This window comes from Salvelinus namaycush, chromosome 3 (genome assembly GCF_016432855.1).
Source record: "Salvelinus namaycush isolate Seneca chromosome 3, SaNama_1.0, whole genome shotgun sequence".
NCBI classification, from domain to species: domain Eukaryota; kingdom Metazoa; phylum Chordata; class Actinopteri; order Salmoniformes; family Salmonidae; genus Salvelinus; species Salvelinus namaycush.
Genome location: NC_052309.1, coordinates 57572127 through 57716305, shown reverse-complemented (window position 1 = coordinate 57716305; position 144179 = coordinate 57572127). Strand labels below are relative to the sequence as shown.

The following is a 144179-nucleotide window of genomic DNA, read 5'->3' as shown; positions in this document are numbered from 1 at the left end:
GCCGGATTACCAGGACGTGTACTCCGAGCATGCACTGACCAACTGGCAAGTGTCTTCACTGACATTTTCAACCTCTCCCTGTCTGTGTCTGTAATACCAACATGTTTCAAGCAGACCACCATAGTCCCTGTGCCCAGGAACACTAAGGTAATCTGCCTAAATGACTACAGACCAATAGCACTCACGTCTGTAGCCATGAAATGCTTTGAAAGGCTGGTCATGGCTCACATCAGCACCAAGTTTAGGTTCAAGAGGCTCCTAAACAGCTTCTACAACCAAGCCATAAGACTCCTGAACAGCTAATCAAATGGCTACCCAGCTCATGTACACAGTGTACATCCAGTTTAGCATAAAATTTAACATCTGTAGCTTGTTAGGTAACAGCGACTAACAGTTACCCAATGTCTTTCCCTCACAGAGTTGGATCCCCAAGATCATCAAGAAGAGAGTGTGCACCACATTCATAGAGGACTGTTTTAGGTACAGCCTCTCTCTGGGTTGCCGTGTGTGTCTGTGGTCTGTGTTTTTGATTTTGTGAATTGTCTGTTCACTGTAATGACTGGCTGTGTGTGTGTGTATGTGTGTGTGTATATGTGTGCGTATTCATGTGTGTCTTTGTCTCTCTCTGCCCCTGTCAGTAATGGGGCGCTGTGCCAGTGCGGGGGTGTGCGTGAAACACACGGCTCCATTGCTACGGGAGACTATTTCGGGGCAGCCATCGTCAGCCAGTGGGATAGCTCTCAGCACTCCTCAGAGTACCCCACTGACGCCTTCGGAGAGTTGGAGTTCGCAGAGGCTGGCAGGAGACACAGCCATGTGGGTAACACACACTCAACTGTGTGCATACACTCATGCACGGGCATGCTAAGAAATACACATGCTAAGACATACAGTACTAGTCAAGGCAAAGAGTGGCTACTTTGAAGAATCTAAAATCTAAAATGTATTTAGATTTGTTTAACACTCTTTTGGTTACTACATGATTTACTACATGAAAATTGTCAAAATAAAGAAAACACTTGAATGAGTAGGTGTGTCCAAACTTTTGACTGGTACTGTACATGGGATTGGTCTCTGTCCCAGGTTGATGACCTGATAGAGGATAGTGTATGTTTGGTCAGTTGGTCCAGCGCTCAATCAATCAGCCCAGGGTATTACTAAAGTATAAATAACACTAGGACACACACACTGCTCTGTCAGTGGCGGGAGGGTGGGTGATTAATGAATTAGATAGTTGGCTTACTGCCCGTCATCTCATAACCATTAAGTGACTCAGCTATAATATATGACCAAAGTATGTGGACACATTCTCGTCAAACATCTAATTCCAATATCATGGGGTTAGTCCCCTCTTTGTTGCTATAACAGCCTCCACTCTTCTGGGAAGGCTTTCCACTAGATGTTGGAACATTGCTGCGGGGACTTGCTTCTATTCAGCCACAAGAGCACTAGTGAGGTCAGGCACTGATGTTGGGCGATTAGGCCAGGCTCTCAGTCGGCGTTCCAATTCATCCCAAAGGTGTTCGATGGGGTTGAGGTCAGAGCTCCGTGAAGGCCAGTCAAGTTCTTCCACACCGATCTCTACAAACCATTTCTATATGGACCCCGCTTTGTGCATGGGTGCATTGTCATGCTGAAACAGGAAAGGGCCTTCCCCAAACTGTTGCCACAAAGTTGGAAGCACAGAATCGTCTAGAATGCTATTGTATGATGTTGCGTTAAAATGTCCCTTCACTGGAAATAAGGGGCCTAGCCCGAACCATGAAAAAGCCCCAGACCATTATTCCCTCCCCCCCCAAACTTTACAGTTGGCATAATGCATTGGGGCAGGTAGCGTTCTCTTGGCATCCGCCAAAACCAGATTCGTCCGTCGGATTTCCAGATGGGGAAGCGTGATTCATCACTCCAGAGAACGCGTTTCCACCCCTCCAGAGTCCAATGGCGGCGAGCTTTACACCACTCCAGCTGACGCTTGGCATTGTGCATAGAGATCATAGGCTTGTGTGCGGCTGCTCAGCCATGGAAACCCATTTCATTAATCTCCCAACGAACAGTTCTTGTGCTGACGTTGCTTCCAGAGGCAATTTGGAACTCGGTATTGAGTGATGCAACCGAGGACAGACTATTTTTATGTGCTTCAGCACTCGGTGGTCCCGTTCTGTGAGCTTGTGTGGCCTACCACTTCACGGCTGTTCCGGTGTTGCTCCTAGACGTTTCCACCTCCCAATATCAGCGCTTACAGCTGACTAGGGCAGCTCCAGCAGGGCATACATTTGACAAACTGACTTGTTGGAAAGGTGGCATCCTATGACGGTCCCTCGTTGAAAGTAACTGAGCTCTTCAGTAAGGCCATTCTATTGACAATTTTTGGAGATTGCATGGCTGTGTGCTCGATATTATACAGTCGTGGCCAAAAGTCTTGAGAATTTTATTGACAATAACATGAAGTTGATGCAAAGAGTCCATATTTGCAGTGTTGACCCTTCTTTTTCAAGACCTCTGCAATCCGCCCTGGCATCAATTAACTTCTGGGCCACATCCTGACTGATGGCAGCCCATTCTTGCATAATCAATGCTTGGAGTTTGTCAGAATTTGTGGGGTTTTGTTTGTCCACCCGCCTCTTGAGGATTGACCACAAGTTCTCAATGGGATTAAGGTCTGGGGAGTTTCCTGGCCATGAACCCAAAATATCGATGTTTTGTTCCCCGAGCCACTTAGTTATTACTTTTGCCTTATGGCAAGGTGCTCCATCATGCTGGAAAAGGCATTGTTCGTCACCAAACTGTTCCTGTCCACCCGCCTCTTGAGGATTGACCACAGGTTCTCAATGGGATTAAGGTCTGGGGAGTTTCCTGGCCATGAACCCAAAATATCGATGTTTTGTTCCCCGAGCCACTTAGTTATTACTTTTGCCTTATGGCAAGGTGCTCCATCATGCTGGAAAAGGCATTGTTCGTCACCAAACTGTTCCTGCATGGTTGGGAGAAGTTTCTCTCGGAGGATGTGTTGGTACCATTCTTTATTCATGGCTGTGTTCTTAGGCAAAATTGTGAGTGAGCCCACTCCCTTGGCTGAGAAGCAACCCCACACATGAATGGTCTCAGGATGCTTTACTGTTGGCATGACACAGGACTGAAGGTAGCGCTCACCTTGTCTTCTCCAGACAAGCTTTTTTCCGGATGCCCCAAACAATCGGAAAGGGGATTCATCAGAGAAAATGACTTTACCCCAGTCCTCAGCAGTCCAATCCCTGTACCTTTTGCAGAATATCAGTCTGTCCCTGATGTTTTTCCTGGAGAGAAGTGGCTTCTTTGCTGCCCTTCTTGACACCAGGCCATCCTCCAAAAGTCTTCGCCTCACTGTGCGTGCAGATGCACTCACACCTGCCTGCTGCCATTCCTGAGCAAGCTCAGGAAACAGGAGGCTCCTGTCCTATGGGCCATTCTGGCTCAGACAAAGCATAATTGTCCGAGGCTTACTTACTTACCTAATTTCATGATGTTATAAGATGCTATAAGTTATGAAACTAATATGTCACTCAAGCATTCATTGACACTAAATGACAACAATGTGAACGTATTTCATTTCAACCTCTTGCTCGTTTACGTCGGGCCTTGTTGCTCCGCCAGTTGCTAGTGAAGTGTCTTTCATATAGACAATGAGAGAGCTTTGACATTGCAGAGGTGAGGTATGAGGCTGTCATATTTATTCATTTCACAGCAGAACGTCTGTCTGGCATTCTATGGAACAATGGTAGAGGAGTCCGTGTTCTAGCAGTGCTGCCAGCCCTCACATCAGTCAGACGGAATGTTCTCACCTGTACCGATATCTCTCTGCCACTGATGAACTACGTCATAGGCAGATGAACCAATTAGCAATTACTTTATGTAGCTGCACCAATTCACCACAGCTTCTTGATAATCATCAGTTTATTGCGATACTCATTGTCCCTTCCTCCACCTCATCCATTCTTCTCTCTTCCTATTGGTCAGTTCCTGCGCCTGTCGTGCGACACCACCCCTCAGATGGTATACACCCTGATGACAGCCCACTGGGGGGTACCCTCCCCCAACCTGGTGGTTTCTGTGGTGGGGGGTGAGGGGTGCGAGAAAGTCAAGACCTGGGTCAGGGAGGTGCTGAGACAGGGGCTGGTCAGGGCAGCACAGAGCACAGGTGAGACACACATAGACACGGTACTCTGCACCTTAGAGACCGCAGCCCTGTGAACATAGTCATTGAACACCAGTCACTTTAATGTTTACATATTATTTTACCCACTTTCTATGTATATACTGTATTCTAGTTTTTACTCATCCTTTATACAGTAACCAGTGCTATACACACTTTTTATATTGAAATACTGTCCATACTGTCTATACACACCATTATATACAGTATATACACTGAACAAAAATATAAACGCAACATACAACATTTTCAAAGATTTTACTGAGTTACAGTTCATATAAGTCAGTCAATTCAAATAAATAAATTAGGCCCTAATCTACAGATTTCTCATGACTGGGAATACAGATATGCAAATGTTGGTCACAGATACCTTAAAAGAAAGGTAGGGGCGTGGATAAAAAAAACTGTCAGTATTTGGTGTGACCACCATTTTCCTCACGCAGCGTGACACATCACCTTCGCATAGAGTTGATCAGGCTGTTGTTGATTGTGCCCTGAGGAATGTTGTCCCACTCCTCTCCAATGGATGTGTGAAGTTGCTAGATATTGGCGGGAACTGGAACACACGTCGATCCAGAGCATCCCAAACAAACTCAATGGGGGACATGTCTGGTGAGTATGCAGGCCATGGAATTGTGTACAGATTCTTGCAACATGGGCACGTGCATTATCATGCTGAAACATGAGGTGATGGCAGCGGATGAATGGCACAATAATGGACATCGGGATCTCGTCACGGTATCTCTGTGCATTCAAATTGCCATCGATAAAATGCAAATGTGTTCGTTGTCCATAGCTTATGCCTGCCCATACCATAACCCCACCTCCACCATGTTCACAACGTTGACATCAGCATAGTGCTCGCCTACACGACGCCATCTGCCCGGTACAGTTGAACCTGGGATTCATCCGTGAAGAGCACACTTATCCTCTGCAGCAGAGGTATCTCTGGGTCTTCCTTTCCTGTGGCGGTCCTGATGAGAGCCAGTTGCATCATAGCGTGCATCAAAGTTCTTGACATTTTACGATTGACTGACCTTATGTCTTAAAGTCATAATGGACTGTAGTTTCTCTTTGCTTATTTGAGCTGTTCTTGCCATAATATGGACTTTGTCTTTTACCAAATAGGACTATCTTCTGTATACCACCCCTACCTTGTCACAACACAACTGATTGGCTCACACGCATTAAGGAAAGAAATTCCACAAATTAACTTTTAACAAGGCACACCTGTTAATTAAAATACATTCCAGGGGTTTACCTCATGAAGTTGGTTGAGAGAATGCCAAGAGTGTGCAAAGCTGTCATCAAGCCAAAGGGTGGCTATTTGAAGAATCTCAAATATAAAATATATTTTGATTTGTTTAACACTTTGTTAGTTACTGCATGATTCCTTATGTGTTATTTCATAGCTTTGATGTCTTCACTATTATTCTACAAGGTGGATAATAGTAAAAATAAAGAAAAACCCTGGAATGAGTAGGTGTGTCCAAACATTTGACTGGTGCTGTATATAAAAAATGACAAAATTGTCATGCCCTGACCTTAGTTCCTTTTTTATGTCTCTATTTTGGTTTGGTCAGGGCGTGAGTTGGGGTGGGCATTCTATGTTTTGTTCTATGTTTTGTATTTCTAGGTGTTTGGCCTGGTGTGGTTCTCAATCAGAGGCAGCTGTCTATCGTTGTCTCTGATTGAGAACCATACTTAGGTATCCTCATTCCCACCTGTACTTGGTGGGTAGTAGTTTTCTGTTTTGTGTATTGCACCTTGCAGAACTGTTTGTTTGTCGCTTTGTTGTTTTTGTTCAAGTGTTCGTATTTATTAAAAGTATTATGAATACTTACCACGCTGCACCTTGGTCCTCTTCTCCTTCTCCCGACGACATTCGTTACAAAAATAACTGAGGAGGATGGTCCTCCCCTTCCTCCTCTGATATATGTGTATATATATATATTCCTGGACTCTGACATTGCTCGCTTTGATACTCTATTACCTTTTGGATTATGAGTGTATTGTTTTGTATTGCTAGGATTACTGCACTGAAACACAAGCATTTCGCTGCCCTTGCGATAACATCTGCAAATCTGTATACATGACAAATAAACTTTGATTGATTTGATTTGACACACACACACACCCAGGTGTCCTGGGTTTGAGGTTGGTCAGGGCGGAACAGGGCACAGGTGAGAATAACGCCCACTCCGTTTCATCTATTTGTTTAATATATCATGAATTCATATATGTGATCCCATTAAGATGAACCACGGAACTGATGATTTTCTAGCAGAAATACTGTACCTAGCCCCATGATCCACTGAGGACAAACAGCATGGTTGTTTTATTGATATTTATATACGATCCTATGACATCAATACATGAGGTATTTACTTTCATGACGTACTGTAGGGACAGAGCGGATCAGGTGTAATTAAAAGTATGTCCGTTCTACCAATCAGTGTTGCATTGCTGTTGTAATTTACCCTCCTTCTCTTCCTCCTCCTCCTCTTCCTTCTCCTTCTCTTCCTCCTCTGGCTGTATGGGTTAAAAGTTTACAGGACACATGACCATCTAGGCCAGACAGTTGTTGATTAAAGCAAGGCAGGGCAATAAGCAGGTTGTCCATAGAGCATAAAGTTAGCAGACACAGCAATGGTAAGAGGCCAACCAGTAGAACAGGATATACTTTGAGTAAGTGTAAATAAGTGCATGTAGTTCAGCATTCAAATTAAGTATTTTAAACAAATCCTTCCTGGGCCTGATTCCAAAACATGATCATTTATTTGATGTCATCTTTCACTGCCAGTTACATATTTTCACAGTGCCCTTGACTCATAACCAACAAGCTTATGTTCCTTATCTGTCTATTGTCCGTTGTATATGATCCTGGTTGCTCAGTTGGTAAGAATGTGGTGTTTGCTATTCCAAGGTTGTGGGTTCAATTCCTGCAGGGGTCACATTTATGCACTCACTGTACTACAAGTCGCTTTGAATAATGACGTCTGCTAAGTGGCATATTATAGTTGTGTCGTAAACATTTCTCTCATGCTCTCTCTCACGCCCTCACTTCCCCCTCCCCCCTTTCTCCCCATATCTCTCGCTCTCTCTTTTTTATTTTTCTCACTCACTCACTCTCTTCCTTCTCCCTCTACCTCCCCCCTCTCTCCCAGGGGCGTGGATAGTGACTGGGGGGCTGAGGGAGGGAGTGAGTCATTGTGTTGGGGAAGCAGTGAGGGATCATGCAGCGGCGGCCTCCTCCCTGTCCCAGAAGAAAGTAATCGCTGTGGGCATGGCCCCCTGGGGGTTGGTGCACAACAGACAGCAGCTCATCAACGCACAGGTACATTTACGCACATGCACACACACACACACAATGTTCAATGTATACAGAATTAAACATGCACGTGACACAGACATAGAAAGACACACACACATAGGAATGCATTGGAACACGCTACTGTACACTGGCACCATATACAATTATAGAATTTTGTTCACTTTCATCTCTCCCCTCTTTGCTTCTTACTCACTTTCCTAATTTATTTCTGTCCCCTTCCTTCTCCTTTTTATCCCTTCTCTCTTTCACTCTATTTCTTTCTCTCTTTCAATAAGATGTCCTTTTACATCGGGAAATTGAAAACCACAGGAAATCAAATTAATAACAACGAGGACTTTTTATTACACAAGGGATGGGAATCACAATGTCTTCTTCTCTCTCTCTCTCACTATGTCTCTCTCTCTGTTTCTCTCCCTCTCTCTCTACCCTCCTTTCTCTACCCTGATCTCTCTCCCCTCTTCCTTTACCCCTTCTCTCCTCCTCTGATCCCATTCCCTACACATAATCTCTCTCGCACACCCCCCTCTCTCACACATTCTCTAACCCTCCCCCCCACACAATCTCTCTTTCTCTACGCCTCTCCTCCACAGGGTAGTTTTCCAGCGCGGTATTATGCCCAGAACACATCCCGTGACTCGTGCTGCCTGGATAATAACTACCAGGCCTTCCTGCTGGTGGATGATGGGAGTGTAGGCCGGCGGGGAGGGGAAACGGCCTTCCGGGCCAAGATGGAGGACTACATCTCCCACCAACGCACAGGCATCTGGGGTGAGACACAGCCCAGCTAGCACATAACGTTCTGAGAACCATCTGTTTCTAAGAGCTTGGTGAGAGTGTAGTTGTTCTATGGTTATTTTGCATTCAACCTTCCTACAACTTTCTGGGAATGGTGCAGGATAGTTACTTGGCTTTGGAACATTCTCAGCACATTTAAGGAACTTGACAAAAAATCTTTATTTTCTTGGTATTTCATTGCTTCAACAGAACGTTTCCTAAAAGCTCAAACATGATTACATTTAATTTCAATTCTAGGAACGTTCTCCAACTGGTTTGACATTGTGAAAGTTCTCGAATAGTTCAAAGAATGTTAAGAAACAATGTTCTTCTGTGGGAATTTCAGTACTTCAGCATAAAGTTTCCTACAGGTTTTCTCATGGTTTGGATTAAAGACATTAAAGACATGTTCTCAAATTGTTCCGATAACGTTAAGAAAAAGTTTTTCTGTGGGAATTGCAGTACTTCCACAGAACATTCCACACAAGTGCCTATGTGGTTCTATTTAATGTAATATTTTTACTATATTCTGGAAAAAATGTTTTCAGAACGTTCAGAGAATGTAAGGTTCTTGGCAATATTCTGGGAATACTCTCTATATCCTCTATCTTGTTAAATGTGTTCAGGTGTGTTGGTGTGTTGGCCCATTAATTAGCAACACCCGATCTTAATGAGTGTTTGTTTCCTTTGAAATGGGGTCTGTTTGAACAGACTAAAATTAACAGCTTTGTATGCGTAAAAAAACATAGCATGCTAGCTCCATCCTAGTGCCGCAGTCGTCTAATTCCATGGCTAGAGAACAAAAGATCATAGGTTTGAATTTCACTGATGCTCTGTCTCAATAAAAAAAATGGTTGCATGATTAATGCCTACGGAAATTAATTTCCATGTTTCTTATCTGTGCTTGGAGTTAAAAAAAGTTAATCCCCAAAAATCTATCTCTTATTGAAACATTCAGTCATAATTTTAAGGAAGTTGTTCAAAAACCTCCAAATAACCTCCTAAAACCTCCAAAAAACCTCCTAATTTCCATTCTCAGAGCGTTAATAAAACCTCCCAAGAAAATGTTCTCAGAACCTCCCTACAACCTAAAAATAAACGTTCCCAGAACAGGCTAAATTGTCACTTCTGTTCTCGGAATGTTTAAAACACGTTTTGGCGGTCAGAAACCTATGGCTTCGTTCCCACAACCAATGTGAAACCAAAAACATACGTTCCCAAGGAACCAAATGTGATAGCTGTGTGTGCAATAATATTGTTTAACATGATTTTTCAATGACTACCTGATCTCTGTACCCCACACATACAATTATGTGTAAGGTCCCTGTCGAGCAGTGAATTTCAAACACAGATTCAACCACATAGACCAGGGAGGTTTGGAATGCCTCTCAAAGAAGGGCACCTATTGGTAGATGGGTAAAAAAAATAAAAAGCACACATTAAATATCCAGTCACTAGATACAGGTGTCCTTCCTAACTTAAATTGATGGAGAGGAAGGAAACTGCTCAGGGATTTTACCATGAGGCCAATGGTGACTTTAAAAGAGTTACAGAGTTTATTAATGACCGTGATAGGAGAAAACAGGATAGATCATCAACATTCTAGTTACTCCACAATACCAACCTAATTGACAGAGTGAAAAGGAAGCCTGTACAGATACAAATATTCCAAAAGACCCATCCTGTTTGCAACAAGGCACTAAAGTAATACTGCAAAAAATGTGGCTGTTTGGGGCAAATCCAATACAACACATCATGTTCAAGCATAGTGGTGGCTACATCATGGTATGGGTATTCTTGTAATCATTAAGGACTGGGGAATTTTTCAGGATAAAAACATTTATGAAATACAGCTAATTACAGGCAAAATCCTAGAGGAAAACCTGGCTCAGTCGGCTTTCTACCAGACACTTGAAGATGAATTCACCTTTCAGCAGGACAATAACCTAAAACACAAGGACTTACCAAGGCTTACCAAGAAGACAATGAATGTTCCTGAGGGGCCGAGTTACAGTTTTGACTTAAATCTACCTGAAAATTGTTATCTAGCAATGATCAACAACCAATTTTACAGAGCTTGAAGAACTTTGAAAAGAATAATGGACAAATGTTGCACAATCCTGGTGTGGAAAGCTCTTAGAGACTTACCCAGAAAGAATCACAGCTGTAATCCCTACTCACAGCTGTAAGGTGCTTCTACAAAGTATTGACTCAGGGGAGTGAATACTTATGTAAATGAGATATGCTAAGTGTGTTTGATAAATAGGGAAAATCAGCACACAAGCAATAATGGCATTATAATGAATATACATGTCAATATGACAGCAGTCAAAAATAGTCAATTCTCAGTTGGAGCAAGCCCATGTCACATAAACAACGAAAGCTGGTGATTGCGTTGCTGATTTAGTTTTTTACTTGAGATGTAGGGCCTGCTCTCTCACTGATGACATTTTCTGCTGATAATCGGTCTGTAGCATTGTCACCAGCATGTTTTATCCAAACAGTGTTTTCCTTTCATTTGGTGGTGGTGCAAGCACCTGCTCAGTGCGCACCATTCTGTCATTTTTTGCGGTTAGGCCTCGGAGCTGTAGGTTCAAGCTGAGGCTCAGAATCAGAAGAATAATCATCAGAGATGTCGTCATGATTCATTTCTTCCCCGCCATCTGAGTCATTTTCATTCAGATTTTGTAGCAACGCTAACGCAGCATGTGCATCCATTCGTCTTGGTCTTCTTACCATTTCAAATGATGCACGTTCTCACTGTGTACTCCAAGTAGGCCAGAGTAGACTATAAAACTGTTTGGATTCGGTGGATTTGTAAAGGGTAGGCTACATATAATTTTGAGATTATAATAGAATAAATCAATACAATAGAATGGCCCTACCCTACATAATAATGCGTATTTCGCTTCCCCTCGCTCATCAACTCAATTCAATTCAATTCAATTTGCTTTATTGGCATGACGTAACAATGTACATATTGCCAAAGCTTACTTTGGATATTTACAATATGAAAATAATAAGAATCAAAGTTGACAACAGTAACAACAATAACCAAGGGTCAAAATAACCATACATTGAACAAAAGCAATAAGCATACAGTAGAGGACATGTGCAGGTTGATTGGTCTGTCAGACAGTGTCCCTCATTTTATGGCAGGCAGCAACTCACCCATTCTCTCCCTTTCTCCCCATCATGCTTTACATTTATATAATCTGTTGTTAAAAGTGTGAAATTAGTTTCGGTATAGTTTAGGTTCTGTTTCGAAGCAATTACCAAGGTGGTTATCAACTAGGCACGGCACCTTCAACTATCAATATTTTAATATTTTATTTTGATGGGCAAGGAGGCCCGCCTTTGCTAGCGTTTGGTAAATACGACTAGATTAATGTAATTCAGTGACGTTTGTGTAATTTTTTTGTATCGCTAATATTTGGTGGGTTATTTATATATTTCAGTAAGAAAGACTAACATTAACAATGTATAACAATTAATCCAAAGGATGACTTATCGTGAAGTGTTCAATTGTGTTTGTATTTTTTTGTAAGGAAATAACTTGTAAAAATACATAGTCTTATATTGGTTCGAATCCATTCTGCATCACATCCGGCCGTGATTGGGAGTCCCATAGGGCGGTGCACAATTGGCTCAGCGTCGTCCGGTTTTGGCCGGGGTATGCCGTCATTTTAAATAAGAATTTGTTCTTAAACTGACTTGTCTAGTTAAATAAAGGTTAAATAAAATAAAAAATATTCTTATATGAGTAGTAAATCATGAAATATTCACACATTGACATTAATATGATGGACATTCACAATGAGATCAATGACATTCACAATCTGATCACGTTTACATGCACACTAATAATTAGATATTAAACTGATAATGGCATTAGGTCGAGTATGGTATTAGTCCTGTAAACTCCTTACTCTGCTTATCTTATTCGACGTACGGTCATAATCAAAGTAAGCATAAACCGATACGTCTGGTTCTCTGAGCAATCTTTAGAATTATTGGGGATATGGAAATGCCTCACTCAGAGTTATAGCGATTTATTTGATCTGTGCATGTGCTAGCACGAGCAGCTCAAATTGAATTATTTTGCGCGAGTTGGGAAATATTGAAAGTATGCATCTTAGAAATAGTTTTTACATACAAACTTCATATGTCCGAACTCAGAATCAAATATGCTTCACAAAAATAACATGGTTGTTGCTGCGGTAGAACATTTATTTTGATTGCCGATGTTTTGCATTTTTTCTAAGTCCCGTCAGGTAGCCTGATTTCAGATGTGTCGGTGTAAACAGGATTATAAGGGGAATCGTTCTTCTTCCAAGGCATGTAAATGTCCACTCAAACTATTATTAATCTGACTATTCACAATAATCATATTATTGTGTGTATGTAACCTTACTGAATGACTCATTACAAAAAACTTGACAATAATTTGATACATTCGCATTCTTCCATGATGCTTGTGGAAATACATATTCTTATAAATATTCTTATAAGTAGTAAATCATGAAACATTGATGGACATTGACTATGACATCTGATCAATGATTCATGACTTAAAAACTTGATTTTATGGACTCCCATTTGTCCTACACCCCTTCCCTGTACCTGTTGTTTTCCAGGTAGTGGCAGTATAGATGTCCCTGTATTGTGTATGCTCATCTCAGGGGACGCTGCCATGCTGGAGGTAAGCTATGGCAACATCACTATCATCACTATGACGTACTTTACTTTTCATGACATCACTAGGCCTATAGTACATTACTGTTTATTACCAGAACATTCCCGTTATCCCCTCTTTCTCTCTCTCCGTCCCTTTTGAATTTCCCTTTCCCTCTTATCTCTCCTTCTTTCACTTTCTCTCACTCTCTTTTCTGCTTTTCGCCCTCTCTCCCTCAGAGGGTGGATCTCTCTCTGAAGAAGGCTACTCCCTGGCTGGTGTTGAATGGTTCTGGTCCAGCGGCGGACCTTATCTGTGAGCTGCTGGATGCACTGTCAGCCATGCCCATGAGCCCCCCCTCTCCCCCGCCAGAGGCTGAGGGGAGCAAGAGCCCCAGTGCGGAGCTGCGCGACAGAGCCCGTGAGAGGGTCCGGAGGCACTTCACTGCCGAGGCAGACCTGGAGAAGCTGGTGGACAGGGTGAGTGGGGGCAGGGTGAGCTGGGATGTGTGTGTGTGTGTGTGTGGACGGGTGTGTGTGTGTGTGTGGGTGGGGAGGTGTGTGTGTGTGTGTGTGTGTGTGTGTGTGTGTGTGTGTGTGTGTGTGTGTGTGTGTGTGTGTGTGTGTGTGTGTGTGTGTGTGTGTGTGTGTGTGTCAGGGAGATCCTTCAAGATTGACTTCGAAATTGGAGGTATATCTATGCACTGAGGACGTCAGGAAATGCCTTCAAAACCGGCAAGTAGGGGCAATAGTGAGCACTATTACCATCAAGTAGTCTTGAGTTTTTTTAGGGCATTGTGGCCGGGGATAGCAGATGTGCATAATCCTGGGATAGCCCCATGACTGTGGATCAGAAGGTTGTGTGTTGATCCCAGTGGTAGGCACTGTTTCTGTTTTAACCCAATCCCAAACCTTAACCCTTACCATAACCATTCGGAATGAGTGTCTAAACTTAACCATTAACTTAGAAATTTGACTTCTGGAGAAATGGAATGATACAGAGCAGTAGGAGCAAACCAGGGTGTCAAAAACACTTGAATAAACGTTTAATTCTGCAGTGCGACTGTGAGAGCTTGCTGGTGTGTGGATGGGTGTGTATACATGTGTTTGTGTGTGTGTCTGGCCGATGTGAAATGGCCAGCTAGTTAGCGATGCGCTAGTAGCGTTCAATTGGTGATATCACCCACTCAGAGACATAGAAGTAGTTGTTTCCGTTGACTTTTGTGGAGCGATAGGTAACGATGCTTCTGGGGTGGCAGTTGGTGATGAGGTCAGAGGGTCCATGGTTCAAGCCTGGTTTGGATAAGGAGAGGGACGGAAGTACTGCTACGTGTGTGTGTGAGAGAGAAAGCAAGTTTATGTAAGTGAGCACATAACCTTACTCCTTTTCTTTCTTCTTTACCCTTCTCTCTCTATACCTCCCTCCTCTAACTCACCAGGCACTGAGTATCTACCAGAACAGAGATCTGATCACAGTGTTCCACGGGGAGCAGGAGAGTCCTGATGATTTTGACACAGTGCTACTGAAGGCTCTCGTCAGAGGTAGAGGTGCGTGTGTGTGTATGCGCGTGCGTGCATGCATTCTTCCGTCTGCATGTCTATTTGTGTCTGTGCGCGTGTGTGTATGGTGTGTGTGTGTGTGTGCGTTTGCTATCTGTTGACAGATATGTTCAACATGACCTGGTCAAACTACTCATTCGTTCTATGTATTTGTCTGTCAGCCAGTAAACGTGTGTCCAGCGATGCCAGGGAGTACACAGAGGAGCTGAAGCTAGCAGTAGCCTGGAACAGGGTGGACATCGCTAAGAGTGAACTCTTCAATGGAGACATCCAATGGCAGGTGAGCTGCTCCTCACGATCACCACTATCACCATTGTTAAACAGCATTTTTTTTTTTAAATGTTATGTTATTTATTTGACAGGGCATTTATCAGACTGTATGTTTCCAATATCTCTGTATCGGATAATATTAGGAAAATAATGAACAATACAGAGAAGATAGGCTGCTGGTGAAAGGGAGTTGGAAATCAGAACAATTTAGAAAATGTTCAATTTGTGGAGCGTTTCTTATTTTTATCACTCGGTACGATAGTGATTTCAATTTTGACAGACAGACGGATAGAGAGACAGAGACACACATTTATTTTAGATAGATTGACAAATGGATATGTTTTGAAAAACATCCTCCTGCAGTACGAGGACCTAGAGGATTCCATGACGGACGCGCTGATCAACGACAAGCCCCAGTTCGTGCGTCTCTTCACCGAGAATGGTCTCAACATCCTGGACTACCTGACATACCGGCGTCTGGAGGTCCTGTACCGCTCGCTTTCCGACAGCTCTCTGGCCTACACGCTGCTCCAGCGCCGCCTCACAGAGAGGCAGGGCTTGGCCGGGTCCCTGCCCACCGTCCCCTGCTCTCTGGACGGGGCCTCGCTCCTCAAGAGCCCCGTGAGCCCCATATCAGAACCCTCGTCGGCCAAAGAGCTCAGCTTGTATGAGGTGAGGAGGGGTTGCACTTTATTGTATCGTAGTGGGTGCGGATGTGACTTTTACCAGACCTTTTCATCTCCAGACTAAAGAAGCTTCTGCGCCTGTGTGGATCACGTTCTGTGCACGTGTTTATTCTCTACTTTACGCACAGTCTCTGCTCTACTCATAGAGAACAGGCTACTCTGGCAAATGGTGCTTGTTTAATAAAGTTAGATCATAGCTGAATCAAAGTCTGCAAGATCACATAATGATAGTATTCTACGCAACAGAACCGAATATAATGGCATGGTATTACGTTACTGTAAGACAAAAACACCACAGCATTTTCTCTCATGTGGCCAAGACTAAACAGCGTGCACCACTAGGCAAAATACACAGGTAGGCTATGCTACTGTACATATCCCAATTAAACTGTTTGAGATCAAATTATTGGTATGCAGATACAGCATGGATGTTTCACCGGTAAAACTTAAAAAATGATCATTCATGATTGACAGTGAGAAATGTGAAGGGAAGGAGACCACAAAATGTGTGGGTAAAGTAGAGGTCAAGAAACACGTGCAGAACGTGATCCACACATGCACAGAAACTTCCTAATCTTTAGTAGGGAGAAAAAGAGGTCAGTCGGATATACAGCCACATACTTTTTTTAAAGTACGGATGTGATTAGGTATTTGTGGTGAAATTAAATGGTAAATTGATAAAATAGGGAGGGGGAAAGGGGATGTATGGGGTCACTCACTGTGTGGAGTTGAGGAGCATTTGATCAAATGTTTTTCAACACATGAAAAAATACTATAGTATACTATGGTATAAATACTATAGTATTCACTGTAGTGTCTGGTTTTGCTTTGTCATTATGGGGTATTGTGTGTAGATTGATGAGAAAAAAACATGTAATACATTTTAGAATAAGGCTGTAACGTAACAAAATGTGGAAAAAGGGAAGGGATCTGAATAGTTTCCGAATGCACTGTACTATAGTAATTCATGTAGTGTTTTTTACTGATTGTAGTATACTGTAGTATATACTATAGTGTTTTAGTTTTATTAACTTTGACATAGAAGTGGAGGCTTTCTCCTTGAGGAAACCTAGTGGAGAAATACTAAAATAGCATGTTTTCCATAACCTAAAAGAGCAAATTTTCCATAATCTGAACAGATAGTTCAGCGCTTCTGCTATTTTCTATAACCGGTAGGGAACACAATATATTGTCTATACTTGGCATTTGGTTTCTCACTTATGGTTGGCACAAATTGGGATATGGTGGAGGGGAATGGGCAGGGTATATGCTAATTAAATACGGTAATATTTAATATAGTTAAAAAAGTGTAGTGTTTTTGCGGACCATAGGGTTTTAGCAGACATTTCTGTTGTAAATATTCTACAGTATACTACCGTGTGCTACACATGATTGAGGATTTCTACAGTGTGTAGTATAGTATACTACAGTATACTACATCATTCTATTTTACATTTTACATTTAAGTCATTTAGCAGACGCTCTTATCCAGAGCGACTTACAAATTGGAAAGTTCATACATATTCATCCTGGTCCCCCCGTGGGGAATGAACCCACAACCCTGGCGTTGCAAGCGCCATGCTCTACCAACTGAGCCACACGGGACCACATAGTAAGTATTGTAGTATTCTATAGTATTTTCTCATGTGGGTAGTCATCTCAGTTCTATGTGACTTCCTCTTGCCTCTCCCTTCAGATGTCAAGGCTTCTATGGGACATCCTGGGAGATGTGTGTCTGCCCTTCTACTACAGCCCTCTGAAGTTGGACCAGAGCACCAGCACCAGGAGAGCACTGAAGGTAGTGGTTGCATTCCAAATGACACTCTCTCTCCCTATATACAAGGAGTGCACTACTTTTGACCAGGGCCCTGGTCAGAAGTAGGGAAAGGGGAAGGGGATACCTAGTCAGTTGCACAACTGAATGCATTCAACTAAAATGTGTCTTGCGCATTTAACCCAACCCCTCTAAATCAGAGAGCTGTGTGGGGCTGCAGTTGTTGTTGGGGGTTAACTGCCTTGCTCATCAGTAGATTTTTCCACTTTGTTGGCTCAGGGATTCAAACCAGCAACCTTTCGGTTATTGGCCCAACGCTCTTAACTACTAGGGTACCTGCCCAGTAGTGCACTATATAGGGGATATGTGCCATTTAGGAGGCAGCTAGTGTTTGTAGTAGTGTCGCCTCACACCTCTGTTCTACATAGACATGAATTACAAATGCCTTTGTTCTCAATGATACGGTACAGTGATGCAGTGATAGTGTAGACTCCACCAATATAGTTTAATTATCAATGCTACTATGGTGATACCACTGCATTACTGGCCATAGAATGTAACTGTGACTACATCACTCTCTCCCTCTCGTTCACCCCGTCCCCCTCTTTATATCCCTATTCTCCCTCTCTCCTCCCTCTCAGCACATGAATAAGTTGTTGCTGGAGGAGTGTCCGTACAAGGAGCAGCGCTGTCTCTCTCCCTGGGCCTCTCTGTTCATCTGGGCCGTGCTGCAGAACCGCAGCGAGATGGCCGTCTACTTCTGGGAGATGGTAATTTATTAAATCATTATTTAATTTAACCTCGGTTAACTTCTTATGGCTGCAGCCCGACACCGGTACACTTATGACAACATCCAGCTCAAGTGCAGGGCGCGAAATTCAAAAGATATTTTTTTTAAATATTTAACTTTCACACATTAACAAGTCCAAGACACCAGATGAAAGGTACACATCTTGTGAATCAAGCCAACATGTCCGATTTTTAAAATGTTTTACAGGGAAGACACAATATGTAAATCTATTAGCTAACCACGTTAGCAAAAGACACCACTATTCTTACTCCATCAGTTTTTACTCCATCAGAAGCTATCACAAATTCGACCAAATAAAGGAATAAATAGCCACTAACCAAGAAACAACTTCATCAGATGACAGTCTGATAACATATTTATTGTATAGCATATGTTTTGTTCGAAAAATTTGCATATTTCAGGTATAAATCATAGTTTACATTTCAGCTACAATCAGAAATTGCACCGAAAGCAGCCATAATATTTACAGACACCAACGTCAAATACCTAATTACTCATCATAAAACATTTCTGAAAAATACATAGTGTACAGCAATTGAAAGACAGGCATCTTGTGATTCCAGACAATATTTCCGATTTATTAAATGTTTTACAGCGAAAACAAAATGTAGCGTTATATTAGCATAGCCACAATAGCCAGAAACACTTGGGCGCCGACGACCAGTTCACATGCACGACAGATATTAGAAATAGCATCATAAAATGTTTCTTACTTTTGGTGATCTTCCGTCAGAATGTTGGACAAGGTGTCCTTTGTCCAGAACAGTCGTTGTTTGGATCTGGAACGGCAAATTTCCCTCTTCATTTAGCATGGGCACTTGCCAAGTGCTACAGATCTCTCCAACGTCAACAAAGTCAGAGAACGGAACACGGCAAAACTCCCGAAAAAATTTCAATAATCTGATTAAACTATATTGAAAAAACATACGTTACGATGATATGGTCACATGTATCAAATAAAATCTAAGACGGAGATGTTAGTCGTCCATAACGAGAGCAAAACTGAAGGCAAATCCATGTCCTCTTTCGCGCGCTCCAGAAACAGGAAATGGACGGTCACGTCATACAAAGACCTTTAATTCCACCTCAGACCAAGATAAACACTAAATTTTTTCTCTCACCGCCTCTTGACAACCAGGGGAAGGTGTATGAAGTGTACGTAGACTCTTACGTATCAAGCCCATGTATAGGCAGGCAGTTGAACAGAGCATCGATTTCTGACATTCCACTTCCTGGTCAGGAAATGTGCTGCAGAATGAGTTCTGTTTCACTCAGAGAAATAATTCAAACGGTTTTAGAAACTAGAGAGTGTTTTCTATCCAATAGTAATAATAATATGCATATTGTACGAGCAAGAATTGAGTACGAGGCCGTTTGAAATGGGCACGATTTAACTGGCTACTCAATACTGCCCCTTGCAGCCATAACAGGTTTAAGAACAAATTCTTAGTTACAATGACGGCCTACCCCGGCCAAACCCTAACCCAGACGACGCTGCCCTATGGGACTCCCAATCACGGCCGGTTGTGACACAGCCTGGAATCGAACCAGGGTCTGTGTGACGCCTCTAGCACTGAGATGCAGTGCCTTAGGCCACTCGGGAGTGGTCTGACCAGGTGAGCCAGTTAAGAATATATGGGACCAGGCAGCTGTAATGCAGTGATAAACAATGTGTGCACTCAACAATCTAATCTGTAGAAAATAACATGGACTCCAAAGGCCATTCATTAAAGGTAGACTCGGTGAAATGACGTTGCCATGAGCAGCACCGCAGATATTCCGATAAGCATGATGCAAAACTTCTCACACAGTCACACAGAGTATCTGTGCGTGTGCAGGGGTTTGCTTCATGCTGCTACAACGTGCTAGCTACCGGACCGAAACAGTGGAGTGGTTTAGCCTCGCGCTTCATCGCTCTTAGTTGTTGTGGAAATTGACCCACTACTGCTATTTACCTTGTGCATCTGCGTCATCTCGCAGAGTCTACCTTTAATTTACCAATGTACAATGCTTCTCTCTCTTTCTCTCTCTCTCTTCCCTCCTCCCCTCCAGGCAGGGGAGTCTGTCCTCAGTGCTCTGGCAGGCTGTAAGATGCTGAGGGAGCTGTCTAAGCTGGAGAGTGAGACGGAGACCAAGCTCTCTATGAAGGTGCTGGCCCAGAAGTTTGAGAACTTGGCCCTTGGTGGGTGAGCCTTATCCTGGCTGTGTGTTTGTACTGTGAGGATGTCAATGTAGTGGTTATCAACTCTGTTATGCATACCGTTAGCAGCTTGTATTTTCTGAGTGAAGGTTACCCCATAATGCCTTGTAGCAGTTCCGCATCAGACCACAAGGGACCACCTGTTCTGAAAGTCTGCTGGATGGCATCCCAGTCTGGGACCATTTGCAATACTTTCACACCTTTAAGATGAGGACTGAAGCAAACATATCCAGACTTCAAATGGGAAACTTAATTTGAAAACCTGTGACCTGTTTCTTCTCTCTTTAGAAGTCTTCAGTGAGTGAGTGTTAACCCTTTAATCATCTCTGTAGACGTGTTCAGTGAGTGCTACCAGAGCAGTGAAAGACGCTCCTTCACCCTCCTTATAAGGAAGTCTCCGGTGTGGGGCGGAGCTACCTGTCTGCAGATGGCTACTGCAGCTGACGCTCGCCTCTTCTTCAGCCATGACGGCGTGCAGGTCCGTACTAAACCCAGGGGTCAGGGGTCAAGGTGTGTGTGTGTGTAGCTGAATCCCTTCCCCTCGCCCCTCTGTCTTCCATTTGCGCATTCACACACGCCTCCTCCATATGCACACAGCAAATTCTTCAGTAAAAAAAAAGAGGCTTAGTTGTTGCATTCATTCATTTTCAGTTCTATGGACTTCACCAAGTGAGATCCTAATCGAATATGTTATCATAAAGTAGGCCTTATTTTGAGGGCCTAGTTTTACACTAATTTAGGGGCCTGAAACTCATACACATCACTTTGAACCAAAACCACACCTGTCATTATCACATTTCCCAGCATCCTCTGTGCAGGTTGATTTTTAGAATTGTTTGTTTCAATATGTAAACTACCGTTCAAAAGTTTGGGGTCACTTAGAAATGTCCTTGTTTTTGAAAGGAAATACAATTTTGGGTCCATTAAAATAACATCAAATTGATCAGAAATACAGTCTAGACATTGTTAATGTTGTAAATTACTATTGTAGCTGGAAACGGCTGATTTTTTATGTAATATCTACATAGGTGTACAGAGGCCCATTATCAGCAACCATCACTCCTGTGTTCCAATGACACGTTGTGTTACCTAATCCAAGTTTATAATTTTAAAAGGCTAATTGATCATTAGAAAACCCTTTTGCAATTATGTTAGCACAGCTGAAAACTGTTGTGCTAATTAAAGAAGCAATAAAACTGGCCTTTTTTAGACTAGTTGAGTATCTGGAGCATCATCATTTGTGGGTTTGATTACAGGCTCATAATGGCTAGAAACAAAGAACTTCTGAAACTCGTCAGTCTATTCTTGTTCTGAGAAATGAAGGCTATTTCTTGCGAGAAATTGCCAAGAAACTGAAGATATGGTACAACGCTGTGTACTACTCCCTTCACAGAACAGAGCAAGCTGGCTCTAACCAGATTAGAAAGAGGAGTGGGAGGCCCAGGTGCACAACTCAGCAAGAGGACAAGTGCATTAGAGTGTATAGTTTTAGAAATAAACGCTTCACAAGTCCTCAACTGGCAGCTTCATTAAATAGTACCCGCAAAACACCAGTCTCAACATCAACAGTGAAGAGGTGACTCCGGGATGCTGGCCTTCAAGGCAGAGTTGCAAAGAAAAAGCCATATCTCAGACTGGCCAATAAAAATAAAATATTAAGATGGGCAAAAGAACACAGACACTGGACAGAGGAACTCTGCCTAGAAGGCCAGCATCCTGGAGTCGCCTCTTCAAGGACATTTCTAAGTGACCCCAGACTTTTGAACGGTAGTGTATGTTTGTGCTTGTACATTGATTTATTGAGTAATTAATTAATCTTATGCTACTGAAATATAAATTACATTTTCTAAATTAATACCATATGTTTCTTGGACTTATTGCACCCATTACTGAAATTGGTTGTTCCAATTTAGATGCTTTAGGTTGTCTCATAGCTTAGTCTTCCTTACCTTTGCAGTCATTCTGAATACAGGTTGCGGGTGATTAAAAATGCCAGATATTGGCTATCCCCACATTGGCTGGATTCCAATAGGAATGTTACATCACCTTGCAAGAGAATCTCGTTTCTCATGGTCTGAGAGTCCTTTAGGTGCCTTTTGGCAAACTCCAAGTGGGCTGTCATGTGCCTTTTACTGAGGAGTGGTTTCCGTCTGGCCACTCTACCATAAAGGCCTAATTGGTGGAGTGCTGCAGAGATGGTTGCCCTTCTTGAAGGTTCTCCCATCTCTACAGAGGAACTCTAGAGCTCTGTCAGAGTAACTATCGGGTTCTTAATGACAGATTTCTTGATTTATCTGAGAGGAACTGTATTTTAGGAAGTGGCAATGCTGTTGCTATGGCGTCTCAAGAGGGACAAACAGTAATATTGCCTATTTTTTCAAATTTTTCAAGCGAAGGTCTTTTAAGGCAGTATGTGAAGCACAGACATTCGCCTTGCCTAGCCAAGTTCTGCTAAGAGGAAACTGAACCTAGTTCGCAGAGCCTTAACTTCTTATGGCTGCAAGCCCGACGTCGGTACACTTATGACAACAGCCAGCTCAAGTGCAGGGCGCAAAATTCAAAAGATATCTTTTAGAAATATTTAACTTTCACACATTAACAAGTCCAATACAGCATATGAAAGGTACACATCTTGTGAATCCAGCCAACATGTCCGATTTTTAAAATGTTTTACAGCGAAAACACCACGTATATTTATGTTAGCTCACCACCAAATACAAAAAAGGACAGACATTTTTCACAGCACAGGTAGCATGCACAAAACCAACCTAACTAACCAAGAACCAACCAAACTAACCAAGAAACAACTTCATCAGATGACAGTCTTATAACATGTTATTCAATAAATCTATGTTTTGTTCGAAAAATGTGCATATTTGAGCTATAAATCAGTTTTACATTGCAGCTACCATCACATCTACCGTCAGAAATGGCACCGAAGCAGCCAGAGTAATTACAGACACCAACGTCAAATACCTAAATACTCATCATAAAACATTTCTGAAAAATACATGGTGTACAGCAAATGAAAGACAGGCATCTTGTGATTCCAGACAATATTTCCGATTTCTTAAGTGTTTTACAGCGAAAACACAATATAGCATTATATTAGCTTACCACAATAGCCAGAAACACAAGCCATTCCCCAGCAGCAAAAGTTAGCGATCGTAACAAACCAGCAAAAGATATATAATTTTTGACTAACCTTGATAAGCTTCATCAGATGACAGTCCTATAACATCAGGTTATACATACACTTATGTTTTGTTCGAAAATGTGCATATTTAGAGCTGAAATCAGTGGTTATACATTGTGCTAACGTAGCATCTTTTTCCCACAACGTCCAGATATTTTTCTGACACCCACATATTCTGACCAAATAACTATTCATAAACATTACTAAAAAATACATGTTGTATAGGAAATGATAGATACACTAGTTCTTAATGCAATCGCCTTGTTAGAATTCTAAAAATAACTTCATTACGACATCCAGCTTAGTTATAGCGAGAGAGTGCCCAAAATCTGGGCGCAAACGACTATTTCACGTTCGACAGATATATGAAATAGCATCATAAAATGGGTCCTACTTTTGACGATCTTCCATCAGAATGTTGTACAAGGGGTCCTTTGTCCAGAACAATCGTTGTTTGGATTTAGAATGTCCTCTTCTCCAGTCAATTAGCACGGAAAGCTAGCAAAGTGGCGCGAAGCTCTCCTTCCTGAACAAAGGCACACAACGCAACACGCCTAACGTCCCGAAAAAATGTCAATAATCTAACAAAACTATTTTGAAAAAACATACTTTACGATGATATTGTCACATGTATCAAATAAAATCAAAGCCGGAGATATTAGTCGTCCATAACGACAGCTTATCAGAAGGCAAATCCAGGTCCCTTCACGCGCTCTCCAGAAAACAGGAAACTGGTGACACGTCATACAAAGAGCATTCATTCGACCCCAGATCAAGTTATTCACCCCATTTCTTCTCTCACTGCCTGTCGACATCTAGTGGAAGACGTATGAAGTGCATGTATACTGATATATATGAAGGGCATTTATAGGCAGGCCCTAGAACACAGCATCGATTTCAGATTTTCCACTTCCTGTCAGGAAGTTTGCTGCCAAATGAGTTCTGTTTTACTCACAGATATAATTCAAACGGTTTTAGAAACTAGAGAGTGTTTTCTATCCAATAGTAATAATAATATGCATATTGTACGAGCAAGAATTGAGTACGAGGCCATTTGAAATGGGCACCTTTTATCCGGCTACTCAATACTGCCCCTGCAGCCCAAACAGGTTAACTCTGCTTCTACCTCTTCCTCTGGCAGTCTCTGCTGTCTCAGATATGGTGGGGAGACATGGAGAGGAGCACGAAGGTCTGGAAACTGGTCCTCGCTTTCTTCTTACCCCCCCTCATCTACACCAACCTCATCACTTTCAGGTTAGTGGCTACCTGTGTCTGTCTGACAATTTCCAATCCATTAAGCTTTCCTTATGTTCCTTATGCAGTGCGTACATAGAAATAATTGGAATAATACGGAAAAGATTGACCGGTGCTGAAGGGAAAAAAGTTGATTCGGGAAAATGTCCAATACGTGATGCGCTGCTTATTTTCTTCACTCGGTACGATAGTATCATTCTAAATTTCTGCTTTTTCACTATCAGCCAATCTTCTCTTGTATCAATCCAATTTTCAATATGTGGAATGTTAGAGAAATTGGAAGGATACAGAGAAGATGGTGATGAAGGAAAGTTTCCTCACTCTGCGCCTCTGTCTGTCAGTCGGTCAGGTCTCTCTCTCTCTCTCTCTTTCAGGGAACAGGAGGAGGAGGGGAAGTCGGAGGAGGTGACTCATGGTCGGAACACAGACAGTCTGGATGGAGGAGATGCCACTGTGTTTTCTCTCGCCGACATCATGCAAACGTAAACATGCACGCACGCACGCACACACACACACACACACACACACACACACACACACACACACACACACACACACACACACACACACACACACACACACACACACACACACACACACACACACAGTAATTATTCTCATTATTTTCCTCACAGGGAAGAGGATGCTGAGGAATATGCTGCTTTAAGGGCCAAACGGAAAGGTGCCTCCAATCCCAAGAGGCCCTTCATACTGCTGCGCTGGAGGGAGTTCTGGTTTGCGCCCGTCACCTCGTTCCTGGGCAACGTGCTGATGTACTTCCTGTTCCTCTCCCTGTTTGCTTACATCCTATTGGTGGACTTCAAGCCCCCGCCCCCTCACGGCCCGTCCACCTTAGAGTTTGTTCTCTACTTCTGGGTCTTCACCATGGTCTGTGAGGAGATTCGACAGGTAGGACGCATCATACGAACACACACACACACACACACACACACACACAATTGACAGGTAAGAACATATAAATTCATATTAATGACCATCCTCTCTCGCAGACGTTCTTTGTGGGCAGCAACACTGTATATCAGAGGATGAGTCTCTACATCCAGGACATGTGGAATAAGTGTGACATCTTGGCTATCTCACTCTTTGCCCTGGGCATGTGCTGCAGGTGTGTATATTTCATATTTATATGTGTATATGTGTCTGTGTGTTGATGTATATGGACTGTACACTCAGTGGCCAGTTTATTAGGTTACACCCATCTAGTATCGGGTCGCACCCCCTTTTGCCTTAGACAACCTGAATTATTCGGGGCATGGCGTTCAATCATTGCTCAGTTGGCATCAAGGGATGTAACGTGTGCCAGAAAAACATTCGCCACACCAGTACACCGCCGCCACCAGCCTGTACCGTTGACACCAGGAAAGATGGGGCCATGAACTAATGCTGCTTACTCCAAATCCTGACTCTGCCATCAGCAAGACGCAACAGGAACCAGGATTTGTCAGTTCAGGCAATGTTTTTCCACTCCTCAATTGTCCAGTGTTGGTGATTGTGTGCCCACTAGAGCCGTTTCTTCTTGTTTTTAGCTGATAGGAGTGAAACGCGGTGTGGTCGTCTGCTGTAATAGTCCCTTTGTGACAAGTATCGACGAGTTGTGCATTCCGAGATGCCATTCTGCACACCACTGTTGTTCTGCCCCGTTATTTGTCTGTTCTGTTTGTGGCCTATCTGCTAGCTTGCACGATTCTCCTTCGATCTCTCTCATCAATGAGCTGTTGTCGCCCATAGGACTGCGGCTGACTGGATTTTTTTTGTTTGTCGCACCATTCTCAGTAAACAGTGAAAAGCCCAGGAGGCCGGCCGTTTCTAGAGATACTCGATCCGGCGCGCCTGGCACCGGCAGTCATGCCCAGCTCATAGTCGCTTAGGTCACTCGTTTTCCCCATTCTAATGTTCAATCGAACAGTAACTGAATGCCTCAATGCCTGTCTGCCTGCTTTATATAGCAAGCCACGGCCACGTGACTTGCTGTCTGTAGGAGTGATCCATTTTTGTGTACCTAATAAACGGGCCACTGACTGTATATGAGTGTGTGTATGTCTATCTTTGTGAGTGTGTGACCCTGTGACTATAACCAGGTGTTTGTTGTGTGTTCTAGAATGTTCCCTTGGTCCTATGAGTTTGGCCGTGCTGTGTTTGCTGTGGACTACATGGTGTTTACCCTTCGTCTCATCCACATCTTCGCCATCCACAAACAGCTGGGACCAAAGATCATCATTGTCGGCAACATGGTGAGTGATTCTTTTAAGTATTTGTGATGATGATGAAGGTCTTTGTCGACTGAAACATGATCTTGTGATGAAGACTGTGTATACATTTCAAATGCTGGCTATACTGAGTGTACAAAACATTAAGAATACCTGCCTAATATCGAGTTGCACCCTCAAGGCTCAAAAATCCTTCTTTAACCTGCCTCCTCCCCTTCATCTACACTGATTGAAGTGGATTTAACAGGTGACATCAATAAGGGATCATAGCTTTCACCTGGTCAGTGTATGTCATGGAAAGAGCAGGTGTTCATAATGTTTTGTACACTGTGTGTATAAACACACTCGTGTTGTGTGGTAAGGTAAGCTAACGACTGACGATATCTACTCCTTTTGAAGTATTTTAAAAGGAGAGTCTGTATTAAAGTCTATGAGTCGACATCATTTAGGTCTGTGAAAACGTCCTTTAGTGTTATTTCAATGTTACCAATAATTTTCCTAATCCTCTGTTCCTCTTCCTGATTGGTAGATGAAGGACATATTCTTCTTCCTCTTCTTCCTGGCGGTGTGGCTCATGGCCTACGGCGTAGCCAATCAGGCGCTGCTCTACTCCTATGACCCCCGTCCCAATTGGATCTTTCGCAGAGTATTCTACAGGCCATACCTACACATATTTGGACAGATCCCCATACACGAAATGGATGGTGCGTCAATGTTTGTGTACGAATGTGTTTATTCATGTGAAGGTGTCTGTGTGTGTACTTGAAACCTACAGCAATAGTATATAACTGTCTCTCTCTGTTCTTTCACCCCTCTTCCTTTTGTATCCCCTCCTAATCTCTTACCCCAACCACTGGCCAATCTACCCTCTTTGCCTATCCATTTCAAATGTTGACTTTTCTCTTCACATCCGTCCCTCTGGTTTATGCCATCTATACTGAACAAAAATATAAACACAACATGTAAAATATTGGTCCCATGTTTCATGAGCTGAATTAAATGATCCCAGAAATGTTCAATTTTTTTCCACAATTTGTTTACATCCCTGTTAGTGAGCATTTCTCCTTTGCCAAGATAATCCATCCACCTAACAGATGTAGCATATCAAGAAGCTGATTAACCTGTTACGGCTGGGGGTGCCGCTAGCGGAAAGTTTCGACAACATCCGGTGAAATTGCAGAGCGCGAAATTCAAAATAAATTATTAGAAATATTTAACTTTCATACAATCACAAGTGCAATACACCAAATTAAAGCTTTACTTCTTGTTAATCCAGCCACCGTGTCAGATTTCAAAAAGGCTTTACGGCGAAAGCAAACCATGCTATTATCTGAGGACAGCCCCCCATCAAACAAACACATGACAATCATATTTCAACCCGCCAGGCGCGACACAAAATTCAGAAATAACGATATAATCCATGCCTTACCTTTTGAAGAGCTTCTTCTGTTGGCACTCCAATATGTCCCATAAACATCACAAATGGTCCTTTTGTTCGATTAATTCCGTCGTTATATCTCCAAAATGTCAATTTATTTGGCGCGTTTGATTCAGAAAAACACCTGTTCCAACTTGCCCAAAATGACCACAAAATATCTAAGTTACCTGTAAACTTTGTCCAAACATTTCAATCAACTTTCCTAATCCTACTTTAGGTATTTTAAAACGTAAATAATCGAAGAGGTTTTAAACAGCATGATCATTACACAGGTGCACCTTGTGATGGGGACAATTAAAGGCCACTCTGAAATGTGCAGTTTTGTCACACCACACAATGCCACCGATGTCTCAAGTTTTGAGGGAGTGTGCAATTGGCATGCTGACTGCAGGAATGTCTACCAGAGCTGCCAAAGAATGAAATGTTAATTTATCTACCATAAGCCGCCTCCGTCTTTTTAGAGAATTTGTCAGTACGTCCAACCGGCCTCACAACCGCAGACCACATGTAACTACACCACCCCAGGACCTCCACATCTGGCTTCTTCACCTGCGGAATCGTCTGAGACCAGCCACCCAGACAGCTGATGAAACGGAGGCGTATTTCTGTCTGTAATAAAGCCATTTTGTGGCTCACTTTGATTGGCTGGGCCTTGCTCCCTAGTGGGTGGGCCAGTCTCCAAAATTGGTGGGCCTATGCTGCCCGAGGCCCACTCATGACTGCGCCCCTGCCCAGTCATCTGAAATCCATAGATTAGGGCCTAATGAATTCATTTCAATTGACTGATTTCCTTATATGAACTGTAACTCAGTAAAATCATTGAAATTGTTGCATGTTACGTTTATATTTTTGTTCAGTATATTTCGAATCCTCACTCTCTCCCCCCTTCTCTCTCTACATCCCCCCTTTTCTCCCTGTCTCTCTGTCCGTAGCTGATAAACTGGAGGAGGGGATACAGTGCACCAATAACGCAACCCTGATCGGGGCGGGGGCAGAGCCCTGCATGAGTACCTACGCCAACTGGCTGGTGGTCATCCTACTGGTCATCTACCTGTTGGTCACCAACATCCTCCTGGTCAATCTGCTCATCGCCATGTTCAGGTAACGTACCTTCTCGCTCTGTTCCTCTTTCACCCTCTGTTCTTCTTTTTCTCTCTCTCTCTTTTACTCACTCTCTGTCCCGGTTTCACTTTCTGTCCCTCTTTCCCATCTAGCACCCCCCTCCATATCCCTGTTTCACTCGCTTTGTGTTCCCCTCAACAGATCATCACTTATTCAATAGGCCCCTCTAATCCGTGGGCTGATTTCCTCTTATCTAGTTCCTCACTGTGTCTTGACTAGTGTTGTTTATTGTCTCAGAACCTCTGATGTGATAAATTATAGCTAATTCGATTTAATTTAATTCAATCAATTTGATTGAAGGTGTGTATATAGTGTCTTATTTGACACTATCATTGCGTGTTATCAAAATGCCAAATGTTTTTCTGACTCTGCTTTTATTTGTGCCCAAAACGTCAATAACCAAAAAATATAATAAAACCAATACACAGTGCCTTTGGAAAGTATTCCGATCCCTTGACTTTTTCAAAATGTTCTTACATTACAGCCTTTTTCTAAAATGGATTAAATATTTTAAAAAGAGTCCGCAATCTACACACAAAACCTAATAATGACAAAGCGAAAAGAGGTTTTTAGAAATGTTTGCAAATGTATCAAAAATAAAACACGTACCTTATTTACATAAGTATTCAGACCCTTTGCTATTAGACTTGAAATTAAACTCAGCTGCATCCAGTTTCCATTGATTATCCTTGATGTTTCTACAACTTGATTGCAGTCCACCTGTAGTAAATTCAACTGATTGGACATGATTTTGAAAGGCACACACCTGTCCGTATAAGGTCCCACAGTGGACAGTGCATGCCAAAGCAAAAACCAAGCCATGAGGTTGAAGGAATTGTCTGTAGAGCTCCAAGATAGGATTGTGTGGAGGCACAGATCAAGGGAAGGTTACCAACAATGTTCTACAGCATTGAACACAGTGGCCTCCCTCATTCTTAAATGGAAGAAGTTTGAAACCACCAAGAATCTTCCGAGAACTGATCACCAGGCCAATCTGAGCAATCAGGGGAGAAGGGCCTTGGTCAGGGAGTTGACCAAGAATCAGATGGTCACTCTGACAGCACTCTAGAGTTCCTCTGTGGAGATGGGAGAACCTTCCAGAAGGACAACCATCTCTGCAGCACTCTACCAATCAGGCCTTTATGGTAGAGTGGTCAGACGGAAACCACTCCTCAGTAAAAGGTACGACAGCCCGCTTGGAGTTTGTCAAAAGGGACCTAAAGACTCTCAGACCATGAGAAACAAGATTCTCTGGTCTGATGAAACCAAGATTGAACTCTTTGGCCTGAATGCCAAGCGTTACATCTGGAGGAAACCTGGCACCATCCCTACGGTGAAGCATGGTGGTGGCAGCATCATGTTTTGGGGATATTTTCAGCGGCAGGGACTGGGAGACCAGTCAGGATCGTGGGAAAGATGAACGGAGCAAAGTAGAGAGATCCTTGATTAAAACCTGCTCCAGGCGATCAGGACCTGAAACTGGGGCAAAGGTTCACCTTCCAACAGGACAACGACCCTAAGCACACAGCCAAGACTACGCAGGAGTGGCTTCGGGACAATTCTCTGAATGTCCTTGAGTGGCCCGGACTTGAACCCGATCAAATATCTCTGGAGAGACCTGAAAATAGTTGTGCAGTAACGCTCCCCGTCCAACCTGACAGAGCTTGAGAGGATCTGCAGAGAAGAATGGGAGAAACTCCCCAAATACAGGTCTGCCAAGCTTGTAGCGTCATATGCAAGAAGACTCAAGGCTTTAATCGCTACCAAGGTGCTTCAACAAAGTACTGAGTTAAGGGTCTGAATACCTATGTAAATGTGAGATTTCAGTTTTTTTTAAATCTTTTTTTTTTTCTTCTAAAAAAACAGTTTTTGCTTTGTCATTATGGGTTATTGTGTGTAGATTGATGAGGACATTTAAAAAAAAATCTATTTTGCATTAAAGCTGTAATGTAAGAAAATGTGGAAGAAGTCAAGGGGTGCGAATGCTTTCCGAATGCAATGTATTCGCTGATATTCTGGCTGGTAACATTTCACTGTGGCTGGCTCTCTCTCTCGTCACTGCAGTCATACGTTCTCAAAAGTGCAGGAGCACAGCGACACCTACTGGAAGTTTCAGCGCTACAAGCTTATCTTGGAGTACCATTCCAGACCCTGCCTTGCGCCACCCTTCATCATCATCTCCCACCTCCACCTCTTCATCAAGAGGCGCATCCGCAGGATCCCCTCCGTCAAGATCAAACACTTTGGTGAGAAGAGATGGAGACGGAGGGGAGGAGAGCCACTAGAGATGTGATGTATTGTGAAATGAAAATGCTCACAGTTGTATATTGCTAAATTACTAACATTTTAGAAGTCCACTCCCGTTGTCGTCCAAAATTTTATCTGAATAGCTGAATATTTAAAAAAACATTTTTTATCTTCTTCCAAATCCCCCTCTTTTCCTCTCCTCTATCTCTCCTTCAGTTCTGGAGATCTATGGTAGGCAGGCCAGTAAACTGAACATGTGGGAGGCCATCCAGAAGGAGAATATACTGTCTGCCCAGAACAAACGAGAGAGAGAGAAAGACTCAGAGAGACTTAAACGCACCTCCGTCAAGTGAGACATCTCTCCACCTCTCCCCCTCAGTCACTTATTTATGTCATATACTAAACGTCAGATTTAACAGCTTTAGTTCGTTTTGCTTTGGTGCTATTTTCAAAAGTATTTGGTGAATTTTCAAAACTCTTAGTACAACTCTCCAAACTGGTAACACTTTTAATGCCGCAAGTATTATATTTAAAACCTTTATTTGTGCATTAATTTTGTTTGGAAAGATCTTTCACCACACAACCATTGATCCAAAATATAAGTTAACTGTGATATTGTGATAACTGTGATAAGAATATTGATTTAACTTCTTGACACTAGGGGGGCGCCATTTCGACTTTGTATAAATTCGTTCCCAAATTAAACTGCCTCATACTCAATTCTTGCTCATACAATATGCATATTATTATTACTATTGGATAGAAAACACTCTCTAGTTTCTAAAACCGTTTGAATGATTTCTCTGAGTGAAACAGAACTCATTCTGCAGCACATTTCCTGTCAGGGAGTGAGATTTCAGAAATCGAGGTCCCTGTTCTGAGGTCAGTTTATAAGTCCCCATGTAAGCCATCGGGCTACATGCACTGCATACGCCTTCCTCTAGATGTCAGTAAGCGGGGAGAATTTGAATGGAGTGGATTGCGCAATCTGGGGCCCTATATAAGACCGTGGAACGGAAGTACCGTTCTTTTCAACGGGGCGCTTGGCGCATCAGGGACATCACAATGGCCTCCTGCAAAGCGTTCGTTTTAGCAGTTCTGTATCTCCGGTCATGTTTTTATTCGTTATAGTTGTTAAAGACATCATAAGGTAGTTAATTTAAACCGACTTATAGCAGTTTATATCAGTTTATTGCGATTTTCCTGGATTTCTTTGTGATGCGCTTTCACGAGTTGGACACCTCTCCAGTGGGTGGCTAACGTTAGCGGCTATTTCGACAGGACAAGAGGACATCTTTCAACCAAAAGACGATTGTTCTGGAGAAAGGACACCTTGCCCAAGATTCTGATGGAAGCTCAGCAAATAGTAAGCAGTCTTTATGCTGTTAATTCGTACTTATGTTGACAAATGTCAAATAATAATTCCGCCATGAATTATGGTGCGGTCTCGCTTTAGCGCACGCTGTATTGCGCAGTAACGTTCATTTTAAAAATCTAACACAGCGATTGCATTAAGAACTAATTTATCTTTCATTTGCTGTCCAATCTGTATTTTTTAGTCAAGTTTATGAATAGTTTTCGATTAGATTAAGTGCCTCTCCAAGATGGCGCCGGACAGATTGCTTGAAGTTTTGGCCACTAATCACATTGTATAACCACGATTTGTGCCGCTAAATATGCACATTTTCGAACAAACTCTATATGCATTGTGTAATATGATGTTATAGGACTGTCATCTGAAGAATTCTGAGAAGGTTAGTGAAAAAATTTATATATTTTGGTGGTTTATACGTTATTGCTATTTTTGCCTTGAATCAATGCTGTTGTGATGTTTGCTATTGTGGTAAGCTAATATAACGCTATATAGTGTTTTCGCTGTAAAACACTTAGAAAATCTGAAATATTGGCTGGATTCACAAGATCTGTGTCTTTCATCTGCTGTACGCTGTGTATTTTTAAGAAATGTTTTATGATGAGTAATTAGGTAATACACGATGGTCTCTGTAGTTATTCTAGTCGCTTTGGTGAGAGTTGTGATGGTGGCTGCAATGGTAAACTATGATTTATACCTGAAATATGCACATTTTTCTAACAAAACATATGCTATACAATAAATATGTTATCAGACTGTCATCTGATGAAGTTGTTTCTTGGTTAGTGGCTATTTATATCTTTATTTGGTCGAATTTGTGATAGCTACTGATGGAGTAAAAAAATGGTGGAGTAAAAAAGTGGTGTCTTTTGCTAACGTGGTTAGCTAATAGATTTACATATTGTGTCTTCCCTGTAAAACATTTTAAAAATCAGAAATGATGGCTGGATTCACAAGATGTGTATCTTTCATTTGGTGTCTTGGACTTGTGATTTCATGAACATTTTATTATATGATATCCCTGTGGCTTTAGGCTAGGCTATGCTAGTCAGCTTTTTTGATGGGGGGGATCCCGGATCCGGGTTTGTGAGGCGTTAGAGGTTTTAAAACAAAGACCCACATTAATGTGTTAGATTTGTTTCTAAACCTTGCCTAATCAGTTGGTGTTTGGTGTTTATATGCATAACTGTCTGGGGCGCAGCCACCGAATATTTTCCATCGGACAACACAACCCATCTGGGTAACCCGAAGGATAACCCCAGCTGTGTCGATTCGATGCATTGATGCCTTTACCCTTGCCCACTCTACATGGTGGCCCTGGGTGAGCAAGGCTCCCTTCACAGCTCTGTAGCCTGCATGGGGCATGCTGGATTTCATAGCCGACCCTACAGTACATTGTCTAGCTCCTCATCGGACATTGTAGAGTATTATCCCCGGACAGATAGGTCATTCTCTTTCATACGTCTGACAACACTGCATTCTGACACACCAAGGACTTGTGCAATGCTTTCTACTGGCAAAGACAGGGCAAGCAGTTCCTGGAGCTGGCTCTAAGGATCAATGTATCTGGGCTGACCGGTTAGTCCTTGCTCCAGGTCTAATGGATCATCTTGAGGTACATCAACTTCTCAACCGCTGACCAGTGGTGGAATAAGTACCAAATTGTCATACTTGAGTAAAAGTAAAAATTCCTTAATATAAAATTACTAAAGTAAAAGTCACCCAGTAAAATACTACTTAATTAAAAGCCTGAAAGTATTTGTTTTTAAATATACTTAAGTATCATAAGTAAAAATAATTTCAAATTGCTTATATTAAGCAAACCAGACATTTCGGTTTTGTTATTTACAGATAGCCAGGGGCACACTCCAACAAGCAGACTTAATTTACAAATGAAGCATTTGTTTTGTGAGTCCACCAGATCAAAGGCAGTAGGGATGACCAGGGATGTTCTTTTGATAAGTGCGTGAATTTGAACATTTTCCTGTCCTGCTAAGCATTCAAAATGTAATGAGTACTTTTGGGTGTCAGGAAAAATGTATGGAGCAAAAATTGTCATTATTGTCAATAGGAATGTAGTGAAGTAAAAATAGTCAAAATTATTAAAATCACCAGAACTGTTGCCAGAGAACTGAATGTCAATTTCTCTACCATAAGCCGTCTCCAACGTCATTTTGAGAACTTGGCATTACGTCCAACTGGCCTCACAACCGTAGACCATCTGTAACCACGCCAGCCCAAGACCTCCACACCCTCTGCACACATCAACAACGGTCGCCCACGAAGCATCGTTACCCATCGCTCCACAAAGGCCGCGGCCCTTGCAGAGCAAGGGGCAACACTACTAATAGGTTTCAGAGCAAGTGACGTAACTGATTGAAACGCTACTAGCGCGTACCCGCTAACTAGCTAGCCATTTCACATCCGTTACACTCACCCCCCTTTCAACCTCCTCCTTTTCCGCAGCAACCAGTGATCCGGGTCAACAGCATCAATATAACAGTATAACTTTAGACCGTCCCCTCGACACGAGCGCGAACCAGGGACCCTCTGCACACATCAACAACGGTCGCCCGCGAAGCATTGTTACCCATCGCTCCACAAAGGCCACGGCCCTTGCAGAGCAAGGGGCAACACTACTAATAGGTTTCAGAGCAAGTGACGTAACTGATTGAAACGCTACTAGCACGTACCCGCTAACTAGCTAGCCATTTCACATCCGTTACACATACAGGCAAATAATTCATAATATATCAATCATTTATTTCCATACATACACTACCGTTTCAAAGTTTGGGGTCACTTAGAAATGTCCTTGTTTTTTAAAATAACATCAAATTGATCAGAAATACAGTGGAGACATTGTTAATGTTGTAAATGACTATTGTAGCTGGAAATGGCAGATTTTTTATGGAATGTAGGAATACAGAGGCCCATTATCAGCAACCGTCACTCCTGTGTTCCAATGGCACGTTGTGTTAGCTAATCCAAGTTTATAATTTTAAAAGGCTAATTGATCATTAGAAAACCCTTTTGCAATTATGTTAGCACAGCTGAAAACTGTTGTCCCAGATTAAAGAAGCAATAAAACTGGCCTTGTATCTGGAGCATCGGCATTTGTGGGTTCGATTACAGGCTCAAAATTGCCAGAAACAAAGAACTTTCTTCTGAAACTCGTCAGCCTATTCTTGTTCTGAGAAATGAAGGCTATTCCATGCGAGATATTGCCAAGGAATTGAAGATCTCGTACAACGCTGTGTACTACTCCCTTCACAGAACAGCGCAAACTGGCTCTAACCACAATAGAAAGAGGAATGGGAGGCCCCGGTGCACAACTGAGCAAGAGGACAAGCACATTAGAGTGTCTAGTTTGAGAAATAGACACCTCAAGTTCTCAACTGGCAGCTTCATTAAATAGTACCCGCAAAACACCAGTCTCAACATAAACAGTGAAGAGGCAACTCCGGGATGCTGGCCTTCTAGTCAGAGTTCCTCTGTCCAGTGTCTGTGTTCTTTTGCCCATTAATCTTTTCTTTTTATTGGCCAGTCTGAGATATAGCTTTTTCTTTGCAGCTCTGCCTAGAAGGCCAGCAATTACTTTATATGAACATGTATTGCAATGTGTATTTTTAGATGAAACGCTGACTAAGTTTGGTGAAAAAGTGACTATGATTTTGAGAGTACTTAGCCATTGAAAATGTGCTTAGTTTTGAAACGAATGCCTTTTTGATGATCTGTTTTGAGTTTTGTACTAAGTGTTGTGAAAATGGACCACATTCTTCTGAAAATTGCACCAAAGAGATTGGTCCTCCTGTGTTAGGGATTGGTTCAATTCAGTTATCTTTTCATGAATAGGACTTCAGTTCAATTCCTGAATTGACCTCTAACCTGTCTTGTGGTCCTGTGTTGAAGGGTGAATAGTGTCCTAAAGCAGATGGTAAAGATCCAGGACCACGACCGCAGGCTGAGAATGCTAGAGACCAAGGTCAGTGTCAGCCTGGGCCGCTGCCACTGGTCACAGCATACACACACACACGCACACGCATACACACGCACAGACTTATATGCCCAGTGGCAACGAGTTTCAGTGGTCTGAAGTTTCAGTGGTCCTTAATGGGGGGGGGGTGGCTTTGTGCGTGTTGAGGAGCGGAGCTATTGAGTCCTTACCCCATGACGCCTGTGCATCTAGGTCCGCCACCTCGGTCGAATCCCCGGTCACCATCCGTTTTGGTTTAACTTTCCTTGTGGGTACCAGAAGTCCTCACAAGGATAGTAAAACAAGGAAAATTCGGACAAGTGTGGACATTTTGCCGGTCCCCACGAGGAGAAATACTATTTTAGGCTTAGGGGTAAGGTTTAGGGTTAGAATTAAGGTTAGGGTTAGGTATAGTTTTAGATTTAGGGGTTAGGGAAAATAACTTCTCTCTCCTTCTCACCCCCATCCCCTCTCTCTTGTTCCAAGTTGGAATATTGTTCTAGTGCCCTCTCCTGGATGGTGGACGCTCTCTCTCAGAGTAACTTGATAAAACCCACACGTCCTCCGCCCATTCTCAGAGGTAAGGTTGCATACAGACATACACTGAGTGTATAAAACATTAGGAACAAATTCCTAATATTGAGTTGCACCCCCTTTTGCCCTCAAAACAGCCTCAATTTGTCGGGGCATGGACTCTACAAGGTGTCAAAAGATTACCACAGGCATGCTGGCCCATGTTGACTCAAATGCTTCCCACAGTTGTGTCAATTTGGCTGGATGTCCTTTGGGTGGTGGACCATTCTTAATAAACACGGGAAACTGTTGAGCATGAAAAACCCAGCAGCGTTGCAGTTCTTGACACACTCAAACCGGTGCAACTGGCACCTACTACCATACCCCGTTCAAAGGCATTTACATATTTTGTCTTTCCTCTGAATGGCACAATACATGTCTCAATTGTCTCAAGGCTTAAACATCCTTCTTTAACCTGTCTCTTCCCCTTCATCTACACTGACTGAAGTGTAGGTGACATCAATAAGGGATTAACCTGGTCAGCTTTCACCTGTTCAGTCTTTGTTCCTTATGTTTTGTACCCTCGGTGGTTCTTCAATCAAAAGTTGCTTCACGGTACGGTTTGTTATGGTGCGTTACAGTGCTTGCCGTTAATGCTTGTCCAAACCACCAGAGGGCATGTTTGAGCAAATATACTCCAGTTACTAATCAGGGCATTTGAAGCTGAGCAGAGGTCATCATGCCATTCAATTGTGAATACACTTCATAATTTAAATTGAATTGTATTTTATATTATTATTAGGCTATCAAATATTATAATCTTCCAATTGTGAATTAAGAATTGGGCAGGAGTAGGCTACATACAGTACAATGGCAATGACTATACCCGGGCAAGAAAAGCAACGAATACTTCCTACTGTACAAATGTAACTTGTTCAGTTACATGCAGACCAGATGTTATGATTTTGTTGATGTCAAGGTTTGTAATAATATGCAATTTGCCAATCAAATATATTCCATTCTCCAGCTTGTTGGTGCTTGCTTCTCTGCACAAATCATTTGACCGCTGCAGTTTGAGATGATGTATTCCCTTTTCTTTATGAAAAGAAGTTGATACTGGCCTTTATTATTTACCATTTATTTCTAACAGTAGCTTGATTAAATTGATTCATATTATGGTGTTTCTATTCCAAGAAAAGCAAAAATGCATTTAACAGTAGCCTATGTATAGCCTACCTAAAACATTCCATAGAAATATGGGCAGAATATTGTATAAAATATTCGGATGGTTAAAGGCCGACATTTGGTCGCTTCAATTAAAAAACGCTCTTTGTAACATGACTATAGAAATGGAAACATTGTGATTTTAGTGTGCTGGCCGGGGAACTTGTTTAAACCCCCACTCATTACAGTGGCCTAGAAACAGTAGATAAATTAGCTTGCTCAAACTAAACGATCACATGTGACTTTTCCACACAAATTCTACATACACAAACACATTCCTTGAATCTAGAAAAACTCACTGCTTTCTTGGGAACCAACGGGACCTGTTGTCCAGCTCCTTGTCCACTGATCTTCAGTTGGCTGTTGGCATGGTTGTATGCACTGCAAACACATATTTATGTTTTTAATACACAATTATCAATTTTATTCCACAGTAGGCCTACACATTGATAGGCTATGTACTGTTTTATGCACCGAAACCAAAATACCTTTAGTTTAAATAAAAACATGTTTTTAGAAATTCTTGCAAATTTATTGCAATTGAAACACAGAAATATCTACATTTACATAAGTATTCACAACCCTTTTCTAGAACACTCCAAATTGACGCTCAGGTGCATCCAATTTCCTTTGATCATCCTTGAGATGTCACTACAACTTGATTGGAGTCCACCTGTGGCCAATTAAATTGTTTGGACATGATTTATAAACAAACTTACCTCTCTACAGTATATAAGGTCCCACAGTTGACAGTGCATGTCAGAGCAGAAACTATACCATGAAGTCCAAGGAACTGTCCATAGATCTCCGAGATTTGTGATGAGAAATACAGCGTATTCGGAAAGTGTTCAGACCCCTTGACTTTTTCCACATTGTTACGTTACAGCCTTATTCTAAAATTGATTAAAAAAATAAATAAAAAATCCTCATCAAGTCTACACACAATACCCCATAATGACAAAGCGAAAACATATATTTTTTTGCAAATGTATTAAATATGACAAACATATACCTTATTTACATAAGTATTCAGACCCTTTGCTATGAGACTCGAAATTGAGCTCAGCTGCATCTTGTTTCCATTGATCATCTTTGAGATGTTTCTACAACTTGATTGGAGTCCACCTGTGGTAAATTCAATTGTTTGGACATGATTTTGAAAGGGACACAACTGTCTATATAAGGTCCCACAGTTGACAGTGCATGTCAGAGCAGAAACCAAGCCATGAGGTCGAAGGAATTGTCCGTAGAGCTCCGAGACAGGATTGCGTCGGCACAGATCTGGGGAAGGGTACCAAAAAAATGTCTGCAGCATTGAAGGTCCCCAAGAACACAGTGGCCTCCCTCATTCTTAAATGGTAGTTTGAACCACCAAGACTCTTCCTAGAGCTGGCCGCCCGGCCAAACTGAACAATCGGGGAGAGAAGGGCCTTGGTCAGGGGGGTGACCTCTGTGGAGATGGGAGAACCTTCAAGAAGGACAACATTTCTGCAGCACTCCATCAATCAAGCGTTTATGGTAGTGTGGCCAGATGGAAACCACTCCTCAGTAAAAGGCACATGACAGCCGGTTTGGAGTTTGCCAAAAGGCACCTAAAGGACTCTCAGACCATGAAACAAGATTGTCTGGTCATATGAACCAAGATTGAACCCTTTGGCCTGAATGCCAAGCGTCACATCTGGAGGAAACCTGACACCATCCCTACGGTGAAGCATGGTGGTGGCAGCAGCATCATGCTGTGGGGATGTTTTTCAGCGGCAGGGACTGGGAGTCTAGTCAGGATCGAGGGGAAGATGAACAGAGCAAAGCCCAGAGAGATCCTTGATGAAAACCTGCTCAGGACCTCAGACTGGGGCAAAGGTTCACCTTCCAACAGGACAACGAGCACAGCCAAGACAACGCAGGGGTGGCTTCGGGACAAGTCTCTGAATGTCCTTAAGTGAACCCTATCGATGTGAGATTTCAGTTTTTTATTTATTTTAGAAATGTTCAAAAATTCACAAATTTTCGCTTTGTCATTATGGGGTATTTTGTGTAGATTGATGAGGAAAATGTTTTATTTAATCAATTTTAGAATGAGGCTGTAACGTAACAAAACAGACCCCTTGGACAAAGTAAAGGGGTCTGAATACTTTCCGAATGTCCTGTATGTATCCTTTGTCACACTAATGTAAAGTGTGAAAAACAATAACAGGCTGACTACACCGCTCGCGTCGCAAAATAAATTTAGAAATCTATGTTATTCAATTATTGCGCTCACACTGCTCGCGCGCGCCAACGAGCGTCTGCGTTGCCAAGGGCTAAAATAGAAGTCAGTTCTATTTCTGATGCAGATCGCGCTGCAAGTCCTGCCTCTCCTATCTCCTCATTGGTTTATAGAAGCAGGTACCCATTTGCCATCTCCTCATTGGTTATACCCACATTGGTGACTGAAAGACGAACAAAGTCAGTGGTGGTAATGCACCTAATTTATGAAAGTTACCAATGGCAATATAAAGTCAAGAGAAGAAAAGCCTGGAAGGAGGAGAGATGACTAGAAACGATTCGGTTGACCTTTTATGTGTGGATTAATTGGCGGAGTAGAGGATCTTTCAGGTAAAATAAAAACTCAATGTTATATCCCAGGACAAATTAGCTAGCAACAGCAAGCTAGCTAAAAAAGACAAATTAGCTAGCCTAAATTGCCATAAATGTTTCATGTTTTTCAACCTGTCCCAACATTAATATAATTCATTCAGAGTTTGTTTTGATATTTTAACCTGCGTGTCGTGATCGCGTTTGGTGTAGGGGGACAAAATACATTTATGCACGATGGCGCACGCGCGCTGCCGGTTTGGGTTCCGTGTAACACTGTTTGTTTTTAACTGGCTGAGTGGATGCGCTGAGTTGTCATAACTCTCCCCCATTAGGCTACTTGCAATTTGGGTGGGTTGCGGGCGGGTTGAATAAAGAGAAAACAATGCATAAAAATCCATAAATGTACAATTCTTGTGCAATTTATATCTATAGGCTACACTGAGGTTTTCTTTCATTATGTGTATCTGCCATTTTTGCACAAGCCTGAGCTTTAGGACCTAATTGTCCGCGCTCCAAGTAGGCCTACATGTCAATCGCCAAATGCTTTTGGGAAAAAGTTAGTCGATCCACCACATATAATATTAATTCCTGCAGAATTAAGCATTTCTTGCTGTACACCCTCACAGAAAAAGCACGATTTCACATGTGCAATCATGTGGTTTTGGAACACTTCACATGTGAGATTTCACGTGAAAACAAAAATTCGGCGTTATGATTCGCACAGTGACTTTAGTGCTTTTAGCTTACATTGTGTATGTTTTTTTTATACAGAAATTATTGAATTTGTCCTCACCTGGGATTTGAACTCTCCAACTCTTGGTTTCGATCTTTCTGCTACACCACCACACCTGTGTTAATAACTGAATTCACCTGTATTCCTACACCTGTATTCCTATTCTTAAAATAAACTATTATATTTATCCTAGTTATTCAGGAGTAACATTAAAACAGAATAATATGCCTCACCAACATTAGACAACTATACTGAAAACCCTCAAATTACTGAAATAAGTCAATTAAATCAATGATGAGAGAATAGTCAGATAAACTGATAACTAAAATAGCAGCACAGATGGAACTATTTTGCTAAGTGCAGAGATGTATTATAGGTCATGAATATGTAAAGGAATGATAGACTTTGTGGCGCTGCAGATAGATCAGTGCATCTCAAATCCAAAGGTTATGTGTTCAAATGCCAGGTGGGGTCATACTTTAGCTGAACAGTGTACCACTAACTTTAAAACCACCACACCATTTCATTACTTTACTTAAAATGGTGTGGGATGGTGTAAGAACACCTGGGACCATTGTGACATCCTGACAACTGGTAAAACAAACTCTTACAACATCCAAAACCATGTTTTTACATTTGAAGTGTTCCAAAACCACGTTTTGGGGGGAAATTATACACCAATTTGACCTGGGAACAGGAGTGGAGAAATTATTTCTTTCTTTCAGCATCTTGAGAGAATGTGAATGCGCGATTAGCGACCGAGTGTGAAGGTGCTGATTGTAAAGCTGATTGTACGTGAAAGAAGCAGAAATGACAAGAAACTATACGGATGTCAACTAGATTGAAGCATTCATTCTGTTGAGCAAGTGTTTATTTGGTCTTCTAAAGCAACACATAATGACAGAAGAGTAGCTGCATGTATCTAATTATAGACAAGTAGACAAACAAATAGCCTACCAAAATGTGAGCTGTTGTGTGTGGGGAAGAGGAATTCAATCACCCTCTTTATCCTCTTCCAGTCGTTCTCCTCATCATTCAGTTAACTCAAATTAAATGTTGAAGTCACATGCATTATCTATATCTATCTATCTATCTGTCTATCTGTCTATCTATCTATCTATCTATCTATCTATCTATCTATCTATCTATCTATCTATCTATCTATCGGCCATTCATCCATTGACGTCATTCATTCAGTAATGAGACACATTAGCGCGAACATAACAGCCTGGTACCAACGCCCAGCGATTAGAAATGTAACAACTGAGCAATGTAAATACACCTATTTAGAAAAAGTCAGGGAAGACGGAGGATGACATTTATTTCAATCCTATGTTACACTTTTACACAACTATTTGTTTATATGGAAATGTTGTATATTATAATCCACATCTACATTGAAACCAAAAAATAGCCCTTTCTATATAATTCTTATTCGAGCTTATGAATTTACCATGTTAAATTTGACTGCACTATTTAATTCGTTCCAAGTTAGCTTGCTGATTTGAGGGTTTGTTTAGAAGAGAGAGAACAGGGAAAGAAATTGATTAAATTGAGATGTTTGGACACTGACCTACACACAATACCACATAATGTCAAAGTGGTATTATGTTTTTACAAATTTTTACAAAATCATTAAAAATGAAAAGCTGAAATGTCTTGAGTCAATAAGAATTCAACCCCTTTGTTATGGCAAAGTCTAAATAAGTTCAGGAGTAAAAATGTGCATAACAAATCACATAAGTTCCATAGACTCACTCTTTATGCAATAATAGTGTTTAACATGATTTTTAAATGACTACCTCATCTCTGTACCCCACACATCTGTAAGGTCCCTCAGTCGAGCAGTGAATTTCAAATACAGATTCAACCACAAAGACAAGGGAGGTTTTCCAAATCCTTGCAAAGAAGGGCACTAGTAAAGTGTACGCTGGGAGTCGGGAAACAAGTACAGGGAGTGCAAATGTAATAATAAATAGAACATAGTACAAAACATGTACTGTGATGAGTCCAGCTAAGTCTCATGAGGCACAGGTGTGCGTAATGATGGTGACAGGTGTGCGTAATAATGAGTAAACTGGCGACAATAGCGCCAGAGAGGAGGACCCCTCCTGAGGGACCAGGAGCAGGCCAGTCGCTTCTGCTGAGGCGCGGGAACCTGTAGAGCCAGCTGAGGCTCGGGAACCTGTAGAGCCAGCTGAGGCTCGGGAACCTGTAGAGCCAGCTGAGGCTCGGGAACCTGTAGAGCCAGCTGAGGCGCGGGAACCAGTCGAACCAGCTGAGGCACGGGAAGCTGTCGAGGCATGGAAGCCCGACGAGCCGGCTGAGGCATGGGAGCCCGACGAGCAAACCGAGGCTTGAGAACCTGTCGAGCCAGCCGAGGCATGGAAGCCTGACGAGCTAGCTGAGGCATACCCGGTAGCTTCGGCAATGGAAGTCAATAAGTGACTTTAAAACAGCTACAAAGTTTAATGGCTGTGATGGGAGAAAACTGAGGATGGATCAACAACATTGTAGTTACTCCACAATACTAACCTAATTGACAGAGTAAAAAGAAGGAAGCCTACAGTATACAGAATAAAACAATTAAAAAAACATATTCTATTCCTGTTTGCAACAAGGCACTAAAGTAATACTGCAAAAAATATATGGCAATACCTGAAAATGGTTGTCTAGCAATGATCAACAACCAATTTGACAGAGCTTGAAGAGCTTCGAAAAGAATAATAGGCAAATGTAGAAAAATTCAAGGGGTGTGATACTTTCTGAAGATACTGTTACATGCAGTTGAAGTCAGAAGTTTGCATACACTTAGGCTGGAGTCATTAAAACTTGTTTTTCAACCACTTCACAAATTTCTTGTTAACAAACTATAGTTTTGGCAAGTCGGTTAGGACATCTACTTTGTGCATGACACAAGTAATTTTTACGACAATTGTTTACAGACAGATTATTTCACTTATAATTCACTGTATCACAATTCCAGTCGTTAAGAAGTTTACATACACTAAGTTGACTGTGCCTTTCAACAGCTTGGAAAATTCCAGAAAATGATGTCATGGCTTGAGAAGCTTCTGATAGGCTAATTTACATAATTTGAGTCAATTGGAGGTGTACCTGTGGATGTATTTCAAGGCCTACCTTCAAACTCAGTGACTCTTTGCTTGACATCATGGGAAAATCAAAAGAAATCAGCCAAGACCTCAGAAAAATAATTGTAGACCTCCACAAGTTTGGTTCATCCTTGGGAGCAATTTCCAAATGCCTGAAGGTACCACATTCATCTGTACAAACAATAGTACGCAAGTATAAACACCATGGGACCACGCAGCCGCCATACCGCTCAGGAAGGAGACGCGTTCTGTCTCCTGGAGATTAACGAACTTTGGTGCAAAAAGTGCAAATCAATCTCAGAACAACAGCAAAGGAAACAGGTACAAAAGTATCTATATCCACACTAAATCGAGTCCTATATCGACATAACCTGAAAGGCCGCTCAGCAAGGAAGAAGTCACTGCTCCAAAACCGCCATAAAAAAGCCAGACAACGGTTTGCAACTGCACATGGGGATAAAGATCGTAATTTTTGAAGAAATGTCCTCTCGTCTGATGAAATATAACTGTTTGGCCATAATGACCATCGTTGTGTTTGGAGGAAAAAGGGGGAGGCTTGCAAGCCAAAGAACACCATCCCAACCATGAAGCACGGGGGTGGCAGCATCATGTTGTGGGAGTGCTTTGCTGCAGGAGGGACTGGTGCACTTCACAAAATAGATGGCATAATGAGGTAGGAAAATGATGTGGATATATTGAAGCAACATCTCAAGACATCAGTCAGGAAGTTAAAGCTTGGTCGCAAATGGGTCTTCCAAATGGACAATGACACCAAGCATACTTCCAGAGTTGTGGCAAAATGGCTTAAGGACAACAAAGTCAAGGTATTGGAGTAGCCATCACAAAGCCCTGACCTCAATCCTATAGACAATTTGTGGGCAGAACTGAAAAAGTGTGTGCGAGCAAGGAGGCCTAGAAAACTGACTGTTACATCAGCTCTGTCAGGAGGAATGGGCCAAAATTCACCCAACTTATTGTGGGAAGCTTGTAGAATGTTACCAAAACGTTTAGACCCAATTTAAACAATTTAAAGGCAATGCTACCAAATACTAATTGAGCGTATGTAAACTTCTGACCCACTGGGAATGTGATGAAAGAAATAAAAGCTGAAATACACTGCTCAAAAAAATAAAGGGAACACTAAAATAACACATCCTAGATCTGAATGAATGAAATATTCTTATTAAATACTTTTTTCTTTACATAGTTGAATGTGCTGACAACAAAATCACACAAAAATTATCAATGGAAATCAAATTTATCAACCCATGGAGGTCTGGATTTGGAGTCACACTCAAAATTAAAGTGGAAAACCACACTACAGGCTGATCCAACTTTGATGTAATGTCCTTAAAACAAGTCAAAATGAGGCTCAGTAGTGTGTGTGGCCTCCACGTGCCTGTATGACCTCCCTACAACGCCTGGGCATGCTCCTGATGAGGTGGCGGATGGTCTAGAGGTGAGGTGGCGGATGCCTCCCGGGTGGCGCAGTGGTCTAGGGCACTGCATCGCAGTGCTAGCTGCGCCACCAGAGTCTCTGGGTTCGCGCCCAGGCTGGGCTGGGTTCGCGCCCAGGCTCTGTCGCAGCCGGCCGCAACCGGGAGGTCCGTGGGGCGACGCACAATTGGCATAGCGTCGTCCGGGTTAGGGAGGGTTTGGCCGGTAGGGATATCCTTGTCTCAGTATGTAAAATATAATAAAATGTATGCACTCTACTGTAAGTCGCTCTGGATAAGAGCGTCTGCTAAATGACTAAAATGTAAATGTAAAATGTCTCCTGAGGGATCTCCTCCCAGACCTGGACTAAAGCATCCGCCAACTCCTGGACAGTCTGTGGTGCAACGTGGCGTTGGTGGATGGAGCGAGACATGATGTCCCAGATGTGCTCAATTGGATTCAGGTCTGGGGAACGGGCGGGCCAGTCCATAGCATCAATGCCTTCCTCTTGCAGGAACTGCTGACACACTCCAGCCACATGAGGTCTAGCATTGTCTTGCATTAGGAGGAACCCAGGGCCAACCACACCAGCATATGGTCTCACAAGGGGTCTGAGGATCTCATCTCGGTACCTAATGGCAGTCAGGCTACCTCTGTGCGGCCCCCCAAAGAAATGCCACCCCACACCATGACTGACCCACCGCCAAACCGGTCATGCTGGAGGATGTTGCAGGCAGCAGAACGTTCTCCACGGCGTCTCCAGACTGTCACGTCTGTCACATGTGCTCAGTGTGAACCTGCTTTCATCTGTGAAGATCACAGGGCGCCAGTGGCGAATTTGCCAATCTTGGTGTTCTCTGGCAAATGCCAAACGTCCTGCACGGTGTTGGGCTGTAAGCACAACCCCCACCTGTGGACGTCGGGCCCTCATACCACCCTCATGGAGTCTGTTTCTGACCGTTTGAGCAGACACATGCACATTTGTGGCCTGCTGGAGGTCATTTTGCAGGGCTCTGGCAGTGCTCCTCCTGCTCCTCCTTGCACAAAGGCGGAGGTAGCGGTCCTGCTGCTGGGTTGTTGCCCTCCTACGGCCTCCTCCACGTCTCCTGATGTACTGGCCTGTCTCCTGGTAGCGCCTCCATGCTCTGGACACTACGCTGAAAGACACAGCAAACCTTCTTGCCACAGCTCGCATTGATGTGCCATCCTGGATGAGCTGCACTACCTGAGCCACTTGTGTGGGTTGTAGACTCCGTCTCATGCTACCACTAAAGTGAAAGCACCGCCAGCATTCAAAAGTGACCAAAACATCAGCCAGGAAGCATAGGAACTGAGAAGTGGTCTGTGGTCACCACCTGCAGAACCACTCCTTTATTGGGGGTGTCTTGCTAATTGCCTATAATTTCCACCTGTTGTCTATTCCATTTGCACAACAGCATGTGAAATTTATTGTCAATCAGTGTTGCTTCCTAAGTGGACAGTTTGATTTCACAGAAGTGTGATTGACTTGGAGTTACATTGTGTTGTTTAAGTGTTCCCTTTATTTTTTTGAGCAGTGTATATCATTCTCTCTACTATTATTCTGACATTTCACGTTCTTAAAATAAAGTGGTTATCCTAAATGTCAGGAATTGGGAAAAACTGAGTTTAAATGTATTTGGCTAAGGTGTATGTACATTTCCGACTTCAACTGTATGTTCTATTTCTATTTCAGGCTGCTTCCTTCTACATCAGAGACCTTTCCAGTCTATAACAATTTTCAAATTAACTTTATGGATCCCCAGTAAATGTTAATACTTGGTTTTATGTACTCCAGTTTCCATTGTGTTTTCTCTTTCAGATCTGACCCCTCTTTCTCCAACTAACTGACCCATGTCTGATGGAGAATAGTGAAATCTAGACACACGTGCACACACACCTACAATCACTGTCACTCAGTGCCGAAGAATGTCAAGAAATGCCAAAGACGGACTCGATGCTCATTCATCAATCATTTCAATGTCGTTTTTAAACGTTGATAATTTCAACTGCTGCCATTTTGTATGTGTACCATTGTTGCTCTTCTATGTTACACTTTGTTGTTCCTATGTTCAACAAATCTTGTTCCTGTGGGTTATAGAATGGACGGACAATATGTTCCTAATGTAATATGTACAGACATTGTAAAGGTAAAATATTATTATTTGACATGACCAAGTACAAACACATTAAACTTTTTGTTGTATGTTGCTTTTTGGTTATTTTCATTGAATGCTTAATTTGGTTGTCAGTAAACACAGCACTGATCTGTATTGCCAAAGAGCTCTAATTTTGTTTAATTGCTCCACAGAGCATTTCCCCAAGGATTAAGGCTGGTTTGGGGGGGGGGGGTTTGAGGAGTTCAATCAGGCTTTCTTGTGTCTCCTTCAGCTATATTAACAAAGGGGCTAGTCTGTATTAAGGCAGGCAAGGCAGGCATTATCTGCAGTTATTGGGAATCTGTGGTCAACATTTGCGGACTCTTTGCCAAGGTCCCTGGCCAAACAGGTGAGAGCAGAGCAGACTGAGCATACGTTAGACTTCCCCCAAGTCGCTGGACGCAGTGGCCAGGGTGAGAACTGGGCATAATGCTCTGGTGAGGGGCTCAGTATAGCTTCCTCTGCTTGGATGAGGCCCCTGCTGCAAAAGTGGAGCCTCCACAGGTGGCCGGAGTGGCTGACAATTTAGTTAATAATGGGAGCCTGCTGTATCCTGGTTGGCCTGCTGCCCCCCTCATTGAGATACTCAATGAGGGGGGCAGCACTGGCATACTGTAGCCTGCAACATCCGCCTAGAGTAGCTCAAACTGTGCATGCAATGTTTGCAAAAACTCCTTCCAGTGACCCGCAGGCTGTTATGAAAAGCCAAATAAAAAATCTAATTATACAAACACATTAACCCCCAAAAAATGTTAATGTTTTTTTCTTAATGATTTAGGTGGTTTTATGATTCAAAATCAGTTTTACATTGCCGATCGCAGTGAAATGTTCCTGACTCGAGTCACCGTTGATGGACATGTCAGGCATAGGGCTTTGCTGCTTTCTCTATGACGCTAGTTTAATTAGTTTAACAAGATAACGTGCTAGGCTAGTTTGTTTGTTTGAACCTGAGTGTTACTGAGGGAGTTATCACACCAATTTGGATTGGTGCGGTTTTTCCAAACTCTGGTGCATTTTCCCCCTTAGTTTGGTTAGCTTGGACTGGTGTGAACACTATCTGCAAACAACGCACCATGGTTCGTTTAAAAAGGGTAGTCAGATTCAATTCGTACCGTGGTGCGTTTCTCTGCAGGTGAGAATGCAGTCCAGACCAAACACAGGAAAAGAACCAGAGTCTTGCACTATTATTGGTTGTTTGACTGCGAACATTTGATGAAATGCAAGTAGCATCATAACTTGAGATGTTCTGAGTAGCAGTGCACTTATGAGCGCATCCGATGCAGATTAGGGGAGATGGGGCTATACCGGGGATATAGGCTACTGGATACAGGCGATTCACGTCGCAGTTAATCGGCTATTGCGCTGTTTCCCCCGCATGTTGTTGGAAGACCAAAGTGAAAATAATATGAAGATTGGGACACAAGTGATGCTTGATGATAATCATAAATTGATTTAACTCAGGGGCTGCCAAAAAAATATATACAAATCGGCCCTAGCATTTCAGCCACACCAGCCCCTCTTTTAGAATGGGGAAAATGAGTGACCTACGTGATTTATTGCGTGGTATGATTGTTGGTTCTAGGAGTAGCAGTTCCAGTATCTCAGAAACGGCCATCCTCCTGGGATTTTCACGCACAACAGTGTCTAGGGTTTACCGAGAAGGGTGCGACAAACAAAAAACATTCAGTCAGCGGCAGTCCTGTGAGCCAAAAAAAGCTTGTTGATAAGAGAGGTCGAAGGAGAATGGAAAGAATTGTGCAACCTAACAGGCAGACCACAAACAGGCAAATAATGGTGCAGTACAATAGTGTTGTGCAGAACGGCATCTCGGAACACACAACTCGTCGGTACTTGTCACGGATAGGCTATTGCAGAAGACGACGACCACACCGGGTTCCACTCCTATCAGGAGATCACCAACACTGGACAACTGAGGAGTGGAAAAACATTGCCTGGTCCGACGAATACTTGTGCCTTTTGCATCATGCTGATGACAGAGTCAGGATTTGGTGTTGGCTGCATGAGTCAATGGCCCCATCCTTCCTGGTGTCAACGGTACAGGCTGATGGTGGTGTATAATATAGAGCCAAAATGGCAGTACATGTATCAGTGTGTGTCTCTCTCTCTGTTTTCTCCCTATGCCCACTACACATGGCATCACTGGGACCAGAAGACCAGGGGACTACACTGCCTGTGCTGGGCCAAGCAAATCCTTTCCCCTTAGGGTAACACTTTATTTTAAGGGTCCTTACTAGGGCTGTGGTGGTTATTACATTTTGTTAGCCGGTGATTGTCAAGCAAATAATTGCCGGTCTCACGGTAATTTACCGTTAATTAACATAAACACACTTAGCATCTCCTGGCTTCCACACCAAGCCTACAAGCCACTGATGCAGACCTTTAGAGCATCTACATTTTAATAAGTCTAATAAATCCATTTAATATAGCCTACACTATCACGATAAATCCATTCTTTATTTTAGACCGGTCTAAAAAAAACATGATATGAAGAAAATGTAGTCTATTAGTCTAGAAGAACAGAATAGCATACTCTGAGTTGTCCTTATGTTAGGCCATGATCTGGCTATGCCATTATGGCTGTGGGCTACACTAGTTCATTTAGCAGACAACGTACCCTAAAAAAAATCCATACCTTTTGTGGCCAGGTATCTCAATTCTTATTAGCCAATGTCCATCACGTGATCGGGTCCTTCTCACAGGCATCTCGGGTTCTTCTCACAGGCTACAAATGAAGACAGACACATCGGGGGACAACTGCGAGTGTCCTTATCGAATTCCGAGGCGCATATTGGAGATGTTTTAAAAACTGTCCACATTTACTTTTCATCAGCCAACAAGATGAGTAGGCCTAATGGACAACAAAAGCCCTAGCCTATGTCAATCTACTATCCCCATTGTACAAAAGTTGACATATTCTATTGGTCAACATGTCCTTCTTTGTGAGAAATAAATATTCCAAACATAGTCTGGGACAGTTGTGGGATGCGATAGATCCCTTTTTTTTTTTTTTTTATGTTTAAAAACAATGAGGCTGATGCAACAGATCAGAACGTTTAGCTTAAAATGTTGATAAACTATCAAGCAATTTTATTCACATTATAAGTGCAGCAAAGCCCACATGGCAGTAGGCTAAAAGCACGAATGTTCCAAAATACAATCAATTAGGGGGAAAACACCATTCCCAAAAGTGACCGCCAATGCGATTTATGCATGTATTGCTTTATTATAAAGGTGCATTTTTATGGTGAAAATGATCTTCCCTAAACTTCAAACTCACGCATGCCAGTTAGGCTCTACACCGGTTGTAAAGCAGATGTATGTGCTTCATTTTAAGAAGTTATTTGGCCACTTTAGTTGTGATACAAACCTTATCAAAACATGTGCACTATACCACACTAGGCTAGGCTACATGAGGTGTGCGACTATGATTTGAAAAAGTCGCAAATAAAAGGCATGCACTGTTTCTTGCCTTATTGCACACAAGCTGGGCATCAATCACAAATGATAATATAATATAAGTGATAGGCTAATATTGTCACCCATCAGACTATTCTTGATTTAATCTTGCCTTTACATATACTAATGTATGTGTGACATTTGTTTTGATTCAGAATAGACCATTATCATGCATCTGCGAAACAGGAGCAGGGGGGGGGGGAAATGGATGTAATCTATGCACTTAAATAGCAAATGGCTTTTCCCATGGTTCATTTTCATGCCAGCCAGGTAGGCTTTACTCCTGTTGTAAAGTGAAACATTGTTCTTAATATTCGGAAAGTTCATAAATAAATAAATATATAGTAGGCCTAGTCTATAGAAAGCTTATGGAACCTCCACTTTTTAATAGAGGCCATCACTATTTTCTCTCACAATTGCATAGCCTATAGAAATGTTGCGCAACTTAAGCTCATGGGCTCTCAAGTGTTTGATTAGATATTCGATTATTTTGCATTGACGTCAGAGTGATTAGAGGGACAATAGAGTGCTGAATAACAGGCAGTTAAAGTTTGGTAGGCTACTAATGACTATTAGCAGCATCACTATTAGCAGAGAAGCCTAGTTACCATGACTAAACGGTCATGTGGAATTTGACTGTGGTCATGACTCATTAACGCCGGTGTGAAGGTAATAAGGTCACTGTAACAGCCCTAGTCCTTACTAAACCATTTATAAAGCATTTATAAGGCATTTACAAACTGTTTGCTCACCATTTATTAATCATTACTCCCACATTTGTAAATGTTTGTAAACTAGTTATTCACACATGTATATACAGTGCATTCGGAAAGTATTCATACCCCTTTACTTTTTCCACATTTTGTTACGTTACAGCCTTGCTCTAAAATGAGACTGAAAAACAGCTTCTATCTCAAGGCCATCAGACTGTTAAACAGCCATCACTAACATTGAGTGGCTGCTGCCAACATACTGACTCATCTCTAGCCACTTTAATAATTAAAAATTGGATGTAAGAAATGTATCACTAGCCACTTTAAACAATGCCACTTTATATAATGTTTACATACCCTACATTACTCATCTCATATGCATATACTGTACTCTATACCATCTACTGCATCTTGCCTATGCCGTTCAGTCATCGCTCATCCATATATTTTTATGTACATATTCTTATTCATTCCTTTACACTTGTGTGTATAATGTAGTTGTTGTGAAATTGTCAGATTACTTGTTAGATATTACTGCATGGTCAGAACTAGAAGCACAAGCATTTCGCTACACTCGCATTAACATCTGCTAACCATGTGTATGTGACAAATAAAATTTGATTAGAATTTTGATTTGATTTGATTTGAAATGTATCCAAATAATTGTTTTCCTCATCAATCTACACGCAATACTCCATACTTTTTGCAAATGTATATAAAAAAAAAACGAATACCTTATTTACATAAGTATTCAGACCCTTTGCTATGAGACTCGAAATTGAGCTCAGGTGGATCCTGTTTCCATTGATCATCCTTGAGATGTTTCTACAACTTGATTGAAGTCCACCTGTGGTAAATTCAATTGTTAGAACATTATTTAGAAAGGCACACACCTGTCTATATAAGGTCCCACAGTTGACAGTGCATGTCAGAGCAAAAACCAAGCCATGAGGTCGAAGGAATTGTCCGTAGAGCTCCAAAACAGGATTGTGGTCAGGCACAGATTTGGGGAAGGGTACCAAAACAATTCTGCAGCATTAAAGGTCCCCAAGAACACAGTGGCATCCATCATTCTTAAATGGAAGAAGTTTGGAACCACCAAGACTCTTCCTAGAGCTGGCCAGCCTGCCAAACTGAGCAATTGGGGGAAAGGGCCTTGGTTAGGGAGGTGACCAAGAACCCGATGGTCACTCTGACAGAGCTCCAGAGTTATTTTGTAGACATAGGAAAACCTTCCAGAAGGACAACCATCTCTATAGCACTCCACCAATCATTCCTTTATGGTAGAGTGGCCAGACGGAAGCCAATCCTCAGTAAAAGGTACGACAGCCCGCTTGGAGTTTGCCAAAAGGCAGCTAAAGGACTGTCAGACCATGAGAAACAATATTCTCTGGTCTGATGAAACCAAGATTGAACTCTTTGGCCTGAATGCTAAGTGTCACGTCTGGAGGAAACCTGGCACCATCCCTACGGTGAAGCATGGTGGTGGCAGCATCATGCTGTGGGGATGCTTTTCAGTTGGAGGGGCTTGGAGACTAGTGAGAATCGAGGGAAAGATGAACGGAGAAAACTACAGAGAGATCCTTGATGAAAAACTGCTCCAGAGCGCTCAGGACCTCAGACTGGGGCGAAGGTTCACCTTCCAACAGGACAACAACCCTAAGCACACAGCTAAGACAACGCAGGAGTGGCTTTGGGACAAGTCTCTGAATGTCCTTGAGTGGCCAAGCCAGAGCCCAGACTTAAACCCGAACGAACATCTCTGGAGAGACCTGCAAATAGCTGTGCAGCGACGCTCCCCATCCAACCTGAGAGAGCATGAGAGGATCTGCAGAGAAGAATGGGAGAAACTCCCCAAATATCAAATCAAATCAAATGTATTTATATAGCCCTTCTTACATCAGCTGATATATCAAAGTGCTGTACAGAAACCCAGCCTAAAACCCCAACAGCAAGCAATGCAGGTGTAGAAGCACGGTGGCTAGGAAAAACTCCCTAGAAAGGCCAAAACCTAGGAAGAAACCCAGAGAGGAACCAGGCTATGAGGGGTGGCCAGTCCTCTTCTGGCTGTGCCGGGTGGAGATTATAACAGAACATGGCCAAGATGTTCAAATGTTCATAAATGACCAGCATGGTCAAATAATAATAATCACAGTGAACAGGTCAGGGTTCCATAGCCGCAGGCAGAACAATTGAAACTGGAGCAGCAGCACGGCCAGGTGGACTGGGGACAACAAGGAGTCATCATGCCAGGTAGTGTGAGGCATGGTCCTAGGGCTCAGGTCCTCCGAGAGCGAGAAAGAAAGAGAGAATTAGAGAGAATACTTAAGTTCACACAGGACACCGGATGATACAGGTGTGCAAAGCTTGTAGCGTCATACCCAAGAAGACTCGAGGCTGTAAGGTGCTTCAACAAAGTACAGAGTAAAGGGTCTGAATACTTACGTAAATGTGATATTTTCTTATTTAAAAAAAAAATACATTTGCAAACATTTCTAAAAACCTATTTTTGCTTTGTCATTATAGGGTTTTGTGTGTAGATGAATGAGGGGAAAAAATATTTAATCCATTTTAGAATAAGGCTGTAAGGTAACAACACTTGGAAAAAGTCAAAGGGTCTGAATACATCCCGAATGCACTGTATATTTCCTTAAACATCCTATGTTGTGCGCTTGTTCTTTTACCAGGTAGAGCAGGAAAGTCTACCAATGCCAGGCCCATATTTTTGTGAGAAATTACACTGGTCACTCAAAACATTTATTTAGTATTTATGAAGTATAAATAGCTGCAAAAAGACTTTACTAATGATTAGTAAATGGTTAATTGATGTGGGCTCAATGATTAATAAATGGTGACCACACAATTTATAAATGCCTTATAAATGGTTTATTTCAGACCTTTAAAATAAAGTGTTCTCCTGATTTCTTCTATTGAATTACATGTACCTAATATTTAAACACTTATCTAAAGTGGGCAGGGGGGAACACTTGAAATTCACCAATTTGAAATATCTAGTTAGGCTGTTATAAGGTATTATATGAGCCAATGGCATTTATTCAGTGATTTTTCTCATTTGTCTAATATGTGTTTATTCATTTCCAACTACTTTAACACTTTGAGTAACACTTTAAGGGTCCGTAATAAACCATTTACCGAAAAAACGAGAGTTCCTTAATATTTGGGCTTCCAGAATTCCAGCTCCTTAATGTTTGGGCTGCCAGACTTCCAGTTCCTTAATGTTTTGGCTGCCAGACTTTCAGTTCCTTAATGTTTTGGCTGCTAGACTTCCAGTTCCTTAATGTTTTGGCTGTATCTCTCTCCCCCTCTCTTTTCTTTTATTTCATCTAATATACAACCTTCAGTGTTTGTCAAAGAACGATGTCGGGACTAGTTCATGTGGATGCGGATAGATTTCCAGCGTTGTGTGCTTCATTTGACAGTGCCTTGCGTTTATGTGTATATTTCTGCCAAGTCGTGACAGGCCTTTCAACAAATGAAATAAGCGGAAGATAGGTGGGACATTCCAGCCTTCAGTGCTGTGACTATGTAATGTAATCCGACACCAGAGTCACTTGCTACTCCAGCTCATAAACTCACTCGCTGGGCTCAAGAGACAGATTCAGAAGCGAATAAACTGATCAAACAATTAAAACACACCGACAGTCCACGAATTGATCTTTATTGTAATACATCACGTTTTTTTGTTAAAAGCACAGTATAAATGTGTAGAAGATGGCCATTGCCTTACCTATGTGTTATAAAAGCCAATCGAACGAGTCGTTAGGCTATATTGCAAGTAGCCTAGTATCCAAATGTTCCTCCGAATGCACCTTCCATAATTAGCCTACTATAGTAGGTATGAAATATATGTCATACAATATACAGCAAAAATATTAGGCCTAACTGGCAGTACATGATGTGTTTGTGTGCGTGACTGTGTTTTTCTGTTTTTTTCCAGAGCAAATTATCTGTAATTTCTCACAGACACACTCGGACCAGCAGAACCAGAACCTTTAGCAAAAAAGTATTAATTTCCCACATTTAGCATTGACGGCCTCAAGAGCTCTTTTTTGGTTTCTCTAACTTTTTCGCCACCACCCTTCCGTTTTTCTGTTTTGACTATCAGAGTCAGAGCGGGTCCCACTCTCTTTGATGATGCGCGTTTGCGTTTGAATGAGAATTTGCGCCCTGATTGAACAGTAACACCACAAACAATGTTAAACATGCTAGTGCAAAGGTTTCATTCGTTCACGATTGTTGGTCCAAAGATGGGGAAACACTGATACTGCGATGTAATTGAATGCACTCGAGATGCACCGGACATTCTTTCCTGCCCTCCCTTCCCAAACATCCCGTTGGAATCCTCCCATTTCTACACCGTGCCTGCAACATACCTGTCGTGGGCTCGGCTATACTATACTACACAGAGCTACTGTACATCGAGCTCTGTAAACATCTTGAGGTTGCTCGGTGATACTGGTTGTGGGCGGAGCGCAGCTCGAGTTGACCATTCCGAATAGTTTTACATCGCTGTGTCCACCCCATACAGAACCAGTCCACTTCCAGCGGTCAACTTCAAACTATTTGTTTTTGGGTTTCGGACCTATTCGAACATTTGTTTTATTCCCTTGCCAGAGAAGAGGCGAGAGGGAGGGGTATAGAGTGCACAATGAAGGATACGGATAAACGGCATGAAGGAGGCGGAAGGAGAACGGGAACAGAAAAATCTGAGAAAGATCAGGTTTGGTTTACTATTATAAACTAAGCAATTTCGAACATTAAATAACCTTTGGGTATACGCATGGCAAAATCGTGCGTAAATTACGCTACAATATGTTATGCACCATGTGATTCTGTTTATTTGTTAAATGTTTCGCTGAATGCAACAAATATAGCGTTAACAGATTTATCATATAATAAATAAAACGTTTATTCCAAAATATACATTTTACTCGGATGTAATTTAGTGGTCAAATTGCAGTACTCCGGGAGTTTGACCCAAGTGGGATTACGCAGATATATGTAAAAAAATTGACGCCCGTCAATTGTCAAAACAGACACGCAAAACATCATAGACTAGCTGGGAGAGTGATAGCCTATCCTATACTGCCCTAGCAAGCAAAACAGCAGTAGATGCACATTTAGTCAAACGTTAGTTATTTAAATTTTTATACATCAAATACATGCTTTATAATGTGGACACATAACCTGCCTCCATTGTGTTGTGTTATGGAGAAAATGGGAGTCATGTTTGCAGTAACTGCAAAAAGTTACAGTGAACCCCCCAAAAAATGCCAGTAACTGCCTTTTACCTTGGTTTCACTGAGCGTTGGGCTGCAGTGTGTACTATTTACCTTGGTATTATTTATTGTTCTTTGCTGATACAAGTATCGAACTACATGACACTGACAGCCACATGCAAATAAATATATGAAAACAAGTTTGTGTAAACAAATAAAATCGTCATGGAAACGTATTCTAGTGGGTGTACCAAGCAAGAAGGCAGTAACTGCAGTCTAGGGTCAAAGGTCATGTCTAATCTCATAGTAAGACAACAGATAACCACATCTCCAATGATATGCCTACAATAAAAAAACGTTGAAGTCCTTTTTCTCAGTTTCACTCTATGAGCAGTTACTGCTCTTTTGCTTGGTAGGGTAGTGTGCCTTAACTCTCCAACCATAGGTAAATTGCAGTAAATAGTCTGTGACCACGTCACCTCAATGGGAGTTCAGACTTGTGGTTGTCATTTAATTATAATTCCATCAATCGCTTCAACCAATGACTGAAATTCAGTAGTCTAGAAGTGCTTACAAGCACCACTAAACTTTTTGTAACTTAATCTTGATTTTACAGTTCCACCAAACCTGTTGTAACCTCATCTTGATATAGCCTACATTCGTCTATGCCAGTAGCTTTACATTCATTGCCAAAAATCTACCGACTCAGGGCTATAGCGTAAGGCCATTGTGTTTGGCAAATAAATTTAAAAAATCTGCACAACTGTAAATTGATCATAAATGGCACAGAATTCCTGTGGTGACGTGGATACAAGAATAACTTAATTTTCAATCCTTGTGACAATTACTTATTGACAATGACTATTCAGCAGGAGTTTGGGGTGCTAAGAGGTATCTCCCAAAATGAACATGTCAATAACAGAGCCGTATGTTATCTTTTACACTGAACAAAAATATAAATGCAACATGTAAAGTGTTGGTCACATGTTTCATGAGCTTAAATAAAAGATCACCGTCATTTTCCATATGCACAAAAAGCTTATTTCTCTCACATGTTGTGCACAAATGTTTACATCCCTGTTAGTGAGCATTTCTATTTTGCCAAGATAATCCATCCACCTGACAGGTGTGACATATCAAGAAGTTGATTAAACAGCATGATCATTACACATTTGCACCTTGTGTTGGGGACAATAAAATGCCACTTTGGGGACAATAAAATGCCACTGTTTTGTCAAACAGCACAATGTCATCGATGTCTCAAGTTTTGAGCGTGCAATTGGAATGCTGACTGCAGAGCTGTTGCCAGATAATTGAATGTTAATTTCTCTACCATAAGCCAATTTGGCAGTACGTCCAACCGGCCTCACAACCGCAGACCATGTCTAACCACACGAGCCCAGAACCTCCACATCCGGCTTCTTCACCTGCAGGATCATCTGAGACCAGCCACTCAGACAGCTGATGAAACTGAAGAATTTCAGAAACGGACTCAGGGAAGCTCATCTGCTTGCTCGTTGTCCTCACCAGAGTCTTGACTTGACTGCAGTTTGGCGTGGTAACTGACAGGCAAATGCCCACCTTCGAGGGCCACTGGCATGCTGGAGAAGTGTGCTCTTCACGGATGAATACCGGTTTCAACTGTACTGGGCAGATGGCAGTGTAGGCGAGCGGTTTGCTTATGTCAACATTGTGAACAAAGTGCCCCATGGTGGGGTTATGGTATGGGCAGGAATAAGCTACGGACAACAAACACAATTGTATTTTATCAATGGCAATTTGAATGCATTGAGATCCTGAGGCCCATTGTCATGCCATTCATCCGCTGCCATCACCTCATGTTTCAGTATGATAATGCAGGCCCCATGTCACAAGGATTTGTACACAATTCCTGGAAGCTGAAAATGTCCCAGTTCTTCCGTGGCTTGCACACTCACCAGACATGTCACCCATTGAACATGTTTGGGATGCTCTGGATCGACGTGTACAACAGCCTGTTCCAGTTTCCACCAATATCCAACAACTTCGCACAGCCATTGAAGAGGAGTGGGACAACATTCCACAGGCCACAATCAGCAGCCTGACGTGAAGGAGAAGTGTTGCGTTGCATGAAGCAAATGGTGATCAAAACAGATACTGACTGGTTTTCTGATCCACGCCCCTACTGGGAATACAGATGCATATCTGCATTCCCAAGTCATGTGAAATCCATAGATTAGGGCCTAATGAATTCATTTCAATTGACTGATTTCCTTATATGAACTGTATCTCGGTCAAATCTTTGAAATTGTTGCACGTTGCACATTTTTGTTCAGTGTAAGTATACACAAGTTTGCACCTATACTTGCAATAACTGGGGACATGGGCTGGGAACCCTGTGAGGTGAGATGGAAGGTGTGTATGGTAAGACTTTGGAATAGACTGTTGGATATGCCAATTGCCAGAATAGCCAGCTGGGATCTACATAGGGGGAGCATGGGCACCTGAAATGTCTGACCTTTTTCAAACAGTTGGACTGTGAACAGTTGTATGAAAACCAAATTAAGAGAGACACAGATGCTGTTTAAAAAAACAACTAATGATGCAATACGGAAAGAAAAGGGTGGATTAATCATAAACCCAAATTGAGAACCTTTTGTTTCATTAATGTTGCATTTGTGTGTGAGCGATATTATGTACATCCACCTAAAAGCAAGAGATTGCTATGTGCATAGGTAAGATCAGGGATATTGCTCCTGCGTATTGAAACAGGTAAGATCAGGGATATTGCTCCTGCGTATTGAAACAGGTAAGATCAGGGATATTGCTCCTGCATATTGAAACAGGTCGGTGTAATTGTGAAATGGAAGAGGAAAGACTATGTAACTTTTGTGACCTCAAAGAAATAGAGAATGAAATCGATTTGATCATCTATTGCTCTTTCTACCACAATATACCCTTGTCCTTATTCCTGAAAGCCCACCAGATATACTCTGGCATTGTGTGGTGAGTGATGAGTAGAAACTGAAAAGTTTTTCTGTCTATTTCCATTTGCGGAAATTTTTTGATAAAGCCTGTAATAAAATAAATAAAAAGTGCAACCTATAATTATTGCTCGGATAACCTTATTTACTATTATGTTTTGATATCTTTTTCACTCTTTATGCGGTGCGCACTGCACAGAAAATCGGAAGAATTATCTCTGTGAATCATTGAAATGTCTGTGAATCAAAATAAAATGTCCATTCATTCATTCACTTACAGACCATAAATGTAGGTTATGAGTAACAGTTGACCCATACATTCTGTCTGTATGCAGCCTCTCACAAACTAAACTTGTGAAGATAAGACATGATAGCCCACATGCTGGTATATATGGTACTATGCATGAAAGTCATTGATCCCCAAAAAATAAACAAAGGAGAGACAAGCAATTGAAGGCTGGACATCTTCAAGAGAGCAAATAAAGAGACACTAACCAGGTTTCCATTCAACCATTTCATCCGGGTGAATTGCTGTACCTGACAAATTAAAAAAAGTCACGACCGGGTTGATGGAAACAGGAAATGTAGGGACAATTTCGTAAATGTCAACAGATAATTTGTTTGTTTGACATGGTGCGATCTTTTTCTATTGGTAAAATGTATTATGTGCGAAATGGCGGTAGAAAACGCCTTTTATGCGCCAATATTGATTTAATAACCATCATATTGAAGTTAACTTGGAGTCACGCGATGATATGTTGTGTGGTCCTCCCACTATGACTTGGGAAAGCATGTGCAGTGCGCACCGCATAGAGTGAAAAAGATATCAATACATAATAGTAAATAAGGTTATCCGAGCAATAATTATAACCCTAGGGCAGTAAAAAATTATCCAATTAAATCCGGATAAATAAATACAGAAAAAATGAAATGGAAGGCGTTTAAACCCAATCTAGCACAAAGGGAAGATTTAAGTGTGAGACAGGCCCACAATCTATATAAATACCTGCCATTTGCTTTATATGAGCTAATTATTTTTATAATTTAATTATAGGTTGCACTTTTTATTTATTTTATTAGGCTACAGACGAAATAAGTTATGAACTTGGCAAAAGTACACGGTGATGAGTTTGATGCTCCATTCCAACAAATATTGAGATCTTATTCTGGTGACATAATGATTAATGTGTGGCTGTTGTTTGTTATCAAATGTGTTTTATTCAGTCATCAGCAATCCCTCGAGGTGGAGGATCATTTTTTTTCACAGTTCTTTTTTAGGTGGTTTGCTTGTTGTGGGTCCTGCTGTGGCTGAGCAGGCCAATCCTGGAGCCACAGACCCGTCTACAGGCGCTGTAAGTGAGGTTGGAGGGGATGGAAGTGTCATTTTTCATTGGCCAGAGTTGTGCGAATGTCCTCATAGTCTAATGTAGCTTGGTGTGTAAATTGTTGCCATGTGGCTCTGTTTAGTGTAGAGTTCCCCGTTTGTTATGTTTATTTTTTGAGGTGGGTTTTAAGGATGTCTGTACCTTTTTTATTTTGCCCCCTTGCGTTCACCCCTGCCAGATGCCAGTACAGAAGTTGTTAGGGCAGTGTCCTGTCTATCGGAGTTGATTTGGGATTCTATGCTTGGGATGTTGGCCTGGGTCAGGACGCAGGTCCGTCGATCCTCCCTCCTGATGTTCAGTATTTTCCTCAAGAACAGTTGCTGCCGACGCTCCAGTTTTTGAATGTGCCTTTTGTATGTCACCCACGTCTCACAGCCATAGAGAGGGTTGGGATTATGACAGCCATGTACACTATGCGTTTCGTTTTGGTTCTGAGGTTGTGGTTTTTGGATGCGTGATTTGTCCGTTTTCCAAAGGCTGTGCTGGCGCAGCATTTCCTGATCTGTATTACTTCCTCAATGGTGACTCGTTGTGAGAGGTGACTGCCAAGGTAAGCAAAGTGTTCCACGTTGTCAAGTGGTTCACTTCCAACGTGAGTTACTATCAGATTTGGTGGTTGTCCTTGGGCAGGTTGGTGGAGCACCTTTTTGTTTTCTGTAAGTTCCGGCTCAGTCCCAGACTCTTGTATGCTTCGGAGATGCTTTTGAGGGCAGTTTAGGGGGTCTGCTTTGGAGTGAGCGATAATTGCACAGTTGTCTGCATATTGGAGGTCCTTGACTGTGGTAGTTCTCACTTTGATTTTGGTGGTCCTCACACATTTTGCTGTCTTAAAATGTCATCTAAAAGGGGATTACATTTGAAAAAAATCCTACATCTGTTGTGGAAGAGAAAATGCAAATTTCCTGCAATTCTACGCTTTTGCTGTTTTATAGGACTCCATTGGGCACAGACTTCAATTCAACGTCTATTCCAAGTTGGTTCAATGTTGAAACAATGGTGATTCAACCAGTGTGTGTCCAGTGGGCCATCTCATGCTTTTGTTCACATTTTGTCATGAGGCTGAGAAAAAATGGTGCCGTTTTACAGCTAATTTCCTGCAATTTTTCTATCATATGCTATCTGGGGGCCCCATTGATTCTTAAATGGAAGAAGTTTGTAACCACCAAGACTCTTCCTAGAGCTGGCCGCCCGGCCAAACTGAGCAATCAAAGGAGAAGGGCCTTGGTCAGGGTGGTGACCAAGAACCCGATGGTCACTCTAACAGAGCTCCAGAGTTCCTCTGTTGAGATGGGAGAACCTTCCAGAAGGACAACCATCTCTGCAGCACTCCACCAATCAAGCCTTTATGGTAGAATGGCCAGACGGAAGACATTCCTCAGTAAAAGGCCCGTTTGGAGTTTGCCAAAAGGACTCTCAGACCATGAGAAACAAGATTCTCTGGTCTGATGAAGCCAAGATTGAACTCTTTGGCCTGAAATTTTGGGGGAAATTCTAAAGAAGAGAGAGACTGTAGATTAGCAAAAATGGAGCAGTTAACCATGCACTGCAACAGTGCATAGTTAAGGCCCAACGAACATAGTTGGCTCTTAGCTTTTATAGAAAAAGTACAACCTCTTGTCTACAAGGCGGTTTAGCAGATGTGGGGAAACAGGGACGGAACATAGTGTAAAAGGCAATTGGTTTGTCTGTGCAGATTAAGATAGCTGAGGTTGATAGCACGAGGGCTCAACCGTATAACTGCGTTTTGTCACAGTTCACACTATAATGTGCTCCTTTCTGCAAGGTTTTTTACAGCTGACTTCCTGCAGATAGTAAACTCATGGGATGTCTTACATGCTACTGTTGCACCTAAACGGATCTTAGCTATACGCCCAGTCTTCTGACTAAGTCACACAAAGACAAGTTTGTATCAGATTAGAAAAAGCACTAGCATATAACAAGAGACTATTCTTTAAGCAGTTAAACACTGGATAGCATGACTAATTATATAATTTTCCACAACAATGCCAAGCGTCACGTCTGGAAGAAACCTGCAGCATCATGCGGTGGAGATGTTTTTCAGCGGCAGGGACTGGGAAACTAGTCAGGATCGAGGTAAAGATGAACGGTGCTAAGTACAGAGAGATCCTTGATATAACCCTGCTCCAGAGCACTCAGGACCTCAGACTGGGGTGAAGGTTCACCTTCCAACAGGACAACGACCCCTAAGCACACAGCCAAGGCAACGCATGAGTGGCTTCAGGACAAGTCTCTGAATGTCCTTGCGTGGTCCAGCCAGATCCCGGACTCGAACCCGATCGAACATCTCTGGAGAGACCTGAAAATACCTTTGCAGCAACGCTCCCCATCCAACCTGACAGAGCTTGAGAGGATCTGCAGAGAAGAATGGGAGAAGCTCCCCAAATACAGGTGTGCCAAGCTTGTAGCGTCATACCCAAGAATACTCAAGGCTTTAATTGCTGCCAAAGGTACTGAGTAAATGGTCTGAATACTTATGTAAATGTGATATCAGTTTTTTATTGTTAATACATTTGCGAAAATGTATTTTTTTTGTTGCTTTGTCATAATGGTGTATTATGTGTAGATTGATGAGGGGGGAAAATCAATTGTGGAAAAAGGCAAGGGGTCTGAATACTTTCCGAATGGACTGTAAATAGCGAATGGAGGACGCTTTCCCGTGGTTAATTTCGTGCCAGCCAGGTAGGCTATACTCCTGTTGTAAAGATAAGCAATGTGCTTAATAGTAAAGAGAAGCAATGTGCTTAATATTAAGAAAGTTGAGTAATATATGATGTAGGTATAGTGTATAAAGAGCTGATGAGATTCTCCTCTTTTTAAAAGAGGCCATCACACTTCTTTCTCACACAGTTGCATAGCCTATAGAAATGTTGTGCAACATGAGCTCATGGGCTCTCATGAAGTGTTTGATTTTCAAGTTTGGTAGGCTACTAATGACCATCAGCAGAATCAGAGCTTGGAGAAGCCTAATTAATTACGGTGACTAAACGGTCACATGGAATTTGACTGCCTTCATGACTCGTGACCGCCGGTGTGGTGGTAATATGGTCACCGTAACAGCCCTAGCTGTGATAGGAGAAAACCGAGGAAGGATCAACAATATTGTAGTTACTCCACCATACTAACCTAATTGACAGAGTGAAAATAAGGAAGCCTGTACATAATACAAATATTCTAAAACATCCTGTTTGCAACCAGGCACTAAAGAAATACAGCAAAAAATGTGGCAAAGTAATTAACTTTTTGTCCTCAATACAAAGTGTTATGTTTGGGGGAAATCCAATACAACGCATTACTGAGTACCACTCTCAATATTTTCGAGCATAGTGGTGGCTGCATCATGTTTTATGGGTATGCTTGTAATCGTTAAGGACAGGGGAGTTTTTCAGGATAAGAAATAAATGGAATGGAGCTAAGCACAGGCAAAATCCTAGAGGAAGACCTGGTTCAGTCTGCTTTCCACCTGACACTGGGAGATGAATTCACCTTGCAGCAGGACAATAACCTGAGAAAAAAAGGGGAAATGAGAAAAAAAGAAGGAACCCGCACACTGCTCTTGATAGTATCCCTGCTCTTTAATAAGCTTCACGTATCGGCCTCAGAGCTCTGACGAAGGCCGATACGTAAAGCTTATTAAAGAGCAGTGATACTATCAAGAGCAGTGTGCGGGTTCCTTCTTTTTTCAAATTTTATTCAACTGTTACCATGCACCTGCAAAAAAGATAGCTCAGATGTGCGAGTTCCTTTTGAATTTAGCAGGACAATAACCTAAAATACAAGGCCAAATCTACACTGGAGCTGCTTACCAAGAAGATGGTGAATGTTCCTGAGTGGCCGAGTTACAGTTTTGACTTAAATCTGCTTGAAAATCTATGGCAACAACCAATTTCACAGAGCTTGAAGAATTTTGAAAAGAAGAATGGGCAAATGTTGCACAATCCAGGTGTGGAACGCTCAGGGGGTTGAATACTTATCTAAGATATATTTGTTTTATTTTTCCTATTTGTTTTTACAAATGTTAGAATTTTTCTTACACTTTAACATTACAGAGTATTTTGTTAGAGATCATTGAAAAACAAGAATACCCTTTTTTTCTGAGAGTCACAACGTGTATGTTGACTTGGCTATTTACTAATTGCTACCAATCACCCTGTTTCACTTACAATTCAACATCTGTAGGCTGTAGCCTGTTAAATAACGTTAGAGAGTTCAGTAAGAGTATCTAATAGTGACAATCTCTTTCCCTTACAGAGCTGGATCCCCAAGATCATCAAAATGAGAGTTTGCACCACGTTCGTAGAGGACTTATCAAGGTACAGCCTCTCTCTGGGTCACTGAGTGGTCCATCTGTCTGACACAATACAGTTACAATATACTGTAGTTACAACACAGTTACCCGATGCAAAATGTATCTAGTCCATGCAAAACAAATGATGTCAGTGTGTGTGTGTCTATGTGTTATCTGTTGACTGTTATGGCTGGTTGTGTGTGTGTGTGTCTGTGTGTATTCATGTGTATGTCTTTCTCCCTGTCAGCAATGGGGTATTGTGTCAGTGTGGTGGTGTGCGGGAGACACACGGCTCCATCGCTACAGGAGACTTTTTCGGGGCGGCCATCGTCAGCCAATGGGACAGCTCTCAGCACTCCTCAGAGTACCCCACCGACGCCTTCGGAGAGTTGGAGTTCGCAGGGGCCGGCAGGAGACACAGCCATGTGGGTAACACACACTCACACCCATGTATGCGCATGCACATATCAACACATGTGCATACACACACGCACACACATCTCTGTCAGTATTTTGGCTGAGTGATTCATTAATTAGGTAGCTGGCTTAGTGCCCGGTGTCTTGTAAAATAACTCACAATCGATTATTATTGTGAGCATTTTTACGCTTATGATTGGTTGTGATTGTGACATCAAAGTTTGAAAAGCTCACAGCTTGAGAATTCTCAGTGGTTAATTGCTTGTGTTACTGCTTCATTTCTGTTTCCGGGTTATCAGTGTTTCTCAGGTGGATAACGTCAGTGCCTGATTGAAGTTGACACTGTAAACGCGAATAAATAAGCAATGATCACTTAAAAAATATATTATTGTCATGACGTGGCCCTTTTTGGGTATAGCTAGTGGCTTCCCCCTCTCTCTCTCTCCTACACCCAGGTTCTGTTATCTCAGGTCGTAAATTCCTGGAGGAGACTCTCTCGCCCTGGCCATGCAGAAAGAGACACATAGAGAGAACAAAGGATTTCACATGGCAAACTCCTAAATCCCCAAAATAGGGATTTGATACAAAATGTCCACTTGTGAGGAGCTAGGAATGGTCCGTGGACACTTAAGGGACGGGTATGACGAGTGTGTTTCATTTGGTGACCTCATAGAGGACAGGAAACACACATGACTATATCTCTGAATATGTACATTTCTCAATTATGGGGTTTGCATCTAATTCTTGTATAAAATGAATGAGTAAAAATGTTACTATTTATGAAATGATGTAATATGATGTTAAACCTTTAATGTGAAAGAATTGTAGAGTTTAACTAAGTCATTGGCCCGCCCCGTGAGCACAGACATGATCTGGCGTCATGGAACAGTCCTTTTCTACTGTTACGAATAAAATCCCCTCATGAAGAAATCCTCTTCAGACCACATGTACCTTGATGGACAGCGAGTGGGCACAGGTTGAGTTTAGACCACAAAACCTCAGTATAAGCTAAGGTTGTAATGGTTGTTGAATTCCTAACCATACCACGTGTAGCATTGGCTACACGGATGGAAATGGTTAAACTCTGAGACTATCGATCCCGACAGAATAAGAGCAAATCTTAGATACTAATTACTAGTTTGCAGCTAGAAATTATGTCAACCTGGGATGCGAAGACCGACAACCGCCGTTCTATTCTATGAGAACATTTCTGAATGGTACTCTGAAGTATCCATCCTAACCACGAAAGACCTCAGTGAAGCAGAGAGAGACGTTCGGATGAACTTTCCAACAGAAGGACTGACGATTCCAACAGAGATCACGACGACACACTGGGCGTAAATATATATTGACTGAAATTATTCCCGAATGAGTGAGCGTTCATGTGCAAAGGATTAGCATTTCAATTAATATAATTATCAACTGTGTAGTGTCTCTTTTTGTCTTTCCCGCCCTTCTCAGTCCACACCCACTTCCCTTTATCCACCAAGCCGTCATATCGACTTAGCCCACTAGGGAACCTCCCCTATCATTTTCTTGTAACCATATCTACTGTGTTGTTTGTTTATGCATTTTTGTGATTATTTAGTTAGTTAGTAAATAAATGATTAAGACAATTGATGTATGGATGATTCATAGTAAAGGCTGGGTTCGTGCAGATAACCAACAATTTGCGACGTTTGGAATGAGACTATCGTGAGGTAAAGAATAATTCATTAATTAGAAGACTGATTAAAATATCTGAAGAGTTATATTAGGAAAATTATAACTTTGTATTCTGAAGATTTTCCTTTGTGCCCCGACTTCCTAGTTAATTACATTTACATGATTAGTTTAATCACGTAATAATAATTACAGAGAATTGATTTGATAAAATAGCAGTCTTCACTTTAATGATGCCAAAGACACGACATATTACGACGCCCCGTGCGAGGAATCTAAGATAGAATTGGATTTTGCTGTTGAATTATATATATCAATTGTGCAAACAGACTGTTGCATGCAAATAGAGAAAGATATTGGTTGTGTGTGTTTCCATTTGAACAAGCTAAGGAGAGTGGCTCCGGTCGTGTGTCGATAGTTAGGGTAATGAGTTGTAAATTCCAGATTTAGTCCGTTAGGCCAAACGGTACGATTTCTGTCTAATTTCTAGAGCAAGGGCATAGAGCCAGTAAGGTTATAAATAAGATAGATATCTTCGGTGACTGAGCCGTCCGCCTACCGCGCTAAGCCAGTGTGGTTAGGCCACAGGCGTATCTGTATTTATGTACCGTGTCGCTCCGGTCAACATAATGCTAGCATAGTATGCCGAATGGGTTAATGTGAGACGTCATTTGTTAACCTCCCTTTCCATGGTGAAGGGGACCCTATTTTGTGCTTGGAAGTGAGATTTATTTTACAAAGTAGTATTAGCTTGCCCGAGATGCTAAGCTAACAAAGGGAAACAGTATTTTCTTTTTCCTGTGTCCCATTGAAATACCTCTGCCTTGCGCGACGGAAGTCCCGCCCTTTGTACTTCCGTTTGATTTCAGCTTTCTGCGATCACTGGTGGTGAAGAATCGCCAGTACATCTCTTGAAAAAGAATTAGGTGACACCCATTAGGATATCCAGCCAATCGCAAATAACTGGATATCGATGTCTCATTCAATTTAACTAACAAGTGATATTGCCAGATTTACCTTTCAAGTGGATCTTTTAAATAATATCCACATTTATTGGTTTTCCACAATGTGACAATTTAAACGTTTCACATTAACCTGTCTGGCACCGGGGTTCCGCTAGCGGAACTCCTCCCACATTCCACTGAAAAGGCAGAGCGCGAAATTCAAAAAATATTTTTGAGAAATATTTAACTTTCACACATTAACAACTCCAATACAGCAAATGAAAGATACACATCTTGTGAATCCAGTCAACATGTCCGATTTTTAAAATATTTTACAGCGAAAACACCACATATATTTATGTTAGCTCACCACCAAATACAAAAAAGGACAGACATTTTTCACAGCACAGGTAGCATGCACAAAGCCAACCTAACTAACCAAGAACCAACCAAACTAACCAAGAAACAACTTCATCACATGACAGTCTTATAACATGTTATACAATAAATCTATGTTTTGTTCGAAAAATGTGCATATTTGAGGTATAAATCAGTTTTACATTGCAGCTACCATCACAGCTACCGTCAGAAATAGCACCGAAGCAGCCAGAGTAATTACAGACACCAACGTCAAATACCTAAATACTCATCATAAAACATTTCTGAAAAATCGATGGTGTACAGCAAATTAAAGACAAACATCTTGTGAATCCAGCCAATATTTCCGATTTTTTAAGTGTTTTACAGCGAAAACACAATATAGCATTATATTAGCTTACTACAATAGCCTACCACACTACCGCATTCATTCATCAAGGCACGTTAGCGATAGCAATAGGCACGTTAGCGATAGCGAATAAACCAACAAAAGATATTAATTTTCACTAACCTTCATAAACCTTCATCAGATGACAGTCCTATAACATCAGGTTATACATACACTTATGTTTTGTTCGAAAATGTGCATATTTAGAGCTGAAATCAGTGGTTATACATTGTGCTAATGGAGCATCTTTTTCCCAGAATGTGCGGATATTTTTATGACACTCAACTATTCTGACCAAATAACTATTCATAAATGTTACTAGAAAATACATGTTGTATAGGAAATTATAGATACACTAGTTCTTAATGCAATCGCCGTGTTAGAATTCTAAAAATAACTTCATTACGACATCCAGCTTAGTTATAGCGAGAGCGTGCCCAAAATCTGGGCGCAAACTACTATTTCACATGTTCGACAGATATATGAAATAGCATCATAAAATGGGTCCTACTTTTGATGATCTTCCATCAGAATGTTGTACAAGGGGTCCTTTGTCCAGAACAATCGTTGTTTGGTTTTAGAATGTCCTCTTCTCCAGTCAATTAGCACGGAAAGCTAGCAAAGTAGCGCGAAGCTCTCCTTCCTGAACAAAGGCACACAACGCAACACGCCTAACGTCCCGAATTAATTTCAATAATCTAATAAAACTATATTGAAAAAACATACTTTACGATGATATTGTCACATTTATCAAATAAAATCAAAGCCGGAGATATTAGTCGTCTATAACGACAGCTTTTCAGAAGGCAATACCAGGTCCCTTCTCGCACGCTCCAGAAAACAGGAAACTGGTGACACGTCATACAAAGAGCTTTTATTCGACCCCAGATCAAGTTATACACTCCATTTCTTCTCTCACTGCCTGTCGACATCTAGTGGAAGACGTATGAAGTGCATGTATACTAATAAATATCAAGGACATTTATAGGCAGGCCCTAGAACAGAGCATCGATTTCAGATTTTCCACTTCCTGTCAGGAAGTTTGCTGCAAAATGAGTTCTGTTTTACTCACAGATATAATTCAAACGGTTTTAGAAACTAGAGAGTGTTTTCTATCCAATAGTAATAATAATATGCATATTGTACGAGCAAGAATTGAGTACGAGGCCATTTAAATTAGGCACGATTTTCCCCCAAAGTGAAAACAGCGCCCTCTGTCCTCAACAGGTTAACCTAGATCAACAAGGTTCAGGTTAATTTAAAGTTGAATTCCCAAATAGCCTATACAGGTTTGATTTATCATTAAAATAGATCAATCAGTAAAATCTGCTTTTGCAAAGCACATTTAGTAAACCCCAGTACTGACGGAAGTCCCGCCTCCGGCTTAGTGAACCTCAACCCATAAATGGATTGAACTCTGACCTCAGCAGCGATACCAACCCTAATGGAAAAACAGCAGAAATTACGAACAAGCTCTCCAAAATCAAACATCGGGTGCAAGCCTCGTAAAGGTTCTCTCCAGTCTAGATTGGCATCGGTCCAATACCGCATTGCACAGCTGAAGCACGAGCAGGTAACGGTAGACATAAAGGTGCAGGCGGAGAGAACTGGGAAACCAATGACAAATGCAGAAAAGGGAAAAATTCTGCTAGCAATGGAACTGCGTTTGAAAACTGAACAATTAAATGCAATTGCAAAAACCTATGACGATGAACAAGCATAAACTCTTTAACAAAATTGTCTTCCTCAGGATTCAAAATCATATGCTATAGGAACAACTCGATTTAGCCCAAACTAAATACCATGATGTCCAAGGCAAACTAGATAAGTCTGACGAGTTATCTTCAAACAGGCGCGCTCAACTTGATAACATGCATGTAGTTTTGTTGAACGTTACTCAAAGTAACACGGTTCTACGCCAAATGCTGCAGACCAAAGTCGATCAGTTAATGAACACAATAACTAAGTTGGATGACAAATCAGCAGAACTCATTTAAGTTGCCGACCAAATGAATGATGAGAGAACTCAGGTGATGAAGATAGAAATATTGATTTCTTAGCAAGCTGAGGAAATCTCATCACTGAATCTCTCGCTCCGTACTCAAGACCTCTATCTGCAAACCATGACAGATAAGTTTGAGACCAAAAGGAGCAGATGCGACACTCACGTGTCCAAAATCAGTACTCTAAGTGCTCAAGTGGACTCTGCAATGCAGCAGAATAGCACCCTAAGGTACAATCTGGTGGAATTCCAGAACGATCACGCGCTACACCGTGAATACCCATCCAAGCAACCAGAGCCCTGTACTCAAAGGAGTAAAGACGATAGGTTTCAGACTTTGCCTCTCTCGTGTCCCTCAGTCTTCTCCTCTTGGCCATTCAGCACTTAGTAATATGGTGCCTCTTGGACTACAAAGCCAAAGCTTGGCTTCTCCTCTTTGCCTTTTGGCCCCAATTTCCCCAAAGGATGAAACCAACCCTCTAAGCCCGCTTGGCACGGAATACCTTGACAAACTCGTCAAGAATTTCCCCACCTTTGACCCCGTTCCTGGTGAGCCAAACGATACTGAGACGTTCCTAGCTGACATAGAGGACGCATTGGATGGCTACCCGAACGCTACGGGTTCTGACAGGGTTTACCTGTTGAAGCGAACGTCGAATAGACACGTGAAGAGGTTCATTTGTCTACAACATCAACATGTGCTAAATGACTATGCTAAACTTGCCACAGCTTTGAAATTAGAATTCAGTGGTTCTGCGACTCGCAAACATGATAGCTCACTGGCTAACACCGTCAAACAAGCTTGGAACGAACACCCACAAGCTTACTATCATAGGCTTCGTTCAGCTTACTTTGGCCTACTCACTGAAACAGGAATGGAAGAGCTGTTACCATTCAAACAAATGTTTCTGTCGAACATGTGTCCCACCTTCATTACCTACTTGAGCCCTGCAGCCCACGTTGGCTTGCGTATCTTACAGCTCATAGAGCTTGCAAGCACAGCTTTTGAGGCATTCAAAGTTCACAACGCTAAGAGCCCTGACCACTCGGTTTTGAAATTTGACCAGGAGCACTCACTCCAGTTAGAGGGTGCATTATCAGGTATTGGAGCATTGAGAGATGACGCACAACAACGGTTTCTACCACAAAACCACGATTCCAATGACCTCCGCGGTCGAAATAACTGTAAAGTATGTCGCCATCAAAATGACTACCGCTACAATCGACCTGTTCGCTACGTTCCTGCACCCAACCTACACAAAGTGTCAGAGCACAAGGGTAACAAAGGGTTGAAGGACGATCAAAATGTAGACCAATGAGGGCCTCCCGGGTGGCGCAGTGGTCTAGGGCACTGCATCGCAGTGCTAACTGCGCCACCAGAGTCTCTGGGTTCGCGCCCAGGCTCTGTCGCAGCCGGCCGCGACCGGGAGGTCCGTGGGGCGACGCACAATTGGGCTAGCGTCGTCCGGGTTAGGGTGGGTTTGGCCGGTAGGGATATCCTTGTCTCATCGCGCTCCAGCGAATCCTGTGGCGGGCCGGGCGCAGTGCGTGCTAACCAAGGGGGCCAGGTGCACGGTGTTTCCTCCGACACATTGGTGCGGCTGGCTTCCGGGTTGGAGGCGCGCTGTGTTAAAAGAAGCAGTGCGGCTTGGTTGGGTTGTGCTTCGGAGGACGCATGGCTTTCGACCTTCGTCTCTCCCGAGCCCGTACGGGAGTTGTAGCGATGAGACAAGATAGTAATTACTAGCGATTGGATACCACGAAAATTGGGGAGAAAAGGGGATAAAATTAAAAAAAAAAAAAAAAAAAAAAAAAAAATGTAGACCAATGTTCTCCACAAGTTCCACTACGTGAAGAACTAAAGCGTGAACATTTTGAGAAAAAGATAAAAGATAAGTCACAAGGACTAGACAGGTAATTACCGGACATCAGGTCCGCAGGAATTAACACCCATAGCAAGGACGTTAAAATTCAAATTTCTCCCGCTCTCACTCGAGACCCTATCCAGGGCCCACTTGATCAAGAAACAAGCCCACGGGCTTTGTCTATAGACTCTGATACAAAGGTTGCGAAGAAAAAGGTCAAACGCTTCATTAAAGCCAAGCCCAATCAAAATCTGCTTCCACCTTGAACAGAAATGGCACATCACATCATTGCGAACGACCACTCCACTTTGTGGGGAATATGTCCACTAAACACGAATCTAAACGCCCATACCTGGAAACAGTCCTGGAGGATTGCTTAACTTGTCATGCGCTATGATCTCAAAAGGGCTTTGAAGCCAACTAAACGTTGGTTAAAAGTGGAACGATGCGACACTACACTTCGAGGGGCCACTCAGACTATCTCACCTCTCACATTGAGAGTCATGCTGAAACTACACTTCCAGGATGTATCGCTCGTTCATGGGTCTCCCGGTCGCGGCTGGCTGCGACACCCTATGTGTGGCTTACCTTGACTTCCTCCTTGAGGTCATGGGGATCCACATAGGCCTTAGGCAGATCCAGGTAGATGAAGCTAGAAATAGTTATGGAAAAGGATGCATGAATAACCAGTGATAAAAACCCATTGTAATGAGTCACATTATGGACCAAGCTGATTGACTGTTTACTAGGAGTGAACAGTGAAACAGTATTTAATTTAATACGTTCCTTGGGACCCCCCAGTCATTTCTGTTCAATTCCAACAGAAGTACGACTGAGGTATAGTCAGTGACATCTCAGGTGAAATGTACAGAACATTGCAAGTGCAAATGTAATGAATAGAGTTATTACAATTTCCTTATTCTACTTGGCAGATAATTATATTTGTTCTAGACAAAACATGTATATCCCCCTGGACATCCTTCTTCAAGCAATTGATTAGTTGAATCAGGTGTGATAGGACAAAGATATGCAACAGCTAGGGGCCCTGGAGAAACGGAGAGGTGCGGGGGGCTGCCTTAATCGAAATCCACGTCATCGGCACCCGGGGAACATTGGGTTAACTGCCTTGCTCAGGGGCAGAACGACATGTTTTTTACCTTGTCAGCTCGGGGATTCGGTTACTGGCCCAACGCTCCTACCCATCAGGCTAGGAAAAGGGTGGGGGGTGTTGTTAATGTTTTTTTCGCACAGTGTTTTATGGCAATTTGAAGGAATATAAGTGTGGCAGTGCTGATAAAGATTGGAGAGGGTCGATTCCCATTGCTACCCTATCGGCAAGCAACAGGGACTTGAATTTGATGCATACTGCTGATGGGAGCTAGTGGAGAGTGGGAAGGAGTTTTACACAGTCTGGTAGGGGGACACAATGGAGTTGTTAACCATGGCCGAGGTCTTGGAGCAGGCAAGCCTTTCCAGGGAGGAAGAGCAGATTATCTTGCTTGAGGTGTTAGGCTAACATCCAATCTGCTAGACATGCAGAGTTAAGTGTCTTTTCATCTAGAGGGAGAGTACAGAGAGATAACCATTACGCCTCGATCAGACCGACAGCGTCATTGCGTCATTGCGTTTTGGTACACCAGAACATTCATTTAGAACGGAACGCTGCGTTTGCCTTGCAGCATTGCGTTGCAGTTGCATTGCGTTCTGCATGGTGCATACATTGTATACATCTGTCACGTTGGTATAATGATCGGGAGACAGGCGCAGGAATGCGTAATAGCGTTTTCTATTTACCCAAATTACAGCGTGCCATGTAAAGGCATGGGGACGGAGACCAAACAAACACGTATACAAAACACAAGGTTGAGACCCAAACAAAAGAGCCAGGAGTACCTCGAATAAATTCGCAATGGCACAATGATTATCACACGGGACGAGATCCGTAATCATCTGCGCAATCCACAATGGCATGAAAGCCAAAACACACAGCACAACGGTACTCACACAACCAACGGACATTGGAACAATTATCGACAGGACAATGGTGAACAAAGGGCACACTTATACAATTACTAATCACTGGGAATAGGGACCAGGTGTGCGTAATGACAGTTCCGGAAGATTCCGTGATAAAATCCAACGTATGCATCAAATTGTATGTGTAGACTTAACATAAATAGTAGGAAAATGGTGAATGTTTTTTTGCACACGTATCCCATAAACATGTTGGATTACATAATGAAACAGGTTTGAGTGCAGATCGAGGCGTTAGGGAAACTCGGTGTGATTGGGAAAGTCTCCTCAACATTTACGTCCGGTCTTAAACCGCTCCCTACCTCTTCCCTTTGCCCTAACCATCTGTAAGGTGTGAGATCCATCATTGCACTGCTTATAACCTACCTGCCCAGACCCTACAGATCTGCAAACATCGAAGGATTGGGGCCAAGGGGGAGGGAGCGATTTAGGACGAGCGGAGGGAGCAATTTAGTACTGGCATTACAAAACATTTAGATCTAGCTTTCTTGCCTGGTCTTTGAGAAGTCTTGGGTTTTTAATCAAGTGCACAATTACATAATATACATTGCTCTAATATAACCATCAATTACATGTTAGGACTAGAACCACAAAATAGGTTGACATGTATTCATATTTTGAACAGTAACAAAGCGATATGCATCTTTCAAATGATTTGCCATGGATATAAAGCACTCCACACGTCATTGTTGTTAACAATTGGAAAATGGCAAGGAAACTGCAAGCGACAGCACAAAGTCCTGTATGGCAATACTTTGAGAAGTTATTTCAGAAGGTGGTGAAATGCAAACTTTGCGAGGTGGAATTGAGATACAGTAACGGTAGTAAAGGTGCAATTCTTAACCATCTGAAAGAGACGCTCCATGAGACCCAAACCGTTGCTGGCAGCAGTGCAGGCCCCCAACAATGGACATAAGACAGCTTCACATGAAATTAAATAAATTGTCACGAATCAGCTCTCCGAAAAATGTGGGTGGATCAGGTTGTGGAGAAAAATCAGCCCTGATGTCAGATACCGGGTTAGGCTCGGAATTGATATTCTGCATTGTGAATTCACGTGGAATTTTATTAATCTTTCTTACCGCTTTAACAAGAAAAAAAAGTTGTTTAAACGTTAAGAAAACACTTTTTTTCCCATGTGTCACATGATTTAACAGTGGTGAGATACTGTATGAGGCTGTCACAGCAGAACGTCTGTCTGTTATTTTATGGAACCATAGCAGAGAAGTCCGTGTTCTAGCAGTGCTGCCAGGCCTCACAACATTGGCTCAGTCAGACGGAATGTTCTCACCTGGACCGATATCTCTTCGCCTCTGAATAGCTACACCATAGGCAAAACAAGCAACTAGCTAGGAGCACTTTATGTAGCATAGGCATTCACAAACCACCACAGCCGCTTGATCATCATAACTTTATTGTGTGGCGATACTAATTGTCAATTTCTTCCCCTCTTCTCTTCCTATTGGTCAGTTCCTGCGTTTGTCATGCGACACCCCACCTCATATCATGTACGGCCTGATGACGGCCCATTGGGGGGTGCCCTCCCCCAACCTGGTGGTTTCTGTGGTGGGGGGGGGGGGTGGTCGCGAGAAGGTCAAGCCCTGGGTCAGGGAGGTGCTGAGACAGGGGCTGGTCAGGGCAGCACAGAGCACAGGTGAGACACACACACACACACACACACACACACACACACACACACACACACACACACACACACACACACACACACACACACACACACACACTGGTGTCCTGGGTCAGAGGCTGGTCAGGACGGCACAGAGCACAGGTGAGGACAACGCCCACTGTTTAACCTATTTGTTTGAAATATCAATAATTCATATTGAGATGAATGGGTCCAGTCTCTTTAACATACAGGAATAATGATTCATGATGTGGTTATAATGCATTATACACATTGTCATAAGTATCTAAGAACCCCTTTTGATGTCTTGAGTTGTTTAGTAACCATTTGTGATGGGATTAAGGAAGCTGGTGCTAGTTCCTACTTCACAGTAGGGCTGTTATTTTTATTAGGTAACCACTTTTTTGGTGACAATGTGATTCCATTTGTGTTATTTTTTTGATATCTTCACAATTATTCTACAATGTAGAAAATAGTAGATAAATAAAGAAAGAAAGAAAAACCCTGGAATGAGTAGGTGTGTCCAAGCTTTTGACTGGCACTGTAATGATATGTAAAAAAATTACAAGCCTAGTTTAGCTAAGGAGAAAGCACTAAGCTATATAGGGGGTGCATTCAGTTTGATTAAATGTTTGCTACAATGTGTGACCATTTGTACTACATGACAGATTTCCCCAAAATGTTCTTCAATGTTTTTTAACAGACTTTGAGGTACGTTTGCTCTTATTTGACGGTTGTGGCTTGAAGCAATGAGCGACGTATTCTCAAGCATATTCATAATTTGTAAAGCGTAATTGAGCCATTCTGTAACAAAAGCGGTGAGGGAGGAGCGCCCATCTCAAAAAGAACAGTAATCTGCGGCCCGATTCAAAATTGAATGCAACGTTAACTCGCTTCACCCAGTGCATGCCTGGGTCATTGATAGAATCCCCTCACTTTTCAACCCATAACCCAACCCCTCCCCGTTTTTCTACTGGCCGTTCACCTGGCCGTTTAACTGAATGTTGCACACCGTTTTTTTCGTACTGAATGCAGCCAGGGAGAAAGACAGGATCTTTCTTGGCTTGCCCTGATTGGCTGAGCTAATGGAGTGGCTGGACATGCCGAGAGATGAGTCCTGATTGGTCTTTCATGTCACAGGCTTCTGTCTATAACAGATTGGAGGCTTCCAGGGTTGCATTCAGTACGACAGAATGGTGTGCAAAGTTGAATACAACGGAAACGGTACTGTACTGAAAGACCAGTTGAAAAATGTTGCTATTATAGTGGCCCAGAGGGCAGCTTCCATATGGTGTGTTGCACAAGTTTCAGATGCTCAAACTCATATTGGCCAGGCCACACCTAACAAACGGGAGCAAACGTACCTCAAAGGAAACGTGTCGTTCATTACAAACCATCATGCAACGTAGAAAACATTGAAGCAAACAGAACATACCAGTATGTAGATAATCTTTGTTACTGCTGATTTTTTGGACAACTGCAAAAGTGTTGCTACAGCTCTCAAAAACATTGCTGCCCTGAATTTATCTGGCGCTATCGACAAAGCTCAGTGGTAGAAAGTTTAACTTTTCATGTTGAAAAACAATATCCCACGTACAGTATAAATACAGTAATGTATTTAATAAATCGCTCCGCCATTTCCTGGTTGCTAAAATTCTAATAGTTAGCCTAATTTCAGTTTTTGTGACAAAACAAGTCATTGTGTAGAGATTCATTGTACCATCTTAACCGCTGTGAAATATATTTTCCATAACCAGAAATGTTGTATTTTCTGCTCTTTGAAGCTGGTGCAAAATAATGTTTTGAGCAAAAGAATGTATTTTAGACACATGTGCAAACTTCATGGAGTAGGCCATTCAAGGAGTTGGTCTGATGGTGCCCTCTGATGTCATCGGCCTGCCCCCTTGCTTAAAAAACAATAGAGGAGCAATAGAGAACAAAAGAGTAAAGACCCACCAATTAAACTGGAGTAGGAACTGGAGAGGTTAGTTTCTGGAGGACGCCTGTGGCGTACTGCACTAGCATCGAATAGTCGCCGCAATATGCAACTTTTCAGGGAAGTCAGGAACCAATACACACAGTCAATTAGGAAAGCAAAGGCTAGCTTTTTCAAACAGAAATTTGCACCCTGCAGCTCTAACTCCAAAAAGTTCTGGGACACTGTAAAGTCCATGGAGAATAAGAGCACCTCCTCCCAGCTGCCCACTGCACTGAGGCTAGGAAACACTGTCACCACCGATAAATCCACGAAAATCGAGAATTTCAATAAGCATTACTCTATGGCTGGCCATGCTTTCCACCTGGACCCAAACTGTTACAGACCTATATCCATCCTGCCCTGCCTTTCCAACGTCTTTGAAAGCCGCACAAAGATTGTTTGTTAGTAAGAGTGGTGTTTGTTTCGTTCAACGTGTTTACTGGACTGTGTTCGTTTCCCCCCGTGTCTGGGGTTGTTTGAGGAGTACACCCAGTGTGTTAGTAGGGTGGCCTAGTTTCTCCGTGTTCATTAAAGAACATTGGTTATTGCACCTGCTGTTTCCTGCGCTTGACTTCGCACTCCGACACCCAGGCCTTACAACCTTCCTCATCCCCATTTTGTTTTTATTTACTTTTTTTGCTCTTTTGCACACCAGTGTTTCTACTTCCACATCATCATCTGCACATCTATCACTCCAGTGTTAATTTGCTAAATTATAATTACTTCGCTACTATGGCCTATTTATTGGCTTACCTCCTTACTCCATTTGCACACACTGTATATAGATTTTTCTATTGTTATTGGCTGTACTTTTGTTTATCCCATGTGTAACTCTGTGTTGTTTTTTGTCGCACTGCTTTGCTTTATCTTGGCCAGGTCGCAGTTGTAAATGAGAACTTGTTCTCAACTGGCCTTCCTGGTTAAATAAAGGTGAAATAAAAAAATGCCACGATGACTCACATGGTGACTCTGGGTGGGGCTAAGTTGCGTGGGTGGGGTGAGCTAAAGTGAACAATGCTGAATAGGCGTAAACAAAGAGGCTTTCAAAGGCTTTTTCTTCTACTTGTCTCCTAGTGGGTTAACAAGTTCATCAACTTTCAAAGCAGCATAACTTTCCCATGTTTCCTACATCTACAGTGTATATACCATTTTGAAGCTCAGACAAAGACGGTGGATAAATGGTGGATAAGCCGTTTACCATTGGATTTTCTTTTTTTTAATCTGGTCTGCTTAACTGGGTGTGTCTCCCATAGACACCAGTGTAATAGCAGCTGAGTCTGGTCTACTTAGTTAATTCATTTTCATTGAACCATATAAAAAAGATTAATCCAGCTAGTGGGGTGTCTTGCTTCCTCTTCCATCTCTCTCTCTGAGTCTCCTCCTTGTCCTCCTCTGGCTGTACTGGTTCGAAGTTCACAAAACACAAGACCATCTAGGCCAGACAGTTGTTCGTTAAAGCAAGGCAGGGAAATAAGCAAGTTCAGCCATAAAGCATTATAACGTTTGTAGACACAGCAGAGGCAAACCAGTAGGTCAGATGAGAGCTGATCCAGAGAATGAATAGAAGTGCGTAAGTGAGCAATCAAATTGAGTATTTGAAAGAAAACATTTCTGGGCCTGACTCCAATACATGGTGGCATCTTTCACTGCCATTAAATGGACAAAATTACTTTTGAAGGAAAGAGGGAGGAAAGTCATCTGTAGCACCTGTGGTCCTCTGCAGCTCAGTTGGTAGAGCATAGTGCTTGCAATGCCAAGATAGTGGGTTTGATTCCTGGGATCACGCCTATACATAAAATGTATGCATGCATGACTGTAAGTTGCTTTGGATGAAAGTGTCTGCTAAATGGCATATTATATTTATATATTAGGAAAGGAAGGATGTGTAGAGTACGTATTTGCACAGTTCCCTTGACTCATAACCGACAAGCTCCTTATCTGTCTATTGTTTACTGTCCATTGTCTATGGTCATGTGTTACGCTGTTGGTAAGAAAGTGTGCTTGCTATTCCAAGGTTTTGGGTTCAATTCCCGCAGGTGTCACATGAAAAAAAACACACACAAAAAAAAAATGTATGCACTCACTGTACTGCAATTCGCTTTAAATAAAGGCGTCTGCTCGCATATTATTATTGTGTCATAAACATTTCTCGCTCCTCTCTCCCAGGGGCGTGGATAGTGACGGGGGGGCTGAGGGAGGGGGTTGGACGTTGTGTTGGGGAAGCAGTGAGGGATCATGCGGCTGCGGCCTCCTCCCTGTCCCAGAAGAAAGTCATCGCTGTGGGCGTGGCCCCCTGGGGCCTCGTGCACAACAGACAGCAGCTCATTAACTCTGAGGTACACGCACACACATGCACACACATCCACACATACACACACACACACTGTTCAATGTATATAGAATTAAACATGCACAGACACATACACTCATACAGTAGCTCCCCTCTACTTCTCACCCTTTCTCACTCAGCAAAGCAAAGCCACAGGAAATCAAATAAATAACAATAACAAGGAAATTGTATTACACACGGGAAGGTAATCACAATGCTCTCTCTCTCTCTCTCTCTCTCTCTCTCTATCTCTCTCTCTCTCTCTCTCTCTCTCTCTCTCTCTCCCCTCCTTTTACTTCCCCAAACTCACTCCCCCTCTGCCTTTATCATTCTCTCCTCCTCTGATCCCCTTCTCTACCTCTGCTCTCTCTCTCTTTCTCTCTCTCACTCTCTACCCTCCTCCTCTTCCTCTCTCAGGGTAGTTTTCCAGCACGGTATTATGTCCAGAACACGTCCCATGACTCGTGCTGCCTGGATAGTAACTACCAGGCCTTCCTGTTGGTGGATGATGGGAGTGTAGGCCGGCGGGGAGGGGAAACGGCCTTCCGGGCCAAGATGGAGGACTACATCTCCCACCAACGCACCGGCATCTGGGGTGAGACTCAGTAGTTACATACGCGCATGCACGCACACATGCGCATAGATACACACACCCACACTTGTAAGACTAGCCCCCAGGTGTACAGGTGGCGTGCAGTATGTTTAAGCCACCCATTTAATGTGTACTACTGTATGTTCAGATCAACAATATTACTTTTCTTATCAGCAATCATGTTTCCAGTACCTACATTTCAGCATGCAAGTGTTAAGCTAAAGCTTGAGGCTAAGCCGTAATAAGCATTACAGGGGACCACTGAACGATGACGCCTTGCTTGCAGTTGGAAAATGCGACTAGATGTAATTCAATCAGTAGAACCACAGCCATGTTGATAGCTAGATGCGATAACGCCCATATCCTATTGCCGCATATTTGCAAAACTTGATTTCATTCTCATAACGTTCGAGTATGAGTTTTCACATGTACCAACGTCCTTTGCGATATGATATAGCCTTTAATACTCTGTGATGCTCGTGTAACTCTTTTGTATTGCTTGTATTCGGTGGGTGATTTATATATTTCAGGAAGAAAGACTAACAAGTTCATCCAAAGTTGAACTCATCTGGCGAACAACCCATGGGAGTTTATTTTGTTTCTGTTGACATCATGACTATACAAGGCAATCTCCTCCTCTCTTTTGTGTAGCGTCCCTTTTTTTATTTTTAGGAAATACACTTAATTCACTGTTCCAAACCCATGATGCTTGTGGAAAAGTAAATATTCTTATAAATATTCTTATGAGTAGTAAATCATGAAACATTTATGGACATTCACTATGACATCTGATCAATGACTCATGACTAAAACCTTGATTTTATGGACTTCTCCCATTTGTCCTACACCCCTTCCCTGTACCTGTTGTTTTCCAGGTAGTGGCAGTATAGATGTCCCTGTATTGTGTATGCTCATCTCAGGGGACGCTGCCATGCTGGAGGTAAGCTATGGCAACATCACTATCATCACTATGACGTACTTTACTTTTCATGACATCACTAGGCCTATAGTACATTACTGGGCATGACCAGAACATTCCCGTTATCCCCTCTTTCTCTCTCTCCGTTTGAATTTCCCTTTCCCTCTTATCTCTCCTTCTTTCACTTTCTCTCACTCTCTTTTCTGCTTTTCGCCCTCCCGCCCTCTCTCCCTCAGAGGGTGGATCTCTCTCTGAAGAAGGCTACTCCCTGGCTGGTGTTGAATGGTTCTGGTCCAGCGGCGGATCTCATCTGTGAGCTGCTGGATGTACTGTCAGCCGGGCCCATGAGCCCCCCCTCTCCCCAGCCAGAGGGTGAGGGGAGCGAGAAGCCCAGTGCGGAGCTGCGCGACAGAGCCCGTGAGAGGGTCCGGAGACACTTCCCTGCCAAGGCAGACGTGGAGAAGCTGGTGGACAGGGTGAGTGAGTGTGTGTGTGTGTGTGTGTTATTTTATTTGTCACGTGCACAGTTTACAGCAGGTATAAAAGGTACAGTGAAATACTTGTTCGCTGGCTCCCACAACATTGCAGTATAATAATCAATAATAAGAAGTAAAACAAAAACAAGTAATAGAAGAGATAATATGCATAGTAATGTGTGTGTTTGTGTGTGTATGTGTGTGTGTCTGTATTTAAGCAAAAAGGCCTGGGGGTGTGTGGTATATGACCAAAATACCACGGCTAAGGGCTGTTCTTTAAGCACGACCCAACACAGAGTTCTAGGACACAGCCCCTAGCTGTGGTATATTGGCCATATATCACAAACCCCCGAGGTGCCTTATTGCTATTATAAACTGGTTACTAACATTATTAGAGGAGTACAAATAAATGTTTTGTCATACCCATGGTATACGGTCTGATATAGCACGGCTTTCAGCCAATCAGCATTCTGGGCTCAAACCACCCAGTTTATAAAAGTGTGTATACATGTACAAGCATCCACACACCTGTCTATGGGTGTTGGGGTGTGAAAGAGAAAGCGAGTTTGAGTAAGTGATTAAGTGACTGTCATACTGCTCTTTCTTTCTTTTTCTCTCCCTCCCCCCAAGGCTCTGAGTATCTATAAAAACAGAGATCTGATCACAGTGTTCCACGGGGAGCAGGAGAGTCCTGATGATTTTGACACAGTGCTACTGAAGGCTCTCGTCAGAGGTAGGGGTGCGTGTGTGTGTGTGTATGGAGTGTGTGCATTTGCTATCTGTTGAGAGATTTGTTGAACATGATCCTGGTCAAACTAATGTGGTGGTTAATTTCTTTACTATCAAATGAGGAGAGAAACTTATCACGCAAGTCAGAGTTATACTTAAACTAAATCTATATTCACTTATTAATAAGGGAGCAGGTCAATACAACACACACATATAAAGTGAATCGATTGAGTGCTCTCCGATAATGATGGGTGGTCGATGAATCACCCTCAGATATTTCATTGAGAGCCCAGAGACAAAGAATACAACACCTTTTTATAGCAAAGTAAGTACATCCTCCTGAATGTTCATGACAAACAACAGATGTATGGAATGGGTCACAAGGTTAAGATTTGTATGAAAGATACTAATAATTCACATCAGACAGTATTCAAGCTATCTCATGCAAGCATCTGCAAAACACGTGACCTTATGTATGTGTATGTGTGTACAGAAGGAGAGACGAAGCTGGGTTACGGGGTACAGACTATAATGAAAAGGTTGTCTCAGTTCGTCGCAACTGAGTCAGGAGAATAGGTGCCAAAGTGACAGGAAGTCACTACAGACATACTTCCTCTAACAGTAGCTCAACGGTTCCCCCAAGTTCGGCAAGCAAGCACCTTTGACTGTCAGCCCAAATGATGTTTGTCCTACCCCTACACACACACACACACACACACACACACACACACACACACACACACACACACACACACACACACACACACACACACACACACACACACACACACACACACACACACACACACACACACACACACACACACACACACACAAAACATGAACCTTTCGCCCACAAACAGGCTCCAAACAGAACAAGAGCTGTATCACCGATGTGCAGAATATACAGTTGAAGTCGGAAGTTTACATACACTTAGGTTGGAGTCATTAAAACTCGTTTTTCAACCACTCCAGAAATTTCTTGTTAACAAACTATAGTTTTGGCAAGTCGGTTAGGACACATACTTTGTGCATGACACACGTCATTTTTCCAACAATTGTTTACAGACAGATTATTTTACTTATAATTCACTGTATCACAATTCCAGGTTTACATACACTAAGTTGACTGTGCCTTTAAACTATATCATGGCCTTAGAAGCTTCTGATAGGCTAATTGACATCATTTGAGTCAATTGGAGGTGTACCTGTGAATGTATTTCAAGGCCTACCTTCAAACTCAGTGCCTCTTTGCTTGACATCATGGGAAAATCAAAAGAAATCAGCCAAGACTTCAGAAAAAAAATTGTAGACCTCCACAAGCCTGGTTCATCCTTGGGAGCAATTTCCAAATGGCTGAAGGTACCACGTTCATCTGTACAAACAATAGCACGCAAGTATAGACACCATGGGACAACACATCCTTCATACTGCTCAGGAAGGAGATGCGTTCTGTCTCCTAGAGGTGAACGTACTTTGGTGAGAGAAATGCAAATCAATCCCAGAACAACAGCAAAGGACCTTGTGAAGATGCTGGAGAAAACAGGTACAAAAGTATCTATATCCACAGTAAAAACAAGTCCTATATTGACATAACCTGAAAGACCGCTCAGCAAGGAAGAAGTCACTGCTCCAAAACCGCCATAAAAAAGCCAGACTACAGTTTGCAACTGCACATGGAGACAAAGATCCTTCTTTTTGGAGAAATGTCCTCTGGTCTGATGAAACAAAAATATAACTGTTTGGCCATAATGACCATCGTTGTGTTTGGAGGCTTGCAAGCCGAAGAACACCATCCCAACCGTGAAGCACGGGGGTGGCAGCATCATGTTGTGGGGGTGCTTTGTGGCTGGAAGGAGGTCATGAGGAGGTCATCATGAGGTAGGAAAATGATGTGGATATATTGAAGCAACATCTCAAGACTTCAGTCAGGAAGTTAAAAGTTGGTCACAAATGGGTCTTCCAAATGGACAATGACCCCAAGCATACTTCCAAAGTTGTGGCAAAATGGCTTAAGGACAACAAAGTCAAGGTATTGGAGTGGCCATCACAAAGCCCTGACCTCAAGCCTATAGAAAATGTGTGGGCGGAACTGAAAAAACGTGTGTGAGCAAGGAGGCCTACAAACCTGACTCAGTTACACCAGCTCTGTCAGAAGGAAAGGGCCAAAATTCACCCCAACTTATTGTGGGAAGCTTGTGGAAGGCTACCCGAAACGTTTGACCCACGTTAAACAATTTAAAGGCAATGCTACCAAATACTAATTGAGTGTGTGTAAACTTCTGACCCACTGGGAATGTGATGAAATAAATAAAAGCTGAAATAAATAATTCTCTCTACTGTTATTCTGACATTTCACATTCTTAAAATAAAGTGGTGATCCTAACTGACCTTAGACAAGGAATCTTTACTCGGATTAAAAGTCAGGAATTGTGGAAAAACAGAATTTAAATGTGTTTGGCTAAGATGTATGTAAACTTCCGACTTCAACTGTAACACTGTTCTCTGTCTCCAGTTAAGCTAAGAGAAGTCAGTTAGTTTCTGTCAGCTCTTGGCTGAGTGCCCAGACATCACGGGGTCATGCTACACACACAGAACAGTTAGAACAGGCCTCTTATTAATTGGCACACACCTTTCTTTCTTATATTGGTTAGTTTCTTTAGCCCAATGCCTAGGCTTAAAGAAGGATATTTTAGTACACAAGCATTAGTAAGGTTTAACAGAAAATGCCCTCACATTGTGCTCAGTGCTCATTGATTGTCTGTATTGTTATTGTAATTGTTTTTAATAACCTGCCCAGGGACTGCGGTTGAAAATTTGCCAGCTGGCTAAAACCGGAACTTTTACTGAAACTTTGATTAATGTGCCCTGTCCCTGTAAAAATAACTCAAACTCAAACTCAATCCACTTTAATCACCGGACACTGTTCCCCGTAATGGAAACATAATTTAATGTTAAAATACATTAACTTCCTGGTCATATTCACTGGTTGTCACGCCCTGACCATAGAGAGCCTTTTTATTCTCTATGTTGGTTAGGTCGGGGTGTGACTAGGGTGTGTAATCTAGGTTGTTTTTTTCTATGTTGGCTTGGTATGGTTCCCAATCAGAGGCAGCTGTTTATCGTTGTCTCTGATTGGGGATCATATTAAGACAGCCATTTCCCCACTGTGTTTTGTGGGATCTTGTTTATGTGTAGTTTCCTGTGAGCACTCCATAGCTTCACGTATCGTTTGCTGTTTTTTAAAATGTTTTGTGCGTTTCACGAATAAAAAGATGTGGAACCCATATCACGCTGCGCCTTGGTCCGAATGTTATTTCGACGAACGTGACACTGGTGTTACCTAAACTATAAAACCGAGCAACAGTAATCAGAAATTATCAAAGAATGTTTCCCGATTCAACTATTCAGACCTCTACTGCAAATGTCTCACTGCATCCCTTACAGCCCGATATAGCCCAGCGAGCACGACTCGTTTTCACCAGCGGACTAAAACATGGCATTAGTAGTCTGTCCAAAAACCACTAATAACCATTTAGGCCACAAAATTTATGTTGAATAAATTAGCCTTCCAATATGAACTAAGTATGCTGTTAAAACGTTCAATTTAACATCTTAAAACAAACACTGGTGGCAGTATCTGTCTAGGCAAAACATACCAATAGTTGAGTTACAATCAGAAACCCAGATTTTAGTCAATACCATAGACCCAATGCTATTGAAATGACAAAGAAATCCTGCAAATAACCCAATTACAATGGTCTGTAGTCGTAACATCAGGCACATAATAACGGCACAATTCCCAGAAAATAGCCTTAATTAAAGGTCCAAGCATTTCTCCGCAGAGATTCTCACATGCGCAAAAGGAATAGATTAGCAGTCAACGAGTTAAATCGGCATTCATTGATTCGGAAACAGATCTTGCGCCTTTACCTGAAAGAGAATTATGTTATCTCATGCAACAAATTTCAATTTGGGCTCCAGAGTGGCACAGCGGTCTAAGGCACTGCATCTCAGAGCAAGAGGCGTTACTACAGTCCCTGGTTCAAATCCAGGCTGAATCACATCCGGCCGGGATTGGGAGTCCCACAGGGCGGCACACAATTGGCCCGGCGTCATCCGGGTTTGGCTGCCTCTCAGATTATAGGTGGGTCCATCTGCTCCATTCCCGAAGTGTTTGAGGGATCCCTCGTGCACGATTTACCCAGGTCGTCAGGAGCGGTCACCAAGTGAAGATTCACATCCCCATCCCCGTCGCCAAATGTGGTGGTTAATTTCTTTACTATCAAATGAGGAGAGACAAACTTATCACACAAGTCAGAGTTATCCTTAAACTAAATCTTTATTCACTTATTAATAAGGGAGCAGGTCAATACAACACACACACATATAAAGTGAATCGATTGAGTGCTCTACGATAATGATGGCTAGTCGACGTTGAGAGCCCCACGACAAAGAATACAAAACCTTTTTATATAATAATTCACTTCAGACAGTATCTGCTGTAAAGACTTTTCTCATTGTGTAGAAACCAGGGTCTGGCCCCAAGCCATCTCTCCCTGGTACCTTCCAGTCGAACCAGAGCAAACTCCCTCCCATGAATGGAATGTGGCCTAAGGCATCGTACATCTACTGTCAACATTAGGCCCCCAGAGGCCCATTCTCAGTAGAACACACACAGATGAGAGTGTTCTAAGAACCCCCTATTCTGTTGCATAAAACAACCATTTGATGCAATAACAGTATTTATAACATAATCTTGTAATTTCTCTCACACTAATCATTCATTCTATGTTTTGTTCTGTCAGCCAGTAAACGTGTGTCAAGCGATGCCAGTGAGTACACAGAGGAGCTGAAGCTAGCAGTAGCCTGGAACAGGGTGGACATCGCTAAGAGTGAACTCTTCAATGGAGACATCCAATGGAAGGTGAACTGCTCCTCACTTCTGATGTCCCTGTTTAACACCATTTATTTGATTTTATGTTATTTAGTTGACAAGGAATTTATTATATTCAAAACAGGCAGGCAGAACAGACAGACAGACAGTTAATCCGCTTCACAAATTGGAAATTTAACAATATAGAGAAAATAGGCTGGTGGAGAAGGGAAGTTGGAAATCGATTCAATTCGTGAAGCGTTCCTTAATTTTCTCAATAGTATTGTTTCAACTTTGACAGACAGATCGACAGATATACATGTTTATAAAAAACACCCTTCTATCCTCCCGCAGTACGAGGACCTGGAGGACTCCATGACGGATGCGCTGATCAACGACAAGCCCCAGTTCATACGTCTCTTCAACGAGAACGGCCTCAACATCCTGGACTACCTAACCTACAGGCATCTGGAGGTCCTGTACCGCTCACTGTCCGACAGTTCTCTGGCCTTCACTCTGCTCCAGCGGCTTCTCACAGAGAGAAAGGGCCTGGCCATATGCTCTCCGAAAGAGGCCTTAGCCCTCAAGAGCCCCCAGAACCCCATGAGCCCCCTATCAGGACCCTCCTCTGTCAAAGAGCTCAGCTTGTATGAGGTGAGGAGGGGTTAAGGCTGTTGCGGTGACTATATTACCGCCACACCAGCGGTCACAAGTCATGAAGGCTTCCACGTGACCGTTTAGTCACAGTAATTAGGTTTCTCCAAGCTCTGATGCTGCTGATGGTCATTAGTAGCCTACCAAACTTGCTAACTCTATTGTCCCTCTAATCACTCTGACATCAATGCAAATGTAATCAAAAATTTAATTAAACACTTCATGTTGCGCAACATTTATATAGGCTATGCAATTGTGAAAGAAAACAGAGTGGGCCTCTATTAAAAAGAGGAGGATCCCATCAGCTTTCTATAGGCTAGGCTAGACCTACTATATTTATTTCTTAACTTTCCTAATATTAAGCACATTGCTTGTCTTTACAACAGGAGTATAGCCTACCTGGCTGGTATGAAAATGAACCACGGGAAAAGCGTCCTCCATTCGCTATTTAAGTGAATAGAAGAAATGTATTTTTTCCCTGCCCGTGTTTCGAGACAGGTGCATGATAATGGTCCATTCTCAATCAAAACAAATTTCACACATATATTATTTAGTATATGTAAAGACGAGATTAAATAGAATAGTCTGATGGGTGACAATATTAGCCTATCACTTGTGAATGATGCCCAGTATAAGGCAAGAAACAATGCCTTTTTTTGCGACTTTTTCGAATCATAGTCGCACATCTCATGTAGCCTAGCCCATAGACCTATATGTGGCCAAATAACTTCTTAAAATTAAGCACATTAATTCGCTTTACGAGTAGTATAGAGCCTAACTGGCATACATAAGCAGCGCGTGAGTTTCAAGTTTGGGGAAGATAATTTTCACCATAAAAATGTACCTTTATAATTAAAGCATTACATGCATAATCACATTTGCAGTCAATTTTGATAATGGTTATTTCCACTAATGGAACATTCACGCTTATAGCCTACTGCAGTGTGCGCATTGCTGCGCTTATAATGTGAAGAGATAGCCAAATGTTGTATCACATTTTAAGCTAAACGTTCTGATCTGTTGTCAGCCTCATTGCATCATTTTATTTTTTGATTCTGGTGGTTGTATTCATTTGATTCTATCGCATCCCACAACTGTCCCAGACTATGTTTGGAATATTTATTTCTCGCACAGAATAGGTCAACTTTTGTACTATTGGGGATAGTAGATTGACTTAGGCTAGTGCTTTTGCTGTTTGTTAGGCTTACTCATCTTGTTGGCTGACGAAAAGGCCACAGGCCGCAAAAGGCATGGATTTTTTTAGGGTGCATTACGACCACACAAAGGGGATGTCGGCGGGAAATTCGAGGCATTATCAAGTGCTTGTCAAATTGTGAATGAGAGACTAATGACGTGTGTACAGCTTGCGCAATAAACAAAGCAGAGCTCATGCCTTTCAAGCTACTTTTTTTCAAATCATCATTAGAGTCGTATCATGCAGCCTTACAATGTATTAAAAATGTAAACATATAGCCCAACGAAAGTTAAATTAATAACTCTAAATTAAACATACAGGAGTACCTATTTCTTTGTTAACCGCTCAACACAGAATAGCCACATGTGCGCACGCCCTCAAATCCTTTGGAGAAAATATCCTTTCTATTTTATTCAGCTTTGTTCAATTGTATTCTTGTATTCTTACTATAAAATAAAATACTGCCACGGAATTCTAACCAAATCTTGTCTGCTAAATGAACTAGTGTAGCCCACAGCCATATGGCATAGCCAGATCAGGACCTAACCTAAGGACAATTCAGAGTAAGCAACTCTGTTCTAATGAAATCGACTACATCTTCTTAATTTCATGTTTCTTTAGACCTGTCTAAAATAAATAATGGATTTATTGTGGAAGTGTAGGCTATATTACATGGATTTATTAAACTTTTTAAAATGTAGATGTTCCAAAGGTCTGCATCAGTGGCTTGTAGGCTATGTGTGGAAGCCTGGAGATGCTAAATGTGTTATTTAATTAACGGTCAAATACCGTGAGACCGACAGTTATTTGCTTGACTATCACCGGCTGACGAAATTTCATGACCGCCACAGCCCTAGGAGGGGTTGCACTTTATTTTATGCTACAGTAATTACTAGGTATTTATTGAGAAATGACATGGTCAATTGATAAAATAGGAGGGGTCAAAGGGAAGGTATGGCGTCATTCACTGTGTGGAGTTAAAACGCAGTTGATCGAATTTAGGTGTTTTGTTTGATAATCTGCTTTAATGCTTTAACTATTTAGTCAACTCAGTTCTATGTGATTTCCTCTCGCCTCTCCCTCCAGGTGTCACGGCTTCTATGGGACATCCTGGGAGATGTGTGTGAGCCCTTCTACTACAGTCTTCTCGGTTTGGACCAGACCTCCACCACCAGGAGAGCACTGAAGGTAGTGTCTGCCATAGCTGCATTCCAAATGGCACTCTATCCAAGTAGTGGACCTCGAAGCTAGATCCACTGCTTTTTAAAAATTGTTCCCCTCTAATCAGGGACTGATTTAGACCTGGGACACCAGGTGGGTGCAACAAATTATCAGGTAGAACTATTTTCTATTGGTAGAACAGAAAACCAGCAGGCTCCGGACCTCGTAGGGTAAGAGTTGAAAACCCCTGCCCTATACACTTAGATAAAAAGGTGCTAAATAGATCCATATAGGGTTCTTCGGCTTGTCTCCATAAGGTAACACTTTTTGGAGCAAAGGTAGAACTCTCTATGAAGGGTTATTCTTAGAACCTATATCCTGGAGTCGCCTCACAAGTCCTCAACTGGCAGCTTCATTAAATAGTACCCGCAAAACACCAGTCTCAACGTCAACAGCGAAGAGGCGACTCCAGGATGCTGGCCTTCTAGGCAGAGTTGCAAAGAAAAAGCCATATCTCAGACTGGCCAATTAGAAGAAAAGATTAAGATGGGCCAGCATCCCGGAGTCGCCTCTTCACTGTTGACATTGAGACTGGTGTTTTGCGGGTACTATTTAATGAAGCTGCCAGTTGAGGACTTGTGAGGTGTCTGTTTCTCAAACTAGACACTCTAATGTACTTGTCCTCCTGCTCAGTTGTGCACCGGGGCCTCCCACTCCTCCTTCTATTCTGGTTAGAGCCAGTTTGCGCTGTTCTGTGAAGGGAGTAGTACACAGCGTTGTACGAGATCTTCAGTTTCTTGGCAATATCTCGCATGGAATAGCCTTCATTTCTCAGAACAAGAATAGACTGACGAGTTTCAGAAGAAAGTCCTTTGTTTCTGGCCATTTTGAGCCTGTAATCGAACCGACAAATGCTGATTCTCCAGACACTCAATTAGTCTAAAGAAGGCCAGTTTTATTGCTTCTTTAATTTAGACAACAGTTTTCAGCTGTGCTAACATAATTGCAAAAGGGTTTTCTAATGATCAATTAGCCTTTTAAAATGATAAACTTTGATTAGCTAACACAATGTGCCATTGGAACACAGGAGTGATGGTTGCTGATAATGGACCTCTGTACGCCTATGTAGATATTCCATAAAAAATCTGCCGTTTCCAGCTACAATAGTAATTTACAACATTAACAATGTCTACACTGTATTTCTGATCAATTTGATGTTATTTTAATGTACAAAAAATGTGGCTTTTCTTTCAAATAAAAGGAAAACTTTTGAACGGTAGTGTAGGTATAGTTAAAAAAAATCTCACACCTATCTTTTTAAACGTATCAGATTATTAAAACTCCTGATGTTGAAGTTTTAACACTGAGGTAAACACTTATGCTCAAGAACTATAAAACTATGAAAAATATATATAAAAAAGCTAATTTAGATTCAGAACAGTGTATGTAGAACCCTTTTTGCCTTTCAAATAATCATTCTTCCCATAAAGAATCATCAAAGAACCTTTTCTTTAAAAAACGGTTCTAGGTAGAACCCTTTGCCTTACAAATAACTCTCCGTTTCCAAAAAGGGTTCTAAAGAGGAAAACAGTTCTTAGTAGAACCCAATCCCTCCACAAATAACTATTTAGAACCCTTTTTTCTAAGTGTGTAGTGCACTACTCTTGACCAGGACACATGAATTACAAATGCATCTGTTCTCAATGACAAGGTCCATTGATGTGTACTAGGCCTACTTATTCATGTTATAGAGTAGACTCCACTCCACCAATATAGTTGAATTACAGTATCAACACTGCTAAAGTTATACCACTGCTTAACTTGCCATAGAATGTAACTGTGACTGCTGTGATGTGCTAACCAAGCTGTATTCATCTCTCTCGATCTCTCACTCTTTATATCTCTCCCCACTCCCAGCAAGTGAATAAGTTGTTGGAGGGGGATTGTTCGTACAGGGAGCAGAGCTGTCTCTATCCGTGGGCCTCTCTGTTCATCTGGGCTGTGCTGCAGAACCGCAGCGAGATGGCCGTCTACTTCTGGGAGATGGTAATTTATTTATTCATTATTTTATTTAACCTTTATCTGACCAGGTGAGTCAGTTACGGATGTATGGGAACAGGCAGCTGTAATGACAATGATAACAATGACTCTCTAATGGGTTCTTCTTTCTATAGCCAGAGGACTCCTGGCTTTAGAATATCTCCAGGAGTGATACGTATCATGTTCGTCTTTATCTGTTGCCTAGCACTGTCTTTTTTGCAAGCTAGGGCCATCTACTTTAATTGCTGCCTTTCTTCCCAGTAGCCTACTTGGTGTGTGAACTGCTGACTGCTATTAATCCAGGTCGCAATTGTAAATGAGAACTTGTTCTCAACTTCCTTACCTGGTTAAATAATGGTGAAATAAAAAACTAAAATAAAAAACCTGAAGATGATTGTTCAAATCAAATCTAATGTTATTGGTCACATACACATATTTAGCAGATGTTATTGCGGCTGTAGTGAAATGATTGAGTTCCTAGCTCCAACAGTGCAGTAGTATCTAACAATTCACAACAACACACACAAATCTAAAACTAAAAGAATGGAATTAAGAAATATATAAATATTAGGACGAGCAATGTCGGAGTGGCAATGACTAAAATACAGTAGAATAGAATACGGTATATACATATGAAATGAGTAAAGCAGTATGTAAACATTATTAAAGTGACTAGTGTTCCATTATTAAAGTGACCAGGGATTCCATGTCTTTGTACATGGGGCAGCAGCTTCTAAGGTGCAGGGTTGAGTATGCAGGGTTGAGTAACTGGGTGATAAACGGCTAGTGATGGCTATTTAACAGTCTGATGGCCTTGAGATAGAAGCTGTTTTTCAGTCTCTTGGCCCCAGCTTTGATGCACCTGTACTGACCTCGCTTTCTGTATGGTAGCGGGGTGAACAGGCCGTGGCTCGTGTGGTTGATGTCCTTGATGATCTTTTTGGCCTTCCTGTGACATCGGGTGTTGTAGGTGTCTTGGAGGTTAGGGCAGTAGGGCAGAACGCACCACCCTCTGGAGAGCCCTGAGGTTGCGGGCGGTGCAGTTGCCGTACCAGGCGGTGATACAGTCCGACAGGATGCTCTCAATTGTGCATCTGTAAAAGTTTGTGAGGGTCTTAGGGGCCAAGTCAAATTTCTTCAGCCTCCTGAGGTTGAAGAGGCGCTGATACGCCTTCTTCACCACACTGTCTGTTTGGGTGGACCATTTCAGATATTCAGTGATGTGTACGTAGAGGAACTTGAAGCTTTCCACCTTCTCCACTGCGGTCCCATCGATGTGGATAGGGGCGTGCTCCCTCTGCTGTTTCCTGAAGTCCATGATCAGCTCCTTTGTTTTATTGACGTTGAGGGAGAGGTTATTTTTTCCTGGCACCACTCCGCCAAGGCCCTCACCTCCTCCCTGTAGGCTGTCTCGTCATTGTTGGTAATCAGGCCTACTACTGTTGTGTCGTCTGCAACTTGATGATTGAGTTGGAGGCCTGCGTAATCACGCAGTCATGGGTCAACAGGGAGTACATGAAGGGGCTGAGCACGTGCCCCGTTTGTGTTAAGGATCAGCGAAGTGGAGGTGTTGTTTCCTACCTTCACCACCTGGGGGCGGCCCGTCAGGAAGTCCAGGATCCAATTGCACAGGACGGGTTTCAGACCCAGGACCCCAAGCTTAATGATGAGCTTGGAGGGTACTATGGTGTTGAAGGCTCAGCTATAGTCAATGAACAGCATTCTTACATAGGTATTCTTCTTGTCCAGATGGGATAGGGCAGTGTGCAGTGCGATGGTGATTGCATCGTCTGTGGATCTATTGGGGCGGTAAGCAAATTGAAGTGGGTCTATGGTGTCAGGTAAGGTAGAGGTGATATGATCCTTAACTATGATCCTTAACTTGCCTCTCAAAGCACTTCATGATGACAGAAGTGAGTGCTACAGGGCGGTAGTCATTAAGTTCAGTTACCTTTGCTTTCTTGGGTACAGGAACAATGGACATCTTGAATCAAGTGTGGACAGCTGACTGGGATGGGGAGAGATTGAGTATGTCCATTAACACCCCAGCCAGCTTGTTTGCGCATGCTCTGAGGATGCGGCTTGGGATGATGTCTGGGCCGGCAGCCTTGCGATGGTTAACAAGCTTAAATGTCTTACTCACGCCAGCCACGGAGAACGAGAGCCCCCAGCCCTTGGGAGTGGGCAGCGTTGGTGGCACTGTGTTATCCAGGTGCCCTTAGAGAGTCCTTATATGAGCTTGATACCTTGATAAGCTCATTTTCTGACGATGGCTCACCGCTCTTCGTATTTCAACCTCCCGACGTCTGCCTTCGATTCATTTCTTTCCAACTCCTTCCTTCTTTTGACTTCACCCTTTTCCAGGCCCTTCCTACTCACAAGGCAGGCAATACGCTTGACCTCATCTTTACTAGAGGCTGTTCGCCTACTAATCTCACTGCAACCCTCTCCAGGTATCTGATCACTACTTTGTTTCCTTTTCTGTCTCCCTTTCCTCCAACCTTAGCCACTCAGCCCCTACCAAGATGGTCAAGTGCCATTGCACTTGTTCTGCTAAATCCTTTTCCCTCCTGTCTCCTGGCTCTGCCTCTTCGACCCTCCTCTCCTCCCTTTACGCATCCTATGACTCGCACTGTCCCCTTTCCTCCCGGCCAGCTTGGCCCTTCCCTCCTGCTCCGTGGCTAAGTGCCTCATTGAGAGCTTACAGAACAGGGCTGCGGGCAGCTGAGCAAAAATGGATCCAAACTAAACTTCCAGAGGACCTATCATCCTTCCACTCCCTCCTATCTACATTGTCTTCCTCTGTGTCCACTGCTAAAGCCACTTTCTATCACTCTAAATGTCAAGCTTCTGCCTCTAACCCTAGGAAACGTAATCCCCCCCCTCCCTCTAATGACGACTTTGTCAACCTCTTTGAAAAGAAGGTTGAAGACATCCACTCCTCATTCAATCAGCCTATTGAGTACACTGGTCTCATTCACACATAACTACCCTACGCCTTGAGCTCTTCCACCCCTCTCTCTCTCCAGATGAAATCCTGCGACTAGGGGTGTCAGGCCGCCCGATAACCTTGACCACATTCCCTCCTCCCTTCTCCAGACCATTTCTGGAGACCTTCTTCCATTCCTCACTTCCCTCATCAACTCATCCCTGACCACTGGCTGTGTCCCCTCTGACTTTAAAATGGCCCGAGTCGCTCCTGTTCTCAAGAAACCAACACCTCGACTCCTCTTTGTCGTCAAATACTACAGACCGGTATCCGTTCTTTCTTTTCTTTCCAAAACACTTGACCAACTCTCTCAATATCTCTCTCAGAACGATCTTCTTGACCCTAACCAGTCAGGCTTCAAAACGGGTCACTCAACCGAGACTGCTCTTCTCTGTGTCACGGAGGCTCTCCGCACTGCCCAAGCTGACTCTCCTCTGTTCTCATCCTCCTAGATCTAGTCACTGCCTTCGACATGGTGAACCATCAGATCCTCCTCTCCACCCTCTTAGGGCTGGGCGTTTCTGCACACTCTTGGATTGCATCCTACCTGGTAGGCCGCTTCTACCAGGTGATGTGGAGAGGATGTACTCTCACTACTGGTGTCCCCCAGTGCTCAGTTCTAGGCCCTCTCTTCTTCTCTCTATACACCAAGTCACTCGGCTCTGTCATATCCTCACATGGTCTCTCCTATCATTACTAAGCGGCTGGCACTCAACTACCTTTCTCCTTCCCCTCGTCTGACACTCAGGTGTCGACGCGCATCTCTGCGTGCCTGGCAGATATCTCAGCTTGGATGTTGGCCCACCACCTCAAGCTCAACCTCGACAAGACTGAGCTGCTTTTCCTCTCGGAGAAGGCCTGCCTGCTCCAAGACCTCTCCATCACAGTTGACAACTCCACAGTGTCCCACTCCCTGAGTGCAAAGAACCTTGGCATGACCCTGGACAACACCCTGTCGTTCTCTACAAACATCAAAGCAGTGACTCACTCTTGCAGGTTAATGCTCTACAACATCCCCGCTTGTGCCATCAAACACCTGCAACTTACGTGAACACCAGCCCGCCTGGTGTTCAACTTTCCCAAGTTCTCCCATTTCACTCCACTCCTCCGCACACTTCACTGGCTTCCAGTTGAAGCCCGCATCCACTACAATACCATGGTACTTGCCTATGGAGCAGCAAGAGGAACTGCCCTTCCCTACCTTCAGGCTATGCTCAAACCCAACACCAAACCGAGCACTCCGTTCTGCCACCTCTGGTAACTTGGCCCTCTCATCCCTATGGGAGGGCAGCTCCCGCTCAGCCCATTCCAAGCTCTTCTCTGTCTTGGCACCCCAATTGTGGAACCCTATCCATCTTTCCGAAAACATCTGAAACCCGACCCCTTCAAAGTGTATCTTAAATACACTTTGTCCCATCTATCTATGTTAAGATGAACGCAGTAACTGTAAGTCGCTCTGGATCAGTGTCTGCTAAATGACTAAAATGTCAATGTAAATACTTGAAGTTAAACTAATCTGTAGAAAAATTCATTAATTTACGAATGCACAGACTAATTTTAGCATTGATCTCTCCCCTTTTTATATCCACTTCCCTCTCCCCCTCGTTCTCTCTTCAATCTCTCTGCCTCTCTCTCCCCCCTCTCCCTCTCTCTTCCAGGCAGGGGAGTCTGTCCACAGTGCTCTGGCAGGCTGTAAGATTCTGAGGGAGCTGTCTAAGCTGGAGAGTGAGACGGAGACCAAGCTCTCTATGAAGGAGCTGGCCCAGAAGTTTGAGAACTTGGCCCTTGGTGGGTGAGCCTTATCCTGACTGTGTGGTTGTACTGTGAGGATGTCAATGTAGTAGTTCTCAACTCTGTTATGCATACATGTGAGCAGCTTGTATTTTGTTGAGTGAAGGTTACCCCATAAGTAGTAGTGGTAATAGTAATAGTAGTGAGTCCGCATCAGACCGCAAGGGACCACCTGTTCTGAAAGTCTGCTGGACGGCATCCCAGTCTGGGACCATTTGCATTGCTTTCACACTCAATGTCTTCAAGATGAGGACTGAAGCAAACCAATCTGAACTCCTAATGTGAAAACCTGTGACCCGTTTCTTGTCTCTTCAGAAGTCTTCAGTGAGTGAGTGTTAACCCTTTAATCATCTCTCTAGACGTGTTCAGTGAGTGCTACCAGAGCAGTGAGAGCCGCTCTTTCACCCTCCTTATAAGGCAGTCTCCGGTGTGGGGCAAAGCTACCTGTCTACAGATGGCCACCTCAGCTGACGCCCGCCACTTCTTCAGCCACGATGGCGTGCAGGTCTGCACTAAACTCAGGGGTTAGAGGTCAAGGTGTCTGTGTGTGTGCTTTGTGTGTGTGCGTGCATACGTGTGTGTGAATCTTGAATCAAATCAAATGTATCACATGCTTCGTAAACAACCGGTGTAGACTAACAGTGAAATGCTTACTTACGGGTCCTTTTCCAACAAGATGAAGAGTTAAAGATATAACATGTAATAATCTGTGTGTGTGATCTGTGTTCACATTAATTTTATAAAACTAACCAGCCCCTTAGATTTCCAAAGTGTGTGTGTTAGAACATGGAGGGGGGTTAATTGAAGTTTCTCTACCAACTCTGCTACTACCTCTTCTTCTGGCAGTCTCTGCTGTCTCAGATCTGGTGGGGAGACATGAAGAGGAGCACGAAGGTCTGGAAACTGGTCCTCTCCTTCTTCTTACCCCCCCTCATCTACACCAACCTCATCACTTTCAGGTTAGTGGCTACCTGTGTCTGTCTGACAATTTCCAATCCATTAAAGGTGCAATATGCAGAAGTCACGCCACCATTTTCTGGTTGCAGGAATTCTAATACTTAGCCTAATTTCAGTTTATGTGACAAAACAAGCAATGTATAGTGTAGAGAATCATTGTACCATCTAAACTGCTGTGGAATATATTTGAATTAACCAAAAATATAGTATTTTCAGCTGGAGTACAAAACGGAAAGTAAAATACATAAAAACAAAACGTAAGAACGGGAAGCATAGAAATTGCATACGTAGATGAGATCTATCGCTTCTTAGACTTGCTTTCAATGAGAATGAAATATCTATAACTCACATTTCTATGTGAATTTGGTCAGGTCGCCCAAAAAGTTACATATTTATGCACAATAAGCATTAAGATACAGAGAAGATTGGCTGCCCACAAATACTGCAGTTTACTATAATATTTACTATAGAATTCGGTAGTAAACTGTAGTATACTGTAGAATACTATATACAGTACTACACACTGTAGTATCCCTTGATCATGTTTACTATATCATTTTGTAGACTACTATAGTAAATACTACAGTACTGTCCTCAAACAACAAAAGCACAGTCTGCAAAAACAAAGATAATAAAATAAGAACACTACAGTATAATACAGTCTGCAAAAACACTACAGTAATTACTATAGTATATACAAAAACATTTTACTACAGTATTTATACTATAGTAAACTGCAAATGGGGTGGCAGGTAGCCTAGTGGTTACAGCGTTGGGCCAGTAACCGAAAGGTTGCTAGATCCAATCCCCAAGCTGACAAGGTAAAAATCTGTCGTTCTGCCCCAGAATAAGGCAGTTAACCCACTGTTCCTAGGCCGTCATTGTAAATAAGAACTGACTTGCCTAGTTAAATAATGGTTAATAAAACAATTTAATATATAAAAAAATACTATAGTATACCACAGTTATATCTGCAAAAGCGCTATAGTCAAGGCCGAGATTGGAAAAATGTGAGTTCAAGACCATGATTGTAATTGTGTCAAATGTCACCATAATAACAGTTCAAAATGTCCAGTATTTATGTGTTCATACACAATATATACAAAATGATGTGGACACCCCTTCAAATTAGTGGATTCGGCTAGTTCAGCCACACCCGTTCCTGACAGGTTTATAAAATTGAGCACAGCCATGCAATCTCCATAGACAAACATTAGCAGTAGAATGGCCTTACTGAAGAGCTCAGTGACTTTCAACGTGGCACCGTCATAGGATGCCACCTTTCCAACAAGTCAGTTCGTCAGATTTATGCCCTGCTAGAGCTGCCCCGGTCAACTGTAAGAGTTGTTATTGTGAAGTGCAAACGCCTAGGAGCAACAATGGCTCAGCCGCGACGTGGTAGGCCACACAAGCTCACAGAACGGGACCGCCGAGTGCTGAAGCTGTTTGAGCTAGGCCACTTAGTTCCAGTGAAGGAAAATCTTAACGCTACAGCATACAATGACATTCTAGACTATTCTGTGCTTCCAACTTAATGACAACAGTTTGGGAGACCAACTCCATGTTGGTCTCCCAAACTGCCCTTAATTCTCCCAAAATGCCCTTAATTTTGGAATGAGATGTTCGACGAACAGGTGTCCACATATTTTTGGTCATGTAGTGTATTTGACCCGAGAACCTCGATTCAGTCTTATGTTGCAAAATTAGAAATTGTGTGTTTTTTTTTTTACATTGGATAAAAGTATAGACTCGGGGCTAAAAAAAAATGGTATATCATACACTGCAGTTGAGGAACAACGGGAAAGTAATTCTGCTTTGAAAGATGATAAACTTGTAACCTCACTTTTGAGAAAATGGCCCTTGAATGTTTGGTACACCTACTGGAGAGCTCTTTGTCTAAACTTATTCAGCATCTTTCACACCTTCCTTAAGCCTTAGCCCCGCCCATCTCATTAAGGATTCACATGTGCGGCCATGTGATAAACAGAGTGAATAAGGTAGTGTAGTAAACAACCAAAGATTTCAAGACTAAAAGTGATGAAAGTAGTAGACTACAATAAGGAAAAACTCCAGGTAAAAATACACTTTATCTAGTCCTTGGACTATATCCTAATCTGACTTTGGTGCAGGTCATTTTGTTCTTCATATTACCATCTCTGGTAAACACACACTATATAAAATAAAAATCTATGTTTTTTTGTCACATGCACAGGATACAGAAGGTGTAAATGGTCAAGTGAAATGGTTACTTGCATATTTGCATAGTAGTAATATCAAAAATAGAAAGTGTCCAGATAATTAAAAAAAAGTATTATTAGATGATGCTTACCCAGACACACTTGTCTAAATTATAACCACCCCTCAGCCACATCTAGCTAAGTGGAGTGGTCACTTTTGTCTAGATCTAGACGTGTACACATGTTATTGTCTAGAAATGTACACATGTTCATGAAATACAATAGATGGCCGTAGTCACCCCCAGACACACCTGGCTAACTTGATGGGTCATGTAATCATCTGGCGGAGTAGAGTCTTTTGTTTAGATTTGTAGCTAGCTAGCTAGCTAGCTAGCTAAACAACAAACCACAATCCCAACCCATACTACTAGCAATACAAACAGATTGTCATAGCTAGCCACCATGCATGAAATGCTGTAGTATGAATCTGCAGGCAGCTAAAGCTAACCAACTAGGTTTCATGTTAGCTAGCTAACATTAGGCTATAACTAGCAATGCAAATGGGTTTCTGAGATACTAATAATATTACTACACAGATCATGCACATAACATTAGCTAGCGAGACAGCAAGCTAACATTTGCTAGCTATCTACCAGTATGCTTTAACTTGCAATGAAAACAACTTTGATAAAATTATAAACGTATAACATCTGAAAGTGTATCTAGACTCCTACCCATGTACTGTACATGGATGAACGCTTCACTGCAGACTGGAACCCCTTTTCAGTAAGAAGTCTTGTGTAATTTCCGTTTTGTTTGTAGAGCTTGTTTGGGCCATGTTGTGTTACGTCACTCCTGTTTACTCTGACCATGTGCAGAAAGTGGTCCATCACAACTTTTTCCTACTGATCTTTGTCGATAGCGCCTACTAAATTCAGGGCAGCAATGTTGTTGAGAGCACGAGCAACACTTTTGCAGTTCTCTATGGCTAACGTTATATCTTTAAAAAATCAGTGGTAGCTAGGATTATCTACACATAATGAGCAGCTCATGTTATAGTCTGATGCATACTACATGTCAGAGCAATCTGAACTCATCTCTCGGCATGTCCAGCCCATTCATTATCTCAGCCAATCATGGCTAGCGGGAAGTTTTTCTGACTTTTTCTGTGGCTAAACCAATTAGGCTCATAATTTAACAATTGTATTCGTATTTACAGATGGCATACAAGTTTGTTATTAAGGCACTTGAAAGTTCACTTGTTCCAGAAGGCATTTTGATCAACAACCAAACAAATAATACGTTTAAATGCCTCTCCTGTGAAGTAGATGTGTCACGACTTCCGCCGAAGTCGGTCCCTCTCCTTGTTCGGGTGGCGTTCGGCGGTCGACGTCACCGGTCTTCTAGCCATCGCCGATCCACTTTTCATTAGTGGGGAATTGAAACCAGGTGTGTAGAAAACAAAGACAAACCAAATGGAAAATGAAAAATCGATTGGCGATGGCTAGAAGACCGGTGACGTCGACCGCCGAACGCCGCCCGAACAAGGAGAGGGACCGACTTCGGTGGAAGTTGTGACAAGATGCAAGACATATGCCTAGTGTCCTGAAACGGGTCACATACAGTGGGGCAAAAAAGTATTTAGTCAGCCAACAATTGTGCAAGTTCTCCCACTTAAAAAGATGAGAGAGGCCTGTAATTTTCATCATAGGTACACTTCAACTATGACAGACAAAATGAGAAACAAAATCCAGAAAATCACATTGTAGGATTTTTAATGAATTTATTTGCAAATTATGGTGGAAAATAAGTATTTGGTCACCTACAAACAAGCAAGATTTCTGGCTCTCACAGACCTGTAACTTCTTCTTTAAGAGGCTCCTCTGTCCTCCACTCGTTACCTGTATTAATGGCACCTGTTTGAACTTGTTATCAGTATAAAAGACACCTGTCCACAACCTCAAACAGTCACACTCCAAACTCCACTATGGCCAAGACCAAAGAGCTGTCAAAGGACACCAGAAACAAAATTGTAGACCTGCACCAGGCTGGGAAGACTGAATCTGCAATAGGTAAGCAGCTTGGTTTGGAAAAAAAATCAACTGTGGGAGCAATTAATAGGAAATGGAAGATATACAAGACCACTGATAATCTCCCTCGATCTGGGGCTCCACGCAAGATCTCACCCCGTGGGGTCAAAATGATCACAAGAACGGTGAGCAAAAATCCCAGAACCACACGGGGGGACCTAGTGAATGACCTGCAGAGAGCTGGGACCAAAGTAACAAAGCCTACCATCAGTAACACACTACGCCGCCAGGGACTCAAATCCTGCAGTGCCAGACGTGTCCCCCTGCTTAAGCCAGTACATGTCCAGGCCCGTCTGAAGTTTGCTAGAGAGCATTTGGATGATCCAGAAGAAGATTGGGAGAATGTCATATGGTCAGATGAAACCAAAATAGAACTTTTTGGTAAAAACTCAACTCGTCGTGTTTGGAGGACAAAGAATGCTGAGTTGCATCCAAAGAACACCATACCTACTGTGAAGCATGGGGGTGGAAACATCATGCCTTGGGGCTGTTTTTCTGCAAAGGGACCAGGACGACTGATCCGTGTAAAGGAAAGAATGAATGGGGCCATGTATCGTGAGATTTTGAGTGAAAACCTCCTTCCATCAGCAAGGGCATTGAAGATGAAACGTGGCTGGGTCTTTCAGCATGACAATGATCCCAAACACACCGCCCGGGCAACGAAGGAGTGGCTTTGTAAGAAGCATTTCAAGGTCCTGGAGTGGCCTAGCCAGTCTCCAGATCTCAACCCCATAGAAATTCTTTGGAGGGAGTTGAAAGTCTGTGTTGCCCAGCAACAGCCCCAAAACATCACTGCTCTAGAGGAGATCTGCATGGAGGAATGGGCCAAAATACCAGCAACAGTGTGTGAAAACCTTGTGAAGACTTACAGAAAACGTTTGACCTCTGTCATTGCCAACAAAGGGTATATACAGTGGGGAGAACAAGTATTTGATACACTGCCGATTTTGTAGGTTTTCCTACTTACAAAGCATGTAGAGGTCTGTCATTTTTATCATAGGTACACTTCAACTGTGAGAGACGGAATCTAAAACAAAAATCCAGAAAATCACATTGTATGATTTTTAAGTAATTAATTTGCATTTTATTGCATGACATAAGTATTTGATACATCAGAAAAGCAGAACTTAATATTTGGTACAGAAACCTTTGTTTGCAATTACAGAGATCATACGTTTCCTGTAGTTCTTGACCAGGTTTGCACACACTGCAGCAGGGATTTTGGCCCACTCCTCCATACAGACGTTCTCCAGATCCTTCAGGTTTCTTGGGTTCAGGTTCCTTGGGTTCAGGTCTGGAGACTGGCTAGGCCACTCCAGGACCTTGAGATGCTTCTTACGGAGCCACTCCTTAGTTGCCCTGGCTGTGTGTTTCGGGTCGTTGTCATGCTGGAAGACCCAGCCACGACCCATCTTCAATGCTCTTACTGAGGGAAGGAGGTTGTTGGCCAAGATCTCGCGATACATGGCCCCATCCATCCTCCCCTCAATACGGTGCAGTCGTCCTGTCCCCTTTGCAGAAAAGCATCCCCAAAGAATGATGTTTCCACCTCCATGCTTCACGGTTGGGATGGTGTTCTTGGGGTTGTACTCATCCTTCTTCTTCCTCCAAACACGGCGAGTGGAGTTTAGACCAAAAAGCTCTATTTTTGTCTCATCAGACCACATGACCTTCTCCCATTCCTCCTCTGGATCATCCAGATGGTCATTGGCAAACTTCAGACGGGCCTGGACATGCGCTGGCTTGAGCAGGGGGACCTTGCGTGCGCTGCAGGATTTTAATCCATGACGGCGTAGTGTGTTACTAATGGTTTTCTTTGAGACTGTAGTCCCAGCTCTCTTCAGGTCATTGACCAGGTCCTGCCGTGTAGTTCTGGACTGATCCCTCACCTTCCTCATGATCATTGATGCCCCACGAGGTGAGATCTTGCATGGAGCCCCAGACCGAGGGTGATTGACCGTCATCTTGAACTTCTTCCATTTTCTAATAATTGCTCCAACAGTTGTTGCCTTCTCACCAAGCTGCTTGCCTATTGTCCTGTAGCCCATCCCAGCCTTGTGCAGGTCTACAATTTTAACACTGATGTCCTTACACAGCTCTCTGGTCTTGGCCATTGTGGAGAGGTTGGAGTCTGTTTGATTGAGTGTGTGGACAGGTGTCTTTTATACAGGTAACGAGTTCAAACAGGTGCAGTTAAAACCTCTTGAGCCTATGGGGGGTGCTATTTCGACTTTGGAAAAATGAGTTCCCAAATTAAACTGCCTCGTACTCAATTCTTGCTCGTACAATATGCATATTATTATTACTATTGGATAGAAAACACTCTCTAGTTTCTAAAACCGTTTGAATTATTTCTCTGAGTGAAACAGAACTCATTCTGCAGCACATTTCCTGTCAGGGAGTGAGATTTCAGAAATCGAGGTCCCTGTTCTGAGGTCAGTTTATAAGTCCCCATGTAAGCCATCGGGCTACATGCACTGCATACGCCTTCCTCTAGATGTCAGTAAGTGGTGAGAATTTGAATGGAGTGGATTGCGCAATCTGGGACCTTATATAAGACCGTGGAGCGGAAGTACCGTCCTTTTCAACGGTGCGCCTGGCGCAGTAGGGACATCAGAGTGGCCTCCTGCCAAGCTTTCGTTTTGCCAGTTCTATATCTCCGGTCATGTTTTTATTCGTTATAGTTGTTAAAGACATCATAAGGTAGTTAATTTCAACCGACTTATAGCAATTTATATCAGTTTATTGCGATTTTCTGGCATTTCTTTGTGACGCGCTTTCAAGAGTTGGACACCTTTCCGGCACATGTCGAACGTTAGCGGCTATTTCGACAGGACAAGAGGACATCTTTCAACCAAAAGACGATTGTTCTGGACAAAGGACACCTTTCCCAAGATTCTGATGGGAGTTCATCAAAAAGTAAGAACTATTTATGCTGATAAATCGTTGTTCTGTTGAAAAATGTTAAATGCATAAGCCGCCATTAATTTCAGTGTAGCCTTGCTTTAACGCACGCTGTATTGCGCAATAACGTTAATTTTAAAAATGTAACAAAGCGATTGCATTAAGAACTAATTTGTCTTTCATTTGCTGTCCACCCTGTATTTTTTAGTCAAGTTTATGATTATTTATTGATTAGAATAGGTGCCTCTCCAAGATGGCGCCCGACATTTTCTGGGCAGCTTGGCAACTTTTCTCATTGTATAACCACGATTTGTGCCGCTAAATATGCACATTTTCGAACAAACTCTATATGCATTGTGTAATATGATGTTACAGGACTGTCATCTGAAGAATTCTGAGAAGGTTAGTGAAAAAATTAATATATTTTGGTGGTGAATACGTTATCGCTATGTTTGGCTGGAATCAATGCTGTTGTGTGCTTTGCTATTGTGGTAAGCTAATATAACGCTATATTGTGTTTTCGCTGTAAAACACTTAGAAAATCTGAAATATTGTCTGGATTCACAAGATCTGTGTCTTTCAATTGCTGTACGCTGTGTATTTTTAAGAAATGTTTTATGATGAGTAATTAGGTAATACACGTTGCTCTCTGTAGTTATTCTAGTCGCTTTGGGGAGAGTTGTGATGGTGGCTGTAACGTTCGTCTTGTGGTGATTGAACGGACCAAGGCGCAGCGGGTGATGAATACATACTGAATTTATTTAACAGACGAAACACTGACAAAACACTAGAACAAACTACAAAACAATAAACGAAGGCAACAGACCTGAAACAAACGAACTTACATATAGACGAAGAACGCACGAACAGGAACAGACTACCTAAAATGAACGAACAAACGAAACAGTCCCATGTGGTATACACAGACACAGGAACAATCACCCACAAACAAACAGTGAGAACAACCTACCTTAATATGGCTCTCAATCAGAGGAAACGACACACACCTGCCTCTAATTGAGAACCATACCAGGCAAACCATTAACCCAACATAGAAAACACATAACATAGACTACCCACCCCAACTCACGCCCTGACCAATTAAACACATACAAAACAACAGAAAACAGGTCAGGAACGTGACAGAACCCCCCCCTCAAGGTGCGAACTCCGGGCGCACCCCTAAAACTCAAGGGGAGGGTCTGGGTGGGCATCTGTCCGCGGTGGCGGCTCCGGCGGTGGACGAGGACACCACTCCACCACTGTCTTTGTCCCCCTCCTTAGCGTCCTTTGAGTGGCGACCCTCGGCCCCGACCATGGTCCAGGAACCTTCACCAACGCCCCTCTAAAATAGAGGAGACAACTCAGGACAGAGAGGTAGCTCAGGACAAAGAGGTAGCGCAGGACAAAGAGGTAGCTCAGGACAAAGAGGTAGCGCAGGACAAAGAGGTAGCGCAGGACAGAGGGACAACTCAGGACGAATGGCAGCTCCGGACTGAATGGCAGCTCCGGACTGAATGGCAGCTCCGGACTGAATGGCAGCTCCGGACTGGAGGGCAGCTCCTGACTGTAGGGCAGCTCATGACTGTAGGGCAGCTCATGACTGTAGGGCAGCTCATGACTGGAGGGCAGCTCATGACTGGAGGGCAGCTCATGACTGGAGGGCAGCTCATGACTATAGGGCAGCTCATGACTATAGGGCAGCTCATGACTGTAGGGCAGCTCTGGCAGCTCCTGACTGGCTGGCGTCTCTGGCAGCTCCTGACTGGCTGGCGTCTCTGGCAGCTCCTGACTGGCTGGCGTCTCTGGCAGCTCCTGACTGGCTGGCGTCTCTGGCAGCTCCTGACTGGCTGGCGTCTCTGGCAGCTCCTGACTGGCTGGCGTCTCTGGCAGCTCCTGACTGGCTGGCGTCTCTGGCAGCTCCTGACTGGCTGGCGTCTCTGGCAGCTCCTGACTGACGGACGGCTCTGGCAGCTCCTGACTGACGGACGGCTCTGGCAGCTCCTGACTGACGGACGGCTCTAGCGGCTCCTGACTGACGGACGGCTCTAATGGCTCGGGACAGACGGGCGGCTCTAATGGCTCGTGGCAGACAGATGACTCAGATGGCGCTGGGCAGACAGATGGCTCAGATGGCGCTAGGCAGACAGATGGCTCAGACGGCGCTGGGCAGACGGATGGCTCAGATGGCGCTGGGCAGACGGATGGCTCAGACGGCGCTGGGCAGACGGATGGCTCAGACGGCGCTGGGCAGGCAGGCAGCTCAGACGGCGCTGGACAGACGAGCAGTGCAGGCGGCATTGAGCAGACGAGCAGTGCAGGCAGTTCAGACGGCACTGGGCAGGCAGGCAGCTGTGACCCGCTGAGGCGCACAGTAGGCCTGGTGCGTGGTGCCGGAACTGGTGGTACCGGACTGGAGACACGCACCTCAAGGCTAGTGCGGGGAGCAGGAACAGGGCACACTGGACTCTCGATGCGCACTATAGGCCTGGTGCGTTGTACCGGCACTGGTGGTACCGGGCTGAGGGCACGCACCTCAGGGCGAGTGCGGGGAGAAGGAACAGTGCGTACAGGGCTCTGAGGACGCACAGGAGGCTTGGTGCGTGGTGCCGGAACTGGAGGCACTGGGCTGGAGACACGCACCACAGGGAGAGTGCGTGGAGGAGGAACAGGGCTCTGGAGACGCACTGGAAGCCTGGTGCGTGGTGTAGGCACTGGTGGTACTGGGCTGGGGCCACGCACCATAAGGCGAGTGCGGGGTGCTGGAACTGGAGGTACTGGGCTGGGGCGGGAAGGTGGCGCCGGATATACCGGACCGTGCAGGCGTACTGGCTCCCTTGAGCACTGAGCCTGCCCAACCTTACCTGGTTGAATGCTCCCCGTAGCCCGTCCAGTGCGGGGAGGTGGAATAACCCGCACTGGGCTGTGTTGGCGAACCGGGGACACCATGCGTAAGGCTGGTGCCATGTACACCGGCCCGAGGAGACGTACTGGAGGCCAGATATGTAGAGCCGGCTTCATGGCACTTGGCTCAATGCTCAATCTAGCCCGGCTAGTGCGGGGAGGTGGAATAACCCGCACCGGGCTATGAACACGTACAGGAGACACCATGCGCTCTACTGCGTAACACGGTGTCTGCCCGTACTCTCGCTCTCCACGGTAAGCATGGGAAGTGGGCGCAGGTTTCCTACCTGCCCTCGCCACACTACCCTTTAGCCCCCCCCCCCAAGAAATTTTTGGGTGAGCCTCTCGGGCTTCCAGCCGCTCTGCCTTGCCAGCGCCTCATAATGCCGCCTCTCCGCTTTAGATGCCTCCAGCTCCGCTTTTGGGCGGCGACACTCCTCTGGCTCTGCCCAGGGTCCTTCTCCGTCCAGAATCTCCTCCCATGTCCATTCCTCCTTGAACCACTGCTGCTGTCGCTGTTGCCCGTTAACCCGCTGCTTGATCCGGGTTTGGTGGGTGATTCTGTAACGTTCGTCTTGTGGTGATTGAATGGACCAAGGCGCAGCGGGTGATGAATACATACTGAATTTATTTAACAGACGAAACACTGACAAAACACTAGAACAAACTACAAAACAATAAACGAAGGCAACAGACCTGAAACAAACGAACTTACATATAGACGAAGAACGCACGAACAGGAACAGACTACCTAAAATGAACGAACAAACGAAACAGTCCCATGTGGTATACACAGACACAGGAACAATCACCCACAAACAAACAGTGAGAACAACCTACCTTAATATGGCTCTCAATCAGAGGAAACGACACACACCTGCCTCTAATTGAGAACCATACCAGGCAAACCATTAACCCAACATAGAAAACACATAACATAGACTACCCACCCCAACTCACGCCCTGACCAATTAAACACATACAAAACAACAGAAAACAGGTCAGGAACGTGACAGTGGCTGCAATGGTAAACTATGATTTATACCTGAAATATGCACATTTTTCTAACAAAACATATGCTATACAATAAATATGTTATCAGACTGTCATCTGATAAAGTTGTTTCTTGGTTAGTGGCTATTTATATCTTTATTTGGTCGAATTTGTGATAGCTACTGATGCAGTAAAAAGATGGTGGAGTAAGAAAAGTGGTGTCTTTTGCTAACGTGGTTAGCTAATAGATTTACATATTGTGTCTTCCCTGTAAAACATTTTAAAAATCAGAAATGATGGCTGGATTCACAAGAAGTGTATCTTTCATCTGGTGTCTTGGACTTGTGATTTAATGATATTTAGATGCTAGTATTTACTTGTGACGCTATGCTAGGCTATGCTAGTCAGCTTTTTTACTGGTGGGGGTGCTCCCGGATCCGGGTTTGGGAGGAATTAGAGGTTAATACAGGTAATGAGTGGAGAACAGGAGGGCGTCTTAAAGAAAAACTAACAGGTCTGTGAGAGCTGGAATTCTTACTGGTTGGTAGGTGATCAAATACTTATGTCATGCAATAAAATGCAAATGAATTACTTAAAAATCATACAATGTGATTTTATGGATTTTTGTTTTAGATGCTGTCTCTCACAGTTGAAGTGTACCTATGATAAAAATGACAGACCTCTACATGCTTTGTAAGTAGGAAAACCAGCAAAATCGGCAGTGTATCAAATACTTGTTCTCCCCACTCTAACAAAGTATTGAGATAAACTTTTGTTATTGACCAAATACTTATTTTCCACCATAATTTGCAAATAAATTAATTAAAAATCCTACAATGTGATTTTCTGGATTTTTTTTCTTCTCATTTTGTCTGTCATAGTTGAAGTGTACCTATGATGAAAATTACAGGCCTCTCTCATCTTTTTAAGTGGGAGAACTTGCACAATTGGTGGCTGACTAAATACTTTTTTGCCCCACTGTATGTACATTTTGTGTATAATGTGTATATTCGTGTTGTATTGTGCAGGGCACATTTGAAAAAGAGACCTAGGTCTCAATATGTCTTCCCTGGTAAAATAAAGGTACAAAAATAAATAAACTTTTCCTTCACCACCTATCTTACAATATCGTTCAAATCTGCAATTTGCAATGCTGACTTATTTTCATCTTTGCTTCCCTTTCACTACAGGCTAACTTCTCTCTATCATTCACATTTTTTTATGTGGAGCGTTCCTTATTTTCCTCATATGGGGTGCTGGTGATGAAACTGGTGATGAAACTGTCTTGTCAGTCTATAATTTATTTCTCAATCTCTGTTTCTCTCGCTCTCTCTCTCTGTCTCTCAGGGAACATGAGGAAGAGGTAAAGGAGGAGGAGGAGGCACCTCATGGTCGAGACACAGAGAGTCTGGACGGAGCAAATGCCACTATGCTCTCCCTCTCCGACATCATGCAAACGTAAACACACGCACGCACACACACACGCACGCACACACTCATCCATGCACACACACTAAGTAATTTTTCCCGTTCTTATCCTCTCAGGGAAGAGGATGTCGAGGAATATGCTGCTCTAAGGGCCAATCTGAAAAGTGCCCCCTCCAATCCCAAGAGGCCCTTCATATTGCTGCGCTGGAGGGAGTTCTGGTTTGCGCCCGTCACCTCGTTCCTAGGCAACGTGTTGATGTACTTCCTGTTCCTCATCCTGTTTGCTTATATCCTATTGTTGGACTTCAAGCCCCCGCCGCCTCACGGCCCGTCCACCTTAGAGTTTGTTCTATACTTCTGGGTCTTCACCATGGTCTGTGAGGAGATTCGACAGGTAGGACGCATCACATGTAAACAAAAACACAAACACGTGAACACACACTCAAATACACACAGACAAGTACAGAAAATGTACAGGCAAAAACCTATACATTCACCTCTAAATGTATTGGCACCAGTGATAAAGATGAGCAAAATAAATAATAGAAATACCAAGATATATTGGATGGTCAAAACATTTGAAAAATCTATTATTTTATACTAATAACATTTATCAGAACATTTTATTTTGTTTTATAATCTAAAACGGATAGGAGTCAAAATTATTAAAATTATACAAAATGTGTTTACATTTACATTATATTTTAGTCATTTAGCAGACACTCTTATCCAGAGCGACTTACAGAAGCAATTAGGCAGAGAACTCACAAATGAAAAGAGACACGGTTGTTGACTTTCTTAAATTAGGCAATGGGTACAAGAAACTACTGAAAAACAAAATATACTACTTACGACTATTAGGGCAACAATTAAGAAGTTTAAAACCACTGGAACAGTGGTTAACTTGCCTGGTAGAGGACCCAAGTGTATCTTTTCCTCACGCACAGTGAGGAAGATGTTCAGCAGGTAAAGAAAAGTCCAAGGGCCACAGTTGGAGAATTACAGAACTTGGTCGCATCTCGTGAAGGTTGCCATAGAAAAAAGGCTTTATTAAGAGCAACCAACAAATGTAAACACATGGAGAAGAGAAAGGGGATACGTAGTCACTGAGTGCATTCAACCGAAAAATTTTAACCACCGAAAGCCATCAGATTATCTACAGCTGATTTCTTGTTAAACCATCCATATAGGCTAAAATCACCTCAACGCTGATCTCAATTGCAACCAGCATTGGCCACCGATATGCCTGCTCCCTAACGCGGATGTCAGCTTATCTTTTAGTCCTCATTGCAACCAACATTTTAAGACAATTTCCCCCTCTGGTGGGTATTATCATCGGAACAATTTTGATCCTGCAATTTTATCTGACTAAAGGTAATTTATCTATTTGACTATCATTTCGTACAACTGAAACAAGGTATATCCTTGCTTACCACGGCAAATCTACTGTGGCAATTTACCGGACACCTTGTATGAATGCAAAAGGACATATCTTTCATATATTAGCGAGAAATAATAATAATAATAATAATACAAAAAAAGGTTAAAAAAGGTAAATTACACACCTTTATTTAACTAGGCAAGTCAGTTAACAACAAATCCTTATTTACAATGACGGCCTACCCCGGCCAAACCCAGACGACGCTGGGCCAATTGTGTGCCGCCCTATGGGACTCCCAATCACGGCCGGTTGTGATATAGCCTGGATATATATAACGAGACTGTTAAAGGAGCAGAGCGCTATGCACCAGAACGCTTATTGATGCATGTTCATTCTTGCATATTGAAATGGGGATGATTGGGAAACGTAGATATTATTGTGATGGCCTATGAAATATGGCTGAAGTAAATTCTACCACTGCAGCAGCAGAGGCTGGTGGGAGGAGCTATAGTAGGATGGGCTCATTGTAATAGCTGGAATGGAATTAATGGAACGGTATCAAAAAAATTGATTTCAGATGCATCCCCAGACCCAGAGAAACCTGATGAATGCACTGATGAGAAGGATGACGTTAAACTTACTGACAGTGTGGCCCAAACGTCCAGCCGCAAGTCTAACAGGAGTTCACGGTCAGGTTTATCCTCCACAACCTCAGCCTGAATTCAAGCTGAAAGAGCAGCAGTAGTAACAAAGGCTGCTGCTCTCAAGTTAAAATACCATCTAGAGCAGGGATGGGCAACTGGCAGCCCTTTTGTAGGCCCACGGATCAATTTCCCCCGCAAAAATAAGTTAGGGTCTCAACTTACTGTTGAGGGTTAGTGTAGTAGAGTACGAAATTTGATTGTGCATCAGCAGTTTTTCTCTTCGGTCAGTCACTGATAGTCACTCAATTAGCCCATGTCAACAAACATTTTTTAGAAGGTAAATTAATCTCCTTGGCCAGCTATCTAAACTTGTAGTAACAATGGTCAAATTACCGACCGGGGGCCCCCCGATCATCAGATAACTCCACCATATGGCTAAATGTGTAGAATTGCAGGAAATTAGCTGTAAAACTGCACATTTTTCAATCTGCCCCATGGCAAAATTTGTAGAATTTAGGGTTGTGACGGTAGGCCTACACATATTCATACTGAACAGTTCGGTACGGGGACCTCGGTTCGGTCCACACTATGAACCCAAATAAATACATAAAAAAATGAAAACACTAGGACTATAGGCTATGCCTACGATGTGTTGTATGCCTCTTGAGTAAACCTGAGCTGAAAAAAAACATTTCAGGCTATTCTGTTAAAACAACTACAGCCTATGCACACATTATAATCAACATTCAAATCTTAATTGGCGCATTTGTGAGGCGCAACCGGGAATTAGTTCTGTACGATGCCGAGTGGTGGGGTTGGTAAACCAGGAGGATTCTCCATTGTTGTGTTTGTTGATTAACTTTTACAACACAAAATAACCAAGCGGGACGCAGGAGTACCATTTCAATATGTTTACGGCCGGTGTAGGCCGTCATTGTAAATAGTAATTTGTTCTTAACTGACTTGCCTAGTTAAATAAAGGTTACAATTAAAATATATATTGAAACACTCTTTGGCCTGAATGCAAAGTGCTGTCTGGAGAAAACCACACACTGCTTATCACCCGTCTAACACCATCCCTACCGTGGTGGCAACATAATGCAATGGGATGCTTTTCAGCGGTAGGGAGACTTCTAAGGCTTGAGCCAAATACAGGCAAATCCTTGATGATAACCTGCTTCAGAGGGCAAACAAACTTAGACTGGGGGGCGAAGATTTACGTTCCAACAGGACAATGACACTAAGCACACAGCCAAAGCAACGCTGGGATGACTTCAGAACAAGAATGTGAAAGTCCGTGAGTGGCCCAGCCAGAGCCCAGACTTGAATCCGCCGCCAAAGGAGCTTCTACAAAGTATTGACCTGGGTGTAAATACCTACAGTTGAAGTCGGAAGTTTACATACACTTAGGTTGGAGTCATTAAAACTCGTTTTTCAACCACTCCACAAATGTCTTGTTAACAAACTATAGTTTTGGCAAGTCGGTTAGGACATCTACTTTGTGCATGACACAAGTAATTTTTCCAACAATTGTTTACAGACAGATTATTTCACTAATAATTCACTGTATCACAATTCCAGTGGGTCAGAAGTTTACATACACTAAGTTGACTGCGCCTTTAAACAGCTTGGAAAATTCCAGAAAATGATGTCATGGCTTTAGAAGCTTCTGATAGGTTAATTGACATCATTTGAGTCAATTGGAGGTGTACCTGTGGATGTATTTCAAGGCCTACCTTCAAACTCAGTGCCTCTTTGCTTGACATCATGGGAAAATCAAAAGAAGTCAGCCAAGACCTCAGATAAAAAGTCTGGTTCATCCTTGGGAGCAATTTCCAAATGCCTGAAGGTACCACGTTCATCTGTACAAACAATAATACGCAAGTATAAACACCATGGGACCACGCAGCCGTCATACCGCTCAGGAAGGAGACGTGTTCTGTCTAATAGAGATGAACGAACTTTGGTGCGAAAAGTGCAAATCAATCTCAGAACAATAGCAAAGGACCTTGTGAAGATGCTGGAGAAAACAGGTACAAAAGTATCTATATCCACAGTAAAACGAGTCCTATATCGACATAACCTGAAAGGCCGCTCAGCAAGGAAGAAGCCACTGCTCCAAAACTGCCATAAAAAAGCCAGCCTACGGTTTGCAACTGCACATGGGGACAAAGATCGTACTTTTTGGAGAAATGTCTTTCTGGTCTGATGAAACAAAAATAGAACTGTTTGGCCATAATGACCATTGTTATGTTTGGAGGAAAAAGGGGGAGGTTTGTAAGCCGAAGAACACCATCCCAACCGTGAAGCACGGGGGTGGCAGCTGGCGCACTTCACAAAATAGATGGCGTCATGAGGTAGGAAAATTATGTGGATATATTGAAGCAACATCTCAAGACATGAGTCAGGAAGTTAAAGCATGGTTGCAAATGGGTCTTCCAAATGGACAATGACCCCAAGCATACTTCCAAAGTTGTGGCAAAATGGCTTAAGGACAACAAAGTCAAGGTATTGGAGTGGCCATCACAAAGCCCTGAACTCAACCCTATAGAACATTTGTGGGCAGAACTGAAAAAGTGTGTGTGCAAGGCCTACAAACCTGACCCAGTTACACCAGCTCAGTCAGGAAGAATGCACCAAAATCCACCCAACTTATTGTGGGAAGCTTGTGGAAGGCTACCCGAAACGTTTGACCCAAGTTAAACAATTTAAAGGCAATGCTACCAAATACTAATTAAGTGTATGTAAACTTCTGACCCACTGGGAATGTGATGAAATAAATAAAAGCTGAAATAAATAATTCTCTCTACTATTATTCTGACATTTCACATTCTTAAAATAAAGTTGTGATCCTAACTGACCTAAGACAGGGAATTTCTATTATATTTCTGTATTTTATTTTCAATAAATTTGCAAACAATTCTAAAAACATGTTCTGACTTTGTCATTCTGGGGTATTGTGTGTAGATGGGTGAGGAAAAAATATATATTTAATACATTTTGAATTCAGGCTGTAACAACAAAATGTGGAATACGTCAAGGGGTATGAATTTGTTCTGAAGGCACTGTATGTGAGTGATTGCCACTCATCTTCTGTGAAGTGTGTGTACCCCCCCTACTGGCTGAAGGGGAATACAGTTCAAAGGCCTACAGCAGGTGTTGGCAACAGGACAGGGTCCAAAAAGACTGTAAAATCACCAGAAATTCACCCCAAAATTTGTTGAAGAATTCCAACAAATTAATAACAAATACATAGATATTATTTTTCTACTTAAATTGAACTCTGGACATTGGATTTGTATGTGTCAAGACTAATATTTTACCACTCTCCATTGTGGCTAAAGGATTTGGATGAAAATTGTATTGGTACTGTTCTTTTGGACAATTTAGTCACTACAGCCGTTATCCTCGCTAGGGTAGGGTTCACAAAGTATTGAAAACAGGGACCCGTGCCAATCATTTCACACCTATCGTTTTGAGGTTTTGTTGTATTACTTGTTAAACAAAATCTCTCCCTCAGAGCAATTGTATCCCTAGTCAAAAAATCCTGTAGGATTCCACCAAAAAATACAATAGAAAATCCTATCTGATTTTGAAACTTTCTATTGGTCATACTCCAAATGAACATGCAGCCTTGAATCACTCCCATATTGTGATGGTGTGTTGAAGAGGTTGAGAACCTCAGGGAATTATCACTGGTGTAGACAAAGATATGAAGATTGTGCTCTGGAGACATCAGAGGGAGGCTGTTTCTCAGTTCAACCTTGATTGCAGTTGAACGTATGTGTTCAGGTTTCTGTCCCATATTTAGCTCTGAGATGTCCAATAAAGCTGTGTTTATCCAATTGTGTTGTCCATACAATGTGGTCTGAAATAACAATGAATAGAATTATATCAATACTATGGCTTGACAGGTTATAATAAGTATGCAGGTCAAAGAAACGGGCTGCTGCTATGGTAGGTCTTTCTAGAGTGCATGGTTAAATTGTGCAAAAGATAATTGTTTTACTCAGTAAATGGTTAAACTAGTGATATGTGTAATTCTATCAGCCTAAATGAAAATATTGATTTATTTTTTACATATTCCATTATTTGAAATTGCGCTAATTTCCTGTACGTGGACAGTATGTGTTAATACAGTAGTATAAACATTTATAATAACATCACTTTACCTCAGATTAGTGATGTTATTATAAATTTTTATACTAATGACAATGACAATATCGATTGCTTAAAAACAGATCAATATCATTGGATTTGTACTGTGGATTTTGTCAAATGTGCTGGTGGTCTTAGGACTTAGAGTTCTACTATAATTTTCAAACTGAAATAGCAGGGAAAAATTGCTGTCCTTACACCTACTGTATACATGGATTTGAGAGACAAACTATCGCTCAAATAACAGCCAACCGTTGTCACTGTTGATATCCTGTGCCTGGTCGTGAGATGTTGAAAATAAATAACAAAGCAACTGATTTGTTTCCTTCCCTGTTTCGGCAGCCTCCCAAAACTTCCATGCGAGGTTCTAGAATTTAGATCACTGTCTTCAGCAAATTCTCTTCTAATCAGTGATATTAAAATTATTCTCAGATTCAGTGTGGCCTTTGAACAGTGTTTGTTTAAACAGTGCATACATCCCAAACGTTTGCATCACTCCGACATGAAACTGGTTGTCTTCAGCAGGTTGTCCTCTAAAGAGTGTCCAGTAGATTTCCAATAGGATTCTGATAGAGGTGACACAAAATCCTATAGGATTGTGAGAATCCTATAGGATTCTATTGGACTACTTTTTTCCTATTGGAAATAAAAAGTAATCATATTGGATCCTATAAGATTCTCACAGTCTTATAGGATTTTTCGTCACCTGTATGAGAATCCTATTGGACTAATTTTTTCATATTGGAAATAAAAAGTAATCTTATTGGACCCTATATGATTTTCGCAATCCAATACGATTTTGCATCACCTCTATCAGAATCCTATTGGACTACTTTTTTTCCTATTAGAAATAGAAAAGTAATTCGATTGGATCCTATAGGATTTTGTCAACCCAATCAGAATCCTATTATACTAATAATACCTTTTGATCAGGGATTACTATAATACAATAACATTATTATTACAATATAGCTCAGTGTTTGTATTATTTGTTTTATACAGTCTTTTTTGCTCATCTTTATCAAGGGAACCAATCATTTTGTAGGTGACTGTAGATATATATTAATGACCATCTACTCTCTCTCACACACACTTCCTCCCTCTCTCTCTTTCGCTCTCTCTCTCTCTCTTCATCAGACATTCTTCAGGGGCAGCACCACTTTATATCAGAGAATGAAGCTCTACATCGAGGACATGTGGAATAAGTGTGACATCACAGCCATCTCACTCTTTGCACTGGGAATGTGCTGCAGGTGTGTGTATTTACAATAGATACAAGAAGATACTGAGTATACAAAACATTAAGAACATTAAGCTCTTTCCATAACAGACTGATCAGGTGAATGAATCCAGGTGAACGCTATGATCCCTTGTTGATGTCACTTGTTAAATCCACTTCAATCAGTATAGATGAAGGGGAAGAGGACAGGTTAAAGAAGTGTTTTTAAGTCTTGAGACAATTGAGACATGATTGCGTATCATTCAGATGGTGAATGGGCAAGACACAAAATGTAAGTGCTTTTGAACGGGGTATGGTATTAGCTGCCAGGCGCACTTGTTTGTGTCAAGAACTGCAACGCTACTGGGTTGTGTATTAAGAATGATTCACCACCCAAAGGACATCCAGCCAACTTGACACAACTGTGGGAAGCATTGGAGTCAATATGTGTCAGCATCCCTGTGGCATGCTTTCGACACCTTGTAGAGTCCATGCCCCTACGAATTGAGGCTGTTCTGGGGGCAAAGGGGGGGAGAGGTGCAACTCAATATTAGGAAGGTGTTCTCAGTGTAATGTGTTTATGTTTCTGTGTTTCGATGTAAACAAGGCGTTTTATTTATATTATTATTTTAAATATATGTAGTTCTGTCCTTGAGCTGTTCTTGTCTATTAATGTAATGTAATTTGTCATATTTTATGTTTTGTTATATGGACCCCAGGAAGAGTAGCAGCTGCATCAGCAACAGCTAATGGGTATCCTAATAAATCAATGGATAAATATATGGATTGTGTGTGTGTGTGTGTGTGTGTGTGTGTGTGTGTGTCCCTGTGACTGTAACCAAGAAGTTTGTTGTGTGTTCTAGAATGTTCCCGTGGTCCTATGAGTTTGGCCGTGCTGTGTTGGCTGTGGACTACATGGTGTTTACCCTCCGTCTCATCCACATCTTCGCCATCCACAAACAGCTGGGACCCAAGATAATCATTGTTGAAAAAATGGTGAGTGCTTTCCAAAAAGAAAGAGAAAACCCTGTGCACTGCAGTGTGTCTAAATAGTGGACTTAGACATTGCGTCATTGTATCTGTCTCATTATGAGGACATGGGAGCATGGACAGCGCCATTGTGGCCATCTCCATTTTAAAGTAGTCCATTTTATTCTACTACTTCCATGAGTTGGCAGACAAACTGAAAGGGTGCCAAAGATGGTGGATAAATTAAGATGAATGACTCCACGACTTCACCATTTCATTTTTTTTTTCAAGGTTCCTGTCTGTGTAAGTGGGCGTTCCCTCTCTCGTGTGGGAATGCTTTCCTACATGAGCGCACGTTTCCTCTATAATTGCTGGGATGCTCACATAAGAGAGGAAACAGCTGGATTTGGTCTACATATTGTCCCCTCCCCGCTCGGCTCGCCCCACCCGCCCGGCTCGCCCCACCCGCCCTGCTCCAACATATCACTGGCACATTTTTTGGGCAGTGAGATGTCTCTTTTCTCTACTGTCTCTGGGGCACCCCCTCGCGGGGCGTGGGCAATAAGTAGACCAAAGCAGCCCCGCCTCGATCAGAAAAAATAAGGGAGTGGGATGTCTCGCTTCATCTACTGTCTCTGAAGGTGCATAATGCCACCTAGAGTGTATTGTTAGAACAGGTATGAAGCCAATGTTTGCGATGTATTGCCACCTGCAGTTATGGAATGTTTGCTCACAATTATAATTGGCTGATCCCTCCTGATGACCCGCATTGAATCATGTGATCCTTCCTTAACCCATAGGATGTCCCACCCAGTTGACTACTTAAAAATTGTGGAAGTTCATAATGGCGCTGGCCATGCTAAAATGGGCTTTTGGGCACTAGAGTCCTCTATCTATCTCTATGGTCTAGATCCAGGTGCTGGTTTTGGCAGTAACAACTAGTATCAAAACTGCACACTAGAAAAAACAGGTGATGCCATTTTCCCCGATGAATATCTGTTCCCCTCTTGATTGGCAGATGAAAGACATCTTCTTCTTCCTGTTCTTCCTGGCGGTATGGCTCCTGGCCTACGGCGTAGCCAATCAGGCGCTGCTCTACTCCTACGACCCCCGTCCCGGTTGGATATTTCGCAGAGTGTTCTACAGGCCATACCTCCACATATTTGGACAGATCCCCATACACGAAATGGATGGTGCGTTGATGTTTGTGTATGAATGTGGTTAGCATGTGTATTTAACATAGTATAATCTCACCTAGATATTTCAAAATGAATGCACTAACTTTTAATCGCTCTGGAATAGAGAGTCTGCTAAATAAAAACAAATATATATATATTACTGGTTTCTCTCTCTCTTTTTCTCTCTCTTTCTCTGTTATTTCACTCCTCTCTCTCTCTGCATCCCCTATCAATCCCTTACTTCAACCCCTACCCAATCTACCCTCTTTGCCCTACCATTTTAAATATTTATTTTCACACCCCTCCTTCTGCTTCTTCCCATCCTTTCAAACTCTTTTCAACCCCTACCCAATCTACCCTCTTTGCCCTACCATTTTAAATATTTATTTTCACACCCCTCCTTCTGCTTCTTCCCATCCTTTCAAACTCTCCCCCTCTCACTGCCTCCTCCCCTCGTCTCCCTGCCTCTCTGTCGGTAGCTGATAAACTGGACGAGGGGATAGAGTGCACCAATAACGTCACCCTGGTTGAGGCGGGGGCAGAGCCCTGCATGAGTACCGAACACAATTGGCTGGTGATCATCTTATTGGTCATCTTCCTGCTGGTCACCAACATCCTCCTGGTCAACCTGCTCATCGCCATGTTCAGGTAATGGACCCTCTGTCTGTCCCTCTTTTACTTTCTCTCCCTCTTCCACTCTCCGTCTACCTTTCATTCTCTCTAGCTCTTCACATTGACGAGTGTTGATGAGATTATCGAGAGATAACTTAGAGATGTATTCATTCTCGAGACATTACTGTAATATTAATGAAACGTAGCCCTACCTCCAAATCACGTTTGTTGCCACGCTTCCCTTGGAGATCTGCAGAATGTTGTATAGCCAAAACAGTTTGAATCGTCCTCTGATTTTTATTAGAGGGCTCCCGAGTGGCGCATTGGTCTAAGGCACTGCATCTCAGTGCTAGAGGCGTCACTACAGACACCCTGGTTTGAATCCAGGCTGTATCACAACCAGCCGTGATTGGGAGTCCCATAGGGCATTGTACAATTGGCCCAGCGACATTTCGTCCCGATATCTCTACTTCAACTCTCTTCAATGAGAATAAGCTCTCTGTCCTTCTTTCCCATCTAGCACCCCCCTCCATATCCCTGTTTCACTCTCCTTGTGTTCCCCTCGACAGATCGTCACTCATTCAATAGGCCCCTGCAATCCGTGGGTTGAATTCCTCTTATTTTATCTAGTTCCTCAGAGTGTCTTGGAATAGTGTTGTTGGATTTAGTTTAATTTAATCAACTTGTTTTATTTGAGTGTTGTCCTAATGGCATGTTTTTCTGGCTCAGCTTTATCTGCGTGTCATTGGGGCTCAAAATGTCATGAACTAAAAAATATAATAAAACCAATCTTTTTTTATATGAGCGAGAGTCACCTATTTCCTGATATTCAGCCTTTTCACTGTGTCTTCCTCTCTCTGCCTTTCCTCCAGTCACACGTTCTCCAAAGTGCAGGAACACAGCGACAACTACTGGAAGTTCCAGCGTTACAATCTGATCGTGGAGTACCACTCCAGACCCTGCCTGGCACCACCCTTCATCCTCATCTCCCACATCCACCTCATCATCAAGAGACACATCCGCAAGATCCCCTCCACAAAGATCAAACACTTTGGTGAGAGAGGGAGGGAGACGGAGGGAGAGGGAATGAGAGGGAGAGCGTGAGGAGGGAGTGAGAAAGGGAGGGAGGGAAAGGGAGGAAAACAGTGCCGGTGCCAGAACAAATCAATTGGAAAGGCATTTGATTTCTACAGTGTGGCACGTTTTTTCATGGGACCTCCTATGTATAAAAAAAAGACATGTAATTTAACTGTAAAAATGTATTACCTTTTAATGTGCCATCAACACAACCAGTTATGTTTTCATTTGGTTGTCAAACAGATCACTTCAAAAAGTAGGTTATCTTCGCACATTAGTCCCAAAATTATTCCAGCATCTGAACAGTACACTGTGCACCCACCAACTTTCCTTCAATTCGCAACTGGCTGGAACTATCTCCCCGGAGAATGCATCAGAGTGAGCGCCCCTCTGTCTTACTATACAGCTCATACATCTGATGCTGTCTCGACAAAAAAGAGTATGAGTATTTACATTTACATTTTAGTCATTTAGCAGACGTTCTTATCCAGAGCGACTTACAGTAGAGTGCATACATTTTTATTACATTTTACATACTGAGACAAGGATATCCCTACCGGCCAAACCCTCCCTAACCCGGACGACGCTATGCCAATTGTGCGTCGCCCCATGGACCTCCCGGTTGCGGCCGGCTGCGACAGAGCCTGGGCGCAAACCCAGCCCAGCCTGGGCGCGAACCCAGAGACTCTGGTGGCGCAGCTAGCACTGCGATGCAGTGCCCTAGACCACTGCGCCACCCGGGAGGCTTGACATGTCATACTATTTTTGTCCAGACAGCATCAGATACATGGGCTACACTTACTGAGACAGGGGGGGGGGGGGGGGGGGGGGGGGGGGGGGCGCTGTTTCACTCTCTCAGATGCTTTATCTAAGATTGATGCATTTTTCTGTCTGCGCACATCTCGGTCAAATAAATGATCATAACGCCGGCCCTGTGGGAAGACCCGTGTCCAGATAATTCACTTCAAGTATTGAACTTCAAGTATTTTAGAAGTCCACTTCCATTTTCCTTCAAGAGTATTTTTCTCATTTTCTCTTCTTCCCAATTTCTTTGTTCTCCTCCTCCTCCTCTATCCCTCCTTCAGTTCTGGAGATCCACGGTAGGGAGGCCAGTAGACTGAACACGTGGGAGGCCATCCAGAAGGAGAATATACTGTTTGCCCAGAACAAACGAGAGAGAGAGAAAGACTCAGAGAGACTCAAACGTACCTCCGTCAAGTGAGACATCTCACATAGACCAAATCCCAGATTCATTTAACAGCTTCAGTTAACAGCTCGGCTTCTATCTGGCCTATGAATCGAATGGTTGAGATGCTGTAGCTGATGGGTCCTCCTGTGTTAGGAATCGGATCAATAACATTTTAAATTCATGAATCGAACTTCAATTCACTTCCTGAATGGACTGAGAAGTGAATTGACCCCTAACCTTTGTTGTGGTTCTGTGTTGTGGTCATGTTTGAAGGGTGGACAATGTATTAAAGCAGATGGCAGAGATTCGGGACCACGACCGCAGGCTGAGAACGTTGGAGACCGAGGTTAGTGTCACCCTGCTTCATCTGCACAGTGGCAACCAGACACAAGTGCCAGAAGTTTCAGTGCTCCTTAATGGGCGGGATGGTTTAGTGGGTGTGTGTGTGTGTCTGTGCACGCACGTGTGTCCGTTAGTGTGTAATCGTAAGAATGCGTGTGTCTGCATTTGGACTGCAGCTGTTGCATCTGCCTGCTCAGCACTGAACACACCACATCCGTCATGGTTCTCTTTCTCTCTCGTTCTCCCTCCGTCCCTCTCACATTCCCAGTTGGAGTACTGTTCTAGTGCCCTCTCCTGGATGACGGAGGCTCTCTCTCAGAGTAACTTGGTAAAGACCACACGTCCTCCGCCCGCTCTCAGAGGTAAGGTTGCATACAGTATACCTTATGATATAGGTTACATGTATGATCTATTTATATGGAAGGTTGCCTCCTACCTCTCCAGTCACAGAACATGTAAATTATTATAATGTATTGATCCCCAGTACATTTTATTACTTGGACTTACAGTTGAAGTCGGAAGTTTACATACACCTCAGCCAAATACATTTAAACTCAGTTTTTCACAATTCCTGACATTTAATCCTAGTAAAAATTCCCTGTCTTAGGCCAGTTAAGATCACCACTTTATTTTAAGAATGTAAAATGTCATTCATTCATCACATTCCCAGTGGGTCAGAAGTTTACATACACTCAATTAGTATTTGGTAGCATTGCCTTTAAATTGTTTAACTTGGATCAAACGTTTCGGGTAGCCTTCCACAAGCTTCCCACAATAAGTTGGGTGAATTTTTACCCATTCCTACTGACAGAGCTGGTGTAACTGAGTCAGGTTTGTAGGCCTTGCTTGCACACGCTTTTTCAGTTCTGTCCACAAATTCTCTATGGGATTGAGGTCAGAGCTTTGTGATGGCCACTCCAATACCTTGACTTTGTTGTCCTTAGGTCATTTTGCCACAACTTTGGAAGTATGCTTGGGGTCATTGTCCATTTGGAAGACCCATTTGCGACCAAGCTTTAACTTCCTGACTCATGTCTTGAGATGTTGCTTCAATATATCCACATCATTTTCCTACCTCATGATGCCATCTATTTTGTGAAGTGCATCCGTCCCTCCTGGAGCAAAGCACCCCCACAACATGATGCTGCCACCCCCGTGCTTCACAGTTGGGAGGGTGTTCTTCGACTTGCAAACCTCCCCCTTTTTCCTCCTAACATAACGATGGTCATTATGACCAAACAGTTCTATTTTTGTTTCATCAGACAGAGGACATTTCTCCAAAAAGTACGATCTTTGTCCCCATGTGCAGTTGCAAACCGTTGTCTGGCTTTTTTATGGCGGTTTTGGAGCAGTGGCTTCTTCCTTGCTGAGCGTTCCTTTCAGGTTATGTCGATATAGGACTCGTTTTACTGTGGATATAGATACTTTTGTACCCGTTTCCTCTAGCATCTTCACAAGGTCCTTTGCTGTTGTTCTGGGATTGATTTGCATTTTTCGCACCAAAGTACGTTCATCTCTAGGAGACAGAATGCGTCTCCTTCCTGAGCGGTAAGACGGCTGCGTGGTTCCATGGTGTTTATACTTGCGTACTACTGTTTGTACAGATGAACGTGGTACCTTCAGGCATTTGGATATTGCTCCCAAGGATGAACCAAACTTGTGGAGGTCTACAATTTTTTTTGTCTGAGGTCTTGGCTGATTTCTTTAGATTTTCCCATGATGTCAAGCAAAGAGGCATTGAGTTTGAAGGTAGGCCTTGAAATACATCCACAGGTACACCTCCAATTGACTCAAATGATGTCAATTAGCCTATCAGAAGCTTCTAAGGCCATGACATAATTTTCTGGAATTTTCCAAGCTGTTTAAAGGCACAGTCAACTTAGTGTATGTAAACTTCTGACCCACTGGAATTGTGATACAGTGAATTATAAGTGAAATAATCTGTCTGTAAACAATTGTTGAAAAAGTTACTTGTGTCATGCACAAAGTAGATGTCCTAACCGACTTGCCAAAACTATAGTTTGTTAACAAGACATTTGTAGAGTGGTTGCAAAACGAGTTTTATTGACTCCAACCTAAGTGTATGTAACCTCTGACTTCAACTGTATGTAATAATTCCAGTTTCTGTTACGTTTTTACTTTCAGATCTGACCTCTCTTTCTCCAACTAGCTGACAAATGTCTGATGGAGAATAGTGAAATCTGGACGCGCACAAACGACCTCTTAACTGTCCCTCGAAGTCGATGATGACAAATGTTCCTCTTGTGGATTGGGGGTATTGCTTTAAACACACACACACACACACACACACACACACACACACACACACACACACACACACACACACACACACACACACACACACACACACACACACACACACACACACACACACACACACACACACACACACACACACACACACACACACCTACAATCACTGTCACTCAGGGCCAGTGGTGTGAAGTACTTAAGTAAAAATACTTGAAAGTACTACTTAAGTCATTTTTTGGGGTATCTGTACTTTACTTTACTATTTATATTTTTGGCTACTTTTACTTTTACTTTACACTGCATTCCTAAAGAAAATTATATACTTTTTACTCAATACATTTCCCTGACACCCAAAAGTACTCGTTACATTTTGAATGCTTAGCAGGACAGGAAAATTGTCAAATTCACACACTTATCAAGAGAACATCCCTGGTCATCCCTACTGTCTCTATTCTGACGGACTCACTAAACACATGCTTTGTTTGTAAATTATGTCTGAGTGTTGGAGCGTGCCCCTGGCTATCTGTGAAATTAAAATAAACAGGGAAATGATGCCGTCTGGGGTGCTTAATATAAGGAATTTGAAATGATTTCTACTTTTACTTTTACTTTTGATACTTAAGTATATTTTAGCAATTACATTTACTTTTGATACTTAAGTATATTTCAAACCAAATACTTTTAGACTTTTACTCAAGTAGTATTTTACTGGGGGACTTTCACTTTTACTTGAATCATTTTGTGGTAAAGGTATCTTTACTTTTACTCAAGTATGACAATTGGGTACTTTTTCCACCACTGCTCAGGGCCAAGGAATGTCAAGCAATGCCAAACACGGACTCGATGCTCTTAAGCGTTGATAATTTGAACTTCTGTCATTTAGTATGTGGACCATTGTTGCTCTTCTATGTTATACTTTGTTGTTCCTATGTTCTCAGAAATCTTGTTCCTGTGGGTTCTAGAATCACAGGACAACAGGACAATCTGTTCTTAATGTAATATGTATAGACATTTTTAAAAGGTGCATTCAACCTGACACAATCACAAAAATGTCACTTTTTGGTTTGCAGTCAATGACCAAAAGCGCCCTCTTTGGGCGCATGGTATTAATATTTTTCATAATTTCATAATGAATAAAGATTAAAACAAACAACAATAATCTGGTGTTAAAGTTTTGTTATATTTCAGTCTTCTGTGATGTATATAAAGTGCAATATTGGAATGCAAACTCAACATTCTATACATTTCAACTCTATACGTGACATGGTACAGGTGTCTTCTTTTTTTAAGCCCATAACCATGTGTGTGAGGTGTATACTTTTGTTTCAAAGTAGATCTGTTTAAGACTACCATAATCACTCTGTGTGACCCTGATTTAGCCGCTGCAGTAAAAGTTTAAGGGCTCATTTCAATTGGTTCTGCCTCAACCCGCAATAACCGGCAACTGCATAGCGGTTTCATTGTTTTTATTTGGGCGATGTCGGAGGTGTAACTGCGTTGGAGCTGTCAAATCAGCAAATGGCTCCCGGCATTATACCAATCGCGGACATTGACTTTGGAGTCACATTAGTAATAATTGCATGCAGCCTTGTTGTCACAAGTTCGAACACTGGAATGTGTGTTGTAATTTACACCTTGATTAGGCTGATAAATCCTCATTAATTTGTTATTATTTTCTATTTAAGTTTCATTATTTCTATGTGGCGTACACTAGGGGTCTCCAACCTTTTTGCGAGCTACTCGTTTTTTTCTAGCTTTCAAATAGGCACATTATTCTCTTCCCCGGGTCCTTAGTGTACAAGATAACTGTTTTCTGTTAACATGCCAGGTAAAATAATGGTTAACAACTCTAAGGGGGGCCCTATAAAATTTGTTTTTTTCACAAATTATGTTTTATTTTTTCTCAAATTATGTTTTCTCAGTTTTAGATTTGTTTTGTTTTTCACTCTCAAAATGACATTTGTTCATAGAGAAACAACGAAATTGGAAATGCTGAGTCCATGTCAATGATTACACCACATCAGAAGACACATTTGTTTTGGTCTGGAAGAAAACGATCAAAAAGATTAATTGTGTGTCTGGCCCTTTAATTGCTGAATCTAGCAAGTGAGGAATGTGCCATATAATGGTTCGGTCTAGCGATGGATCCGTAGGCATACTTCTGCTGCTCATTTCATGGCAAAGATTGCAAATAATACATGCAGATGATATACAGTTGATGTCGGAAGTTTAAATACACTTAGGTTGGAGTCATTAAAACTCGTCTTTCAACCACTCTACAAATTTCTTGTTAACAATCTATAGTTTTGGCAAGTCGGTTAGGACATCTACTTTGTGCATGACACAGGTAATTTTTCCAACAATTGTTTACAGACAGATTATTTCACTTATAATTCACTGTGCCACAATTCCAGTGGGTCAGAAGTTTACATACATTAAGTTGACTGTGCCTTTAAACAGCTTGGAAAATTCCAGAAAATGATGTCATGGCTTCTGATAGGCTAATTGACATCATTTGAGTCAATTGGAGGTGTACCTGTGGATGTATTTCAAAGCCTACCTTCAATCTCAGTGCCTCTTTGCTTGACATCATGGGGAAATCAAAATAAATCAGCCACGACCTCAGAAAACAAATTGTAGACCTCCACAAGTTTGGTTCATCCTTGGGAGCAATTTCCAAATGCCTGAAGGTACCACGTTCATCTGTACAAACAATAGTACGCAAGTATAAACACCATGGGACCACACAGCCATCATACCGCTCAGGAAGGCGACACGTTCTGTCTCCTAGAGATGAACGTACTTTGGTGTGAGAAGTGCAAATCGGTCCCAGAACAACAGCAAAGGACCTTGTGAAGATGCGGGAGGAAACAGGTACAAAGGTATCTATATATCCACAGTAAAACGAGTCCTATATCGACATAACCTGAAAGGGCGCTCAGCAAGGAAGAAGCCACTGCTCCAAAACCGCCATAAAAAAGCCAGACAACGGTTTGCAACTGCACATGGGGACAAGATTGTACTTTTTGGAGAAATGTCCTCTGGTCTGATGAAACAGAAATAGAACTGTTTGCCCATAATGTCCATTGTTATGTTAGGAGGACAAAGGGGGAGGCTTGCAAGCCGAAGAACACCATCCCAACCGTGAAGCACGGGGGTGGCAGCATCATGTTGTGTGGGTGCTTTGCTGCAGGAGGGACTGGTGCACTTCACAAAATAGATGGCGTCATGAGGTAGGAAAATGATGTGGATATATTGAAGCAACATCTAAAGACATCAGTCAGGAAGTTAAAACTTGGTCGCAAATTGGTCTTCCAAATGGACAATGCATACTTCCAAAGTTGTGGCAAAATGGCTGAAGGACAACAAAGTAAAGGTATTGGAGTGGCCATCACAAAGCCCTGACCTCAATCCTATAGAAAATGTGTGGGCAGAACTGAAAAAGCGTTTGCAAGCAAGGGCAAAAATTCACCCAACTTATTGTGGGAAGCTTGTGGAAGGCTAACCGACACGTTAGACCCAAGTTAAACAATTTAAAGGCAATGCTACCAAATACTAATTGAGTGTATGTAAACTTCTGACCCACTGGGAATGTGATGAAAGAAATTAAAGCTGAAATAAATATTTCTCTCTACTATTATTCTGACATTTCACATTCTTAAAATAAAGTGGTGATCCTAACTGGCGTAAGACAGGGAATTTTAACTAGGATTAAATGTCAGGAATTGTGAAAAACTGAGTTTAAAAGTATTTAGCTAAGGTGTATGTAAACTTCCGACTTCAACTGTAGTTAAGATAAGGAGTTGCTACTACTGGGGAGTTTGCTCCAAGATGTATGTATGCATGTTGAATGGCTTTTTTAAAATCTGTACAAACATAATGTAATGCCTTCTATATATTTTAAAGCCCCAGTGCAGTAAAAATTTAGATTTTCCTTTATTTTATATATATTTCCACTGTCGGAACCATTTTCGGTTCTGAAGGAAAGTTGATAAGACTAATTTTCAATACGTTGAAATCTGGTGAATTTTCAGTTCTGACGGAAAGTTCAAAAAATATATATTTTTGAATCATATTATGGGCACATTTCAAATGCACATACATTCTCAGTGAAGTAAGCGTTCTTTCACAATTATATTCTATATTTGATCTAGGTGTTTTTGTTGTTGTGTAGAATCAGTTGGTTGCCATTCGTTTTATGTTTACTTTCAAGCCTATCCAAGGTCTTTTGTAAAAAGTTTTAAAATTTTTTACATTTAAGAAGCATATGAAATTATCTCATCTCGAAGCATTGCTTTGGCCCCTTCCCATATAATTGTTGGGGAGAACTCTCCATCATCATTCATCTCCAAATATTGTTTCAGTGTTGCCCTTATTCCATTCTTAAATTCAATGTCATGTAAAAGTGAATTATTTAATCTCCAAACTGTTGAGCCTTGCTCTATTCCCGATATTTATTTTCATATTTAGCATAGCATGATCCGATTTTTCAATTACTCTGTGTCAGTTAATGCCTACATCTGTTTTAAACATGAAGAAATAGTATAATCTTGAGTATTTGTTATGTGCTGTCAAATAGTATGTATCGTCCTTTTCGTTGGGATATACAGTTCTCCATACATCTATCAGACCCACCTCTGAGTCTGCCATTCTTAGTGTCGCTGCGGCCTTCTCTGCCTTGTGTTTTATATTGCGTTGAGAATCTAACGTGGGATTCATGATAAGGTTGACAGGATTGTGTCGAGGGGAAGGGTACCAAAACATTTCTGCAGCATTGAAGGTCACCAAGAACACAGTGGCCTCCGTCATTCTTAAATGGAAGTGTGGAACCACCAAGACTCGTTCTAGAGCTGGCCGCCCGGCCAAACTGAGCAATCGGGGGAGAAGGGCCGTGGTCAGGGAGGTGACCAAGAACTCAATGGTCATTCTGACATGACTATATCATTTGATATAGTGAGACGGTAATGTGAAGAACAACATGACCTGCACCAAAGTCATATCAGGATATAGGCCAAGTGTATTTTTACCTGGAGTTTATCCTTATTGTAGGCTACTTCTTTCACCACTTTTAGTCTTGAAATCCTTAAAGAGATGGGTGGGGCTAAGGCTTAAGAGGGTGTGAAAGATGCTGAATAGGTGTAGACAAAGAAGAGCTCTCCAGTAGGTGTACCAAAACTTTCAAGGGCCATTTTCTCAAAAGTGGGGTTACAAGTTTATCAACTTTCAAAGCAGAATTACTTTCCCATTGTTCCTTTAACTGCAGTGTATGATATACGATTTTGTAGCTCTGAGTCTCTACTTTTATCCAATGTAAAAAATAAAAAAATAAATCAAATTTTGCTACGTAACACTGAATCGAGACAGTCGTTCACATTTCTGCTTAATTTTATGGTGAAGAAAAAACAACAACATGCCTAACAGTGTACTCTGTGTGCTCCATCCCATTTCTCAAGTCTCTCCCCATATAGGGCTACTTAGCGTCCATTAGGGGTAGGCTTATAGTCTATCAAGTTAAGTTTATGGTATATTTTTCCCCTTCGATTACCCGTCCCAACCCAGAGTGTCTTACCTCCCGGTGCAGTAAATCTGATGTTTACCCCGAGTCTCCCTGCATATTCTTCTCTGCTGCCTGGTGGCACTGTTTTCCCTTGGATATCTGTATATTCAATTCAATTTCAATCAAAAATATTTATAAAACCCTTCTTACATCAGCTGATGTCACAAAGTGCTGTACAGAAACCCAGCCTAAAACCCCAAACAGCAAGCAATGCAGTTGTGGAAGCACAGTCGCTAGGAAAAACTCCATAGAAAGGCCAGAACCTAGGAAGAAACCTAGAGAGGAACCAGGCTATGAGGGGTCGCCAGTCCTCTTCTGGCTTTGCCAGGTGGAGATTATAACAGAACATGGCCAAGATGTTCAAATGTTCATAGATGACCAGCATGGTCAAATAACAATAATCACAGTGGTTGTCGAGGGTGCAACAGGTCAGCACTTTAGGAGTAAATGCCAGTTTGCTTTTCATAGCCGATCATTCAGAGTATCTCTACCGCTCCTGCTGTCTCTAGAGAGTTGAAAACAGCAGGTATGGGACAAGGTAGCACGTCCTGGAGCAGCAGCACGGCCAGGTGGACTGGGGACAGCAAGGAGTCATCAGGCCAGGTTTTCCTGAGGCATGGTCCTAGGGCTCAGGTCCTCCGAGAGAGAGAAAGAAAGAAAAGTAAGAAAGAAAAAGAGAAAGACAGAAAGAGAGAGAGAAAAAGAGAAAGACAGAGAATTAGAGAGAGCATACTTAAATTCACACAGGACACCGGATAAGACAGGAGAAATACTCCAGATATAACAGACTGACCCTAGCCCCCTGACACATAAACTACTGCAGCATAAATACTGGAGGCTGAGACAAGAGGGGTCGGGAGACACTGTGGCCCCATCTGACGATACCCCCGGACAGGGCCAAACAGGCAGGATATAACCCCACCCACTTTGCCAAAGCACAGCCCCCACACCACTAGAGGGATATCTTCAACCACCAACTTACCATCCTGAGACAAGGCCGAGTATAGCCCACAAAGATCTCCCCCACGGCACAACCCAAGGGGGGGCGCCAACCCGGACAGGAAGATCACGTCAGTGACTCAACCCACTCAAGTGACGCACCCCTCCTAGGGACGGCATGGAAGAGCACCAGTAAGCCAGTGATTCAGCCCCTGTAATATGGTTAGAGGCAGAGAATCCCAGTGGAGAGAGGGGAACCGGCCAGGCAGAGACAGCAAGTGCGGTTCGTTGCTCCAGTGCCTTTCCGTTCACCTTCACACTCCTAGGCCAGACTACACTCAATCATAGGACCTACTGAAGAGATGAGTTCAATAAAGACTTAAAGGTTGACATCGAGTCTGCGTCTCTCACATGGATAGGCAGACCATTCCATAAAAATGGAGCTCTATAGGAGAAAGCTCTGCCTCCAGCTGTTTGCTTAGAAATTCTAGGGACATAAAGGAGGCCTGCGTCTTGTGACCATAGCATACGTGTAGGTATGTACAGCAAGACCAAATCGTAAAGATAGGTAGGAGCAAGCCGATGTAATGCTTTGTAGGTTAGCAGTAAAACCTTGAAAGCAGCCCTTGCCTTAACAGGAAGCCAGTGTAGAGAGGCTAGCACTGGAGTAATATGATCACATTTTTTTGTTCTAGTCAAGATTCTAGCAGCCGTGTTTAGCACTAAATGAAGTTTATTTAGTGCTTTATCCGGGTAGCCGGAAAGTAGAACATTGCAGTAGTCTAACCTAAAAGTGACAAAAGCATGGAATCATTTTTCTGCATCATTTTTGTACAGAAAGTTAGAAAGGGGTGTGAATTCTTATGTAAATTAGGTGTTTCTGTAATAAATTTTGAACACATTTGCTAAAATTTCTAAAAACATATTTGCACTGTCATTATGGTGTATTGTGTGTTGATGGGTGAGAACAAATATATTTAATCCATGTTGAATTCAGGCTGTAACACAACAAAATGTGGAATAAGTCAAGAGGTATGAATACTTTCTGAAGGCACTTGTTGGAGACTATTTGACATGCCTGAGTTCAGAACCTTCATAGGCAGGGATGTGTGTGTGTGTGTGTGTGTGTGTGTGTGTGTGTGTGTGTGTGTGTGTGTGTGTGTGTGTGTGTGTGTGTGTGTGTGTGTGTGTGTGTGTGTGTGTGTGAGAAATGAGACTACAGTTGGAGTAGTGTTGGGATGTGCCCCTCTAGCCTCCCTACCAGGGGTTTCTTCTTTCTTCAGCTGTTGTCCTCACTTCAACGTTGAACTCCACATCTCTCCCTGCCCTAATTCCACAGAAACTAGCCTGACTTTACCAGGAACTGAGACTTGACTGTGCCTCTTCACATACTTAGAAATGCTAATAGATTATCTTAAATGTAACTACATGTCATCTAAAATGTAATTTACGTAATCCACTACAGTAATTATTTATCATGAAGAGGACCATGAACAATAACGGGTAATGCTGCATATACCAAGAAAGGTTAAAATCTCACCTTTCTGGTAAAAATAGTTATAAATTGCTGAGGTGTAGTCACTTTGAGGACAAAGCTCAAGTACACAGTACAAATATGATGAAAATATGAAATCTTATATGACGTATTTCCTATTCAACAAAACTGTATGAATAAGGCTTGAGATTACTAATATGCTTTCTAAATACAGTATAATCAAATTATAAAATGACTAACTATAAGATTTCAACATCCTTATAACTGTAAAATACATGTTTGTATGTTTAGTGTTGGAGAAAATGTATATATTTTCTAAAGATTTCTCTTGATCAAAACATCTGCCCCCACCTCTGTGAACATCACACAGAGCTCTAGCTTGCCTTCCTGAACTCGTTAGGTACTCACCTTTCATCGAATATTATATATTGTCCTCCTATGACAAACATAACGTTTTTTTTTGTTTAAAATCTATTAATTATTTTTAGATTAATGGTAGGAGGGACATCTCAGTTTCAAGTTGTTTCAAATTTCAGATCCTATGTCAAACAGGTGCAAAAAATATGTGCAATGGCTTGCGGTGACCACAGATCGATTTATAAGCAAAAATGTTGTCTGGAACCAGTACCAGAACCACGCAGGTCTCCTAAACAGGGTCTTTACATCTAAGAGATTTTAATATACAGCAAAAACATATCTGGACATACAGACACTTTCTGTGCTTCGCTTTGCCGCTGTAATGACACTCTCCATTGCCAACATCCTAACCAATTGAGTTATTCCACATTTTGTTGTGTTACAGCCTGAATTCAACATGGATTACATATATTTGTTCTCGTCCATCATCACACAATATCCCATAATGACAGTGCAAATATGTTTTTAGAAATTTTAGCAAATGTGTTCAAAATATATTACAGAAACACCTAATTTACATAAGAATTCTATGACAGTCCAAATTGATCTCCGGTACATCCAATATCCTTTGATCATCCTTGAGATGTCACTACAAATTGATTGGAGTCCACCTGTGGCCAATTCAATTGTTTGGATATGATTTAGAAAGAAACACACCTGTCTATATAAGGTCCCACAGTTGACAGTGCATGTCAGAGCAGAAACTACAGCGCCTTCAGAAAGTATTCAAACCCCTTGACTTTTTCCACATTTTGTTACGTTACAGCTTTATTCAAAAATGTCTTAGAATAAGGCTGTAACAATTAATCTACACACAATACCGTATAATGACAAAGCAAAAAACGTTTTTTAGAAATGTTTTTAGAATTTATTAAAAAAGGAAAATATATATATCACATTTGCATAAGTATTCAGACCCTTTACTCAGTACTTTGTGGAAGCACCTTTTTACAGCAATTACAGCCTTGAGTCTTCTTGGGTATGACGCTACAAGCTTGGCACACCTGTATGTAGGGAGTTTCTTCTAATCTTCTCTGCAGATCCTCTCAAGCTCTGTCAGGTTGGATGGGGAGCATCGCTGCAAAGCTATTTTCAGTCCTCTCCAGAGATGTTCAATCGGGTTCAAGTCCGGGCTCTAGCTGGTCCACTCAAGAACATTTAGAGACTTGTTCCGAAGCCACTCTTGCATTATCTTGACTGTGTTCGTAGGGTCATTGTCCTGTTGGAAGGTAAACCTTCACTCCTGAGTGCTCTGGAGCAGGTTTTCATCAAGGATCTCCCTGTACTTTGCTCTGTTCATCTTTACCTAATTCCTGACTAGTCTCCCAGTTCCTGCTGCTGAAAAGCATCCCGCAGCATAATGCTGCCACCACCATGCTTCACCATAGGGATGGTGCCAGGTTTCCTCCAGACTTGACGCTTGGCATTCAGGCCAAAGAGTTCATTCTTGGTTTCACCAAACTAGAGAATCTTGTATCTCATGGTCTGAGAGTTGTTTAGGTGCCTTTTGGCAAGCTCCAAGCGGGCTGTCTTTTTACTGATGAGTGGCCTCCGTCTGGCCACTCTACCATAAAGGAGCTTTGTCAGAGTGACCATCGAGTTCTTGGTCACCTTCCTGACCAAGGCCCTTCTCCCTCGATTGCTCAGTTTTGCCGGGTGACCAACTCTAATAAGAGTCTTGGTGATTCCAAACTTCTTCCCTTTAAGAATGATGGAGGCCACTGTGTTCTTGGAGACCTTCAATGCTGCAGATCTGTGCCTCGACACAATCCTGTCTCGCATCTCTACGCACAATTCCTTCAACCTCATGGCTTGGTTTTTTTCTCTGAAATGCATTGTCAACTGTGGGACCTTACATAGACAGGTGTGTGCCTTTCCTAATTATGTCCAATCAATTGAATTTACCACAGGTGGACTCCAATCAAGTTGTAGAAACATCTCTAGGACGATCACTGGAAACAGGTTACACCTGAACTCAATTTCGAGTCTCATAGCAAAGGGTGTGAATACTTACTATGTAAATAAGATATTTCTGTTTTTTGTTTTTAATACATTTGCAAACATTTCCAAAAACCCATTTTCGCTTTGTCATTATTGGGTATTTTGTGTAGCTTGATGAGGACATTTTTTATTTAATCAGCTTTAGAATAAGGCTGTAACATAACAAAATGTGGATAAGTCAAGGGGTCTGAATACTTTCCGAATGCACTGTACAGGCAAGGCAATGCTGGAATGGCTTCAAAACAAGAATTTCCTTGAGTGGCCAAGCCGAAGCTCCTACTTGAATCCCACTAAAAATCTGTGGAAAGACTTGAAGAATGCTGTTCAGCACCACTCCCCATCTAACTTAACAGAGCTTGAGAAAATATGCAAGGAAGAATGGAGAAAATACCCAAATCCAGGTGTGCAGACCTGATACAGATATACTCAAGATGACTCAAAGCTGTAATCACCAACAAAGGTGCTAATACAAAGTATTGATTTAGGGGTGTGAATACTTATGTCAATGAAATATTTCTGTACTTCATTCTCAACAATTGTGCTAAAATTTCAAAAAACATGTTTTAAATTTGTCATTTGGGGGTATTGTGTTTGAATGGGCGAGAAAAAAAATATTTATTTTGATATTCAGGTTGTCACAAAACAAAGTGTGGAATAAGTCAAGGGGTATAAATACTTTCTGAAGGCCCTGTATATTTGTGATTGCCACTAATCTTCTGTGAAGTGTGTGTACTCCCCTCTACAGGCTGAAGGGGAACACAGTTAAAAGATTGGCAACAATATGTGTTCCCTCCAAAGTGTGTGTGGGGGGGACTTCTGGATAAAAAAAAACAACAACTGTAAAATCACCAGGAATTCATCTAAAAATGAGTTCCCAGCTACTCCCACAAATAGAAAATATGAGATTTTTCAACTTGAATCGAACTCTGGACATTGGATTTGTATGCTTCAAGACAAAAAAAATGTTGCACTCTCCATTGTGGCTAAAAAGAAAATTAAATGGTAAAAGGACAATTATATTGGACAATTTAGCCACTACAGCCGTTATCCTCGCAAGGGAGGGTGCACAAAGTATTGAAAACAGGGACCCGTGCCAATCATCTTTTTGAGATTTTGTTGTATTACTTGTTAAACAAATCTCTTTCTCTAAGCAATTGTTAGTATAATACAATATAATATTCCTATTTTGTTAGCATACAACATAGCTCAGTATTTGTCTTATTTATTTTATACAGTCTTTTTTGCTCTTCTTTATCAAGGGTACCAATAATTTTGGAGGTGACTGTAGATATATATTAATGATCATCTTCTCTCTCACTCACACTGACACACACACACACACACACACACACACACACACACACACACACACACACACACACACACACACACACACACACACACACACACACACACACACACACACACACACACACTTCCTCCCTCTCTCTCTTTCAGGGGCAGCCCCACTTTATATCAGAGAATGAAGCTCTACATCAAGGACACGTGAAATCACGGCCATCTCACTCTTTGCGCTGGGCATGTGCTGCATTTGTGTGTATTTAGATGTATATGTACAAATGTTTATGTGTGTCTCTGTGTCTCTGTGTCGATGTAAACAAGGTGTTCTTATTTCTATTACTATTTTAAATGTATGTAGTTCTGTCCTTGAGCTGTTCTTGTCTATTAATGTTCTGTATTATGTTATGTTATGTTATGTTTTGTATGTGGACCCCAGGACGAGTTCCAGCTGCTAATGGGTATCCTAATAAATAAATAAATAAATGGATTGTGTGTGTGTGTGTGTCCCTGTGACTGTAACCAAGGCGTTTCTTGTGTGTTCTAGAATGGTCCTGTGGTCCTATGAGTTTGGCCGTGCTGTATTGGCTGTGGACTACATGGCGTTTACCCTCCGTCTCACCTACATCTTCGCCATCCATAAACAGCTGGGACCCAAGATAATCATTGTTGAAAAAATGGTGAGTGCTTTCTAAAAAGAAAGAGAAACCCTGTGCACTGCAGTGTGTCTAAGTAATAGACTTAGATAAACATTGTGCCGTTGATTCTGTCTCCTTATGGCGACTGTGAGAGCATGTACCGCGCCATTGAGGCCATCTTCATTTTGAAGTAGTCAATTTTATTATACTACTTCTATGAGTTGGCAGACAAACTGAAAGGGTGCCAAAGATGGTGGATAAATTTAGATGAATGACTCAAGCCATACACCATTGAATTTTTCAAGGTTCCTGTCTGTGTAAGTAGGTGTTCCCGCTCTCACCTGAGAATGCTATCCCGCGAGAGCTCACAGTTCCTCCATAATCTCTGGCATAATCACACGCGAGAGTGAACTGCTGACTTTGGTCTACTTAGTATCCCCTCCCAGCACGGCTCGCCCCACCTGCCCTGCCCCAACATCTCACTGGTTACCGTCTCTGGGCCACTCCCTCCACGGGGTGGGGGCAACAAGTAGGCCCCACCGATCAGAAAGAATAAGGGAGAAGGATGTCTCTAAGGGTGCCTACAGCCACCTAGAGTGTGTTGTTTGAACAGGTATAAAGCCAATGTTTGCGAGTTACTGCCACCTGCAGTTATGGAAGTTATGCTCACGAGTATAATTAATTGACTGATCTCTTCTGATGACCTGCATGGAATCATGTGATCCTTCCTTAACCAATAGGAAGTCCCACCCAATTGACTACTGAACAGTGATGAAAGTCCTTAATGGCGCTGGCCATGCTAAAATAGGATGTTGGGCACTAGAGTCCTCTATCTATCTCTATGGTTTAGATCGAGTACATCAATGGGGCCAAGCTTCCTGCCATCCAGGACCTATATACTAGGCAGTGTCAGAGGGAAAAAAATTGTCAGAGGTGGAAGTTGTCGAACCAGATCAGAACGCCTTCAAGGACCACCTTCAGGCACAGGCTGAGAAGGATGTGGAGGTTTTTGACCAGGTAAAAATGATTGTCCACTGTTAATTTATTTTCTTGCCCTCCAAGAGATATGTAAGAAATGTATTTGTAATATGAAATATAATAGCATTTATTCCTGTTATCAATCAAGGATAGACTGAACATGGACAAGGAGCAGGAGAAACAGAAGGAGAGCTACTGGAGCAGAATCAAGAAGGGGACCAAGTGCTTCGACATATGGGCAAATGGACAAAAGGAAGGCGAGACCTGGGAAACCTCGCAGCTCTTTCGCTCCTAGCTGGGGTCACCATCTGATAAAGTGAATATAAAAAATCTTGGTGGAAGCCAACAATCTTCTACAGTTGGATGGTCGACCACCTAAAGCACTGACTTCAGTGAAGCCCAATGCTGAGCATATAAAAATGTACCTCTTCAATTTACCTCTCCAAATGACTTTAGGACCATCGACTGTCCGAGACTCTCAGGAGGTTTGGCATCCACCAGAACCAGTGAGTTTGAATCAGTCGGATTCTCTGTGCTCTGAGTCGGAGGGGGACCAGCTTGAGGTAGGCTATACATTCCAAAATTGTTGAAAAGTACATATCTCCCATTTATAACACTGCACTAATCCATCACATTTTCTCACAGTAAAGTGTAACCTGTGTGTTTGCTTACTTACGTCTCTATCTCCTCTATTCCCTTTAACTCCTGCTCCTGTTCTCCAGGACCTAGGGCCCAACACCCAGACGTGGATCCACCTGATGTCCTCCATTGCCAACCATTCTACAATTTTTCATTACATCATCTACAGTTACTGTTGTTGTCATTACCTGCTAAGAAAGTTTTCTTGCTCTATCATACTGGGCACATATGTGAGATACACAGATGAACTAAAAACACTAGCACTACAAACACTCAGAACAAAGAGAGCAGCAGTGCCTGGACTTTGCAGGATCCTACTTCAAGTCCCCCTTCCCGAGACTGGCTGCCTGTTGAGAACAAGTGACAGGCAGAACCTCCCACCCGCACATCAAGCACCTCCTCTATATTCCACACACCAGAATTCAGTATTTTAGTCTATGATTGCCATGTGAGTGTACAAAAACAATGAATGACACAATTGTACTAAAAACGATCAAAGTTTATGTATTTAAATATTGCCAGGTTGGTTTTCATAGCTGTGTCATAAGGTGTTCATTATTGTAAGTTGTAAGGTATCATTTGATGGTATTTATTTGTTACACATTATTCATTGTTGTATTTTAGGACCTACAATAGATACACTAACTCAGAAAAAAAATAAACGTCCTCTCACTGTCAACTGCATTTGTTTTCAGCAAACTTAACATGTGTAAATATTTGTATGAACATAACAAGATTCAACCTCCTCCTCATGGACTGCACCAGATTTGCCAGTTCTTGCTGTGAGATGTTACCCTACTCTTCCACCAAGGCACCTGCAAGTTCCCGGACATTTCTGGGGGGAATGGCCCTAGCCCTCACCCTCCGATCCAACAGGTCCCAGACGTGCTCAATGGGATTGAGATCTGGGCTCTTCGCTGGCCATGGCAGAACACTGACATTCCTGTCTTGCAAGAAATCACGCACAGAACGAGCAGTATGGCTGGTGGCATTGTCATGCTGGAGGGTCATGTCAGGATGAGATTGCAGGAAGGGTACCACATGAGGGAGGAGGATGTCTTCCCTGTAACGCACAGCGTTGAGATTGCCTGCAATGACAACAAGCTCAGTTCGATGATGCTGTGACACACCGCCCCAGACCATGACGAACCCTCCACCTCAAACCGATCCCGCTCCAGAGTACAGGCCTCGGTGTAAAGCTCATTCGACGATAAACACAAATCCGACAATCACCCCTGATGAGACAAAACCGCGACTCGTGAAGAGCGCTTTTTGCCAGTCCTGTCTGGTCCAGCGACGGTGGGTTTGTGCCCATAGGCGACGTTGTTGCCAGTGATGTTGTTGCCAGTGACTAACATCAAGGCGGTGACCCGTTCCTGTAGGTTCATGCTCTACAACATTTGCAGAGTACGACCCTGCCTCACACAGGAAGCGGCGCAGGTCCTAATCCAGGCACTTGTCATCTCCCGTCTGGATTACTGCAACTCGCTGTTGGCTGGGCTCCCTGCCTGTGCCATTAAACCCCTACAACTCATCCAGAACGCCGCAGCCCGTCTGGTGTTCAACCTTCCCAAGTTCTCTCACGTCACCCCGCTCCTCCGCTCTCTCCACTGGCTTCCAGTTGAAGCTCGCATCCGCTACAAGACCATGGTGCTTGCCTACGGAGCTGTGAGGGGAACGGCACCTCCGTACC

At 42.5% G+C, this 144179-nt stretch overlaps 2 protein-coding genes across 3 annotated transcripts in view; both read left to right on the top strand.

Moving 5' to 3' along the window:
* LOC120032868 (transient receptor potential cation channel subfamily M member 4-like) overlaps positions 1-48931 on the top strand; it is a 65896-nt gene extending 16965 nt beyond the window's left edge. The window contains exons 2-27 of one of the 2 annotated variants that reach the window (XM_038979095.1): positions 419-480; positions 639-816; positions 3994-4174; positions 7357-7526; positions 8114-8291; positions 12935-12999; positions 13212-13451; positions 14411-14519; positions 14693-14811; positions 15165-15473; positions 17184-17285; positions 17903-18031; positions 20125-20254; positions 20605-20750; positions 24610-24722; positions 25097-25204; positions 25358-25631; positions 25733-25848; positions 26842-26974; positions 27480-27654; positions 29321-29489; positions 31575-31756; positions 31974-32106; positions 37042-37114; positions 37592-37685; positions 48543-48931. In XM_038979095.1, coding sequence (XP_038835023.1) covers positions 419-480; positions 639-816; positions 3994-4174; positions 7357-7526; positions 8114-8291; positions 12935-12999; positions 13212-13451; positions 14411-14519; positions 14693-14811; positions 15165-15473; positions 17184-17285; positions 17903-18031; positions 20125-20254; positions 20605-20750; positions 24610-24722; positions 25097-25204; positions 25358-25631; positions 25733-25848; positions 26842-26974; positions 27480-27654; positions 29321-29489; positions 31575-31756; positions 31974-32106; positions 37042-37114; positions 37592-37685; positions 48543-48571 — 3717 coding nt within the window. In that variant the 3' untranslated portion in view covers positions 48572-48931. Of the gene's footprint in view, positions 1-418; positions 481-638; positions 817-3993; positions 4175-7356; positions 7527-7798; positions 8292-12934; positions 13000-13211; positions 13452-14410; positions 14520-14692; positions 14812-15164; positions 15474-17183; positions 17286-17902; positions 18032-20124; positions 20255-20604; positions 20751-24609; positions 24723-25096; positions 25205-25357; positions 25632-25732; positions 25849-26841; positions 26975-27479; positions 27655-29320; positions 29490-31574; positions 31757-31973; positions 32107-37041; positions 37115-37591; positions 37686-48542 lie in introns of both variants that reach the window. The other variant, XM_038979086.1, reaches the window with a different exon arrangement.
* An 8807-nt stretch (positions 48932-57738) lies between these two features.
* Positions 57739-128536, top strand: LOC120043945 (transient receptor potential cation channel subfamily M member 4-like). Its single transcript, XM_038988543.1, has 28 exons — positions 57739-57810; positions 66927-66988; positions 67211-67388; positions 78124-78307; positions 82443-82612; positions 83023-83200; positions 84073-84137; positions 84353-84592; positions 85223-85325; positions 90130-90248; positions 90552-90851; positions 93133-93234; positions 95125-95253; positions 99895-100024; positions 100387-100532; positions 100874-100990; positions 110711-110718; positions 113400-113510; positions 113598-113874; positions 120801-120916; positions 121746-121878; positions 122870-123044; positions 123509-123677; positions 124514-124695; positions 125804-125936; positions 126181-126253; positions 126518-126611; positions 128395-128536. The coding sequence occupies exons 1-28, from the start codon at positions 57739-57741 to the stop codon at positions 128421-128423; spliced, it is 3795 nt and encodes a 1264-aa protein (XP_038844471.1). The 3' UTR covers positions 128424-128536.
* The last annotated feature ends 15643 nt before the right edge of the window (positions 128537-144179 follow it).

What these genes read in the sequence shown, in the direction of transcription:
- LOC120043945 (XM_038988543.1), top strand. Translation starts at nt 57,739, where the DNA reads ATGAAGGATACGGATAAACGGCATGAAGGAGGCGGAAGGAGAACGGGA. An exon ending in CCGGCAGGAGACACAGCCAT is followed by an intron (nt 67,389 to 78,123) that starts GTGGGTAACACA and finishes CCTATTGGTCAG; the next exon opens with TTCCTGCGTTTGTCATGCGA. An exon ending in GCACTGGGAATGTGCTGCAG is followed by an intron (nt 120,917 to 121,745) that starts GTGTGTGTATTT and finishes TGTGTGTTCTAG; the next exon opens with AATGTTCCCGTGGTCCTATG.